Below are 144179 nucleotides of genomic sequence, written 5' to 3' on the forward strand. Positions count from 1 at the left end.
ATTAAAAGTAGGATTTTGAGGTTGTATTTCCATACCCTTGTTCTCTTCAGCATTATTATTCTTAATACCCAAGAGGCGGAAGCAATTCAAATGTCCATCAATGGATAAATGGATAAAGAGAATGTGGTCTACACATACAAGGGAACATTATACAGTCTTTGAAAAGGAGATCCTATCCAAAAGGAGAGGACATATGACTCTACTTTTATGAGAAATCTCTAAAGTAGCAAACTCATAGAAATAGGAAATAGGATGTTGGTTGCCAGAGGCTAGCAGGAAGGGAAATGGGAAGTTGTTCAATGGCTATAAAGTTTCAGTTTTAGAAGATGAAAAAATTCCAGAGCTCTGTTTCACAATAATGTGAATATTCTTAACACAATAGAACTGTACATTGAAAAAAATGATTGTGATGATAAATTTTATGTCATATATTTTTATTTTTTAAAGATTTTACTTATTTATTAGAGAGAAGGAGACAGAGTGCATTCATGCATGCATGCATGAGAGGGGGTAGGAAAAGAGGGAGAGAGAATCTTAAGCAGACTCCACACTCAATGCAAAGCCCAACTTAGGGCTCGATCTCACGACCATGAGACCATGACTGGAGCCAAAATCAAGAGTTGGATGCTTTAACGACTGAGCCATCCAGGTGCCCCTGTTATAGATTTTTAAGCACAACTTAAATAAATGATTAAAAAAAATTAAGGCCTATGATGGTTTTTCATGTTTTCTCATTGCTTGTGCTTATTTGTACATACTAACCGTTTTTCTCATTCTTCCCATTATTATGATTATTATTGTATAGATTTTTATGTACACAAGTTATTGAAGGTTAACTTTCCAATGTTTTCCTTAAGCAATGGGATATTTAGTGGGACTGTGACTACACTTGAGTCATTAACATAGCCAGTAACTGTTTTGACTGTGGGTCCCCCAATTTTGAAGTGTGAGGTCCTCTTACATAAGTGGTAGCCAGATCTTGTTGGGTGGAAACAAAGAGTTGTTTAATTGTTACAGGGAAGTTCAAATGTGTAGAAAAAAATGACATCTAAGCTCCAAGTACATCCCGTGTGATACTAGAACTGGACCATCGCTTTCTCTTATCATTTAGCTAATTCAGCTCTGAGTAAGGACTTGAGTAGTTCACAGAGGGATATAAAGAAGAGGCAGGGGGCACCTGGGTGGCTCAGTGGTTGAGCGTCTGCCTTCAGCTCAGGGCATGATTCTGGGGTCCAGCGATCAAGTCCTACATCAGGGTCCCCTCAGGGAGCCTGCTTCTCCCTCTGCCTATGTCTCTGCTTCTATGTCTCTCATGAATAAATAAAAAAAAAAATCCTTTTTTTTAAAATGCTTTAAGTAGAGAAGAGGCAGATTTTCCTTCATAGATGTGTGTGTGCCTGTGTACCTATGAGTGTGTGTTCCAGTTTCTTGACACTGGCATGTGTAGCCAAAAAGACTAACTATGTAGACTCCAGATTAATGAGGTGTTACTATACATTGATATTTAGTTTTCAAATAGTCTCAACCCAGGGATATATAAACACTATGCCTTTTCCTCCCAGGAGGCATGGCTCCTAAATGTGCTGCTTTAACTCTCCTTGTCTTCTCCATGGCAGATTTGTTAATAAATAGCACCGTGAGCAGATTCTAGAACTTCCAGGTCACCCTCAGTTATGAAAAAGCCATTCCCTTTAAAGCTACAACCCCATTCCAACCTAAGGCTTTCCTTCCCCTACCACTGACCACGTTCCTGAATCGAGGAAGGCAAGGTCTGTCCTTTGAGCCCCCTTGCACCTCACCTCTGAGTGTGTGGTCTGGTGGAGAAGAGAGGATATGTGGTCTGGCCCTCACTCTTCTTGGGAACAGATGAGTGTCTTCTACTGATCTGGCTGCTAGTGTGGCCTTTTGTTGGCTGTGGCTACTTGTTTTTTTCACTCCAGCTGGTTGTGGATACCTACTTGTTGGCAGGTCACCAACGACTCTCTTTTTGTGGCATGGTATATATTCTTGGGGAAGCCTGGAAGCCTCCCTATTTACCAGGTTCTCTACCCTGGGAAGTTTGGCCCCTGTTCAAACGCGTTTACAACTGATTGGGTAGTCTTTGGGCCAGGATGCAAATCCTCTTATATGAAATTACAGCAAAACCAATCAAATCCAGTTTCCTTCCATAGTGACCCCTGGAACTAAGGGAATTCTGCACGTCTTCGTCACAGCAGTTGGTTGTTCCTTCCTCGGCTATAAACTACCTCGCTCTGCCCTGCCAACTCCAGTTCTTTAGCTTGTTTACCTAGATGAAGTTCAGAGCTATAAGTTCACTCCCTGAAAGAAGATCTAACTAGAGCAGGAGACTCCAGTCTTCCCTTCAGGCACACTTTGTATTTTCAAGTGATTTTCTTGTCTCCCTCACTTTGCTCAGGAGTAGAAAGTGGGGGGGCAACCACGGCATTCTCATTACGCTGATAATTCACATCTACGATGATGCTCTTTCTCCTTCATCAGTCTTAGCCTGATATTAGGGCTGTGTTTAGATCAGGAGTCAACAAACTATAGCTCATGGGACAAATCAGGCCCATGGCCCATTTTTGTAAATTAAGTTTTATTGAAACACAACCACATTCACATATTGTCTATGGTGGCTTTTGCACTACAATGCAGAGTTGCATAGTCTTAACAGAAACCATACCCACATAGCCTACACTATTTACTATCTAGTCCTTCACAGAAAAAGATTGCTGACCTCTGAGTTAGAGAATCGTGGTTGATTGTAATAAGACTGGTTTTGGGGATGCCTGGGAGGCTCAGTCAGTTAAGCATCTGCCTTCAGCTCAGGTCATGATCCCAGGGTCCTGGAATCTGGCCCCCACATCAGGCCCTCTACTCAGTGCGGAATCTGCTTGTCCCTCTCCCTCTCCTTCTGTGATCTCTCTCACTCTCTCCCAAATAAATAAATAGAATTAAAAAAAAAGAAAAGATTGGTTTGCCATGTCTTAAGAATCCCTGATGAGTATTTATGACCCCAGGAAATGTGGAACTTAACCCCTCTTTGACCTCAGTTCTGGCTCTTGTCACTAATTCCATGGACAAGAAGCTAAATCCTATTTAATATTTTGTTACAGTTGCTTAGACACACACACGCACACACACACACCATTCAAAATTTAACTTTTTGCTTGATACTTGATTCTTTGGCTCATAGACTAAAGTGACCCATTTAAGTAATAATTAGATGAAACTTTTTTAAGATCTTATTTTTAAGTAATCTCTACACCCAACATGGGGCTCAAATTCACAACTCCGATATCAAGATTGCATGCTCTACCAGCTGAGCTACCAGGTGCCCCTAGTTGAATTATTTATAGCCAAGATTCAATGTGAGTTTCAGAGACAGAAAGAAACAGAATTATTTCTCACTCTACCCTTCTATTCACTCTACCTAAACTTATGTCTGAGACTTCTAAATAACAAAGAATTAGCTCTTGACTTTGTTGATTATCTTTATTGTATATTTTTTCTTATTTCATTAATTTCTGCTATCTTTATAATTTAATCTTCAGGTGCTTATCCTCTCTAACATACGCATTTATTCCTATAAATTTCCCCCTTAACTATACTCACATACATTTTATCAAATTATCAAAATTTTAAATTATCATTATCAAAATATTAAAAATATCTTCTACATTATAAAAATATCTTCTAATTTTCATTTTGGTATCTTCTTTGACCCATGGGGTATTGGAAAGTAAATTGCTTAATTTCTGAACATATGAGGACCACCTAGTTACTTTTTAAACATTTCTTACTTAATTGCTTTTTGGTCAGAATATATACTCTGTCCATTACCAATTCTTTGAAATCTGTTGATTTTTATTATATGAAAGATAAATTATTGTAAATGTTTCAAGTGTGCTTGCCACAAAAATTGTTGGTTAGTGTTCTTTTTATGGACAATAAACCAAATTTGTTAATTGTGTGTTCTTAAGTAGACTCTACCGGCAATATGGGGTTTGAACTCACAACCTCGAGATCAAGAGCTGCATGTTGCACCCACTGACTCCAGCAAGCATCCCTGTTAATTATGTTTTTAAAATCTTATGTAGCTATACTGGTTTTTTTCTTCTGCTTATTTTATCAATTAACAAGAGAATGTGTTAAAATCTCCTCTTATGATTATAAATGTGGCTATTTTCCCTCATTCTGTAATATATTTTGAGGCTATGTATTGGGAAGATATAAATAAGAGTAGTTTTATCTTCCTGGTGAATTAAGCCTTTTATGAAATGACTCTTCTTATTTTTTTTTAAAGATTTTATTTACTTATTCATGAAAGACAGAGAGAGAGAGAGAGAGAGAGAAAGAGAGAGAGAGAGGCAGAGACCCAAGCAGAGGGAGAAGCAGGCTAGGGAGCCTGACGTGGGACTCAATTCGGGGTCTCCAGGATCACGCCCTGGGCTGAAGGTGGCACTAAACCACTGAGCCACCCAGGCTGTGCCTGACTCTTCCTATTAATACTATTTTTTTCTCTCAATGACAGCTTTTTTTCTATATTTACGTGGTATGCCTACCATTATTTCAACTTTTGGTTTCCTTATATTTCTGATGTGTCTATTGTGAACAACAAATTTTTTTTTCTTTTAAAAATCTTATCAGACAACTGGGACATTTAGTTTACTTATAATTAACACGATAACTATTACATTTGAATTTAATTTGCCATTCTTTTCCATTTTATATTTTCCCAACCTTTCCTTGTTATCGTCCCTTCGTTTGACTTTTTATTTTTTTTTAAGTTTTATTTATTTAAGTAATCTCTACACCCAATGTGGTGCTTGAACTCATGACCCTGGAATCAAGAGTCACATGCTCTTCTGACTAAGCCAGCCAGGCTTCCCTCTTTGACTTTTTTGAATTAAGTATTTTTATTGTGCCCCCCCGCCCCCTGCTATTTTTGCTCTAGTAGTTCAGAATGTATATACTCCCATTAATTTTCTCATGGTTGTCCTATAAAATATGACATGCATTCTTGACATCTTAACATTTAACATTAATTGGAACTTTTACCCTCTTCCCCAACAATGCTATAGAATACTTAACATTAGAATACTATACCTACTTAATTTTGAATACTATAACTCTATTTATCTCTTCCCAATTTATATGCTATAATTTGCCATGAACTTTGGTTACCAATATACTTTTAACCTCATAACATCATCATTATTATTTTATGTAGCCAATGCTCATTTTACCATTTTCATTTCCTTTCATTCCTTCTACTATTTACAAGCTTTCCATCTCGGATTTTTTTTTTTCCTGAAGAATATTCTAGAATTTCCTTTAGCATAGCTCCACTGGTACTAATTACCTTGTGTTGTTGTTTTGAAATGTCTTTATTTTACCTTTATTCTTGCATGATTTTTGCTGGGTTCTTACTTGCCATTTATTTTCCTTCTATTTATTATAACGTCTTTTAACTGTATTATGGCTTCCATTGTGATTTTGAGAAGTCATCTGTCAGTTGAACTCTTGCTCTTTTGAGGATAAATCCAGGAACCCCACCCAGCTCTTATTTTGGGATTTTTTGTTTTGTTTTGTTTTTGTTTTGTTTTGGGTTTTCCACAACTTCGCTATGGTGTCTCTGGGTGTAGAATAATATTTGCCAAATTTCATTGATTTTAAATTTCACTTTTTTCCTTCATATTTTAATATCTCTGAAATCAGGATGTGTCTTGTAACTAGAGGTCTTTTACAATAAGCTGCTGGCCGGGGTGCAATCCTGGTGTAACTGTCATTGCTTGCACATGGACAAGGTCATGGCTGAGCTTGTGTGAGCTCAGGGCTTCCATAACCAATCGTTTTGAATTTTGACTTTGTTTTTCAGCCCAGGGTTCAGCAAACTCTGGTTCACAGGCCAGCTGCCTGTCATTGTCCATAAAGTTGTATTGAAACATAGCCACTCTCGTTTGTTTATGTATTTTCTATGACTTCTTTTTTAAAAAACATTTTCAAACATTTGATTCCCAAAACTTTGTTTCCAACAAACAATCCTGATCACTAACTACATGAACAACCTCACTGATACTCTTTTCTGTTATTATTACATACATTTTTTGGTTGTGGTAAAACAACAACAACAACAACACACACAGAACGTAAATTTACCATCCTAACCATTTCTGAGTGTACAGTTCAATCATGCTAAATATGTTCACATTGTTTTGTGAAACAGATTTCCAGAACTTTTTCATCTTACAAGCCTGAAACTCTATATTCATTAAATAACGATTTACCTTTCCTCCTCCCCGAGCTCCAACATATTCTCTATGATTTTCCTTCCTTGTTAAGGCTCAGTAATATTCTATCGTATGTATTTACTACATTTTGCTCATCCATTTATCTGCCAGTGGACATTTGAGTTGTATTCACCTCTCGGCTATTATGAGTCGTGCTGCTATTAACATGGATGTGCAGATATCTCTGCTAAAACTAAAATTTTATTCTACAATGACAAAATTGAATAATTATGACAAAGAACCAGAGACTGTATGGTCTGCAACCCTAAAATATTTAACATCTGGACTTTTAGGAAAAAAGTTTTCAGACCCCTGTCCCAAACCAGTCAGATTGTTAGTGGTGCTGTTCTGACTCTCAGCTGTTTCTTCTCCCAGAGCAGAAATCTCTGGATTTCCATTTCTATGGTATCTTGGTTTAGTCCTGCCTCACTATCTTGCCATCTCTGTGATGCCGTTAGGAGGGACACATTTGTATTTCATCCAGCTTTCTTAGTTGTTTTCAGCAGAAGGGTTGGTCTGCGTTGCCCAGTCTATTAAAAAAGTAAAAGTCAGGGGTGCCTGGGGGGCTCAGTCTGCTAAGCATCTGACTCTTGGTTTCAGCTCAGGTCATGATCTCAGGGTCCTGGGATGGAACCACATCAGGCTCAGTGATCAGAAGGGAATCTGCTTCCCCCTTTCTCTCTCCCCCAGCCCCTCCCCTCCTCATGCACACATACTCTCTCTAAAATAAATAAATACATCTTTTAAAAAATTAAGATCAGCTCTAGTACCTTTTAATAAATCCCTTTTCTGCTTAAATCAGCCAGAATCCATTTCTTATCCTGTAGGGATAACTTCAATCATACCACCAGATGAAGCAGCTTAACCAGCCGAGGTTTGGGGTATGTTTGGTTGGTTGGTTAATTGGTTGGATTTTTGGTAATTTTTCGTATTGATCTATTTTCATACTTACAGAAAGACTGAAATAGCAGTACAAGGAATTCTCTTATACCATTTCCCCAGATCCACTAAATGTTTGCATCCATCCCCTTTGCTTTACCATTCTGTGTGGATGGATGTATACATTTTTTGAGACTTTTGAGAATATGTTGGAGACATTATGCTACCTTATTCTCTAAACACTTTGGTATAAAGTACAAAGAAAAAACTTTTTATATAATCAGGAAATTTAACATTGACACAATATTATCTAACCCATAATGCATATACTATTTTTCTCGGTGGTCTCAGGAATGTCCTTCACAGCTTTTCTTTATATCTCCAGTTTAAAATTGAATCCAGGATCATACATTGCATTGATTTTCAATCTCCTTTCATCTAGAACAATTCGACAGTTTTTCTTTATATCTTTGAAGAGTCCAGGGCAGTTGTTTTGTACAATGTTGACCAGTGTTGGCTTGTTTGATGTTTTCTCATGACTCTAAATTCAGTATGTGGTTTGGGTATGAATACCACTGCAGGGATGTTATATCCAACTCTGCTTTCTTTCAGGAGGTATGTGAGTTGATTGTCCCAGTGTGAGTCATGTCACTTTGCTCACTTGATTAGGTCATATGTCCAGGGTCTTTTTTTGCACTGTAAAGTTAAAAATCTACCTTTACAATTAATAAGTAATCTGTGGGAAGATATTTTGAAACTATGTAAATATTCTATTCCTTATCAAACTTTTATCCATGAGTTGTAGCAACCATTAATGATTTCCTAACTCCATCACTCCGTCTGTGTTATTAGCTGGACTTTTACTGTAAGAACATTCCATCCTCCTCCATTTATGTATGTATGTATGCATGTATGGGTTCATGAACTCATTTTATTTTGGGAGTTACAATGTATTATTCCCTAAATATGAATTTTGATGCTCAAAGTGTCCCATGGTGGCCGGTAGGAGCTCCCTCAAGGTGACTCTGGCGCCTACAGGCCACCATGGACACTACAAGCATCACAACGAATATGTCCCTCTGAGGAGAGGCCTTGCCTGACAGCCTAATCGTCAAAAAAACAAACAAACAAACAAACAAAAAACAAAAAAAGGGTATTTTTCTTACTTGAAGTATAGTTTATATGTAATATTCTATTAGTTTCAGATGTACAACAGAGTAATTCCCACTTTTATGTGTTATGAAGTGACCACCATGATAAGTGTAGCTAGTCAGCATACAAAGTTATTACAGTATTTTGACTATATTCCCTACCTTATACTTTATATCTCTGTGACTTACTTATTTTATAACTGGAAGGTTGCACCTCTTACACCCCTTTTACCTGTTTAACCCATCTTCCCACCCCTATCTTCTCTGGTAACCACCATTTTATTCTCTGTACTTAGGAGTTTGTTTCGGTTTTGCTTGTTTATTTGTTTTACTTTTTGCGATTCCATGTGTAAGTGAAACCATATGGTATTCGTCTTTCTCAGTATGACTTATTTCACTCATCATAGTGTCTTCTAGGTCTACCTATGTTATCAAAATGGAAAGATTTCATTCTTTTTGGCTGCTGAGTAATATTCTATTGTGTATACATACACATAAACATCTTCTTTATTCATCTATCAGTGAACACTTAGGTAGCTTCCACATACTGGCTATTGTAAATAATGCTGTAATACACACTGGGGTGCATATATCCTTTTGAATTAGTGTTTTTGTTTTCTTTGGATAAATGCCCAGAAGTGGAACGGCTGGATCATATGGTATTTCTATTTTTAGTGTCTTGAGGAAACTTCATACTTTTCCCATAGATCCTGCACCAATTTAGATCCCCACCAACAGTGCACAAGGGTTTCCTTTTCTCAACCTCCTCACCAACACTTGTTATTTCTTGTCTTTTTAATACTAGTTATTCTGGCTGGTGTGAGATCATATCTCATTGTGGTTTAGCTTTGCATTTCCCTGATGATGAGTGATACTGAGCATCTTTTCACACATCTGTTTGCCATCTGTATTTCTTCTCTGGAAAAATGTTTATTCAGATCCTCTGCCCAGTTTTTAATTGCATTGTGGTGAGGTTTGGTGGGGTGTTTGTTTGTTTGGTGTTGACCTGTATGTGTTCTTTATATATTTTGGAAATTAACTCCTTATTGGATACATCATTTGTAAATATCCTCTCCCATTCAGGAGGTTGCCTGTTTCATTTTGTTGCTGGTTTCCTTAGCTGTGCAAAAGTTCTTCAGTTTGATGTAATCCCAACTCTTTATTTTTGCTTTTGTTGCCCTTGTCTGAGGAGATGATCCCCCAAAAATATAGCCAAGACCCAAGTCTAAGAATTTGCTGCCTGTTTTCTTTTAGGACTGACAGCTAATCTAAAGGAGCCCCTCTCCCTCTCTGTCTGTTGATCTCTATCAACTCACTTTGCTTTATCTACTTCACAGAACTAATCACTATTTAAAAGCATCTTGTGTGTTGATTATCCTTGTAATTTTTCTATCTCTTCAGCTTGAATATAAAAGATCTATCAGTCCTAATACATAGATATATTACTAGAAGCTGAACCTGGCACAATTTCTTTGTTAAATATATAAATAAATAAGGGAAATCTTCCTGCTTAAAAATCCTACGAAAACACAACATATTTCTGTACCCTTATTTTACATCTAGACCACTCTCTTTCACCATACACAAAGATAAACTCAAAATGGATGAAAGATCTAAATGTGAGACAAAATTCCATCAAAATCCTAGAGGAGAACACAGGCAACACCCTTTTTGAACTCGGCCACAGCAACTTCTTGCAAGATACATCTGTGATGGCAAAAGAAACAAAAGCAAAAATGAACTATTGGGACTTCATCAAGATAAGAAGCTTTTGCACAGCAAAGGATACAGTCAACAAAACTAAAAGACAACCTACAGAATGGGAGAAGATATTTGCAAATGACGTATCAGATAAAGGGCTAGTTTCCAAGATCCATTTATGAAAGTTTTTCAAGTGACATTTGCTCTGACTCCCACCATTCCTCAGAGAAGTTTCTTGATTACACATCCAAGTAGGAAACTTTTGATGTATGGTAAGGACTACCACATTAGTGTGGTTTTTTTTTTTTTTAATTTTAAAAGATTACTTACTTATTTATTTGACAGAGAAAGAGAGAGAGAGCAGAAGCAAGCAGAGAGGCAGGCAGAGGGAGAGGGAGAAGTAGGTTTCCCGCTGGGCAGGGAGCCCAACTCTGGCTGATCCCAGGACCCTGGGGTCATGAAGGCAAATGGTTAACCGGCTGAGCCACCCAGGCACCTCCCACATTGGTGTTTTAAATTTCCAACATTTTCATAGATTTGTCTACCAGTCTCTAACGTATTTAAGTCACTCCATTGTTCTTTGTAACTGTATCCCCAGAAAATCTCATGCTATTATTGTAGTTACTCTTTAAACCATTCTTCTTCCACTGGGTCATCTCTGATACACAGCCATGCAGGCGGAAAGTCTACTTTAAGTACTCCTTGCTGAGTCCTCTGTAAAAGCCACCACATGAATGCTAATTGTAGAGCTTCCATGCCTGGCCCACTCAGAGGTATGCAGAAGGGGATCACCAGAGGTGTTAAGCGTCAGAGTTTCAATGTGTAGACATGGCAGTAATCAGTGCTTTTCCTCCTAGCTCTTCATGACCCATTAAATCTATTTAGTGAAATCCTGAGAAAATGAATCTAAAATAGAGTTTTCCAACCAGTGACCTGTAAGATACAAGATACATTTTAACCACCATACACCTTTCTTCTCCACCATTTTCTCAGTGATATGACTTTGGATCTGCTCTTTTGTCTTTTTCTTTTATCTCACTTGCATAGCCTGGAATAGAGAATATATATAGAATCTTCTTTTCTGTAGTACAATTTTCATCAGGAAATATCACTTGAGACCAGTCCCTCGCTCTCATTTGGTCTAATATGATGGTACTACATGTTATTGGGACTCATGTACCATCTAGTCTGTCCTGTGCAAAGGTAAAAGTCAGTTGGCTGCAACCCTCAACACACAGCCAGTACAGAGTTAAAAACCAAACAAACTGGTTTTGATAATGAAACATTGGTTATGTAAGATGTTAGCATTAGAAGTGGCAGGTTGAAGGAATATATAAGAACTCTTTGTAATTTTTGTGACTTTTTCTCTAAGTTTAAAGTTATTTCAAAATAAAAATTTTTAAAGAATCCCTCTAAAACCCTACATTTTTGCCGTGTGTACCCGGCCTGAAGTTCACTGATAATTCATTTTAACTGAAATAAATGGCCCGAAGTTCATGAATAATTCACTTTAATCTTGCACTAACTTTCTTAACTGTTTCTCCTAATATCCTTAGCTCCTGATGACATTATGCCCAAAATTCCCTTCTACAGTTTGACACTTGACACTGTCCATCAGCTTCTGGATTTTGTATTTTCTTAAGAACCCTTTATTTTTGGATCATTCAGCCCATTTATCTGATAAAACCCTTCCCAAGGATTCTTCCCAAGATGTAGGTTAGGCTTCCTGGGCTCAGCAATAGGACTCATCAGATTAGTCTTCCAGATAGCTACAGTGGGTGCCCCACTTTCTAAGTGTGTAAGTGTTCCTCATGGAAAAGTGAGTATGGACAGCCTCACCTCTTACCCTCCTGCTCTCAGAGATAACGCTGTTAGTCCTCTTTCCAAAACCAGAACTTGGCTCTGAGAGGTTGACTTCTGGTCTGTTTTCTGTTGGTGCTTAATCCCTAAGCCATCCTGACCAGAAGAGGGAGTAGTTATGATAAGGAACCTTCCAGCTCAGTCAACATTAGTCTCAAACTTCAATTGCTTGCCTAGTCTGTTCAAATGGACCCCTGCTATAGTTTCCTATTTGGCATAGACTACTATAGACTTACTGTTTAAAAAGATTGGAATAGTAACTTTTTGCTCCTATTTCCTGAAGTAATATATGCAAAGAAAAAATTTTAAAAACCACTCACCCATAAATTGCACCAAGCAACAAAAAAGAGATAGCAACCTATATATATATGTGTGTGTGTATATATATACATATACATATGAATCATGATATATTTCAATGTATATTTATTTCCTAATATTCTCTTCAATAAATAGTATCTACCAGAAACTTATATCAAAACTCAAACATCATGCACAAAAGTTAACATGCCCTTTAATGTTGGGAATAACTCAAGGATAACTGCTATCACTGACACCATTTAAAATTGTATCACAAATTTTTGCCAATGTAAGAAGACAAGAAAAAGAAACAAGAGGACTTAATATTGGGAAGGAAAAGGCAAAACTGGTAATTATAGATAATTACCAGAAAATGTGAGGTATGATAGATTGAGGAACCTATTAGAAAACACATTGAAGGGGTGGTGTCTGGGTGGCTCAGTTGGTTGGGTATCCAACTCTTGATTTCAGCTCAGGTATCAATCTCGGGGTCGTGAGTTCAAGCTCCGCATTGGGCTCGATGCTGGGGATGAAGCCTACTTAAGAAAAAGAATGGTAAGGGATTTCTCGTCTTGCCAGAGTAGAGATCTACCGTAATGTTTGAAATATAGTTTTGGCATGTGGATAGACCAAAAAAATCAATAGAACAGAATAGATTCCAGAAAGAGACTCCCAAATTTATGAGATTTAGTGCATAATCTTCAAATCATCCGGGAGAAGATGGTATTGGCATAGCTGGTTCTCCTTAGCAGAATAAAAATTTAGGTGTCTACCTGAAATCATATGACAAAATAAATTCTAAATGGCTTAAGTCTCGAAGAGTTAAACATAGAGGGAAAACAAGCAAACAATGGAGGTTAAAGAAAAAAATATAGGTAAATTTTTGTATCATCTTTTGTGTGGGGAAACACAGTACAGGTGAGGTTCTCCAAAAATCAGGCTCTAAAATGGAGATTAGTGTGCAAGGGAGCTCTTCACATTCCGTACTTATGGAGGAATGGAAGGCATTGGGATTATAGAAAGAAGCTGTGCTGTGATACAATTATAGTAAGGCCTCGCTTCACCCCAGAGAGCTAATCAGGTGCTATGGGCGCAAGTTAAGGTGAGGGTATTGGCCTTTATAGCCCCACACCCTCCTGGCATTAGGTGTAGGCTCACCCCAGATGGGACGTGACCTGGGATGGGGTCACTTTCCTAGGCTGAGGGTAATTCCCAGAGAAGGCTGACAGCCTAAGTCCTGAGAAAACCCCATTTGTGCAGTGCACCATCCACACTTTAGCAGCTTTGATCAATTTCTTCCTATAAACTTAAGGAGCAGCTCCTCCAAATCCTTGGAGTGTCTTTTCTTGGGGGAAACTAACAAAGGGAAAATTAGTGGAATGACCTACAGCTTCCACCATTGCAGCTGGTCTTGAAGCCCTAAGATACCCAATGTCTCCTTCTTCTCTCTCTCATTCCAGAATCTCCATATCCTTCACTAGCACCTCTGCTAGTCTGTATGGCCTACTTGGTGAGGTGATCCAGACCCTCATCTGAGAGTCTGAGCCTCTGATCACCATGTACTTCTCATGCCATTGCTATTGTACTTGTCATGCATTCTCAAAACTGAATAAGAGAACAGTAAGAGTTGCTTGAGTGGAGCATTGTGCAATGCCAAAAAATAAGAGTGTTCAAGAAAACATCCACAGTCTTGAGGATATGTCAAAGAGATTCAGGAGCTGACTGAAAGAACTACCTATGGCCACAGCTGGAACAATTGGAGGAATTGTATTATAACCTGAAGTTTAAAAGAAACATCTATGAGCCCACATTGATATAAATTTTTAAATAAATTAGTAAATTTGGGGAAAGAGAAAAATCTCCTTTTTGATTTCTAAATAATTTTTGTAGGTACTCTACTCTAAAGAAGGTGGAGCATAATTCCCCATTCCTTATGTACAGTTGTGAATAATGACTTGAGTACTATATGGAAAGGGGAGAACGGTAACTCTACAGTGGAGAAATCTGACAAAGACTACTTAAGTCAGGTGATCAAGGTTAGCCTCAACTGAGAAGTCATGTTGACAGAATGTACACTTTGTATGATGTGATGAAAATGGCACTTCACCTCTGTGGTCTTCCTCCAAACCCAAAAGTGCAATCTGATCATGAGCAAAACATGAGACAAAACCAGGGGGGCAACTTTACAAAATGCCCAACTAGTACCCCTCAGGATTGTCAAGGTCATCAAAAACAAGAGAAGTCTGAGAAACAGTCATAGCCCAGTAAAGCCTGATGATTAAACGTGATGTGGCATTCTAGATGGGATCTTGGAACCAAAAAAGGATATTAAGTAAAAATTTAGGAAATCTAAATAAAATGTGCCATAGTAACATAATATGTTGATAATGGGAAACTGAGTGGGGTGTGTATGGGAACTTTCAGTACCATCTGCCATTTTTCTGTAAAACTAAAGCTATTCTAAAATTAGAAGTTTATTTATTTTCACGTATTTTTTTAAGATTTTATTTTTAAGTATTCTCTTCACCCAACATTGTGCTCAAACTCACAACCCCAAGATCAAGAGTCATGTGCTCCACAGACTGAGCCTGCCAGGCAACCCTTTATTTGTATTTTTTTAAAAAACACTAGAAGAATTAGCTTGTTAAACATGGTCTTTAGTGGATGTTAACCAGCCATCAAATAAGAAAAAAAAAAGGTGCCCACAAAAGCGGGCACCTGGGTGGCTCAGTGGTCAAGCATCTGCCTTTGGCTCAGGTCATGATGCTGGGGTCCTGGATTGAGTCCTGCATTGGGCTCCCCCACAGGGAGCCTGTTCCTCCCCCTGCCTGTGTCTCTGTGTCTCTCATGAATAAATAAGTAAAAACCTTTTAAAAAAATACACAATAGCACCAAAGGTGGAAAACAATATATTAATTTATTTCCAAGACAATAACACAGAACATCATTGCAAACAAGGACGGATTTAGTAGTTTCAGCCATCCCCATGGGCTAGCAGAAACCCACTCACCCAAACACTATAATCCTCCAATATTAAAGTATTTAAGACATAGAGATGACCAGCAAGACATGTAAACATCTTCTATTCCAAAAGGCTTCTCGTTCTAGATGAGAAAGATCCAGTGTAAAACATTTCTTCTTCTCAGGTGGGGTCATTTAAAGAAGTTAAAAAAAAAAAGAAAAAAACATGATTCTTGGACTCCACCATTAATTCCAGGCGTGTTCCCTATGCTCTAACCCTTTACCACTCCGTACAGCTCCATCTTTTTCAGTGGCAGGAAGAAAAGAAGACTTACTTCAAAGGCATTCCCATAAATATGATTAATATTCAACAGGCACAATCACAGAAAAAAAATAATAAAATTGTGTTAATTAAAGGTATCATTAGTTATAGCAACTTTTTCTTCTGTTAGAATAAATAAATATTGAGGAGCTCAATGGATTTAGGAGTACAAAAGTAGACTTCACATTTTTCTGAGGTGACGGCATGTGTTCTCATTTAACACTGAGACCATTCATAAAACCCACCCTCTCTGGTATACTAAATATGGCTTTATTTCACCTTCTCCAAATCTTCCACCTTAGGAAACTGAACTAAGGAGACCAATGAGAACATCCCAGTCCTCAGAGAACTTGTTTCCTAATGCTTATTAATAATTTCTCTAAGACTACTTACTTCATCTGCAAAATGGGGGTAATCACGTGGGCCTCCCAAGAGTGTTGTAAGGTTTTAGTGCAATGAGCCATAAGGGAGCTATCGGGATGCCTACAACACAACTGGCTTGAGCTTCTATTCCTTGCCTTCTTTCTTTGGAATCCTCTCTGATTTCAATATTGATTTCTATTTTTTGTAATATTTTTAAAATTTATTTGAGCGATAGAACAAGTTGGGGGGAGGAGTAGTGGGAGAGGGAGAAGCAGATTCCAGCTGAGCAGAGAGCCTGAGGTGAGACTCGATCCCAGAACCCTGGGATCACAGCCTGAGCTGAAGGCAATGCTTTAACCAACTGAGCCACCCAGGTGTCCCTAGACCTCAATTTCTAATTACTTATATCCTTGGCCTGATCTCCCAATCTATAGCCCTGCACATGAATGTGTTAAAATATTAGCAATCCATGAGATTCTCTAGTGTAGCCTTTCCAACGTTGATGCTATGACCAAGAATTTGAGAGTGGAAAAGCTCTGTCTTCCTTTTCTCCTGTGTCAAACATGGGTCTGGCCTACAATAGACTCTCAAGAAATATTTACTGGCTGCATGCTGAATGAATGAATTGGATAAAGGAAGGGGATGGGGGTTAAGTGACACAAATGCTGATTCACAATTGAAAGCTTTTAAAAATCTAGGCACTCTTATTAGCACTTAAGCATTGTAAAGCTACTCAGAGACTACTCTCTGAGAATAAGCTACTCAGAGAATACTCTGGAGTCCTTAAAGCCTCATGGCATAGAATTTGGACTCCATTGTGCAGGTAAGATCACTTTGGTGGGGGTGGAGGGTGGTGACCGAAGAGGAAAGTGATTCATTCTGAGGTTAGGTTAGAGACTTGGGACAAGATCCACGCCATAGCACCTGTCTTCTAGAAATCTCTTCGTTCTGTGGGAAAGTTTCACTGTTCTCCACAGAAAGCAATGGCAGAGGGACTACAGTGCATTCTGACCCACAAGAAATGCCCTGTTTCCCTGGGATTCCTTTGCTGAAGCGGCAGGCAGTGGCCACTGTCTAAAAATGCATCCCGCCTTCTGTCCGTGACTTTACCTCCCATGCAGAACTTCAGACACAGTAAACCGGAAGGGCTTGGGAACAAGACCGAACTCTCCATTCTGTAGCTTAAGTTGTAAAGGAGATCGCTGAGTTGCCCCAAGAGCTGTTTCTACGCTTATGTGTGACTGAGCAAAGAGGGGTGGTGTCCATGCACACGTGGCTATAGATCTGTCCTAAATGATTCCTTCTTCAAAGAAATGCACCTATTTTCCTAAACAGTATTATCTACGGTTCTTTTCATGAGAACATTTCCCGAGGATGAGTATCTGGTGCAAAGGTTTGATGCCAGTTAAACTGACCACTGAGCAGGACCTTAGCCCGCCGTAGAAGGGGCATCAGGAGGCTGCCAGGGGGGCCAAAGTGCCAGCATCGCCCTGCGCAGTCATTCTGATAGCAGAGTCCACAGTCTCTGGTGGATGTTTTCACGGGGGATAGCACGGCCAGGTCCTGGGGCTGCCACCTTGCTCGGGCAACTCTCAATACCAGCAGGGCAACGCTCTCTCCCAAAGAGAGGCTCTTCTTGGCTGCGGGGGCCTTGGAGCCTGTGCTCCAGGGGGTCAGAAATACCAGCTGGGCTGTATCACCGTTTCACTCTGGTTCAGAGTCCTCTCTCGAAGCCTCAGCTCCAGACATTCCACGGTGAGGGGGTAGGTCGTCAGCTCAAACTTGTTAGCGAAGAGGCTGGGCGAATCAATCAACCACTTCAAGTCTCCGTTTCCATAGATACAAATGCCACGTACGTAGCGGCCTGCAGGGGAAGCACAGGAGACAGTGAGGACACACTGGTCTTCCAAAGTGGGGGGCAGCTGCCCCGAGGTAGAGGCTCGCCTGCCTACCGAGTAGCCAAACATGTGCCAAGTGCTATGGGATTCTAATGGAATCGGATCGTACAGGCCCGGCCCACAAGGAAGTTAAGCCCTTTATGGGAAGACAAAGGGTAGGCATACATACTTAAAGAACAGCAGAGTTAAACAATACAAGGCAAGGACACAATAGGCTTCACCAGACAATACGTGTATTATCAAATGACAGTGATGGATGGAAGGTTCTAGAAGGGTACAGATGGGAGAGGTCGTTATGGGTTGCTCTGGTCAAGTCTGTTCTTTGAGCCCCAGCCTCATTTACCCAAGTATCTACTTCTATCTCTGCTTGCATGAGAATCAACCTCACTGGTGTGACCCATCAGGCCTCAACTCCTAACCCCCTCCAAGTGTTCCCCATGTAACCCACAGCAATCCTATTCCTCGGGGCCCTTTCTCCTCCTTTCTCCCACAGCCCTCACCCAATCTATCAGCAACTCTGTAAGCTCCACCTTCAAAATACAGATAGTACACGAGCCCTTCCCACCACCTCCACCTCTACTGTCCTGGCCCACAGCACCTCCACCTTCCTGTCTGAATTATCACGATGATAACTGGACTCCGTCTCCACCTTTGTCTGTTAGTCTCTACTCAGCACGACAGCCAAAGTGACTGTCTTGAATATAATAAGCACATCATGATGTCTCCTCTGCTCAAAACCCTCCGAGGGCTTCTCATCGCACTTGGAGGAAGAGCCGAAATTCCAGCAATGGCATCGAAAACTCCTCAGAGTCTGGCCTCTACCTCCAAGCACCTGCTCATTTGCTTACAACCCTTGACAAGCATTGCTCACTCACTGTGGCCACACTGGCCTCCTTTGCCAGCCCTGTGCACACCAGGAGTGCCCTACTCGAGAGTCTACTTGGCTCTGCCCCCCTCTCCCCTTCCACCAGACCTCCCAGAGGCTCCTTCCCACACCGCACCCTGGGATCTGCCTCAAGGCCGTGTTCTCAGTGTCTCTCTGACCCCTCTTTCTTCCTTCCCTGATTCATTTTTCTGGGCTCTCATCACCAGATAATTATTTATTGTCTCTCTCCCTAGGCTAGAACATTAGGTCCAGAAGAGCTGGGCCTTGAATCTATTATGTTCCTCTCTGCATCCCTGGCATCTGGGACAGTACCTGGTAACTATCAGGTGTTATGCTAATAGCTGTTGAAGGAAAGGACAGAGAAGGATGAGTGGAGAGTTAGTGGAAGGACAGACCCGTGGGGAGAGGGAGCGGCATCAGGGGCACAGACGGTGGCTTCATTGGGGACAAGGCCTCTGGAAAAAGGTGCCAAGGTGGGAATTTTCTGGTAGAATTGGGAGTTTGGTTGGGAAATGGATTAGGAAAAGAATGGTAGGACATCGAACCTCTTTTCTAGAGGCTTCTTGGCATGGAGTAGAACAATTACAGTTGACTGACTAAAACAAACTGAAGGGCTGGGCCCTTTTTACCCCATAAATAGGGAGAATTTTTGAAGGTCTCTGAATGGAAGACTCAAATGGTGAAACAGACTTTAGCAAGATGAATTTCGCAAAGCTTTGCAAGGTACATTAGGAATCAATCATGAGGCCACAGTAACAATTTAATGTAAACCAGAGAGCTGGTTCAAAGTTAATGGTGGCCATGAGTGGGAAAGGAAGGGTATTAGAACAGAGGAGGGGCTGGCAGGACTTGTGATTAATCTGATGTGGCTGGGAGGAAGTACAAGGGAGAGTGGAAACCTCAGGGCACAGAAGCCAGAGGCGTGGGAAGTCAGAGTGGAATGGGGGTGGGGGGGGGGGAGTGGTGGTGTTGAGAACTGAATACACAAGCAGCGTGCCCATGCTTAAGAAAATGAACAAGAGAGATTGTTTCTGTGCAATTGAAGTAGAAGTAGCACAGACAACTTGGTCTTCAGGCCAGAGGCAATCTTCACACACTTGGCAGAGAGAAAAGAATCACTACCCAGCAGCCCAGAAGGCAAGGCCGGAATGCATGGAGAGTGAGGGGATCACTTACAGGAGCCTACACAGAGCTGAGACCCCAGATGGTGACCCTAGCTGTGAGGATGGGTGCTTTTCTTCGGGACACAGGAAGGAACAATGAGAGGGTGAGATGGAGGGATGGGCATGACAAACTGGTATGGGGATTTTGATCAAATGTCTTGAAAAGGGACGCCTGGGTGGCTCAGTGGTTGAGCATCTGCCTTCAGCTTAGGCCATGATCTGGGAGTCCTGGGATCAAGCCCTACATCGGGCTCCCCACAGGGAGCCTGCTTCTCTCTCTGCCTATGTCTCTGCCTCTCTCTCTGTGTCTCTCATGAATAAATAAATAAAATCTTAAAAAAAAATAAATTAAAAACCCCCACAAATGTCTTGAGAGTTCTTCCTCAAGTTGAAATCATTACCTTTTGAGAGTGGGAAAGGCCATTTTAGCGTAAGATTGAATTTAAAGCAAGCAGGAAAGATGAAAAGGACACCAGGAAGATAATGAGATCCAAAAAAAGAATAATTAGGCAGCCAGGAGGGTCTAGCCTCCCTCTTGGGGCTGAGTTTGGGACAATTCTCTAACAGTCTCCAGTAATGCTTTGCTTAGGGAAACACACGTTGTAAAGCAGATGGTGGTAATTGTCAGGGATAGGAATTGACCTTGTAGGGTCAAATGCAGGGGAATCTGGAATGTTAAGTGAGAACAGCATGGGACGGCTGACCCAGTACACAGGCTGGACAAGGAGCCCTCTAATCAGAGGACTTGGTCATGAGCTGGACGTGCTCATTTCTCCTCTGAAGAAAATACGCTGAAGAGCAGACTGTATGGTGATGTGAGGGTGTTGCCCTCCACAGTGGAAGAGGACGCTCAGAAAGACAGGAGACGGGGACCGGGTGTGAAAAAGAGCTGCAGACAGGCAGCCATTAGGAGGTTTTCCTCAGAAACATCAGGTCAATGAGATGCACCTGAGAGGGAAGCCAGAGGCTGCGGATGGACAGACTGGCAGACAAATGGAGGAGGCCAAGCTTTGTAACCATGGGGAGCAAACGTCAAAGCCTCACACCTACTTATTCACTTAAACACTCACCTCCTGTTATGAGCTGAATTGTCCCCTTCCCCAAATTCGTATGTTTTAAGTCCTAGCTCGGCACCCCCCTCCCAAGTACCTCAGACTATGACCGTATTTTAGACAGAGAGCCTTCAAAGAAATATTCCAGTTAAAATGAGGCTGTATTGGATGGGCTCTGATCCAATATGAGGGATGTTGGTATAAAAAGAGATGAGGACCCAGACACACCCAGAAGGAAGACAAGTCTCTCAGGAGAAAGCAAATCTGTAGCCACCTTGATCTCCAACTTCTAGCCTGCAGGAGTGTGAGGAAATAAATTTATGTGTTTTTTTTTTAAAGATTTTATTTACTTAATCATGAGAGACAGGCAGAGAGAGAGGCAGAGACAGGAGAAGCAGGGTCCATGCAAGGAGCCTGATATGGGACTCAATCCTGGGACTCTGAGATCATGCCCTGAGCTGAAGGCAGAAGCTCAACCACTGAGCCACCCAGGCGTCCCTAAATTTCTGTTGTTGAAGCCACCCCGTCTCTGGTACTTGGTTATGTTAGCCCCAGTTAAGGAATACCATGCTCGCTATGGACCAGGCAAGAGAGTGAATGGACTGTATAAAGTCCAGGACTGATAAAAACCCTTCTTTATAAAGTTCTGTGGAAATGAAAAACTACTTAAACTTTCTCATTCTTGTGTTTTTGGAGAACTATCTCTTTTTAGTGTTGCTTGCCTGCCATCATGCAGCAAATTCCTCAGGGCGGAGAGGGGCAGAGGCTGGCGTGAGGGGTAGGGGAGGCTCCGGCTTGCTCTGTGGTGAGAACATGATCTCACTTCTCATCCTGACCACTTTCCCTCCTAACCACTACACTCCCAAAAGGAACAGAAAGATGAATAAATAAGAATAAAGCAGAAACTAGCAAGAAAGTACCATTATAAGTTGAGCCTACCTCTATACCCCCTCATTGATCATGAGCTGGAGAACATCAGTGAGATACTTAAATTTACTTTTCTTTTTTTTTTTTTTTAATTTAAGTAGGTTCCAAGCCCAATGTGGGGCTTGAACTCACAACCCTGAGGTCAAGACCTAAGTTGAAATCAAGAGTTGGCCGTTTAACCAACTGAGCCACCGAGGCACTCCCTAAATAGACCATGTCTTGAAGCCTCTGGTTACTCTAAGAACTCACAGATTATTCTAAATAAACCAGCAGTTCTCTCCATGAGAACCCCTGTATTCCACAATGACCTTCATGCCAACACCAACAAGCAGTGCAGCCTCCAAGTGTGGAACTAATGGCTCACCATGGCAGCCTCCATGTTTATCTTCCATGTCAATCCACTTTATAGCTCTGAGGTTACCAGTCCACGATGCATTTGGCATGGATCCAGGGACACCTGCGTGTTAATAAAGAAGAAAAGCAGAAATGAGAACCAAGAGAGAAGGATGTCATCTCATCAACGAAGTCTCCAAGTTTTGCTTACTTTTTTTTTTGGTAGGTCATCTTTCAGGTTAGATTTTCCATCATCAGTGCAAGACCTCAAAAGCTTATGGTATGAATATGTGGGGGTCATGAACTCTACCTTGCCACCAGCACAAAAAATACATACATATATATACATATATATGCATATATATATGTATATATTTTTTTTTTATTTTGTCATCACGTGTGCCCAAGTCTGCAAAATGAAGTTTAAGAAATACCATAGTGTGAAATCGTAATGCAGATAGCGGAGTTGGGGGATTTGGAGTTCTCTCTCAATGGCCTTTAACTGAATTGACTTTCAATCCTAATATTCTACAGCTTTGTAGGATTTTCCAGATGACTTCTATCTTAAAATGAAAGCTCAGAAAGCAGGCTGCCCTTTGTGCTAAGTGCTAATAAGTGAGAGGAGAGATGCCTGGGTGGCTCAGCGGTTTGGCGCCTGCCTTCGGCCCAGGGCCTGATCCTGGAGTCCCAGGATCGAGTCCCACGTCGGGCTCCCTATATGAAGCCTGCTTCTCCCTCTGCCTATGTCTCTGCCCTACCCCTCTGTGTGTTCTCTCATGAATAAATAAATAAAATCTTAAAAAAAAAAATAAGTGAGAGGACTTCCAGGGCTACTCTTACATGAAGTTGCAATATTAGGCATACAGAAGGAAAATAGTTTGTTCACTACTTATAAACTCAAATCCCTTAACACAGTACCCTTTATAAAATTATTTTAAATTTTTTACACCCAACTTGGGGCCCAAACTCATGACCCCAAGATCAAGAGTTGCATGCTCCACTGACTAAGCAGCCAGGCGCTCCCAACACATGATCCTTTTTTATTGGTTAAAGTGCTTTTTGAGCATTTGGTGTTGCCAAGCATTGTGCTAGGCCCTGGGGAGAGAGAGAGAGAGACAGACAGAGACAGAGACAGAGAGAGAGAAGGAAGACATGATTCTCCAACACCCAGTGCAGATGATCTGTTGACCTCAAGTAGTAGGTTTCAAGGTTTGAGTTTCTCCTAGGATGATTGCACTGACCTATACCCAACTTCTCTATTTCTTTCAGCTGTTCTTTGGCCAAAAGTTTAGTGGCTAACCCATTATGTAACTCGTTATCTAACTCATCTTTGAAATGTAAAGAGCGTTAAAAAAGGAGAGGAGGACTTTAGGTCACCATCTGGCTAAGCCAGGGCTTTTCCACCTTGGCATTATTGACACTTTAGATGGGATAATTCCTTGTGGTAGGACCTGCCCTGTGCATTGTATGATGTTTAGCAGCATTCCTGGACCCCACCCATCAGATGCCAGTAATACATACCCCTCAATTTTAACAATCAAAAACATCTTTAGGTGTTGCCAAATATCTCTGGGAGGAAGTGGGAGTGGGCAAAACTGCCCCATTTGAGAAACACTGTGCTAAACTATTTTTCTTTTCTTTTCTTTTCTTTCTTTTCTTTTCTTTTCTTTTCTTTTCTTCTTTTTTAGTATTTAATTATTTATTAGAGAGAGCATGAGCAGAAGGGGCAGAAGGAGAATCCCAAGCCGACCCCCCACTGAGCATGAAGCCCTATGCAGGGCTTGATCCCAGGACCCGAAGATCATGACCTGAGCCAAAATCAAGAGTCAGACGCTCAACTGATTCAGCCATCCAGCTGCCCCTGTGCTAAACTATTTCAAATTACCCTCTCCATCTCAGTAAATTTTGGATAAGTCACAGAGATTAAAGGGTCTATTTAATTCTAGAGAGTAATTTTACCCCCAAAGATTTCCTTTACTGGAATGTAAGTATATGGGAATCAAAGGTAAATGCAATGGAAGAATAAATACTTTGCTTCATAAGAGCTCCAACTTCACCAACTCCAATTTCACCAGTGGGCAATGCAATCTGAATGTCACTTTGATGTAATGGCACCATTTGCATGACATTTGTACCTAGACTGCAATAGTCCTTTCTCAGAAGACCCAGTAGGCGGAATAATGCCCCTCCCCATGACATACATTCAAGTCTAGATCCTAATCTCTGGAACTTGATATTATGTTATGTTACAGGGCAAAATGGAATTCAGTTTGCTAATCAGGTGACCTTAAAATAATAGGAGATTATCATGAATTATCCAGGCTGGCCCAGCCCAATGCAATCACGAGGATCTTTAACAGTGGTCTTGGTTTTTTTTTCTTTTTTCTTTTTTTTTTTCTTTTTCTTGTGTGTGTGTGTGTGTGTGTGTGTGTGTGTGTGTGTGTTTACCATTTGAAGGTAGAGAAAGGAGCTAAGGAACATGGGTGGACATTAGAAGCTGATAAAGGCCCAGATCCTACAGAAAGGAATGGAGCCCAGCTGATGCTTTGGTTTCAGTCTGGTGAGACCCGCGTCAGACTCCTGTCCTACAAAATTAGAAAATAATATATTTGTGTTTAAACTGCTAAGTCTGTGGTAGTTTGTTCCAATGGCAAATAAAAAAACTAGTATACATACTAATGAGAAAAATATTATCCAAGATGATAGATATTTTTTAATAACTGAGCAAAACCAATATTTTTCCTAAAGTTTAATTGGATTAAGCACATAAACATGTTTCCTCTTTAGAAACATTAATAAAAATGTGCATTTTCAGAAGAAGAAAGCTCTGTGCTTTTGCCCTGATGTCACATGATATTATATGAGGATCTAAATCAAGAATTGTACCAAGGTCTCCCAACTAAAATTAAATTTTGCATAACCTTTCCTGTAAATGGCATGAATCCTTACCCTAAGGGCTTGCTATAAGACAGATTCTTTTCTTCTCGCTGCCAAACTCAGAAAGTTTGCTTGGAAATATTGAGCGGTCCCCAAGAAAAATACCATTTATTTAGCAATATTTCTTTCTATTGCTTTGATTTGCATTTATTACTTTAAAAATCACTGTAGCAAAAAAAAAAAAAAAAAAATCTCTTTAGCATTTGCCTTTCCCAAAAGATGCTTCCTTTATTCTGCAGCTGAGTACTCCAGGTGGGGGTGGGGGTGGGGGTGGGGTTGGGGGGAGCTTTCCTGCCATTGGGCACCAGGCAGGGAGTCTCGTGGTGGGAACTTCAAGGTGCTCTCTGGAAGCTCCTGAGCCCAAGCCCCTGGCCAAGGGACACAGGCAGGAAGTGTCTAGTGCACCAGGCCAGGTGCCGCACAGGTGTTACAATGTACACATTGATAACGAATAAAACAAGCCTTGGTTAAGTTAGTGGGGGGGAGGGGGACCAGGAAACAAAGAGATAATGTGGTATATTTACTTGTGCCAGCAAGATTAGCTGACACGGAAGTGATGTTTATGAGTCTGTTTTGATGAAAAGCTACCGCAGAAGAGTGTGAACAACATGCTACCATAACATCAAGTCCCTACTTTCCTTTACATGATTACAGTCTTGAAAGGACAAGGTATTCTTTTCCTCATTCATTCTCACCAATATTGATCATCATAAACAGACTCTTCCTCAAAAACACATTTCATTATTCTAGAGATAAGACGGTGACATTTATAATTAATGACTGCTGTCTGTAAAATAAACACACAACTTGTGTGAACCTCCTGCTCATGGGATTACAAACCTCAACTTTCTTTCTTTCTTTCTTTCTTTCTTTCTTATTTATTTATTTAACTTATTTATTTATGATTTTATTTATTTCCTTGAGAGAGAGCACAAGCAGGGGGAGCAGCAGACAGAGGGAGAGGGAGAAGCAGACTCCCTGCTGAGCAGAGCCTGATGTGAGGATTGATCCCAGGACCCAGGCAGATGCTTAACCAACTGAGCCATCCAGGTGCCCCGAAACCTCAACTTCTATACTTTCAAATCTCAAGCATGTCTGTTTAAATATTACTCATATCCATGCATACAAAATTACCTTCTTTTTGTTATATATATATTTTAAAGATTTATTTATTTATTCATGAAAGACACACAGAAAGGCAGAGACGTAGGCAGAGGGAGAAGCAGGCTCCAGGCAGGGAGCCTGATGTGGGATTCCATCCTGAGACCGCGGGTCATGCCCTGAGCCGGGGGCAGGTGCTCAACCGCTGAGCCACCCACGTGTCCCTTGGTATATTTTTTTATTGGAGTTATGATTTGCCAACATATAGTACAGCACCCAGTGCTCATCCTGTCAAGTGCCCCCCTCAGTGCCTGTCACTCACTCTATCCCCCTGCCCACCTCCCCTTCCACTACCCCTTGTTCAAAAATTATATTTTTAAAAGTAGAAGAGGGGAGAGGGACAAAGTCAAATTGTACTGTGTCTTCTCTCGCAAAGAATCCGGAGGTCCAGAAATACTGGGCAGGAATGGGCACAGCCTCTGGCTTTGCAAGTGTGGTGGCTGCAGGCCTGGGCACTTGGGCATCCCCTGGGAGCTCGTTAGAAATGCTGAACCTCAGGGGCACCTTGGTGGCTCAGCGGTTGAGCATCTGCCTTCCCCTCAGGTCATGATCCCGGGGTCCTGGGATCGAATCCCGCATCGGGCTCCCTGCAGGGAGCCTGCTTCTCCCTCTGCCTGTGTCTCTGTCTCTCTCTGTGTCTTTCATGAATAAATAAATAAAATCTTAAAAAAAAAAAAAAGGGAGTTGAAGCTCAGACATTCCACACCAGAATGGGCATCTTCACAAAGATCCCCAGAACCTCCTGACACACGAGCAAGTCTGAGACGCTCTGGGCTGTAACCAGCATTGCAAAGAGGACACAGCTTCTGTCTCCTGTCTCCCTGAGGCCCCTCCCTCAGCCTTCACCAGGTTGCCATCTACCTTTTCTCTCTCCTTTGCCCGCATTTTGCCCTCCTGAAGACATCTGGTACTATGTACCTGCCATCCTTCAGTTAATTTAACAAACCTGTCCCCACCTCAGGGAACACAGGCCTGTGAGCAGACCTCTCAAATCATCACTTCCTTGAAGACGAGCAGCCCACCTCATGTGGGAAAGGCCACTCTGAGCAGAAAATGGGTCCTCATGGTGCCTTTGGCTTCACAGCTTTGGGCCCATGGGGGGATTCTCGGTCCCAGGTAAGGGAGTGAGCGAGTGTGGCACACAAGGGCTGCCCATCAACTCAGTCCCTGGGGATGACGGTAGGACTGCTTGGCTTGTCTGTGGGTAAGACAGGCCTGCTTGCCATCTTGGTTTCCCACCAGGTCACTGTACTTGGAGGTGTAATCATGCTCTACCTCTCGGTATCAAAAAGTATTTTTGATACCCTCTTAGCCCAGGCCAACATGTTTCAGTTTGCCCTACAGCAATTGCTTAAGTGGCCATCAATCACCCAATTCTCCACATGGGGCCTTCCAAGGAGCTTTGGGAGGTGATGAAACTCTCAATAAGACTTCTGGTGACTCCAGCTCTAATATCAACTCAATGTGTACGCTTTTTTTTTTTTTTTTAAGATAATGTGTCAACATCCAGATGCTCCTCTACCTCCTAAAAGTATCTACTAAGCATAATTTTCTTCCAGAGATTGACCTGAGGCGGACACCGCCCCTAGCCCACCTCACACATCCCGTCATGGAACACACTGGCCTTCTCACTGGGATTGGGGGACTTAGCCCTTACCCCAGCTTTGTCACTAACCAGCTGTGTACCCTGGAACATCATTTAACGCCACACAGACTCACCTTTCAAATGAAGTATAGAACAGATCAGTGGTTTTTCAGCCTTTTAGACTGCAATCCACAGAAAAACAACTCTATACCATCGTAGGCACACACGCGTACATGAAGTAAACAAGAGTTTCACAAACTACTTAGGCTTATTACGTGCAATGCACTTGTTTATGTTGTGTTATTTCCTCAGATTAAAAATTCTGGTCCATACCTACTAAAGTGATTTCTGGATCCACTTATGGGAAAGAGTGCTTCTTAAAGATACTGGACTGGATGACTGTGTTATTATTGCTGTTATGACTACGCTCATTATTACTTGCCAGGATTCTAGGAGGGTAGTTATGAGGTATATGGATAAAGTCTACCCTCAATTCACCAGTCTCCTAGGAAGGGTCTATTTTGCATTATTTCTAGGATAGGGCAAAAAGAAGGCAGCAGTATCATCAGAGAAACCACTTTAAGCTATAAACCCCAATTCTCTCATTTGCTCTTCATAGGCTTCTTTAAACAAAATATTTGAGATGAGTTTACACAATAATCAAGAATGTTTTTCTTGGAGCTTAGCCACTATTAGTCAAATAGCTGCATTTGTTGAATAAATGAATTCTTTGAAATGCAAGCTTTATTTATATTGACTTGAGTTTTTCCTTGTTCTTACACAGGGTGGTCTCATTTTGGGAAACCTACTTGTGGTAACAAATTCCAGAAACTGCTTCTTACTGATGCTCAGATATATACTTTTTAGTGTATTGAATAAACAAGGAGTTTTGTTTTAAATGTCAAAGCCAATGCTGATGTCAGTGTATTGACAAGGGTTTTCTCACAAATTACTGGTGGTGCTCTAAGTTGTTATAACTCTCAAAAATCAATTGGGAAGTGTGTAGGGAAAGCCACTATAATCCCCAATTCCCTTTGGCCTTTAAACCAACAGCTGCAAAAATAAGCGAAGGAACTAAGCTTCTAAGTGTAAGTATCTGTTATACGAAGATGTCCATTTGACATTATTTACACATAATGGTGAACAGCACAGGCTTTGAGGTTAGAGTCAACATTTCAAATCCTTATCTTTGCCATGACTGGTTGTGTGACTTTGAACAGTTAGCAATCTCTTTAAGATATCCATGTAGTAATCTTCAAAACCTTAACAGGGTTTTGTGAATATTAAATGAGAGAATGTGGGGCACCTGGGTGGCTCAGTGGTTGAGCATGTGCCTTGGGCTCAGGTCGTGATCCAGGGTCTTGGGATTGGAGTCCTCACTTCGGGCTCCCCGCTCAGTGGGGAGTCTGCTTCTCCCTCTGCCTATGTATCTGCTCTCACCCTGTGTCTCTCTTGAGTAAATAAATGAAATCATAAATAAAAAAATAAATATATAAATAAATAAATAAATAAATAAGAGAACGTATGTGTTGTGCTTAGCACAGGGCTTGGCATACTTCACTAAATAAGTGGTCGAAAGCATAATCCCTCTATTAAAATCATGGGGACAGCTGTAGCTGTGGAAGAGATTGCTTCTTTACTAGAAGCAGAAGCAAGTTTACCCACCTTGGTGCTACGGACATCTGGCTGGATTATTGCTGTGGGGGCCTGTCCTGTGCTTTGGAGGATGCATAGCAGCTGCCCTAGTCTCCCTGGTCTCTCTGCCCTAGATGCCACCAGCAGTCCCCACACCTGTTCTGTCCTCCTACCTCCCACTCCCTGCCCCCGGTGATAACCCAAAATGTCTTCAGATGTAGCCAAATGTCCCCTGGGAGGCAAAACTGCCCTGACTGAGGACATGAAATTGTACATTATTAATAAAATCATGTAAATATTTGTGCATAAAATGAACATATTCTTTTTAGTTTACAAAACCTCCTTTAATGTTCTTGCTTTTATACTTCTAATATGTTTATTTATGGACCTCCAAGGCTTACTGGCTTTGCTGACTTAGTAACTGTACTTGCAAATATCCTAAGACTAATTCAACAAAAGAAAAAGAAATGCAGAATGTTCACTGGTGATTCACTTTAACAACGACAAAAAAAAAAAAAAAAAAGGAAAACTACCTAATAGGGAAATGTAGTGTGGAGTAATGCGTAGCCTTTTCATTGTTGGTTGGGGTCATGGGTAGCAATAAAAAGGTACGTTTTGTTTTTACCTACAAAGTGTTGCTCGTTACTCAGCTAGGATTTTTAACACAAAAAACTTACTAAAAGAGATCCTGTCTTGTTTCCTATGGATATTTTCTGGAGTTCTGCTGTCTTTGAGATCACAGCATAGTATCCTTAAAACGACACCCGTCGGGGCTCCTGGGTGGCTCAGTGGTTGAGCATATGCCTTCAGTTCAGGTCCTGATCCTGGGGTCCTGAGATCGAGTCCCGCATCGGGCTCCCCGCATGGAGCCTGCTTCTCCCCCTGCCTGTGTCTCTGCCTCTCTCTGTGTGTCTCACATGCATAAATAAATTAAATCTTTAAAACAGAACAAAACAAAACAAAAAAACCCCACAACACCTCCAGTTATTGTCAACAAATTGATTCTTCTTTGGTTGTAAAAGGAAAAGATGAAATGAGTAAAGGAAGAAAACCCCAGAATTTTAGACTTGAAGGGATTTTAGACATTTTAATATGCTCTAATATTTTAACATATTCCTTCTCATTGGCATGCCGTGAAAACTAGAGCCTAGGAAACTTAAGTGAATTGCCCAGGCGTGTGGACGTACTAAATAACTTACTGATTTTTTTTTTCAAGATCAATTACCCAGTTATTCAGTTTTCTTGAATGTTTCTTGTGTTCTAGACTAGATGTTGAGGGTAAAGCTATGAATGAGATGTTCTTGGAGCCTTTGGCCCTACTGTAACCAGAAGGGCTTATATTTATTAATATTTCTACTAGCACCTCAGACACCTATATTCGTCTTTCCTGGAGAGTGAAGAACAGAGAAGGTCAGTGACACAAGTAGGAAGGTGGAAAATCTTTGACCCAGAGCAGTTCACGTTTCACTACAATCCTGACCTAAAGGCTGACCTTGACCCATTGACCCTCTGCCTACTTTTCTCTTTGGCTGCTTATCACCTTTACATCTTGTGAAATACCCTTTTAATTATGGCACATTTTTCTAAGACGGTGAAGACCTTCAGTTTCACTACTTCCAGGCTAACAGGCTGTCAACTTGCCTTTCTTTCCTCCACTAAACCATGTGACAGTTTTCAAAATCCTTCACCTTCCCAATGAACCCAAATCCACTCCACTAGTGAATCCCTTCCAGCCAAGACTTGGCCATTTGGTGCAGTAAGGGAGCCCCCAACTGATTTCCAATGGACCAGGGGTTCTTTAAACTCTACGTGGCTTATAACAGTGATGATTCCCTTTGCTGGCGCTGTCCTAATTCAGGGCCTTGAGATCTCTCACCAAGAGAATTATGATTGCCTCTACTCTGTCCACTTCATTGGCGATGCCACTACATGGCTTTTTCTATAATCAGCGTTGACCTTGTGCCCTCCTCTTTTAGTGAGGGATGCAGGAGTACTTTGAACCTCCGGCCCGTGTGTTTCTTCAAGCCACTCTGAGATGCTTACCCACCAACCACTCATCCCCCAACAAATGAAAGCACATTCAGACTTGCCATCAACCCAAACCTCTCCTCTGGGTACCCCCATTCTACGTCTTACAAGAATTCTGACTCCTTACACAATTACTCATTTTACAGGGCTGCTTCTGTCCCCCCCACCCCCCCACCCCTGGACCCAGTGTGACATTTATCTCCTTCCTCAAAAGCTTGACTCTCAACTGGTATTTTTAACTTTTTTGCTTCAGACTGTCCCTAGTCAAGCAGCCAGCCCCAGCTAGCTCCTCAGAACCGAAATCCTATCTGGGACCATTAGTTCGATGCTATCATTCGCATCTGGCCAGGAAGATATCGAAATACTGACCATGACAACAAAACGATTGTTTCGATCCTGTCCCTAGACTACACACAGCAGACTGGCAGCTCATAAGCCACATCCGATCGCAGGCCTATTTGGTTCAACCCTCGTAGAAGTGGAGGTTGAACACTGAAAAAAACCAGAAGGTTCCCCACAGAAGTTTGGACTGCCAGTGTCCCTTGACAACAATTCTCTGGGGCTTTAAGAAGCCAGGAAATCTCCTACCACCCTGGTCCCCCACCATGCTCCACTCACTCATATTGTCTATCCGGCCCTGTCAACATGTAGTTTGTAATACTCGGTTTCTAGACCTCATCTTTCACGCTGCTCACCTCACCGTGCATCACTGTCCACACACACTGGGCTGTCCTGCCACCCTTTTGGGAATTCCTGAATTGGTCTTCCATCTTCGCTGGTCAGGGGTAAGGTCCAGATACTGGTGTTTTTGAAAATGCCCATATTATTTTAATGCATAGCTAGAGTGGAGAACACTTGTTCTTCACAGAATATTTTATTGAACATCTCTTCGTAAGGATAATACTTTTTAGCTTCTCAAATACCAACCATTGTGCCTCAGTAAGGAGCGATTTCATTTTTCACCAGATAAAGCAATTTTAAGTTTTAGGGATTGTAAAAGCACAGAAAAGTTCAAAGAGACCAGTTGTTTATTTTCCAGCTCCCCCAAATTAGCCAGTGTCAAGCTTTGTGGCACATCCGCCTGGTGAATCTTTTCTTTTTCTTTTCCGAAAAATATTACTCATTAATTTGTGAAAAACTGAACCCTGGTTATTAGAATGGGTTCAAATAATGCATAAAAGTACAAAGAACAAAAATGAAAGTTAAAAAAAGAAACCAAAATGTTACAAAATCTTACACCTACAGATAACAATCATTGAGAAAACACAATTTCATAAGAAACAAGTGTTAAGGATGTGGAGAAAAAGGAACCCTCATGCACTGTTGGTAACGCAAACTGGTGCAGCCATTGTGGAGAAGTATGGAGGTTCCTCAAAAAGTTAAAAATAGAACTACCCTATGATCCAGTAATTGTGCTACTTACTGGCTATTTACCGGAAACCCACAAAAATACCCTGCTATTTCTAGCAACATAATTCACAATAGTCAAATTATGAAAGCAGCCCAACAAGTGTCCATCAATAAATGAATGGATAAAGATGTGGCATATTACTTAGCTATAAAAAAGAATGAAATCTTGGGGGATCCCTGGGTGGCTCAGCAGTTTAGCACCTGCCTTTGGTCCAGGGCGCGATCCTGGAGTCCCGGGATCGAGTCCCGCGTCAGGCTCCTGGCATGGGCCTGCTTCTCCCTCATCCTGTGTCTCTGCCTCTCTCTCTCTGTATATCATGAATAAATAAATAAATAAATATTTAAAAAAAGAATGAAATCTTACCATTTGAAACTATATGGATGGAGCTAGAGGATATTATGCTTAGTAAAATACATCAGTCAGAGAAGGACAAATACCATATGATTTCACTCATACGTGGAATTTCAGAAACAAAAAAAAATGGGCAAAAAGAGAGAGAGAAACCAAGAAACAGGGTGATGTATGGCAGTGTTGAATCACTATATTGTACACCTGAAATTAATACAGCACTCTATGTTAACTATACTGGAATTTTTTTAAAAAAAGCATTTCATAAAGCATCTTCTTAGACAAATAAATACTTCCATGTCACCTTAAGACTTCAACACAGCTATTAACTAGTTGACTAACCTATATTGGATATAGATTGCAAATAACCTTTCACAAGTGGCTTTTACCATGGGGTGCTGGGGCGGGCACCTGGGTGGCTCAGTCAGTTAAGCGTCCAATTCTTGATTTCAGCTCAGGTCATGATCTTAAGGTCATGAGTTCAAGCCCTGAGATGGGCTCTACACTGCTGAGTGTGGAGCCTGCTTAAGATTCAATCTTTCTCTTTCTCCCTCTCTCTGCCCCTCCTCTGCTCACATGCATGCTTTCTCTCACTCTCTCTCTCTTAAAAAAGAGACTGGCAGCTCATAAGCCACATCCGATAGCAGGCCTTAAAAAGAGAGAGAGAGGGAGAGGAGAGAGAGAGAGAGAGAGAGAGAGAGAGAGAAATGGGTTAGGGTTCTTTATAAATGAGTCTGGACAGTCCTTATGTACACATTTACCACTTTCATAGGTTTATCAATTCAAAAAACTGTTTCCTTAGGACTTAAGTTTTGATAGATTCTAGAAATGAGAGATTCTGTTGTGACTTGCAACATATAAACATCAAGTACTATCATTTTCTCTGTGATTTAAACAAATAGATATTTGCAGCTTCAATTAAGTTATTTGCCCTTCCACTTAGCGGGATGAGCACTGGGTGTTATGCTATATGTTGGCAAATTGAACTCCAATAAAAAAATTTTTTTAAAAAGTTATTTGCCCTTCAAGTGGCATTTCCTAAATTTTATGTGACTCTTTCAAATAAAAGCATTCACCAGATAGACCTCTTCTCACTCCATTACACGATAAAGGATTTCATGTCAGGGTTGCTCTCTATTGGAGTCACCAGAGCATAGCATGCCCTGTACTACTTCATTTGTTGTCTGGGAAAAGGTTCTTAACAAATCCATTAGACAAATTTTCATCTTGTCCAGGAAACACTACCTCCTTCACCTTCAAAACAAGGACCAGGCTACAACCAGTTGGACGTAAATCAAGAATTTATCGTAAATTGTAAAACATTCCTTCTAATTCCATGTAAAAGCAGCCAAATAAAAAATCATGCTGGCATTAAGACTTGTCTAATTTTAATCCCTATTTTCAACCCAAGACAGGTCCAAAGGAGTTAAAGGTCAGTGGTAAGTTCCATTTGTTGCTGCATGTACCGGGGTATATATAAAGGTTGCTAATTCTGGAAACTAAGTGCCTATCTATAGCAAGCCATCTTTTATACAGAACTGGAGAAGTAGTTCTTCTGTTTACAGTCTTCTTCTGCAAATATGAGAAACATCTAAATAAACTTTCAAAAGAGAAGAAACATGGGAGGAAGAGTCTTGGGATGTGCCCCGGGTATGTGGGTATCCCCCACCCTCCATCCCCTTTCCTGCAACCCCTATTCTGCAGCAGTTTTTAGAAATACAGAAAGTCACAGGACAGGCCTAGCATTTCTTCTGGAAACATCTATTGAACCTGAACATCTGGATAAGAAGCACTGGGCTACAATTCGAAGTTACATAACAACACAAAGACAGGCAAAAGTCATTTAAGGGGTGGGGATGGCTGTCACTCTTGGAAGTGCCTGGAAGGGTTTCCTGGAGTGCTAGCTGTAACATATATTCTTGTGCGGGTTACTCAGGTAAGGATCAGCTTGAAAATTCAGTGATCAATTCCAATAAGTGCAGTTTTATGTATATGTAATATTTCAGTAAAAAGTTTAGGAATGTTATTGATGTGAAGGAATGTGATATTCTTATAAATTTGTAAAATAAAAGATCAGACTTCAAAGGAACATTGGCCCCTTTGGTTCCTTGCCTGCCCCCTTTCCTCTGCCCAGGGTCACCCTTGGGATCACAGTGCCCATTTTGAGTGTCCAGCTTTCAGTTTTCGAGGCCCTGATTTTTAAGTACTTGATTTCTATGTTAATTATTTCAATATTTTAGAAACTCTGACTTACGGACATATTTAGATCAAGACCAATAACTAATACATCGTTCAATTTATAGTAAAAGATAAACTCAAGCCACCTACAAATCTAGACAAATCTTCTATATGAGTTTTTTTGTTGGTTTGTTTTTTAAGTAGGCTCCACACCCAATGGGAGGCTTGAACGAACAACCCTGAGATTAAGAGATTAAGAGTTGCATCTTCTACCTACTGGGCCAGCCAGGCACCCCACCAAATGAGTTCTGGTAAGAGATCATATTGGGATGTTGTGACTTGCTCGTTATGATGTCCTCGTATGCTGACTGAAAGGACTCACAATGGAAGTTTTGTGAGTCACTTGTTTCTGGAATAAAAGTGAAATAGCTTTTGTTATTCATATATTCTTCCAATTAAGTTTGTGATGTTACAAATTAAGTTTGTTATTATTGGATTAAGTCCCAATAAACCCACTCTAAATGGAAAATATCAAGCTGAAGGGCGTCTGGGTGGCTCAGTCAGTTAAGTATCTGCCTTTGGCTCAGGTCATGATCCTGGGGTTCTAGAATCAAGTCCCACATCGGGCTTCTCACTCAGTGGGGAGTCTGTTTCTCCCTATCCCCCCTGTTCATGCTCTCTCTCACTCTCTCTCAAATAAATAAATAAATAAAATATTTTTTAAAGTTAAGAAAAAGGAAAATATCAAGTTGAAAATACATTTAATACACCTAACCTACGGAACATCAATGCATAGTCTAGCCCACCTTGAAAATGCTCAAAATACCCATATTGCCTTTGGTAGGGCAATATCACCTAACACAAAGCCTATTTGTTTTTGAGGGTTTTTTAAAAAGATTTTATTTATTTGTTTATCAGTGAGAGAGCACACAAGCAGAGGGAGTGTTAGGCAGAGGGAAAGGGAGAAGCAAACTCCCCACTAAGCAGCAAGCCCCATGTGGGGCTGAAACTAAAAGGGGAAAATCAGAGAGGGAGATAAACCAGGAGAGACTCTTGACTCTGGGAAACAAATTGGGAGTGGCTGTGGAGGGGTGGGAGGATAAAGGGTAACTGGGTAACGGGCATTAAGGAGGACACGTGATGTGATCAGCACTGGGTGTTATACTATATTGGCAAATTAAATTTAAATGAAAAAAATAAAAACTCCATTTTGTAGTGTAACAATAAAATTTTTCACTTGAGAAAAATTAGTATTATTTTTTGATGAATTCCGAACACGTTTATAGAATCTGACCATTAACATCTATCTTTCAGTATTAGATAACATATATATCAAAATGTTACAGCCTTTTTGCTCCAAAATCTAGAGAATTTCAGAGAGAAATTGTGAGAACCACTAAATGGACAGACCATTGTATTATGACTTGGAAGTCCCATCTTCAAGACTCACTTCAGCTGCTAACGCAGGTCACCTTCCTGGGCTTGGTTTCTCTAAGCCTAAATGATGGCAATATCCCTTCCAACTCCAGAATGAAATTACACAAAGTCATCTTGTTTTTCGTGAAGTCACTGTTCCATGTTCTTTACTCTTTCTAGTATGGTCCATTTAAACCAAAACCAAAACCAAAACCACATTCAGTGAGTACCTTCTTTTGTGTGTCAGGAGGGGCATTCCAGGCTTTAGAGCTACGACTGGAGTTATAAGTTACCAGTTCTAGAGTTATGGTACAGGTAAGAGTTACTACTTTATTTATGTCTTTCAACACATGGCTCCTTTCCCATCACTACCATGAGATTAGCGGTATCATGCTCTGGTTAAGGAAATGAAGTATGAAGAGTTGAAGGGATTTGTCCAACATCACAAGATAGAAGAAGCCATGATTTGAGTCCCCTCTCTTTTGAGGGAAGGGGACCCACATACTTCATTCTACCCCGGTTCTCAATTCCATGTGGACCACTGGAGGACTCTGAAGGTCAATGAGGCCAAGCCTCTTTCATTCGGCACGTGTCCTTATTTGTTTTTTAGTGTTTTTAAGAACATTTTTTAATGAAGAAATAATCCCATTCCAAAATACAGATACACAATTAAATAGCTTAATCACTTCACAATATAAAATGTCCCCAAGAGGTTCCAACACATACATGCACACACCACAAACACACACACAACTCAATGGATGGAAGTTGACAGGGAGATGGACCAAATGTCCCTTACTGAGACACCTTGTTTCAGGGGGCACCTCATTCTAGAGGAGACAATAGTGCTTTTTTTTTTCACTTGGGGCAGAGAGAGGAGATTCAATGCATCTGTAAGTTGCAGGTATCCTCACAAGTCAAGATGTCAACATTGATGTAGGATTGTTGTTGTTCACCTGTGTTTCTTTGCCCCTAAGCACGAGTTTGCGCACCTACCCATGATGCACGTGAGACAAGCACTCTCACTAACCAGTGTCCTACCATCAGTTACTCTGTTCCTCTTATTTACCCACACGGAACAGTAGTATTGGAAGCTGAGGGGAGGGGGAAATTCAAGCTGATTCTGAGTTCTAGAAAATCGTCCAGATCCTTTGTAGTAATTTCAGAAGCCTCTGCATCATGGAAAACTTGCATTTTTCCAGTACCTGATGTCTCTTAATGAGGACAACTGGGTGGAATAAAGAAACAAAACCAAAATAAAAAACCTCACAGTTATTAATACTTACCAGGCACCAAGCACCATTTTTGGCAACTGATAAGTATTACTGCACATAATTCACTGACAATGGTAGGTACGATTATCGTCCCATTTTACAAACACAGAAACTGAGATTCAAGTGATTATATCATTTGTCTCAAATTGTATACAGTAGGAATCTGCAAAACTGCATTTGAAGCCACGCAGTCTGGCTCCAGAGGGCCTCGCGGCTCTGCCTAGCTCAGTATTTATGGGTGTGCCCAGAAAGTACTCTCCAGAAACAAGAAGAAATGTGCCCTTCTTACATGGTCCAGTGGCTGGAGTTTGAAGAACTTGTAAAAAGGAAAATGAAACATTCACACCAGGCTCATGACACTTGTCCATTTCTTTAGTATTCTGCTGTTTTTAGGTGTGTGGTGTGAAGTGTTTAAAAACTCAAAGTCCACACACTGCTATTCTAATTCTTTTTTTTTTTTTAAGATGTATTTATTTACTTCAGGGGGGTGAGAGAATGAGGGGTGGGAGGGGAAGATAGGGAGGGAGAGAGAGAATCTTAAGCAGACTCCCTGCTGAGCTGGGAGCCCTACTTGGGCCTGGATCCCACAGCCCTGAGATCATGACCTGAACCAAAAATCAAGAGTCAGAGGCTTCAGGGACTGAGCCAACCAGGTGCCCCTGCTGTTCTGATTCTTGAGTGTCCTTGGGAATCATCTAAAACTCTCACTGTTAGAGCTACCCAGAGATTCTTCTGGCTCTTTTACAAACATCTTTGAAAAGAAATAGTAGCAAGTCAGAGCCACTGCTGTGAAATGCATTATTCTACACATATATATTTTTTGGTGGGTTGGGTGGGGGAGTTTAATTGAATTCTATGAGAACAAGTGATAATGGAAAATACATTCATATGTAGCTGACAGCAAAAGATCCTTGTGTTATTTCCACGGTCAAACATACAGAGACTCCTAAAATAGGAAGACTATCTATTTGTCCTTTTCCGCCCCCTAAATAGAGGAAGTGGATATTCAGTAGTAGCAAGAGAGGAACAAAAGTATCACAAAACACTGCACATGAACAGTCTATCCCACTAAATCGGTTTACTACTTTTAGTAACATCGTCCTCCCATTTTCCCGGGCAGGAAGAGGAAGGCCAAGAGAAGAGAAATATTAACAAGCATTATTCTGACTCTTGCTTGTAAAGGCTAAAGGCTTAAAGAGTCTGTAGATTCGGCTTTGTTCATTTAAAAAAAAAAAAAAAAAGGAAGACAAAAACACAGTCTGGTTGATGTCATATATCCTATAAGATTAGGCTGGATAAAAAGATTTTCACTTTTCAGGAAATCATTATTATGGGATATGTAGAAAGCATATTTTATATTTCCTTAGGAACTTTATATTGGAATTTTATCTTTCCTTTGAAAAGAGGAAGCTACTCATTTCTGAATATTAGAATCAATTCAACAATTTTTCATAGATTTTGTTTTCCGGCTTTGAGTTTGTGCAGTATGTTGGTAGTTGTAGAAACTGACTGATGGGCACAAGGGGGTTATGGTGTTGTTGCGTGTTGGTGAATTTGGTACTGGAACTCATAAATTATCCCTGTGTAAGTAGCTAGGAGGGGCAAAGTTTGTTTTCACTTTGAGGAAGTTGAACACCCAAAATGGGAAGGATGTGGCTGCGCCAGCAAAAACCTGTATTGAATGATTGCGAAAAAGCTCACATTTCTTTTGTGTCCTGGCTGTGCTGATTTCCTTTTCTAAGAAATTATATTATGTTCTAAACAAATATCTCTGTAAGGCCCATCTGGTTCACCATATGCTGTCAGAAAACAAAACAACCTACTAATCCCGATTCCTGTTCCTTTCACCTGATGTGATCACAAAAATAAAGTCTCAAAGACACTACCGAAACCCTTTGGATTTTTAAGGAACCACTTCTCATAGATAAATATACACTTGGCAGTATTCGTGTGAGGACAAAGTGAGCTGTTTCAGTAGTTTCAAAAATTACGCCGATAACATTAAGGGAAAACAAAGTTACAAAGATTAAGTACCCATCCCAACATGTTAAACTGCTTACATTTTCTTCTACTTCCTCCTCCTTTTCTTTGGGTTTATCTATATCTACTTGTACATGGTGGTGGAGCCATTGTGTAGACATCCTTTTTTTATTATTATTTTTATTTTTTTAGACATCCTTTTATAGTAAAAAGATATTTACATTAATTTTAACACCTTGTTGGTTTAGGAACTCTAGGCCACATTAAGGTTTTCTTTATATATATTCATATTATTAAGAGGATAAACACTTATCCTGTCACTTGACACTCAGCTTTTTCATTTAATTCTCAGAACTACTTATTTTTTATTTTTATGGTTATGTTTTATTTTATTTAAGTACTCTCTGCACCCAACGTGGGGCTCAAACTCATGATCCTGAGACCAAGAGTCACACATCTACCAACTGGGCCAACCAGATGCCCCTCTCAGAACAACTTATTAAATAGTTGTTGTTATCAGGACGGTACAGGTGAGGCGTTTGAGGTTAGGGTTACCTGTGGTCACAAAGCTAATAAGGACAGAGCTAAAATCCATCAGCAGGTTTTGCCCCATTCCTGAGCCCAGAAGATATTTACTCAGTATGAACATTTCCCAATTAGCCCTTTACGCACTACTTTTACGACATCCTCTACATGCAACTGACACCATCAAGCTTTTCTTTACACAAGCTCATTTTCCTTTTTCCTGGTGGCTGCCTTTTCTCAGTCAAGGAGAGTCTCTGATGGAAATCAACAGAAACAAGAGTTGCTGCAAATCTATAAATGGGCCAATCTCTGGAAAAGATGGTTGATATCCGCAGTTCTCCAAGCATGCTTCCTAGACAGGAAGCATCAGTATCACCCGGAGCTTGTTAGAAATGCAGATTCTGGGGCTTGCTGCAGACCTGCTGAATCAGAAACTCTTTGAGGGGAGGGCCCAACAATCTGTGTTTCTACAGGCCCTACAGTGGATGCTGGGGCTCTGCCCGGGAACCATGGCACCATACACATTATGTCACTTAATACTTAGAACTTCTTTGGGAACCAAGTGCTGTTTATTATTCCCATCAGTGGGTAAACTGAGAGGTAGCATACATCAAAGCCAATACCACATAGTTAGCAAAATGGGAGCCAGGACTTAAACTTTGTCTGGCTCTGAAGCCCTTTACTTCTTTTCTTTCTTTTCCTGTTTTAACCCTCTGTCTCATTTTTTTAAATTTAAATTCAATTTGCCAACATATAGTATAATACTCAGTGCTCATCACATTCTGAAGCCTTATTCATAGTACCACGTGGACTCAAAGGGGGTATAAGAGATGTAGTGGTGGTAGTGGTTCAGAGAAATAGACATATTTCTGTTAGATAATGTTGACATTATAATACTATACATCTATGAGGGCTTTGACACACAAAATATTTTATTGGATTGCTTCAAGAGTCATTGAAATGACATTTCATGTTTTTGTTTTTAAAAAAGGCAACTGCTGCTTCTAGAAAATATCTTATACAATTAGTAGACAATGATGACAATGAAAGAATGTTGGAAATATGGTCTTGCCAGTTCTGAAGTGGTAGCTCCATTAATCCTTTCTGCCAGGATTCAAGTCATGTTAAGCTCTGTGAATGTTTACCAATCATAATGGTATTTATATTTAATTAAATCTTCATATATACTGTAATCCAATTTCTTCTGTCTTGCATAATGTTGTTCTGGAGATTAGGAATTAAAAGCTAATTAAGAGCAGTTGTTTCCGGATTATTTCCTTCACAGGGGTGGGGAGCAAAGAATGTTTGGGCACAGATTCCCCAGTAAAGATGATTCAAATATTACAGCACAGCCAATGGCTGGAGGCATCATAAATGATCTTTCAACTGTCTACAGTTTCAGCAGAGCTTAATTATGTAATAGCAGGCAACCTGCCTAAAATTTCTCTACCAGGAACTCACCATTTTATGATATAAACTCATCAGTCTAGGTACTCAAGAGCCAGGATGAATTGTAAATTATAAATCTTCCCCAAATTACTGACCTGAGAAGAGCCTAGAGCTCTTTTCTTTCTTTCTTTTTTTTTTTTCTAAAGCTCTTTTCTAATGGTGGAATAAAAGGCCCAAAGGCCCAAATCACTGATACAATATTTTTTAAATGATGCACAAATGTATTATGTGTAATTAGTATTATCTGGCTATACAAAGTGGTATCATTTATTTTTTATTCTTTTAAATATATTTTTTTTTTGAGAGAGAGAGTGTGCATGCGTGCACGGTTGGGGGCAGAGGGTGGGCACAGAGCGAGAGGGAGACAGTCTTAAAACAGGCTCCACACCCAGCCTGACACAAGGCTCCATCTCATGACTCTGAGCAGAAATCAAGAGTCAGATGCTTAACTGACTGAGCTAGCAAGGTGCCCCCAAAGTGGTATCATATTAAAACTCTGTTAAATAGATAGGAACCCGCGGAAGTTGTTGTTTTATATAATTTCTCCTTCAACTGGAATTGATCTCCATATTGACAAAAGAAGTACCAGAGTGAATTGACATCCGGCCCCATTCACAAAATCAGCTTTATGGTAGACCTGACTGTTCTAATGACATTGAGACTCGATTCCACTAGTCCATCAATTTGTTCTCATTCTCCATCATTGGTACAACCGGCATGACTGAATGCACCCTTTGTGGTTCTAGAAACTGATTTCTAAATTTAGGCTGATGTACAGAGAGCACAATGCATACTTTGAAAAAGACTGGGACTGATCCAGCCCCGCCCAGATTTAAGGGCCTGGTAACCTTTCTGTAGAGAACACATACCTTCTCAATGGCTCAGTGTTTACATTTGCTGGGAGCTACACCTGGAGAAATGTTTCAAGTTTCTTTCTATTGTTGTCTTTTCCTAACCTTTCATTTCCTTATATTCTGGGTTGGTTGTTTTGTTTTGGCTTTTTTTTTTTTTTTTTTTTCCTAATCCAGTAGCTGAGATGCAGCCTAGATCCAAATAAGACAGTAGAAGCCCACTGCATGAATGGTGAGTGGGCCAGAAATAAATACTAACAGCGGGCTTGGATGGGTGCCAGGTGGTGGGAGAAACTCAAACCAGGTGCAGGGAAGGTAGGAACTAACTGGAGGCGCCCACATAGGGTGCCAGTGCTTTCTCTTGGAATCAGATGCAAATGCATGATGGGCCCCCGGAGTGGCTACCTGATAACCAGATTTTTTTAAGGAGGAACTTTGCCCTATGAACTTTCCAGTTGGAACTCTGGGACTTGCCAGTTCTAAAGGTCTACCTGATACCTTTATCTTTCTCTTTACTGGTATCACTTGAGGGATTTAGCTATTTTGGAATTATACCTCCAAGCAGTATCTTATCTCCTGTTTCTCTAAATCCTTCCTATCAAAAATTAACCCCATCTCACCCAGATACAGGACCCTTCTATACATCCTTCCAATCTTCTCCTACCTATCCAGCCCCTCTCCAAACCTAACCCACAGCCACCCAGCAAGCTCCATTTCCTCAAATCAGGATGGGTGGTAGTATGGGGTAGTGATGGGGAAGACAAGGACGGTTGTCCTATTTCTAACCCTTAAGGAACTCAAACACTGAGGGTGTAGGGCAGAGGAGAGATTCACTTAGCATGAAATTATAATCCAATGCTGGCAGCAGAGACATTGAGCAGAAGAACCCAGAGTTGGGGTACCAACCATTTAGGAAGTGAGTGATTGGAGATGGTTTCCATAAGTGCCATCCAAGGTGGGTTATAAAGGATGAATCAGAGTCAGGCAGAGATGGCAGGAGGGATATATTCCAGAGAGGACATCACAAAAGGCCACCATCCCTCAGCCCTAAATTAAGTGAAAATTGCAAAAGTGTGTGGAGCCAAGAAGTCTCTTGGAACATAAAGTCCAAGGCATCAAGTAAAAAGAAATGAAGGTAGCAAAGGGAGGAGGAGTCAGGTCATGGAGGTCATGTCAAAATATGAATTTCAACGTGATCCTCAAGATAATGAAAAGTCACTGTAACGTTTTAAGTAAGGAAACAACACGTATTTTACTGGCCTGAGAGTTCTATGCACTCAGCATTGTTGGGGTCTGGGAAGCAAAGATCCCTGGTGCCTTTGTCCCACAAAATTGTTTGGGTCCAGATTATAAAATGCTTCAAAATAAGAAAAACTTGAGCATTTAAATTAAAATTAGCTCCTTAAATATCCGCATATGATCTATGTAAATAAAGAACACATTTGGTAGTCTTTTGTTTCTCACAATTGGGCACCTAAAATAAAGATCAATTTTCTTTTTCTGTGTATTTTTGTAGTAAACTTAAAAACAGTGTATGTAAACATTGTTTACATACAAGAGGGGCCTGGCAGGCTCAGTTGGTAGAGCAGGTGAATCTTGATCTCAGGGTTGGGAGTTCAAACCCCACATTGGGTGTACAGATTACTTAAAACAAAAAACAATCTTGGGGCACCTGGGTGGCTCAGTCAGTTAAGTGTCTGCCTTTGGCTCAGATCATGATCTCAGGATCCTGGGAGTGAGCCCTGCATGGGGCTCCCTGCTCGGAGGGGAGCCCGCTTCTCCCTCTCCTTCTGCCTGCTGCTCCCCCTGCTTGTGCTCTCTCTGTGTGTCAAATAAATAAATATAATGTTAAAAAAAAATCTTAAAAAAAAAAAAAAGAGGACCTCTCTTCATTGTAAAGACAAAGTCCTCAGGATGCCTTGGTGGCTCTGCGGTTGAGCATCTGCCTTCGGCTCAGGGTGTCATCAGTGTCCCGGGATCGAGGCCCACATCGGGCTCCCTGCGAGGAGCCTGCTTGTCTCTCTGCCTGTGTCTCTGCCTCTGTGTGTGTTTGTGTGTCTCTCGTGAAAAATAAATAAATAAAATCTTAAAAAAAAAAAAAAAAAGACATAGTCCTCAAGATGCTCCACCCAGTGATTAGGTTCAAAGTCAGCCTGGCTGCTTCTCCCCTCGCCAGCCTTTTCTAAGAACATTAACAGAAAAACACCCCCCAGTTCCACAGGCTCACAGAAGGAAGAGCCAGACCAAAGCCTGTTCCAGATGGGGACCGAGGAGGCTGGCACAGCAGCCTGTGTGGGGTTAGTGAGCAGTTGCAGGAAGGCCACCTTCCCATGACTCCAGCTAGCACTGGGCCCTGCTACGCCGCAGCATGTTCACTGTGTTCCTACACGCACACGCGCGCGCGCACACACACACACACACACTAGCACTTCATATTCCAGCGAACCTTCTTTCCAGCAAAAGTTTGCTGGAAAGTGAAGGGAGAGCTAAGTTCCCCTGTTTCCCCACAACCCCTCGCCCTGCCGCGCTCCTCACCCTGTCTCCTTTCTGGGATTCAGCAGGGAACTTGCTTTAGATATAGGAAAAAAGAAGTGACTATTCCTTCCTTTCCTGGTGCAAATTCAAGCTTCAGGTCACACAAATCCAGGACTAGATCCCAGCTTTGCTTGGGCAAGCCGTGTAAAGATGAGCATGTTAGTTCAATCTCTCTAAGCCTCCTTTTCTTCCTCTCTCTACATGAGGGTAACAATGATTACTTCTCATCCTTGAAGAAATGATGTAGAGCCTGCATCTGGAGCAAACTGGATCAACCAAGACTATATCAGATATATCAGATGCCACCTACAGCCTATTGACATGGGTTTGAAATAGTCGTTTGTAAATAATAAGAATGAACACTTACTACACTGTGATAAATGTTGGTTTACTCCTGTTCCTACAAGTCTTTGCGATCTGACAATTCAGTGGCCCATGGGAGAGCATACGTCTCTGTTCCTCGTCACCTGGCCCACGCTCTTTCTGCCCTGAATAGATTTTTGTGACCCCCACTCCAATTTGGCTCTTAGGAATGCTGAGTTATTGAGAAAAGAGGCACCGCTGTGAATCCACTTTCAGATATGAAGGTAGCTTCAAACTGCACTCAAATGTGCCCATGATAATAATACTACATGTACAAGCAGGGAGTTATTGCACATATTGGCAGGCACAGGGCCACCCTCACACAGAGCTGATACACACAGCCTTGCTGTCACAACAACAGAAACTCGTTTATTGGGACATCACCAGGAACAGGTGCTGCAGGCCACACTGGTGTTCTTAGACAACACACAGAAAACAAAATTTTGAAAAGAAGCTCAGTCCTGAATCGAAGAGGGAATCTGGTGCTGTTTCCTGCCTTCAGTTGCCTAGTATATACCTTGGACCCCCTTCCAAACGATCATGAACAATGGGAAAAACTTCACAGTATATGAAACCAAGAGACTGCCGGGTGGAATTTCCAATAATCTGTGACTTCGAAATTGGGAATTTCCTTTGGATCAACTCCGTATATTCCAACTCATTTTACCCATTCTTCTCGACAACGAGATATCAGACTGTTTTTGTTGAACCCAGTCGGTTGAGACCTGAGTACTTGATGAGGTCTTAGATTAGAGACATTTAACTGAAGAGATAATTTATCAACTTCCAAAGAGTCACAGATTTCTAAAAACAGCCCCACCAACTTTGAGCAATGACTTTGAGGATTAATGTGATACTGCGTCAATGTGCTCTGAAAGAAACACTACCTATTTCGACCCATAAATTCTAGAAGTCTTATTAAAAATCAATTTCATCATGTTGTAGCCGTGCTTATCAAGGGCTGTGAAAAGCATTTGTTCACAAGACTGAGCTGGTGTATGTCAATTATACCTCAGTTAAAAAAAAAGACAAACAGGGAGGCCTGGGGTGGCTCAGGGGTTGAGCATCTGCCTTTGGCCCGGGGGTCCTGGGATCGAGTCCATATCAGACTCCCTGCAGGGAGCCCGTTTCTCCCTCTGCCTATGTCTCTGCATCTCTCTCTCTCTCTCTCTCTCTGTCTCTCATGAATAAATACATAAAATCTTTAAAAAAAAAACTTTAAAAAGACAAAAAGAGTGAGCTACACGATACATGATCAGAGACAGCTTTGCCAGAGCTCCTGTAGCTCTGCATACTTCTTCCATCGCTATACTGAACATAGTTGCAAGACAACACAGTTGGCATTAAACTGTCACTAAATGGGATCCCTGGGTGGCTCAGCGGTTGAGCACCTGCCTTCAGCCCAGGGCATGATCCCGGAGTCCCGGGATCGAGTCCCACATCGGGCTCCCTGCGTGGAGCCTGCTTCTCCCTCTGCCTGTGTCTCTGCCTCTCTCTCTCACTCTCTGTGTCTCTGATGAATAAATAAAATCTTAAAAAAAAAAAAACTGTCACTAAGTAGCAACTTAGACTAACAGTTTTCTAAGCATTACAATTTTTCCATCAAATAACTTCAGATGAGTCTGTTCTCTCTGGAAGAGCTGAATGCCAGTGCGCCCAATCTGTGAATAAGAAAAACCGGCAACGGAAATTGGCACATACCTGGAATCCTGTTAAGTGTCACCCAGAAATGTTCATCGGGGCTGTAGGTATCTTTGGACCAGTGGAGTAGATCAATGGCCCTCTTGTCATGAAAGATAAAGTCGACAAACTCTCTGGTGAGGGCCACGTAGGCAGTGCCAAAGTAGATGGTCATCTGATGTGGAGGCGAGGTCTTCAAAACATTGGTGTTTTTCACAAAAGAGCCATCCTTGCCTATGTGCTCCCGGTGCACGAATTTCGTCCGCTTGACGGCGTGACTGGGGGGCAGCACCCCGGGGGTGATGTTTTTCCCTTTAAAACCCTTCAGATGCCGGACGATCTCCTTGTTGGTCTTCAGGGGGAAATCCTGGCCACACGTGTTGATGGCGTACTTCCAGGGCACCTGGGAGGCCGCGAGGTCCTTGAGGCAGTTCAGGTCGGCCTGGAGCCTGGAGATGCCCCCGTAGACCACGGGCTCCATCCTCGAGGCCAGGAAGGCGTTGGGGAAGCAGCTCAGCAGCTGCCGCACAGATTCCTTAAACTTGGCCGCGGCTTTCTCATCCACGTGCACGCAGTAGACATTCTGGGGCATGTAGACGGCCCTGAAGAGCCTTTCGAAGGTCTCGAAGTTCTTGTGGATGACCATGACATAAGCCAAAGGGAAAGCCACCTCCTCCTCCGACAGGGGGCTGGTGATGTAGTGGCTCTGGAGCAGGTAGTCCTTACAGGGGACGCTGCCCACGGGCGACGGCAAGGTGTTGGCCCACAGGAAAGCCGCCTTCCCTTCGAGGGCGACCTCGCAGGCGCGCAGCCTCACGTGCCTCGGGCCGGGGCCACTCGGCTTCCCCAAGCTCCGCGGCAGGTGCAACTGGCTGTGATAGACCATCAGCAGGATGAGCGCGCTGAGCAGGGCGAGAGCGAAAAGGCAGCACCTCCAAAAGTTCATGCTTTTCACTTCCTCGGGGGCGGGGGGGGGGGACCTCTGTCTCCAGGGGCTGAGGAGAGGTGGCCGGGGCCGGGGTCCGGGCCGCGACGGTGGAGGGGCGGCACCGACTCCTCCCACGGGGCCTGCGGGCCAGCGGGGCAGCGGCCTCCACGCTCCGGGGCGCGGACGGCCCGGGGGATGCTGCGGCGGCCGCGCCACTCGCCCGCCCCGGGTGCCGAACCCCCGCCGCCCGCGCCTCCGACCCGCGCCGCCCGCGAGGTGCCCTCCTCATTTGCATACGAAATGCAAGCGGCGGAGCTCGGCAAACCGCGTTCTGGAATCGTCCTGTCCACCCGGGCCGAGCTCCCCTGGCTTCACCCCGCCCCCGCCCCCTCCTCCCCCCGCCTCCTCCCATCCCATCGATTCCCATCCGACCTCCCGTCGCTCCTCAGGCTCCCTCCCCGCCCCCGCTCAGCCCTGCAGCCCGCGGGCGGCCCTTGCAAACCGCGCTCTCAGGACTCCCGTTCCACCCCACCCCGCCCTCCACCCCGATTTTAGGAACAAAAGGGTTTATTCCCTTTTCCCGTTCCGCAGCCCGTCGTTTGCGTTTCGGTGGCATTTCTACCTCTGGGCACGCGGACGCGGATGGGGGGTGCGGGGGATGCGCCCGTAGGGTGTGAGTTAGGAGATTCCGGGGCGACGTGGGTGCGCCCTGGGTCACATGAGACCGTTTCCGACGCGGTTCCAGCGCCTGGACGTGCTTGGGTAGGTTCGTGGGGAGAGGGAAAGAAGAATCCCACCCTCGGGTTGGGGGGGGGGGGGGGCGCCCGGGAGGAGGGTGGAAGGGACCCGGCACTGCCCTGGCTTGTGCCACCAAAGGAGCCGCGTGGCTGCCACGGGCGAAACAGTCACACCTCAGTCTGCACGCCGCGGGGCAAGGGGATGGTCGCCGTTCCCAGAAGGCGGGTTCCCATTTCACACGAACTCATGACTCGGTATTATCTGCATCTGCAGCACGTGGCGTCACTGGCCACTGGGTCGTCCGAAAAGGCTGACACCTTGATTGGAGGTCATTTCACAGAACTCAAAGGAGCCTCCCTCCCACCCAGACCCTCCCGGCCCCCCCTCCCCCCCCCCACTTCCTTACTCTGAAGCAAGAACAAAGGCTTCAGGGCTGCTGCAAAATTCCTGGAAGTCTCAGTCAGTGTAACTCAAGGGGAGGCAGGAAGGGAAGCAGGTCTGGTCACATTACAGAGGGGTTGTCATAGCTCACCTGTGCCAGGTGCCTGGAGCACTCAGCAAACACGAGCCCGTGGTAGACTTAGGAGGGCGGTAAGGACGTTTCTGGGGGAAGGTAAGTGGGCCAGCTCAAAAACCACTTGTGGCAGCCTGGGTGGGATGCTACCAGCGGCCTGCTCCCATCTCCGGGCAGTCACCCAGCCATCCTACCCGTCGGGGCACCATGTGGCAATGGCAGCAGGTGCCTCTGTTAGGAAGGGGTTCGGTGTACAACGCAGCAATCTCCCTGCCCCCCTTGCTGTCCCACACGCCCCTTAGCTTACTGTAATTCGCGGAGCTAATAAATGACAGCAGTGCGGTGGAGATGACCGATATTGATTTGCAAACAGACTCAGAGAGCTGGCAGGGACTTTAAAGATCATCTAACATGACCCTTTATTTTACAGATGAGGAAATGGAAGCCAATAAGAATATTTTTTTCCCAAAGTCATTCAGCTGGATAGAAGCCAGAGACCTGCACTCCGCAGCTCCCTTGTCCAGATGCTGAAACCAGTCTATTTGGCTTCAAATCCCCACTGGTCAGTGACCAGCTGTGAGACCAGGATAAAGTAATTTAACCTCTCTTGGCCCTGGGTTCTTCATCTGTGAGATGGAAAATCACCGTGGTTCCCATTTCGAGTGGTTGTGAGGAGCAGTGAATGAGAGGACTCCTGTTCGGGGTTTGTGTATATGATCTCATATGTTCAACACCCATTGCCAGTTACTGTTGTCATTTCTCTTTTGAAAAATATCCAACATTTCCGACCGACCCTGTGAATGAACTGATACTTTGACTTCTGTTCTTAGTAATAGAGAAGAGAAACATCCTGCTCAGGCTTTCCCACTGGGTTGATTTATTCCCACTGAAAAAGAGGGGAGTCTAAATCTCGCTCTTTTCCTTTCCCATCGCAGAAATATGGCCATAGGAAGAGAAGAACTGAATTGTCCATTTGGGTGCCTTCACTTCCCTTTGTTCTTATTAAGCCACACCCTTTTCTGCAAAATATATCCTTGGCCGGACCTGGGGAGAGCAGAAAGGGAAGTGCTGAGGAGGGCAAGAGAGATTATAGGTTCCATGGGTTGTTCCCCCCTTTTAGCCTTGAGCCTTGGTACAAGAGGGAGCCCGGTGGAATGCCCCTCCAAATAAAACTCAGCACATCTTTAATCATGATTTAGCCGAGGCCGATTGCAAATGGGACACGGAGTGGTGCGAGGTGATTCATGGTTCAAAATGCCAGCACCCCAGAAACCCTCCTATAGTCTGTCCTGCCTTATTTACAGTGGTTTAGACGAACAACCTGACATGAAAATGGGATGCCTGCTAAGCACTTAGCCCAGCGGGTAGGTTTGTTTTGCTTGGTATCTGTGGCAACTGAACAGGCATTTTCTTCTAGCAAACCATTGGGCGGGCTAAGCTATTAACTTCCACCCAGTACACTATTTCTGCTCTGTTCACTTGAGTTGGCTTAACATTCTGAACACTGTCGTCATGTAGACATTCTATATCACACTCCCTGCCTCTCTCTGTCCCAGGATAATTTTTTTTTTTTTATTTATGACAGTCACAGAGAGAGAGAGAGGCAGAGACACAGGCAGAGGGAGAAGCAGGCTCCATGCAGGGAGCCCGACGTGGGATTCGATCCCGGGTCTCCAGGATCGCGCCCTGGGCCAAAGGCAGGCGCCAAACCGCTGCGCCACCCAGGGATCCCCCCAGGATAATTTTTAACAGCACCAACAAGAAGACAGCACCGGGATGGCAGCGAGCAGCACATAATCAGCTCAGCTGAACAGTCAAGAAAGAGGCAAGGCTATCTGGGGCTTTCTGAGAACACGGTGGGATGTCTTTCCCTTATGTTCCCATAGTTCTCATTAACCTTCTAGGAGCTACATAGCCCTGGCTGGGTCATGAGAGGTAACTGCAAATGCTGGTTCAGTTGTCACGGGGGCCGGGGAGGAATCCGGGCCCGACTCCTTTCCAAGTGCTTAGAGTCCTCCTTTACCTCAGATTGCTTCTCTCAGCTTAATTATTGCTACTGAATCAAGGTGATGCTTTTGGTTGGGTCCCCCACATCTCCACCAAGCATACACCGTGAGGGGTCAGTCTGCCAACCCCCAACACGTTGGCTTCAGGGGAGACACAGAAAGCAGACAAGAAAAGATCTCCCAGCAGCCAGAACAACGATCACAACTCTGTGGACTGGACTCACACTGGAATGTGTATAGGAAGATAAATAAAAAGAGGAAGCGAAGCTGGTGGAGGAAGGGAGAGACGGGGCTCGTAAGTTCAGGAGTGGCAGCCAATGTTTGGCCAAGGTGTCATGGCCATAGAGGGAGGGTGGGGACCACAGTGAGGAGCCTGGGTCCCACCTAAAGCAAGCAGCTCCCTCTCAACGCTGGCTATTAATGCCATGCTGGTCATCGGGCCAGTGCTGCTAGCTCTTCAGATATTTTTAGCTGAGAAATCTGACTTTTATATATTAAACGAAAAACAACCCAAACTCTTTCAATGTTACCAAGTAACTAACACATTTTTAAGACACAAGGGCACGCATACATATGCATCCTGAAGATTGCATTTGGCCCAAAGGATCCCAGTTTATCATCTTCGCTTTAAGCATTAAAGGTCATGTCCTTTGAATCCCTCTTGAGACTTAGCCTATGAACTTTTAGTTTAGACACAATCCTAACAAACCCACTCAGAACTAAGCAGATAAAAAGCCACAAATTAGGGATACCTGGGTGGGTCAGCGGTTGACTGTCTGCTTTCGGCTCAGGGTGTGATGCCGGGGTCCCGGGATCGAGTCCTACATCGGGCTCCCTGCACAGAGCCTGCTTCTCCTCCCTCTATGTCTCTGCCTCTCTCTCTCTCTCTCTGTGTCTCTCACGGATAAGTAAATAAAATCTTAAAAAAAAAAGTCACAAATTAGAAGAGGGATGCAGCACTGGGAGATCGGGGCATGCCATTGTCAGCAATGGGTGGCAGACAAAAGATGAGGTAGGTTCCAGAAAAACTCCAGAAGCAGAGCAGTGCACAATCATTCAGTTAAAGGGTGACTGCCACTCATACAGCTTGGTGACCATTTTATTTCAGTCGATTGGTACCTCCAGTATTTGTAAATTATCAAATAAGTTAATGTATATGAAAGAGCTTGACAATCGTAAAGATCAGGGCAAACATTGGGCCAACCAGATCTTGTCTGAAAACAAGCAGAGTCCTAACATGTAGTGAATAGGAATATAAATGTATTTCTATATCTTATCCATGTGTGCTGGATATGCTATTTAAAAAGTCATTTGTGGGGGTGCCTGGGTGGCCCAATCCGTAAAGCATCTGCCTTAAGCTCAGGTCATGATCTCAGGGGTCGTGGGATGGAGCCCCGAGTTGGGCTCCCTGCTCAGTGGGGAGTCTGCTTCTCCCTCTCCCTCTGCAACTCCCTCTGCCTGAGATCTCTCTCTCAAATAAATAAATAAATAAAATCCTTAAGAAAATTGAAAAAAAAAGTCATTTGTGAACTGTTTATTCAGAATCTTTTTTTTAATTAGCCATTTTCTGCACAAAAGGGGAGGTGTTCAGTTATTTAATAACCTCACAATTATGACAAATTTTTTGCTGAAAGTATTAGGTAATTATGTTGACCACATGATTCTACATCAGGCATTGGCATTTTTTCTTTTTTCTTTCTTTCTTTCCTTTCTCTCCTTTCTCTCCTTTCTCTTCTTTCTTTTCTTCCTTTCTTCCTTTCTTCCTTTCTTTTTTTAGCATTTTTTTCTGTAAAGGGCCCCGTAGTAAATATTTTAGGCTTGTGGGACTTCTGACCTCTGATGAAACCACTCAATGCTGTTACCTTCACAGCATGAAGGTAACTATAACAATATGTGCCTGCGTCCTGCTAAATCTTTATTTGTGAACACTGATATCTCAAGTTCATGTAATTTCCACTTCACCAGTTTTTTTTTTTTTTTTGATTCTTCGCCAACCATATAAAAATGTAAAGTCACTCTTAGTTTGTGGACAGTACAGATAGGGGCCAGATTTAGCCCAAGGGCTTTATGTTGTGTGCTAATCTCTGCTCTAGATTGCAATTATGTTCCTCTAAGGTCCACATTTTGCAATATTGGAGTCTTTGCAGTCACCTGTAATTCCTGTGTAATTTCTGTCTTGTCTTTCCAGATAAAGAAATGTGAAATGAGGGCAAAGAGTAATGTTGGTAAAGACTCCTAACTCTGGGAAACGAACTAGGGGTGGTGGAAGGGGAAGAGGGCGGGGGATTGGGGTGACTGGGTGACGGGCACTGAGGGGGCACTTGACGGGATGAGCACTGGGTGTTATTCTTATGTTGGCAAATTGAACACCAATAAAAAATAAATTTATTATTTAAAAAAAGAGGAAAAAAAGTAATGTTGGTCCTTACACCTGCACGAAGCCCTTTTATATACACCATCTGGGTTAGAGTGCAGGGCACTGGACTATGTACCTCAGTGTCCTTCCTTCTTCTATAAAATTGAGATGTTAAGAAGCCTGATCACATAGAGTTCTAAAGAGATTTAAATAGTATGGGACATAAAAAGAGCTTAAAACAATGTGTCTGCTAAAGACACATAAGAATTACTCAACACATCTTAAGGCATCTCTCTGTTGGTAAACTTGGTTCAACTAGGAAACTACCTGCCCTGCCTGCCTTCTTAGGTATGTTTAGTGCAGCACAGCAGCTGTGCTTGAAGGGTCATTTGCTGCCTATGCTGGGGGCACCTTCGTGGCTCAGTTAGTTGAGTGTCCGACTCTTGATTTTGGCTCAGGTCATGATCTCAGGGTGATGAGATAGAGCCCCATGTTGGGCTCCAGTCTCAGTAGGGAGTCTGCATGAGATTCTTTCTCCCTCTGTCCCTTCTGCTCATTTTCTCTCTCTCTCTCTTTCTCAAATAAATAGATCTTTCAAAAACAACAACAACAACAACAACAACTCACAAGGCTCTGCTGCTTTCTACATGACCCTGAAAAAGTCTCTTAGGATCACTGTGCCTTAGTTTCCCAATTTTTAAAAAACGAGTAGTCTATCCAAGTGGTGGAAAGTAAATCTGGCTAAGAAGGCTTCTTCTGCATCTTCTTCTGCTATGCCACATACCACCATCCTAGCCCACCTTGTTCTTCTGGGGTCACACTCTTTGTCCTACTTCCCTGGAAGCCTGCTTCAGGTATCAAAGTTCTTTCCCTTCTGGGGTTAATCGCCCAGATTTAATTCTTTTTTTTTTTTTTAAGATTTTTGTTTATTTATTCATGAGAGACAGAGAGAGGGAAGGGCAGAGATACAGGCAGAGGGAGAAGCAGGCTCCCTGCAAGAAGCCCAACGTGGGACTCAATCCCAGATCCCGGGATCACGCCCTGAGCTGAAGGCAGATGCTCAACCACTGAGCCACCTAGGCATCCCCCAGATTTCATTCTAATTGCCCAAACAAAACAAAAGTAAAAATCAAATAAAAAATGCAAACAAAAATTATATCGTTGGTTGTAAGCTGGTAAGTTTCAAGGAATGGGATGGGTGACTGTCTCCTCTGCCCCTTTTCTAAATATCTCCTTTGAGGGAAAAAAAGATTGCAAATTCATGAAGGGAGCTTGCATGTCCAAGGTCCGTCCAATTCCAGGATAGTCTCCTGCCTCCCTTCTAATACCAACTACCTCCAAACTCCTCCACCTCCATATTTTTGAACATCGCACTGACATTGCAACGGGGATGGTATTTCTACTAAGAGACATTTTATCATTCAGCAGCTTCCAGAGATCTGTATCTGGAAGATACCCTTTATCTTTTTAACATTTTCAAATAAGTGGGAGCCAAACAGTCTTAAAATAGAGATAGGCAGTGGTTCCCTCCAACTTCTACTTTTAATAGCTCTATTAAATTCTTGACTTGTGCTCAGTTTATTCAAACCACTGTCCTACTAGCTTTTTTTCCCACAGAACCTGTTATTAACTTGGGTTTAGACTGTTTATAGGACAGAGGGCTTGGATCAATCCCAAAAAGCAGACACTTCTTTCTTAGACATTAGAGCTGGAACACATTTTTCTCCAAGATATGTCCTGTGCAGTTTATTGAAGATCTTTGCATTTGATTCTCCCACTGGCTAACATGGTTTTCGATTCAGATTTTATGTGTACCAACTTATCCTTTTGAATGACTTCCTTATACTCTTATCCCTTCTCCTCAAAAACAATGGAAAACTTGTTATAAATAGAGTACACTTGGTCCCAGGCTGCTTTGGTTAGGGCCCTCGTGACTGTTAGTACAGTTTCAATCACTACCTTCCAATGAGTCTTTGGTATAATGGAAGCTGCATACCTGAGTGGTTTGATTCTAACTTTCCCCCAGTTTATTGATCAGTGCTGTTCTATGGAACACAAGTATCTAAGGCTCTAATTCTTGATCCTGAGATGACCTTGGCATTGGGAAGTGAGGAGGAATGTGCTGGGGCAGCACTTAGGGTAACCATCTGTCCCAGTTTGCCCAAGACTGAGGGACCTCTGGGGAAGTGGGATTTTCAGTGCCACAGCTGGGAAAGTCCTGGGAACACCAGGACGAATGGGTCACGCTAGACACCAGCAGTCTTACCCACTCACAGCTGAAATATATTTGACTAAAGAGTATACAATAACTGATCAGTGTGTGGGGTGCTTGGGAGGCTCAGTCAGTTAAGCATCCGACTCTTGAATTCAGCTCAGATCATGATCTCAGTGTCCTGGGGTCAAGTCCTTCCTCCATCACCCGATGCTGGGCATTGGTTAAGATTCTCTCTCTTCCCCTCTCCCTCTCCCCCCCTCAAAAAAAGGGAAAAAAAGGTTAAAAAGAAAATACCAGGTGCACCTGGGTGGCTCACTTTTTTTTTTTTTAATTTATTCATGAGAGACACACCCAGAGAGAGGCAGAGACACAGGCAGAGGGAGAAGCAGGCTCCATGCAGGGAGCCCAAAGTGGGACTCGATCCCCGGTCTCCAGGATCACTCCCTGGGCCGAAAGCAGATGCTCAACGGCTGAGGGTAGCTCACTTGGTAAAGCATCTGACTCCTGACTTCAGCACAGGTCGTGATCCCAGGGTCATGAGAGCAAGCCCACAACGTGCTCCGTACTCAGTGGAGTCTGCTGGAGATTCTTTCCCTCTTTCCTTCCCCCTGGCACACTCGCCTCTTGCACCCCCCCACCCCGCCAATAAATACATAATTTTAAAAAATAACTGATCAGTGTGGGAGGAAAAGAAATGTTCAAACCACTGATCTGGGTTGTGGAGCATACAGGCCATCAAAAGTCTGCAAACTGTAATGCATAAAAACTGCATACCCCTTTCCCACATATCCCAACCACTGAGGACTGGGGACAAAGTGATTAGTGTTTGTGGGATAGCTTCACCACGAACAAAGAGAACACACAAGTCAGTTGTGCTACCTGCACAGATGCTCCCCCAGTGGATATAAAAATGTCTTAATAACAACCTGGGTAATGGAGGGAGAACCTGAAAGGAAAATAAGTGTTATTAAAGTGTTAATGGATTCTGAAATCCCTTCCCTCCACGTCACATGTGAATTGAGAGACATTTTTCTATTAAGAGGAGACTAATAGAAAAACGTGGGAAGGGGGGTTCTTATGAATAAAAATGCTCATTTTAACATTTGCAACAAATGGGCAATAAAGCCAGAAAATGTTCACTTATTTACAGAGCAGCAGAGTCAACCAGCCATTTGAGCTCTCCGGCTCTCAATTTCCAAATTTGTACACCCTTAAGATTGGAAGTAGACGTTCCCTCAGGCTTCTTTCAGCTCTAAATGCTGTGATTATTCTAAATGCTGCCCAGAATAAAGAGGAGGCTGTCTTTACAGAAAACTGCACTGGGGAATTTTGTTTCGATTCACTAAGTGCAGAGGAAAGTCCAAAATGTGGCAGGATAACTGACCCGAGATAAAATCAAGAAGTTTTGGAGGTGGGGTGGAGGGCAGGTAAGCTCAGATAGACCAAAGTCCTGGGAAAGGAGAACCCACATGGGGGTGTGCAGCCTCTCCAGGAGACTGCCTGACACTTAGCCAGGACTTCAGGGTCTTAGCTGGACAGTTTTCACATGGGATGTGGGAGAGTGTTTGGGGTCCTGGGCAGGAGGGCTTTCCTTCTGTAGACTCCCAAGGAGCTCTGACTTGAATTGAGGTCAGAATTATAGACTTTCATGAAAGAGGAATCCAATGAGTTTGTGGGGCTAAGGAAGGGGGTGGCTAAAGAGGAAGCGTCTAGAAGAGGTGACTGATGATGGCAGGAAGCCAATGCATTAGGGTGATCTGAGTATCTGCAGCTTGATTAGTAAAAATAGGCAGTTTTGGAGCACCTAGGTGGTTCAGTCGGTTTTGGCTCAGGTCATGATCTCAGGATGGTGGGATCAAGCCCTGCATCAGGCTCCATGCTCAGTGGGGAGTCTGCTGGAGTGTCTCTCTCTCCCCCTCCTTCTCTCCCTCCCCTGCTTGTGCTCACATGCACACGTGCTCTCTAGCTCTCTCTAAAATAAATAAGTCTATGTAAAAATGGCAGTTTTATCCTCCAATGTATTCACAATTAAGTTCTGATCTTTTAAATCTGGCTGAAAAGAAAGATTATGGGGAATGAATATCATCCATCTATTCTCTGAAAACATGGCACTGATGTGGATACGGGATAAACAGATTTGGGGGAAAAGCTTCTGCCACTAATGATGGCTTTTGTCCAAAAGCATCTCAAGAAAGAATGTCATATACTCTTCAGGTCAGAGGATGAGGGAAAGACAAGCTTATAAACAGCTCTGGCACTGAGGAACCACACGAAGAAATGGTTAGGAAAGTAATCTATTTACTGCTTTGGATGTAACTTTCTAAGATTGCAAATTGTCTACTCAGAAAAAAAAATCACCTAAAATCTTAGCAAGGTCATTTCCTTTATCAATTGATGAGTTAATTCCATTAAATAAACAGCCCTATGGGGCATCTGGGTGGTCCAGTTGGTTGAGTTTCTGACTCTTGGTTTTGGCTCAGGTTGTGATCTCAGGGTCGAAGGATGGAGCCCCGAATTGGGCTCTGTGTTCAATGTGGAGACTGCCTAAGACTCCCTGGCCCTCCCCATTGTACTCTCTCTCTCGTTTTTCTCTCTCTCTCTCTCTTTCTCAAATAATAAATAAATCTTAAAAGAAAAAAGCAGATTTATGAAAACCCAGATCTGATCTTTAAAGCAGGGCCTCTACTATTGAGGTTTTCTTTTTACTTCTTTGGTGCAGAGTAAGGCACCAATTTGGTAAGCTCAGGCATGAACTTATGCTTCAGACTGAAGCATAGTCTGGCTTGAGCCAGTACAGTTCCCAAAATAAGATTGGCATTGCGAAGCATTCCCAAGGTGAGCAAGATGCTTTGGAAAAACTGAAGGAGAAAGAATAGTCCCATTGCTGTTGACCAGGAGCAGAAAAGACTTCAGGAAATGTCTGAACATAAGTAGAAAATGCTATCTGAAACTGATCCTTGGTGGTGGAGGGGATGATGATTTGCACTGGGCAGCAGGGCTGAGGGGCATACTAAAAATTATTTCCATTTAGAAAGAACAGCATTGGAAGTATCACAATTTCAGATGTCAATATATACTGCAAAGCTGTAGTAATCAAAACAGTTTGGTTCTGGCACAAAAATAGACACATAGATCAGTGGAACAAAGTAGGGATTCCAGAAATAAACTCCAGCTTATGGTCAATTAGCCCATGGCAAAGAAGGCAATAATATACAAAGGGGGAAAAGACAGTCTTTTCAACAAGTGGTGGTGGGAAAACTGAGCAGCTACATGCAAAAGAATAAAAATTGGCTTTCTTACACCATACACAAAACTAAACCCAAAATGGACTAAAGACCTAAATGTGAGACCTGAAATGGTAAAAATTTCTAGAATACAGTAATTTCTTTGACATTGGCTGTAGAAACATTTTTTCTAGCTATGTCTCCTCAAACAAGGGAAACAAAAAATATGTAAACTATAAACTGTTGGACTATACCAAAATAATTTTGTCAGTGCAGGAAAGCAACAAAAGACAACTTATTACATGAGAGAAGATATTGGCAAGTGATATACCTGATAAGGGTTAATATCCAAAGTATGTAAAGAACACAGAAACTCAACACCATAAAAACCCAATTCGAGGGATCCCTGGGTGGCGCAGCGGTTTAGCGCCTGCCTTTGGCCCAGGGCGCGATCCTGGAGACTCGGGATCGAATCCCACGTCGGGCTCCCAGTGCATGGAGCCTGCTTCTCCCTCTGCCTGTGTCTCTGCCTCTCTCTCTCTCTCTCTCTCTCTCTCTCTCTGTGACTATCATAAAAAAAAACCAAAACCAATTCGACTACAAAATGGGCAGAGGCCCTGAACAGACATTTCTCCAAATAAATAAAAAATACAGATGAACAATAGACACATGAAAAGATGTTCCACATCACTCATCATCAGGGAAATGCAAATAAAAACCACAATGAACTATCACCTCACACCCAACAGAATGATTAAAATTAAAAAAAAAAAACAAAAAACTAGTGTTGGTGAGGATGTGGAGAAAGGGAACCCTCATGTACTATCTGTGGGAATGCAAACTGGTCCAGCCACTCTGGAGAACAGTACAGAGGCTCCTCAAAAAATTAAAAATAGACTTACCATATGATCCAGGAATTCCACTACTGGATATTTACCCAAAGTAAATGAAAATGCTAATAATTTGAAAAGACATATATAATGCACCTTTCCTTTTATTTCAGAATTATTTACAATAACCAAGACACAGACGCAACCCTAGTGTCCATCTATAGATGAATGGATAAGGAAGATGTGGTGTGTGTGTGTGTGTCTGTATACACAATGAGATATTACTCAGCCATTTAAAAAAGAAGGAAATCTTGCCATTTTTGACAAGACCATACAAAAGGAAACAAACAAGAACCCAGACTCTTAAATACAGAGAGCAAACTGGTGGTTTCCAGAAGAAAGGTGGGGGGAGGGGGTGGATAGGTGTTAACAGACAAGGAGGGGTAATAGTTTGGGGGTAACACTTATTTAGGGGTAACGCTTATTTTGATGAGCACTGGGCAATGTACAGAATTGTTAAATCAATATGTTGTACACCTGAAACTAATATAACATTACATGTTAATTATATTTGAATAAAAAATATTTCCATTTAAATCAATTCAATAACTATTCTCATCCCGCTGGATGCTCACTATGTTGGACTGCCAAAAATGTAAAAGGTCAGTCAGGGCAATATGATATTCACATAATTATAACGTACAGAAGACTGTAGAATGACATAAAGGAGTTACAGTAAAGGTTTACAAAGTGTATAATTGGAAACCAAAATCAGGAAAAGCTTCCTAAATGACAAGCCATTGAATGCAGACATATTAAAGCTGTTATTTAAATGGGAGAGGTGGAGGAGAATGGTCCATGTAGAGAAGATGACCTGAAGAAAAGTGCCAAAGGCAGGAACACAAGGCACAGTGGTTTTTCTGGAACATTCTTTCCAAGGAAAGCAGCAGTGGGAATTGACAGTGAAGTGATATTGTGATAATGAGGTGATATTTACTAGGAATATGCTGATATCCAATACGCCATGTTGAGATGTTTATACAGAGTAATTCAATAAGCTGTGGGAACTCCCTGAAGCATTGGGTTTGAGAAGTTATTCTTAGAGCCATGCCTTGATTAGAAAAATATGTCAAGAGTGTTAGAATGGTTTGAAGAGAGAGACCTGAGCTAGAGAGCCCACTTGGACGGGTCTAACAATCTATTTGAGAGGCACGATGGGCTGGAGTTTCAGTGGTAGTGATGGAAACAGGGGGGTGATACTCACTAGAAACCATCCCAGACAGAATGTACAGAATGTGCTGATTAGATATGGGGCAGAAAGGCGTTGGCTAACAGGGGAGAATGGTGGTACCAGTTAGAGAGACTCTGGAGACCTGGGTTTGTGGGAGTAGGGAGGTGGAAGGGGAAGCATCTCAGCAGGTGCCAGTGGGAGTCTCAGGAGGAGATATCCAAAAGACAAGGAGAAAAGTAGGAGAGGGTATGGGGAGCGTGATGCAGGATTATGATGCATTAGTACCCAAACAGTGTTGAGCTGTAGACATAAATTAGAATCACCAAGGGAAAGAGAACAGTAAGAGCCAAAAAAAAAAAAAAGCAAGCTGAGGAAAGACTCCACGGGGATGCTTCCTGAAAATTCAAATTTCCCCAATTCTGAATTTCTCTGAGAATAGTGACTCTAAAATCAATTATCAACCAAGTCTTAACTCAATAGTCAGTAACCAAGAGTATGAAAAGAACAAAATTATTCATTTAAATACAAGTTTCTCAAAGAGAGATTATAAAAGCAATGCCCTTTAACACATTTGGCAACATGATAGCCTTTCCATAGTGTTGAAATCATAGCTGAAAAAGTTAAAAATAGAACTACCCTATGATCCAACAATTGCATTACTAGATGTTTACCCAAAGAATACAAAAATACTAATTCACAGGGATACATGCACCCCATGTTTATCTCAAAATTATCTATAATAGCCAAATTACAGAAAAAACCCAAGCATCCATTGACTGATGAATACATAAAGAAGATGTGGTATCTATATATAATGGAATATTACTCAGCTATTAAAAAAAATAATTAAATCTTACCATTTGCAATGGCATGGATGGAGTTAGAGAGTATTATGTTCAGCGAAATCAGAGAAAGACAAATACCCTATAATTTCACTCATAGGTGGAATTTAAGAAACAAAACAAATGAGCAAAAGGAAAAAAAGAGAGAGGCAAACTTACCATAGACACATACTCTTGACTATAGAGAACAAACTGATGCTTACCAGAGGGGAGGTGGGTGGGAGATGGGTGAAAGAGGTGATGGGGATTCAGGAGGGCGCTTGTGACGAGCACCCAGTGGTGTGTGCAAGTGCGGGATCACTATGTTGTACACTTGAAATTAATGTCACACTGTATGTTAACTAACTGGAATTTAAATAAAACTTTAAAAAGATCATGTACTTCTTCCAATATGTAACAGATTATTAATAAATAAATAAATAAATAAATAAATAAATAAATAAATCTAGACAGTCCTCAAGAAAAAAAATTGCCATGACAAAGTATCATTCAAAGACTACTGGCTTGAATCTTCGGTAATTATTTCCTTGTGGCTCTTACCCTATCTGCCTTTCTAAGTAAAAATGACTTACAGAAAAGAACAATTCTACACATGAACTGTAGGGAGGAGACAAAACACTGGATTAGCCCTAAGACAAACTGAATTTGTGTTCTGACTGTGATAATGACCAGCCGTTCAATAAACTCACGATATATTGAGAGAAGGATGTGCATCCTACAGGGAGTTTAGGTTGAAAAGTCAGTGTATAAAGGGGAAACAACATTCAGTCAAAATTCCTCTGGAGAAATCCCTTGGGAATGTGCCACATTAAGATGACACAGAGTCTCCATAATCCCAACACAACTGATTTTTCCCTTAAATCTTAGTCCAGAGGGTGGTTTCTTCTAACAAGAGCCAGATGAAGAAGTTGGCTCGAGCTGAGGAGCTATCTTATGAGATGTACACGATGTCTTTAACACTAGGGAGCTGTGGGAACCAAACCCATGGTGGGTATAAGTAGAATCCACCTCATACTCACTCTGAGCCCCAGACAAACTGGGTGGAATGGAGGGCAGAATGGCAAAACCATTAAAATTTACGCACACTGTGTGTGTGCGTGTGTGTGTGCATGTGTATGTGTGAAAGCAGTTGAGTTTGTGCAAGTGAAATGAATATAAGTTGAGACTCCATTGTATTGAGCATTGCTCATGTACCAAGGGTTGTGCTGGGTATAAAGAAAACAAAAACTAGCAGGTGCAGCTTCTACCTTTGAAGCTCAGCCTAGAAGGCTACGGAGAACACAAACACAGCACTCCAAGACTAAGGATAGTACAGTGTGGTATGGGAGGAGTGAGTCCCCAGGAGTGAGAATTAGGAAAGTCTTTTTACAGAATGACTTTAAGCTGAATCTTAAAAAATAAAAAAGTCATATGTCAGTCAAATGAGTGAGAGGGAAGAAAAGCCCAGAGATCCTGTCAGGGGGACTGGCATGAGTCAAGGCAGGGAGGGTGGGAGTGGCACATCTGGGACTCACAAGTCATCTGGTAGAGCTGGAGTACAGTATGGGATGGGGTGCATAGCAAGAGAAGGTGCTGAAAGGCTGAGAGGCCAGACTGCAGTGAATGCCCTGTGCCCAGTGAAGGGGCTGAGATGTCATATTGGAGATGATGAGGCTCCACTGAAGGTTGTCCAGGAGAGAGATGATTGCATGATCAACTTTTTTTTTTTTTTTTTTTGCATTATCAGTTTTGATAAAGGTCATCCTGTCACTATGGAGGATGGGTTAAAGTAGGCTGGGAATGGAGTCAGGGGAAATACAGTCAACCCTAGAACATTGCAGGGCTCAGGGGTGCCAGCCACTGGTGCAGGAGAAAATCCACAAACATCTTTGGACTCCCCCCAAACTTAACTATGAATAGCCCACTGTTGACGGGAAGCCTTCCCAATGACACATAGACAACAGAAATTTTGTAAATGATACGTATCGTATACGATATTCCAACAATAAAGTGACCTAGACAAAGGGAGGTGCTATTTGGAAAATCATAAAGAAGAGAAAATACATTTGTAGGACCATACGGTAAAAATGTGTAAGTGGACTTACCGAGTTCAAACCCACACAGTTAGAAAGAAAGGAGAGTGTTGGGGGGAGGGGGGGCAAGGGGACACAGATGGGCAGCACCAGGGGTGCAGAGGAGGCAGGGAGCCAGATTCAGTTTATTGACTGTTTAGTCTGTATCCAGCCCGGTGCCAAGAACTTGTACTCATCGTCTTGTTTTGCCTGTTGCCAGGTCATGTCATCCCCGTGGCCGTCACATGAGGGCCGGGCCCACCTCATGCCAGGTCCAGAACTCACCATCACTCACTTGGCCACGACACACTGGCTGCTTTTCTAGCTCCTGAACCCCCAGATCTCCTGCTCCCCCAGGGACATTTGCCCCCCCCCCCCCCCCCCCCCCCCGCCTGGAAGCTCTTTCTCAAGGGCTTGGCTGGCTCGTTCTCATTTAGGAGACGCAGCTCTTGTGCTACTTACACCAAAAAGCCTTCCCCGACCCACTCCATGGGTCCCTTTCTGACCAGCCTGCGTTTCCTTCAGAGCATCTACGGTAATCTCTAATTATCTTATCTGTCTGCTTATTCTTATCCGTGTTCCGCGTCTGGAATATATGCTCCGTGAGGTGGGGGGGGCCTTATTTGTCTTGTAAAGGACTATACCCCAATGCCGAGCCTAGTATCTAGGTGCTCCACAAATATTTATTAAACGAATATGCATTTTATAGATGAAGACATCATAACAACAGTAACAGTAATAAAAATTAACGCAGGGCACTGGCCCAGTTCATTTAAGCTTCACATGCTTGATGTGATGTAAATATTGATGTAAATATTACTCTCTTCTTCATTTTATAGATGGGGAAACTGAGGCCCCCAGTTCAGGTAACCTATCCAAGGTCACACAGCTTGTAAATGGCACAACAGGCATTTAAATGCAGGCAGTTTGGGGACACCTGGGTGGCTCAGTGGTTGAGTGTCTGCCTTTGGCTCAGGTCGTGATCCCGGGGTCCTGGGATCAAGGTCTACATCAGGCTCAATCCCCACACAGAGCCTGCTTCTCCCTCTGTCTATGTCTCTGCTTCTCTCTCTGTCTCTCATGAATAAATAAATAAAATCTTTTAAAAAATTAAAAATTAAAAAATTAAAGATACATAAATAAATCCAAGCAGTTTGGCTCCAGGCTGCCCAGGCTTTCAATACCTTTGCTCTACTACTCGAAGACTGTGCTTTTTTTTTTTTTTTTTTTTTCTAAATAAATGTCAGGCCATGTGGCTGGGAAAGGAGGAGCTGAGATTCCAACCTGGGTCTCTCCAAGCCTTGGAACCCAAGCTCTAGGGAAAGTCAGGTCCACAGAGATGAGGCAATGAGAACTGCCGAGAGAGAGAGAAAGAGAGAGAGAGAGAGAGAGAGAGAGCCCAGGCCGTGAGGCAGAGCTCAGAGAGGATGGTGTGGGATTCGAGGACACACAAAAGTGAGGATGTAGGCTGAGGTCCAAGTGTGCAGGATTTGAGGTGCTCTCTCCTTCGCCGTGCCTTCTGCTTTTGGAGCGAGGCACATAACTCAACCCTTCGATTCCATCTTCACATCGGGTTCAGGTACTGACCAGACAAGATTCTTGAGATTAAACTAAGATAACACAAACCCATTGGCAGATGTTCAGTAAATAGGCTCCTCATTTCCTGTACCTCTCACTCACACGGAAAAGCCCGAGTTCCCGGAAAATGGCCTAACTATCCAGATGACATAAGGAACAAGACAGGACATTCTTGGGTGGTCCCAGCCATATAACCATTCCACAAGCTTAAAGAGACTTAACCAATTAGCAAAGTTGCATCTTCTGAACATTTGCAGTTTTTGCAACAATTAAATGAAGAATTCATAAAACGCGGTGCCATTTAATCTAAATGTATTAACACAGGTCTCACCTCTCCTTCCTTTACATGTTTCTTTTTATTTTTACTTCTTGGTAGGTATACGAAATATTTGCCTTTGTCATGTATTTTGATCTTCGAGTTTCTCGTCTGCAAAATGGGAACGATGGTCCTTTTATAGGGGTCTTACAGGGGTTAAAGGAGATCACGCGTAAGTACTTTTCGCAAAATATTCCTTGAACATAACAAAGGAACATTATTTAAAATATTTTTATGGGGGTGCCTCGCTGGCTCACTTGCTAGAGCATGTGAGGTTTCTTTTTTCAAAGATTTATTTATGTGAGAGAGAGAGAGACAGCAGGGTTGAAGGGCAGAGGGAGAAGGAGAGAGAGAATCTCAAGCAGACTCTGTGCTGAGCATAGAGCCTGACTTGAGGCTCGATCTCACGACCCTGAGATCATGACCTGAGCCAAAATCAAGAGTTGGATGCTTTACCAACTGAGCCACCCAAGGGCCCCAAGCGCCCCAAGCATGTGAAACTTGATCTCAGGGTTGTGCATTTGAGCCCCATGTTGGGTATAGAGACTACTTAAAAATAAAATCTTTAAAAAAAAATCTTTTAGGGCACCTGAGTGGCTCAGTGGTTGAGCATCTGTCTTTGGCTTAGGTCGTGATCCTGGGGTCCTGGGATCGAGTCCCACATCAGGCTCCCCTCAGGGAGCCTGCCTCTCCCTCGCCTATGTCTCTGCCTCTCTCTCTGTATCTCTCATGAATAAATAAATAAAATGTTTTAAAAAATGCTTTTATGAGGCAGAAAGGATAAGCTTATTGAGATCATGCCACCTCCAAGAAAGTAATTTAACTAGTATTCTCCAAATTACAATTGCCCAAGGGCTTAAAGTTTTGTAACTCAGCTAAATCTCGCCCCTCTAAGACCAGGTGGAGATGCTCATTAGCACTCTGCCCACAGGACCAGGATCCATGTTGCAGTGGGGAGTTGTGCTGTCACCTCACCAGTGTCACCCTAAGGAATCATCTTCCTCCATTGCCTGCCCTTTGGGAAAGTGACCCAAGAAGAACTGGTCAGCATCCTTCACTGCACCCCCTCCCCACCCAGTTTAATTAGGGATAGGAATTGAGACTGAGGAGGTCCAATCTGAGGACTCTTAAACTATTGCTGGAACTCTCAGGAAAAAGACTTTCTTGCCTTTCTTGACTTTCTTGAATGGGGCTGACACAGAAAGAGAGGGTGACCAACTTGTTCCAGTGCACCTGGGACTTTCCTAATTCTAGCACTGAGCATCACTCAGACCTCCCTTTAGCTCTGGAGAAATAGGGATGGTTTTTAACCCCCCAGAGAGACCACCTGGCAAGAGAGAGTCCTGAATACATTGTTTCCACTCTGCATCTAGCTTTATTTGGAGCCCTTGAGCATCTCAATTCTGTGACCCAGGGGGTTCTGGGATCTATTTCAGCAACTTTCAGTTGTGTTTCTGTCACTTGCCACTTAAGGAGTCAGAGCACACTCCCAAAGAATGTGCCCATATAAATAAAACTCAAAGTGAAAAAAGCAAAATAAATTGAAGTAGGAAACACGCTATTTTTAGATTTGAAAAATGCGGAAATGTGATCATGCGGTCACTTCTGAGGTTGAGATAATTTATTTGAAGAAGGGGCTCTGAAAAAAAAATGTATACAAAATGGAAAAAGGAAGAGAGGCAAATGAAAACATTCTTATGGAAGAAAAACCGCATGGCATGAGAAAGGTCAGAGTAATGCATGAGCAAAAATTCAAAAGAACAAACTTACGTGAGAGAGAGGGTGGTGGTGGGGGAAGTAGCTGGGAAAGGACCGGCCCTAAAGTGGGACCAGAAGACAATTTAGCCACGGGAATGGACTTGCAAAACAGCAGCCCAATAGCTGTTTCTGCAGATACTAATCAAGTCCACAAGATTGAAAGCAAAGACTTAAATGGCCTCTGGCTCGCCACCATGGGGCAGGTAGGCCAAAAACAATGTTATAGGAATAACCAGAAAAGTTAGAGAACTTGGTCTTTTTCCAAGGTGACACAGATCAATGATTACAAAAATCTGATCAGTTAGAAAATAAAAGCATACACCAGAATTCAAGGTGGACTATTGCTAAGCAGAGCCTGGTGTTCTGTGGTGTCAATCAGCGAAATGTTGAAAATTGTGCTCCTGGAGGGTTTTCTTTGGGAATATGGCCTGAGGGAGAGGTCTAGACTGTTTGTCCAGGAGCCACATAGAGTGGCATCATTCCAACGATGCCACTGCTGAAGCAGGATGTGAGACTGGGGCCTCTTTTCCCCAAGGGACTCTTTCTGGCCCATTTCAATACCACTTCTAATTCCATTGCAATATGGGAAAAGCCTAGGGGTTGAAAACCAAGAGAGAAATCATTTTCTCAATAGAAAGAGAACATCAGGGGAAAAAAAGCTACATGAAGCTATGTGATTCGGTGCTACCTCTGTGAAGGTACTTTTTATTGAGTCTTACTTACCAACTTTAAACCAATTTCACTTGGTTTTCTGATGTCATCTAATTATAAGGAACTAGTCATGTTCTTGGTCCTGTTACTCTTGTGGGTGATTTGGAGAACCTGATGCACCCATGCACTGTCTTTCTAGCACAACCCTTTTAATTTAGGATGTGTGATAGAAGAGAGGAAGGGACTTTTGAAGGAGGAAAGGAACAACACTATTTGTACTTTAATTTTTTGAGAAAAGATGTTGACACTGTGCTTGCGGAAGGACTTTTCTTCTCTCTTTTTTTTTAATAAATTTATTTTTTATTGGTGTTCAATTTGCCACCATATAGCATAACACCCAGTGCTCATCCTATCAAGTGCCCCCCTCAGTGCCGGTCACCCAGTCACCCCCATCCCCCACCCACCTCCCTTTCTACCACCCCTAGTTCGTCTCCCAGAGTTAGGAGTCTCTCATGTTCTGTCTCCCTTTCTGATATTTCCCACTCGTTTTTTCTTTTCTTAACCTGACATTGAAAACAGAAGAGCTACTATCGTTAAAGTTTGGTTGGTAACCAAGAACCAAATTTACACACTAAATCTCAAGTCACGAGGAATACTCAAGCATAAAACCCCGGAGTTACTTGAGTGTGTGATTGGATTTTACATTGCCTTTGAAGATGGAGACATCCAGCATGGGTTAGAGCGTTTGATGAATTGGTTTTTGTTTTTCTTTTTTTAAACTTGCAATTCAGGAAGGCCCCACCTACAAGCAGGATATCCTTTCTCCCTGAACCAGGATGCCATCCAGCGTCTCGGAAAGGAAGGAGGCAAAGCTGCAGGAGACCTCCTGTTAGACTGTAATGCATCCCTTGCAGAATCACACCTGAGGGATCACTGATCCTGTGTGGTACTTGCCTTCCTCCCTGGAGGATGTCTTTGGGGGAGCTCTTCCTTTCCTCCAAAGGAAATGGAATGCATTCACCAAGGCTAATGGTCAACCCAGAATCCAGACTCACCAGAATTTTTACCTTCCTACAAATTCCAGGGTCTTCTGCAGTGAAAGGCATAGGTAGAGACAAAGGGGGGTCTTCTTACCTGGGCCCTCATTTGGTAGTTGGAGAGATTTGAGTTTCCAAGAGGTTATATGACTTACAAGGAGTCATACAGTTGCTCTGAGAAGCTATAAAGCAGCATATGACAAACCTATGGCAAAAATGTTTTCCTCGGGATCCTTGGGTGGCTCAGCAGTTTGGCGCCTGCCTTTGGTGTGATCCTGGAGTCCCAGGATTGAGTCCCGCATTGGGCTCCCTGCATGGAGCCTGCTTCTCCCTCTGCCTGTGTCTCTGCCTCTCTCTCTCTCTCTCTCTCTGTGTCTCTCATGAATAAATAAATAAAATCTTAAAAAAAAATGTTTTCCTCTCCTGTGCTTATCTACATATCAATCTTGGTCTCTCACCTTGTCTATTGGACTAGGGCTGGAAAGGAGAAGGAGGCTAAGGAGATTTAAAAAAAAAAAAAAAAAAAGGAAGAGGGTGAAAGATTCCTTCTTCCCTTGGTTTTCTTCTATTGATTTGACAGACTGACTGTCCACCTGTCACAGTAACCAGGAACATTTAACTCCAGCCCAAATCCACATTTGTCGTTTTTTAAAAAAGAGAGATTCCAGATTTTGTTAAGTTCATGAAATGCCTTCATCTCAGACCATATGTAAGAAACCACATAGCTAGTACTGACTTTTTAGACATCAAAAGGGAATAGTGAGAACAGAAAGGGACTACATATTTAAATATGAAAATCAGCCTCTAAGGCCCTGAAGCGCCCAAATTATCTGCAGATGATGGAACAACAGACAAGAGGTGAAAGTGGGGTCATGCAGAGAGGGAGGTCAGGAGAGAGAGAGCTCACAGTACAAGAGCAAACCCTGTTCACCAGGCCAGTCACCCTGGGATTCAGAGACCAAACACGGTATTTTCCAGAGAATACTGGCATGTTTATCGCCCAGCAGGCCCTACCCTGCAGCCTGAGAGCACCTACCAGTGTTTCCAAGTTGGCAGCCCCCCAAAACCAGAACAATGATTGCTTTTCTCTTGCTATAATAATGCTGTTGAGTTCATCAGAGATCCATTTTGTATTTTTTTATTGAGTCCAAAGCATGCGATTTCCTTCAGAGGAAATCCTATCATGTTTTATGTAGCTTAAAAAATAATTGATCTCGTCCATTAGTAAAGGCAGAAATGTTTTGATGAGAGAAGGAGCTGCTCCTAGAATCTCATTTGTGATCTGAAGTAAGATGTTAAAAAAAAAAAAACCCACAAAACTCTACACGTGTGATACAGCATATGTATGAGTCCAAATATTTTCAATTCAGTGGGTCTTAGGGAGACAACCATGGTGTGAAGCCTTATGCTTGTCCATTCATTCATTCATTCTATCACTCAATCATTTATTTAATTTATCCACCATGCAGTAGATAACAAGATAGAAAATGACCCCAACATCATGGAGCTTATAATGCAGAGGAGGCCAAGAACAAACCCATGCAAATAAGTAAATATGATTATTCCGAATGAAAAAAATGGTTGTTCCAAATTCCTTTGAAAGAAGAACAGTGGGGTGGGGTGGTGAGCTCAACCTCTGTGAGCTATAGACATCTGGCTGACAAAAAGCCTATAAAGGTCTGGGGGTAGGAAAGAGATTGGCTGAGGCCAAGGCCCTGGCGTAAGAGCGAGTCTGACAAATCTGGGGGAGAGCAAGACCACCACCATGGACTGAGAACAGTAATACCTATTGTGGCAAAGATGTAGCAAGATGCACACAAGAGACCATGATCAGTTGTCAGGCAATACTGCTGAAAGGTATTACTTGGCCACGCCAGGCCCCGATTCTGCGTCTGGAAAGGATCCAGAGCGAGAACCATGGATTTCACTTTTCATCCTCTACGTCCACTACGAAGGACCAGGCTCTTGAAAAGCCTTTCCAAGTACACCACGTGCCATTATGTGAAACACGGAATCGCACATACCTGGGATCCTATTGAGTGTCACCCAGAAATGTTCATCAGGACTAAAAGTGTCTTTGGACCACTGGAGCAAGTCAACAGCCCGTGGGTCGTGGAGGACGAAGTCGGTAAACTCTCTTGATAGAGCAACATAGGCAGAGCCAAAGTAAATGGTGAGATTATGGGGAGGGGGTGGTTTCAACGCTGTGGTTCTGATCACATAGGAAAGCTCTTTGCCCAGGTGCTCCCGGTGGACGTACTTGGTGCGGCCGATGGCGTGACTGGGGGGCAGCACCCCGGGGGTGATGTTTTTCCCTCTATAACCCTTCAGATACCGAACGATCTCCTTGTTGGTCTTCAGGGGGAAATCCTGGCCACACGTGTTGATGGCGTACTTCCAGGGCACCTGGGAGGCCGCGAGGTCCTTGAGGCAGTTCAGGTCGGCCTGGAGCCTGGAGATGCCCCCGTAGACCACGGGCTCCATCCTCGAGGCCAGGAAGGCGTTGGGGAAGCAGCTCAGCAGCTGCTCTACTGCATCTTTAAATTCAGCTGTCGCCTTTTCATCCACATGCACACAGTAGACATTCTGGGGCATGTAAATGGCTCTAAAGAGCCTGGCGAAGGTCTCGAAATGGTGATGGATGACCATGGTGTACGCCAAAGCAAAGTCAGCCTCTTCTTTAGATAAAGGGGCCGTGATGTAGTGGCTCCGGGTCAGGTAATCCCTGCACGAAGTCCTCTGGTGGATCATCAGTTTGTTTCTCCACGGGAACGGCGCTTTGCCTTTGATAAAGGATGTGCAAACCTGAGTCAGCATCAGAGCCTCCGAGTGATTCAGCTTCTGGAAGCTTTGCTCTCCCCCAGGACCCAACATGTAGCACACGATAAAAACGACCACGCAGGAGACGGAAGCTATGAAGAGGTAGCGCGTGGATGAAGGCATGCCTCCCAGGGGGGCGAGGCTGCAAGACGGCCAGGATCGGCAAGTCCTTCCCCAGACTTTCTTCTGCCTCGGAGTCCTGGCTTCGGCACATGCTCCGGTGCCTCCTGGCCCGAGGGAGCGCGGGGAACTGAGTCAGTGTCACCCGGGAGGCCTCCCCGGGCTGATACCAGCAGCCTCGTTCTGCTACTGGATCGCCTTTGTCCACAGCCCGGTGGCAGGTCCCCGAAGCCCAGCCTCCCCCCCCCACCTCCTGCCTGCACCTGCTGGCCGCCGCCCCCCAGCTCCGGCAGCTCCTGTCCCCCCGCAGATTTGGCTTCTCAGATGTACTGCCTTGGAGTTGCCCGTGTGTCTGCCCCCCCCAACCCCCACACCCTCGTTTTGGCCACGCAGGGAATTAGCCCAGCGAAAGCCAAAGTTGAAATAATGTGCTCTGGCAGGCGTGCTGCTTCCTGCTAGTCATCCCCAGGCCGCTGTCCCGTGGGGCTGTCCCCTCTGGTGGCTCCTGGCAGTCACCTGGCCCTGCGACCCTTCCTGCACAATCCACGGGATGCAGCGCGGCCCCCCTTCTCAAACCCTTAATGAAAAAAAAAATGCTCTAATGACAAAAGCCACCGAGGTGACAAGATCTGAAATGAAAAGCAACAGCATCCATCGCGGCTCCTTTGTAATGCTTTGGGGCCCGCCCTACCTTTTTCTAGAACAAGAGATGACGGGATTTCCAGTCCTAGGGGACGGGCCACTGCAGGTTCCCCATCCTGGGACTTTGAGATTAGGTGCCAGCCCCTCTCCTCCCCTTGGGAGGTCCATGGCGGTGCTTTGTCACAGGGTGCTGGAGCCACACGAACAAGTCCCAGGTGACCTCCTCTCGTTTACTTAGGGCTTTAAAGCTTCCCTGGAATGAATTTGAATCCTGGCCACAAGTGATGTTCAGATTAGGGGACCTGGGGGGCACTCGAGTCTTAAACACCCAGAGAACATCAGCTGATCCTCAGAGAAGGGTTTTGTACCTGCCCACGCAGGCTTGTTGACCACCTAGGAAATGAACGCTGTTTCCCCCACCTGTAAAGGTAGTATTTTGGCTAAAGAATATCAAGCTCTTTGACTTAGAAGTTTCTCATCTTCAACCCTCCACTTTTCTAACAGTTGTTTTTTTTTTTAAATATAGATGAATATATTTTATTTATGATGACTTCTAAAATGCAGGTTCAACTCCTGAATGCCTTCCTGTTTCTCCTCACTCTGAATGTCATACCTCAGACCCTCCACCCTATGGCATTAACCCAATGAGCCCCCACCCACCCTATGAAGAAATCAAGTCCTTCAGTGTGCTTTCTCTCCCTTCTTTTGAAAAGTCTCTACCCTGCTACTAATGGAAGGAAGAGGATAGTGGGCTGACCCCTTGCTTTGGCAGGGGTAGGAAAATCAATCCCAGCCCCCATGATTCCAGACACCGAGCTCCAAATGATAGACATACCACTTCCTGAGCACACTGTATTGTTTGTTTGTTTGTTTTCATTTTTTAAAATATTTTATTTATTTATCAGAGAGAGAGAGAAGAAATGGGGGGAAGGGCAGAGGGAGAGGGAGAAGCAGGCTCCTCTCTGAGCAGGAAGCCCAACAGGGGGCTCGATCCCAGGACCCTGAGATAATGACCTGAGCCAAAGGCAGACACTTAACCGCTGAGCCACCCAGGCACCCCTGTTTGTTTGTTTTTGAAATAAACTCTATGCCCAACATGGGGCTCGAACTCACGACGCCCAAGATCAAGAGTCTCGCGTTCCATGGACCAAGCCAGCGAGGTGACCCTCTGTAGCTTTCCTTTCTGCCACTTTCCATTGTTCCTATTTTTCATTCTTCCAACTTGTACTTTATTTTCTTCTCTTCATCACTAAATCTTCCTCCTTCTTTAAGACCCACCACAAATGAACTCCATGTAGAACCCACCTTCAACTTTTTCGGCAAAGTAGGAGAAAAAGAAAATGTAGCCATTATGAGCTAAAAGGCAGGTAAATATAATTCTTAGCGTCTTCCACAGAAGAGGAATAAAGCAAAAAACATGACAGAGGTGTGCATGATCATGGAAAAGTCAATCCCAAGCTTCTCTTTTTCCCAATAACACCTTCAAATATTAGGTTATTGTATATTTTGTTTCAAAACAACAGAGAGTAATTTCAGCATCTGGCTTGGCAAAGCTTCTTGGCTTAGAATGACTATTAATATATTTGCAGCCTGACGAAGTGTTCAGGGTGCAGATGCGTAACTTAATTAGGCCAACAGAGGCTGTTTACACTGTTGTTTCCAACTGGCCTGCAGCACAGGGGTTTGCATCTACACAGGCTTGGGGACAGACATTATAGTGCCATGATATTAAGAAATATACACTGGCCAAATTAGGAGCTGCCCTAATGTTTCTGAATTCACTCCATTACTTCAAATGGCATTGTTTGTGCGTTGAAAATTTAGCTGTTTCTCCTCTCTGCCCTTTTGGCTGTCCTGGTGCCAACTTCCCCCACCCCCAGGTTCTGCTATTTAATAAAAACCAAGAGAACCCACAGGAGAACTTTTTAAGCAACCGCATGTCGAACAGAGAAAGGCTGTAATTGTTACCTTTCCCTCCTAATAGGCCCTAAGACCTGCTCACCCAGAACAGACACCGTGTATTTTTTTGATACTGAGACTGAACAGCTCAGCCTTCCTTCCCTACACGCCTTTGACTGAAGGCAAGGACCCGGCTGGCACCTGCAAGCCTAGCAACCGAGCCTCGTCACTCACCTTGGAAGCAATTACTCTCGAACTAGCCAATTAATCAGGCGAGACATGTTTACCCTCCCCTGGGGCCCCCTTAAACACTTGCTCTTTCTTCCACTCAGTTTTTATTTTTTGTGTAAATTTGTAAGGAATTCTTCTAGTCATGGAGCTATCTAGAACATAGCTCCAAAATTAAGAGAGTATCCTTTATTTGGAAGGATAGAAGATTCTGAATCTCTATGAACGAAAGAAATCACCAAGGGGACAAAAGAAGATCCACTGGCACCTCAGTACCACGAGGCTTCCCATGTGAAAAAGCAAGGTGGCAAGACCTAGAGAGCACTGAGTTGAAGCTCTGTTGTGCGTGGCTAGGCAGGCTGTCATAAAAGGTCTTGCATGAAAAACTTGGCCTTCATCTTGTTGCAAAGGGAAACCATCGAAGACATTTTTGGGTGGCGGAGGGCTCCCAGGCAACAAGTGCCAGCCAATGGAGGGGCAAGAGCAAAATAAACCATGGTGAGAAAGTGTGTGTCAGCCCATAAATGCATATTGCACCTGTTGATGATAATAATGATAAATGTAAATAAAGCCTGTTAGACTATGAGGTAAAGGTGCTAGCGACACCTTAATGAACAATGTCTCCTAGAAACCACTCTGAGGCTTTGGTGAGGCTCTAGTCGTGTAAAATAGCCACAGAACATCAGATACTGCATCTTTTGAGTTTTTTCTTAAAGAAAGAAATACAGATAGAAAAAGGATTTAAGACCCAGGGTCACTGGGACGCCTGGGTGGCTCAGTGGTTGAGTGTCTGCCTTCAGCTCAGGGTGTGATCCCGGTCAGGGGATCGAGTCCCACATCAGTTCCCTGCGAGAAGCCTACTTCTCCCTCTGCCTCTCTCTGTGTCTCTCATAAATGAATAAAATCTTTTAAATACATACATACATACATACATAAATAAAGTCCCAGGGTCACTAAGGAATTAATGGGCTGGGAATTAGTGGAAAGTCTAGCCTTACTTTTCCATTCCCTCAACCTTGTAATGTATAAATATATATGTTACCATATTTATACTATTGATTTACCTATTTGTGTGTGTTGAATGAAGGAATGAATGAGTAAAAGAATTCCACATCTCCCTTGGTTCCAGGCACCCACTGGTAAGTATACTCCCATTTTTTAAAAAAGCTTTTATTTATTAATTCATGAGAGAGACAGAGACATAGGCAGAGGGAGAAGCAGGCTTCCTGCAGGGAGCCTGATAAGGGACTCGATCCCAGGACCCCGGGATCATGACTTGAGCCAAAGGTAGATGCTCAACCACTGAACCACCCAGGTTTCCCAGAAAATCACTCTTCACTGGAATTGGGAACAGAATAACTGATACCTTTTATTTTGACAAACAAAAACCTGACCAGATAGTTTTTTTAAATGACATTTAAAAATGCACAACTTTCAATCAAATTTCTGTGGGAAATCATGCAAGCTGTGTTTTCACTTGTGTGATAAGAAGAGTTGCCCAGGGCCGCCTGGCTGGCTCAGTGGGTTGAGTGCCTGCCTTTGGCTCAGGTCATGATCCAGGGGTCCTGGGATCCAACCCCAAGTCATGCTTCCTCCTTAGTGAGGAGTCTGCTTCTCCCTCTCCCTCATCCCCCTCCTCTGCTTGTGCTCTCACTTGTGCTCTCTTTCTCTCTGCCAAATGAATAAATAAAAAAAACTTAAAAAAAATGAAAGAAGAAGGGCTGCCCATGAACCTGAGTAAGACAGAGGCAAGGTAGGGAGAGACAGGGGAACATGGAATCAGGCTCACAAAAATCCCAAAAACATGGAGATGAAAGGAAATCAGAGATAAATAAAGCAGACCATCCTGCCCAGGTGTCAGAGGTGGGGTCTTGTTATAACAGCTACTTACGACCAACGAAGAATTACCAGACACTAAAAAGGAAGCAAGCCATTGAAGGTGCTATCCCTAGTCCTTCCTCAATGGTGGTATCCATAGAGGTATTAAAAGGATTTGGGTTCCTTGGTTGGCTTTCAATACAAGACCAGCCCTATAGAGCCCCCAGTGGCAACCCTGTCCGGACCCCTCTCACTTCTGAGAGCTTTTTCTTAGCCTCACTGAACAAAATTCTATTGTTTTACTCTCTTTTGTCCTCAAGATTCATTCGTCGACTCCATGAGACCAGAACCTACTTTCCCGCTTCAAACCCTCCCAATATTACCAACTATGGTGCAAAAATCGGGACACCTGGATTCTAGTCATTTCTCTGACTTTTACTGAGTACGTGATCTCAGGTCCCTACTTGCTTCATCTTTAAAAAGGATATTCTCTATAGTCCCTTTTCACTAAAATGAGCTATAATTCAGGATGTGAATGGTGAATCCACTAAGTAAGGGTGACAGTATCCAGGAAGTGTGCGGAATGGCCCCTGTCCTGTAGGAAATTACATCTGTATGTACGTACACAATCTGCAAAAACACAGAAGACTGTGGATCGGTTCCAAACGAGAGGATATCCACGAAGTGTTCTGAGCGCTCAGAGGGGAAAAAGCTCCTTTGGAAGTAAGATGGGGAGAAAGGGCTTCTGGTGGGTGGATTTTGACACTCAGAACATGGAGAAGCCATTTGGATTGGAGAGATGACAACAGCAGAGCAGAACAGAGACAAGAAAGCCCAATGTGGAGAAATTTCCCAGGCAGAGTTGTGAATCTGGAACTTCTCTGGCGTAGCAGAAGATAAAAACCTCCCTTTCAGCCAACTGTGACCTCAGAGTACGGGTCGTGGTCAGAAGGTGAACTGCAGGAGAGCTGGGACTTCTTCTTCCCCAGCAACTCAAACAGTCTTCTGTTCTGGAGGATGGGCCATTTGGCATATGCTACGTTCAATGCTTGTTGAACAGGTCCAGAATCATCCGGGCATTTGAAAAGAACAGTTTTCAGGCTCCCTCTGCCTATGTCTCTGCTTCTCTCTGCCTCTCATGAATAAGTAAGTAAGATCTTTAGGGACAAAGATGAAAAGGGCAGTTTTCAGTGATGGAAAAAGGAGTGTTAAAAATCTATCTTTGCCCATTGTTTCAATTTGTGTTTTAGCACAGCATAGGAGAGTCCACCATGATTTGTGATTTTACTGTTCCGGTAATCCTTTTTTTTTTTTTTGCTCTCCTGTCTCTGTGTACACCTACAGAGACCTCACTATGCACGTACCACATTGGCACCTCCTCACACACCTTTTCTTTGCTTAATTGCATGTACTTATGCAAACTTCATTATAGTTTCATAATTGTTCTGGGAATTGTTTTTCCATTCTCAATTAACTGCTGTCCTTTACTTGGGAAAGAAATGGAGGGGACACAGTCTTGTGCAGGCATACTACATTTAAAATGTTAAATAACAGCAGGAAGGGCCCCACAAGGACAGAGTCTGATGAAGTTTATCAAAGTAACATTGAAAGCGTAAGTCCCGTGGCAGAAAAGGTTGGGTGAATGAGGTGAGATGTTATCATTTCTTGGGCTCGCTGATGGCTGTCCTTTGGAAGGACATTTTAGTGTGGTGTCCTTTGTTATTGAAGCAGGTCAAATGACTCAGGGACTCACTCTTAACTATAACATGTAGGGGAATATGTTTTTCCCTTGAACTAAGAGCAATTCACAAGGAAAGGAGAGAATGGTGACAATCCAATTCACTTTGGACAGCCAACTACATAATTCTGTTCTGGTGGCCAGACAGTTTGTAAATGGAGGTTTTTGGTTTTCTTTTTCATGATGAATCACAATGTTAAACAGAAGAAGAAAGAAGACATTTACAAAACACCTCTTCAACTAAAACAACAACTCCCATAACTGAAGAGTCCTCTGATGGGGTTCTCTGGGGAAAATCCACCTCTCCTGAGACCCAATCATTTTGCTTTCTGTACTGTTCATCTAATTAGCAACAGAAGAAGTTGTTGTCTAGATCACCGAACCCAAAGCATTATTTCAAACTCTCATCTCAGAGGAAGGAAGAAGTTTAATATGCAGATTTTTAAAACCTAGAGAGCAGGTCCAGGGGATGGTTATGCTAGACTGAACCACGGCAGTTTGAACTGAAGTGATCTGCATCTGATTTTGATGGAGCAAAGGTATCATGGAAACACTTCCTGGATACTTAAGAATGCTAGGCAAATACTTGCAAGAGATAGCATATACATATTCAAATAGGCAAATGTCCAAGCATGCGTAGATAGGCGGCAATGTTCTGGTAGCATAAATGTAGCAAATGGAAATATGAAGATCCTGAAATTTGGAGGTTTAGGCAATGAAAACAAAATTACCCCAAATAAGTCACAGCAAATTAATATTCCAAGATGAAGGTACACTTCATCTGAATTTACATATGGAAGTGAATTGCTTAACCCTGGAGAACGAAAACATTTGTTTCTATAAGTATGTAGCCAAACTAGGTGTGTCTGTGGCTTGGGGATAAGGTTTTTCCAGGTCAAAAGTATGCAAACTTCTGCCAAGCATCCCAACACCTGGAGGGGCTGTAAAAATACAGGTTGCAAGGGCCCTCACCCCAAGCAGTCAGTAAATTCCAGGTAAATTTAATAATCCACTTTTCTTTCTTTTTTTTTTTTAAGATTTATTTATTTATTGAGTGGGAGGGGGAAGGGCAGAAGGAAGAGAGAGAAACTCAAGTGGGCTCTGACTGAGTGTGGAGCTGGACTCGGGGCTCGATCCCATGACCCTGAGATCATGACCTGAGCTGAACCCAAGAGCTGGACACTTAACCAACTGAGCCATCCAGGGGCCCCAATAATCTATGTTTCTAACAAGTTTTTGGAACCAACTGTTTGAGAACCAATAGCTCTAAGACCAAACTCTTTGATTTTGTTTTTCCTCAATGACCCTACTTGATCTCTTTTCCTGTGACTAAGTAATTTACCATAAAAACAAACAAACAAACAAAGTTTTGGGAAAAACAATATGGTACGATTTGAAAATACTTAATAAGCATGAACTCAAATAGTGGGTAATCTGATCTCTTGAGTAAAATTTACCTTGGAAAGCTTATCAGCACCGCCAGGAAGAATGGAAGAAAATGAACATATAGAAATGTGTTAATACTGCTATTTAAGTGAGAAAAAAAGCCCAGGGGGCACCTGGGTGGCTCAGTCAGGTAAGTGGTTGACTCTTGATTTCAGCTCAGGTCATGATCTAGGGTCGATCTCTGGTCGTGAGATTAGGCCCCACCTTGGGCTCCATGCTCAGCAGGGAGTCTGCTTGAGATTCTCTGTCTCCCTCTCCTCTGCCCCTACCCCTCACCTCTAAAAAAAAAGAGGGAGAGCAAAGCTCTAGCTGCAAGGGGTCCTGCCCCAAATCCCTTCTCTAATTTACTGTATACAGCAAGCACACCTGTGCATAATTCCAGTCTCCTGCAAAAGATAGAACAGGATTACTTACTGAGAAACACTGATGTTTTGGGTATCTAATGTGCCATAAACTGAATTAGAAGAAGGGTATGAGAGAGATTTAAAAATAACAACTCAGGGGTGCCTGGGTGGCTGAGTCAGTTAAGCGTCAGACTCTTGATTCCAGATTGGGTCATGATCTCAGGGTATTTTTATAAAAATAAAAAACAACCCCCCCAAAAGAGAGAAAGAAACAGAAATACTAATTATTGGGGGCAAATGTGGGACAACCTGAACCTCACATGCTGCTGGTCAAAGTGCGAATGGAAAAAACTCTGGAAAATGCAGTAACTTCCAGAGCTGAGCACAGGCAGGTCCTATGACCCAATAATACCATTCCTGGGAATTTACTCAACAGAAATGTGTCATGTTTATGAAATGACCTACAGCTCAGTATTCACTACAGCCATGTTCACAACAGACCCAAATGCCCATCAACCCAAATGCCCATCAGGGTTTCTCAACCTTGGCACTACTGGCATTTTGGGTTGAATCTGCGTTGTGGGGGCTGTCTTGTGCACTGTAGGATGTCTAACAGCATCTCTGGATTCTACCCACTACATGACAGTAGCACCCCTTGCCTCCAACTGCAAGTTGTGACAACCAAAAATATTTTCAGATATCTCCAAATGTTCCCTTGGTGTGGGGGGGGACAAAATCATCCCTCCTCATTTCATGCCCCTCCTTCTCTCTACCAAGCAATGAGGAAAAAAAAATATATTGTGTTTGCAACACAGAAAATGAATCTCACAGACATAATATTGAGCCAAAAAAAAAAAAAAATGAAAAAAGCCAGACAGAAAAAGAGTACAGGCTGTTTATTTCCATATATAGAAAGGACAAAAACAGGTCACAGTAATCTATGGCATTAGACATCAGGGTAATGACTAGGATGCGGATCATGTTCTGGGTCTTGATGGTTGTTACTTGAATGTGTTCAGTCCGTGAAATTTTATCAAGCTGATCACTACTGATCTGTGCACTTTCCCATGTTCTAGAATTCTTCACCAAAAACGAATGAATGAATGAATGAATGAATGAAATGAGTCATGGTCCTTTTCCCAGAAAAACTCTGCTAGGTGAGTCTTCTAGGTGAACGGGGATCAGGAGTCCTAGAAAAACTAATATTTACAGGTTATAATCCCTTGTGATTAAATGCGCTGCAGTACCACGTGCAGAGCCTACTCACTTCCTCAAGGGGACGGATTGCTAAGGGTGTCTCTGCTCTGGTTCCTGGCACCAGTCACTCTGGGCCACGACCCAACCGGCCACCTCTCCTTTCTGCCAGTCAGCAATGCCCAGAAGAAAAGGAGTCAAGAGAAAACAGAACAGGAAGTCAAAAATTCAAAAATTCAAAAACTCTTCGAGCTCACCAATGAGGAGCTGAGTGCCAGCCACTTGTAACGTGGAGCAGATGAGGAGAGAGGGAACACCCAGAGACAAGCAGGATGTGTGTTATCAACGGACATGATGACTGCTGGCATCTGGGGCCATCACCCTTATCTCCCCAGCGAGGAATTATGACTCAGGGATCTCCTGTCTAGGGTCACTCAGTGGGGAGGTGTGACCTGGGACTGGAAAGTGAGCCACTTTGCCATCCAGTGCCCCATCAGGCAGGCCCAGGAAGGCATCAGCACCCAGATGGCTCCATGGAACCATTGTGAGAAGGAAGTGGGCCTGGGTTCACTTCCAGGGAGACGCAGGCATTCCTTTTCTCCAGCGCTTCTTTTTTCTGTTTCAAGTTCAATCGGTCAACAGTGTTGAGAAAGCACCTACGTCAGAAACACTATGGAAATTCTTTCCTTTCCACTGCTTTCTTTCTATAGCTCAGAAAAACCATCTGGACAAATCTTTTCCTTGCAGCTCGTATTATGATTGATTTCCAATCTCCATCCCTCCCTCCCCTGTGCAGGTGACCACACTGCTGCATGTTCTGACTGGTCACAAGCAGAAGACATGATCCAGGTAACTCTTGGCCCCAGGTGAACTGGGTGCCTGAGGCCTGGCCCTTGAACTAATTACCAGGTGCTTGGTAAGAATCTGGAGCCCAGAGGCCCCGTGAACCATCCTCTCTCTCCTCTTTCTGCAGAGAACAATTCCCCACGCCCAAGGTTCTCCTTCCTCTGTTCTGACTTGGGGACACCAGGTGTTCAGATCTTGCCTCATGCTTCCTGGATTCCCAGCCCTTTGCAATCCTTAGACACCTGCTGTCCCAGTGACTTTTGCTAAGTTTCTTTTCTTTTCTTTTTTTTTCAAGCTTTCCTTTTTCCGGGAGACTAGGTCTGAGGCCATCCACATGACTGTTTTATTTGACTGGGGTTTGATACACTATTGCGAGAATTCCATCACAGCATAACCCTGCTCCCAAACTTGAAAAACAGTGTTGAATAGCTCCCATTCAGTCCTTTTATTTATTTAAAAACTTTTGTTGTTGTTGGAGCACCTGAGTGGCTCAGCTGATTGGGTGTCTGACTCTTGATCTCAGCTCAGGGCTTGATCCCGGGGTTGTGAGTTCAGGCCCCATGATGGGCTCCACACTGGGCATGGAGCCTGCTTAAAAAATAATAATAGTAATTTAAAAATAAATAAATAAAGATTTTTATTTTTAAGTGATCTCTACACCCAACATGGGGCTCGAACTCACACCCTGAGATCAAGAGTCACATGCTCTACCAACTGAGCCAGCCAGGCACCCCTCCATTTGGTCCTTTCAGATCCCTCCCTCTGTTCTCCATCCTGCAGGAGGGCTGATTTATGGGGAGCTTATTAAGCAGCTCTGGCTCTGGTTGGGTTTGCCAATGAGGGCACAAGAGAGACCTCAAGGTGTTTGCTCCCCAGCTCCTCTCTTGCCAGTCACAGCAGGATAGCTGCTTCCTTAGACCGAAGCTCTCCTCAAAGGGGCCCAGTTCACAGCACTTTTTCCAACCACTCCTTCTTCCAGGCCTAGAAATGATAATAGTCCCATTATCACTGGCTCTGGGTATTACCATGCACTTTATGGTTTCCCTCCACTCTGCCCTCCTTGTCAAAAACAGTCCCTTCAGTAACATTGCATGCCTGCAAGGCCTCATTTCTCTGGTATCTTTGCCCAAAAGGCATACCTTGACTCTAATCATGAGGAAACATCAAAATTGCAGTCTTCAAAATGATAAGATCTGGGGGGACAGAAATTTTCTGAGAAGTTGTTCCAAATTAAAGGGGATTAAAGAAGTATGACAGCTAAGTGCAGCTTGAGATCGTTAATCAGATCCTAGTTTAGGAAGGATGTTCTCAGTACCACCAGTAAGACTGGAATAGGGTCTGTGGTTTGAAGAATCATGACGTTCCACTGGATGGTTGTGCTACAGTCATGTAAGAGATGACTGCGCTTAGGAAACACTGCTTGAAATAGTAAGGAATAATTGGCAAATGGTGTAGGAAAAATAAATAAAAGAGAGAGGGAATAAAATAAGGCCAACATGGTAAGATGTTATGGGTTGGAGGATGTGGGAATGAAGGGTACCAGAGAGCTCTAAATTATTCTTGTAAGTATAATAATTTTGGGGGATCCCTGGGTGGCTCAGCGGCTCAGCGCCTGCCTTCAGCCCAGGGCGCAATCCTGGAGTCCTAAGATCGAGTCCCATGTCGGGCTCCCGGCATGGAGCCTGCTTCTCCCTCCTCCTGTGTCTCTGCCTGTCTCTCTCTTTATGTCTATCATAAATAAATAAATCTTAAAAAAGTAATGATAATAATAATAATTTTGAAATGAGTTTAAAAGAAAAGGTTAAAAACTCATTAAGATCTTTAAACATTTTCTAAATAATCAGTCATGTTTTCTTTTTTTTTTAAAAATGTTAATTCTAGTATAGTTCACATGCAATGTTGTATTAGTTTCGGGTGTACAATACAGCAACTCCATGGTTCCATATGTTATTCAGTGTTCATCATGACAAACGTACTCTTAATCCCCATCACGTATTTCACCCGTCAGCCCACTCAGCTTCCATCTGGTGACCACCAGTTTGCTCTCTATAATTAAGGGTCTGGTTTTTTGGTTTGTCTCTTTTTTCAAACTCATGTTTCCATTAAATGCACAGCTTCAGCTGTGGGAATTTCTGCAGGGCGGCCTAGTGGATTAAACTGATCATGAAGTAGGGGGTCAAACAAACCTAGGTGAGGTCATTTTACCTTCTCAAGTATCAGATTCTGCACCTGCAAATCGGAGGTAATAATATCTACCTCTCTTAGAATATTCCTTTAAAAAAATTGATTGATTTATTTGAGAGAAAGAGAGCATGAGCAGGGGAAGGAACAGAGAGAGAGAAGCCCAAGTAGGCTCCCTGCTGAGCACCAAGCCTGACTCAGGACTTGATCCCAGGATCCTGAGATCATGACCAGAGCCAAAACCAAGAGTCAGCCACTAAACTGACTGAGCCACCCAGGCACCCCTCCCTCATAGGACTTCTGTGAGGCTTAAATGACTCAATCCATGAAGCATCAGTCTTAAATCTTCTGCTTTCTCCTCGAGAAAGCATTTGTTCTATAGAATTTCTTCTTTGAGAAAAACGTACATTATTGACATCAACAGAACTGCCAGCATTGGGGCCATCTAGAAAGTGGAGATATCCCCATTTTATAGAATTAACATTGGACAACGATGCTACTTAAAGATCCATGCTTCGTTATTGGATTCAGCTCTTCCCTACATTTTATGACCAAATGGAAAGCTTGCCTCTCTGAGATTCTGAAATCTAGGGTCTAACGTGGGATGGCATAGTAAGGGAATACTTTTGCACAGTTTTTACCCTGTGACATATACTGAAAACAATCATGTGTCTGGCACTTGTAAAAAATATGGTCCAAAAAAAAATATATATATATATGTATACAAAGCTCTCTCAGCCAGAAGTGTCTGGCCAAGGGACACCAACTGTCTGAGGCCTTGCGTGCCATGCGTGCTGCCGGGATCAATATGCAGCTGATCGGCAACTACTGCCAGCACATCAGCACACAGACAGCTGGGAAGTTCAGCAATGAGCACGAAGCCTAACAAGGGAAGAGGCTGTTGTTACAGGAGACGGTTTGGGAAGAAGCTGAAAGCACTCCACACATTCTGGGAAAAGACTGAGCTGCTTAGTGGGGCCTGGGTGGCTCAGTCATTAAGCATCTGCCTTTGGCTCAGGTCATGATGCTGGAGTTCTGGGTTCAAGCCCTGTGTTGGGGTCCCTGCTCAGCAGAGGGTCTGCTACTCTGTCTGCCCCTCACCCTGCTTGTGTTCTGTCTCTCTTGCTTTTCTCTGTTTCTCAAATAAATAGATAAAATCTTTAAAAAAGGAAAAAAAAAAAAGATAGAGCTGTTTCCAGCTGTACTATGCATTCAGCTGTGCTGGGTGAACCTATGACCTTCAGAACAAGGCAAGGTCTCTACTCTCAGGACCCACATTTTGCCAATAGTGACCTATCATTGTAAGTAATTTCCTTCCCAATCCTGCCTTGTCCGTGATTTCATTTCCACTGCTACCTAATCTTCCCTTTTATGGCTTCAGACCAGGAAACAAGGAGAGCCATAAACCCCAACCCTCGCCTCGCCTTTGCCTGATTCATGACACTGCAGACACTGGAGTTTCACACACCAGGAAGGAGCCCCAAGAAGTCGCAAAAGCAGCTAAAAACAGCTGCACAGGTTCAGCATTTGCCTGGAAAATTCTACCAGGGTGACTTTACCTTCCATAAAAACTGTTATGATCTTTCATTGAGGCTTGAAGGAGGTTAGTCAGGATTGCACAGATTATAGGAATTTGAAGCTTGCTTCTTTCCTAATAAGGAGAAAACTGTAGAGATGCATTTAGGAATCCTCTGAAGTAAAAACAACTGGTTGTGAAACCCTGTCCAGTGCAGCCCTGAATTTGCCAAGCTCAGTAACATAGAATTAGCATTTGGAGCAGCAAACTGAGGTGGATTTAAACCACCCATCTTCCTCAGTGTCCAGGTGTCGGAATGCAGCTAGCACAGAGCAATGAGCACCCTCAAAATGGAGACCACAGCCATGGGGAGGGACCCTTGAGAAATGGAAGGAACAAAAAATAAAAGCTGCAGAAACGTCAACTAGGACTTCAGCACAAACCCTTCCTTATAAAGATTGGGGAGGAGAAGGATGCAGGCTAAAATAGTAAAATAGCCCATAGGGTTTCCTTAGAAAAGAAGGATTGGTGCCATTTGCTTCTTAAAAAAAAAAAAAAAAAAAAAAAAGGAGGAACCACAGTCTGCATAAATCCAGAGAAAAAGTAACTGCATATTATGAGCTCCCTTATTTATTTTTAAAAGATCTTCTTTAAGGCTTATTTATTTAAGCAATCTCTACACCCCATGTGGGGCTTCAACTCAAGACCTGGAGATCAAGAGTCGTGTGTTCCACCTACTGAGTCAGTCAGGCACCCTGCTTTATTTATTTATTTTTAAAATAAGTCTTAGCCATTGCTTAATCAGGAGATTCAGGAGGCAGAGACTTGAACATTTGGGGCCACAAGGTATGTTCTTAATCTGTGTTGCACAATTTCATCTCTTAACCCACTCCATCTTCAAAACAAATTTAATCATCTTGACTCTCGTACTTACAAGCTGGGTGTCTTCGGGCAAGTACCCCCAAATTTTCCATTCCTCCATTTTCTCATCTATAAGATTGGATTGCAAGTACCGAAATTCAAGGAAATAATGACCAAAAGGCAGTTCATCCTCTCAGAAGAAGATATACCAAAGGCCAACAAGTACATGAGAAGACATTTGACGCTGTTGTTCATTGGAGATATGCAAATCTAAATCACAGATGTGATTTTACAGCCACTAGAATGGTGTAAATAAAAAGACAAGCAGTAACAAGTGTTGGTGAGCATGTGGAGCACTTGGAACCCTAAGGACTACTGTTGGGAACGTAAAATGGTGCACCTGCTTTGGAAACCAGCTGGGCAGGTCCTCAAAATGTTAAACATGGAGTTGCCACATGGACCAGCAATTTCACTCTTGGGATCTACCCAGGAAGAAAGAAAGAAAACATATGTCTGTACAAAGACTTTCTCAGGCATGTTCTCAGTAGCACTATTGGTAATGGCCCAAACATGGAGACAACCCAAATGGGTACCAATGGACGAATAAACAAAATGTGGTACGTCCACATGATGGAATAGTAGGTCACCCATATAATGAAGTAAGTACTGATTCGTGCTACGACATGAATAAACCTCAAGAATATCACACAAAGCAGAAAGAGCCAGATATGAAAAAAATACATATAATTTGATTTATATATAGTCCAGAAAAGGCCTATCCATAACAGACAGGAGAGTAGGGTTTGGGTGTGGAAATAGAAAGTAGCTATAAAAGACATGAGGTTCCTTTTGGAGATGATACAAATATTCTAAATTAGATGAGGGTCATGGTTGCACGATTCTGTAAATACAGTAAAAATTGTTCGATTGTTCACTCAAAATGGGTGAATTTATTATTCTACGATATGTGAACTAGACTCCTGAATCACATACCTCACTTTTGTGGTATGTAAATTATACCTCAAGGAAGCTGTTAATCTGAGGGTGGGGGAGGTAATTTATCCAGTGCCTGATACTGCAAGGGCTCAGACCTTCTGGAAAGGCTTTACAGCACAGAAACCTGAGGCTGAGAAAGCAGCTGGTAATCCTGTCAGCCTATTGTATGCTGTCAGTGACTTGGACAATAGGAAACTTCCGGATTTGCTTGAAAGCACTACCCTATTTATTTTATACAAACAACATAAGGTGAATCGAATTCAACCTGACACCAAGCTCTGCGCGGGTTGAGGCTTGCAGAAACGTAAAGCTCTCATGACCCTCTAGGACTGCATTCCATCAGGCCCTGTAGATGCTAAAAGACAAAAACCTAATGAGAAGATAAGGGCCATCCATCAGGTAAAAACCGAGTAGCCAGGGTACAGAAGACACAGGCCCTCTCTGCCTGGGGCTGTGGATTGTCAAAAGTTTCACCGACAGTACCAGTCAGCTGGGCCCCGGAAGATAATCAGGATTTCTACAAAGAAGGGCCCAGAGGGGAAACTGGCGTAAAGGCCAAGAAATCTGTTTGGCGCCTAGCAATAACGATTAAAAAGAGTTCAAATGGTAGTCAATTAAACCTCTTTGCCTGTATTTTCTGGATTTTATTTATTCATCTGTTTGTTTGTAGGCAAAATATTATCTCTGCACCTTCAAAACCAGGCGTTCCTGGGTTCTTGGGGTCACACATGGCTTTAGAACAGTAACACTAAAACCTCAAAAATCAGTGTCCAAGGAGTTAGTCTGTTCCCTTGGACACAGAGTTCCTACAATAGACCAGAGCCTTCCAAAAGGCCTACAAGGAGATATTTCATCTTCAACATAAGGTGAAGAATCAGTCTCAGAGAAATTAGGCACCTTGCCCGAAGTTACAGAGTGTAGGTGGCAGAGCCAAGGCTGTCTGCTTTTAAATCCCACCAGCAAATGGAAGCCACCCTCTGAGTCCACAGAGTAAACAGATCTTTAGAGCATTTCTTCAACCTACTTCACAGACCACTTACGTTTAAAATGCGTTCTAGTTGACCACTGACTCTAGTTGAGTTAGGCCTAACCCTTACTTTTCTTTCTCTTCAGTCTACTTTTATCTTCCTCAGTATAAAAGTAAGATGGGTTACCACAGGAAGAAATGTTATCTCTGAATATTAAATATTAATAATATTTTCATTAACTTAATTGAATCTAAATATTAATATATTAATTTAATTAATCTAGGATCATGTCTCCGGCTATTCCTCAGAAATCCCAGAAGACGCTCCAATTAACAAAGTGAAGTTGTTCATATACATCATCATTATGATGTAAACCATTTTTGATAGTAATATATGTGGCTATGTAAAATGCATATAAATCAACTAATCAACTAAATGCGTATAAATCAACTAAACTTAGGGCAATTTCTGATTTGTGGAAATTAACATTTTGGGTTTTTTTTTTAAGATTTTATTTATTTGAGAGAGAGTGAGCAGATGCTTAACCAACTGAGCCACCCAGTTGGCTCAGAAATTATCATCTTTTTGAAAACTCAGAAAGTACCCAAGAAATTATCATCTTTTTAAAAACACAAAAAATTGTCATTATCTCCAGTGGTTCTTGATTCTCAGTCATCATAAGCAGATAAGCCTGTTATTCTATAACTTAAACCATAGAAGACACTGAACTTCTAGGTGCCCTCAGTCCTATCAAGGTGTCATTGTCAAGATGACAAAGGTCATCCTCTTGAGAGGAAAGAACCAGGAAATAGTCTAACTTAGTAGGAAGGATAAAGAGGAAAGTTAAGGATAGAGTATGAGCCACAGAATGCTCAAAGAGCAAATCCTATGACCAGGGAAGGAGGGCAGACACAAGTATAGCACAGATAAGATCATTCAAAGGTTACAAACCACTTCCCCCTGCCTTGCTCCCATTTCATCTAGAGGAATAAAACTAATACCACTATTTCCTTGATAATCTATCTACATAAAGGTGAAATGTGTCATGCCGTTTATCACCTTTTCAAGGGACTGTATTTCCTTGAAAAGAACTCACGGGGGCCCCACTCACTGATTTCCTTTTCTGTAAGTTGACAAAATTGGTATTTTCTAGCAGACATAAAAAAGATATTGTTCAAGCTAATAGTTAAGACTTAACTCCCCGCCCCCCCGCGAGTCTACCCATATGCCCGGTGAATCTGGGAAGCTCTGTGAACGTAATGTGTTTGAGCAATATAAATTCCCTCTGGCAGCCAAATCACCAGGGCCACAAGCACAAGATCCCAGGACCACTGTGATTCAGATCTGCTCTCCCCTGACTCTTGAGAGAAGCAAGAGCTGGGCACCTCAGCCCTGCATTTCTACAAAGATGGAAACTAAAGAGATTAGCCAATCTCCACTAAGGGTAGAGTCAATCTAGTGTGGCCTCTACAGGAGGCCCTCTATCAAGGGCACAGGGGTATGACACACAAACCATGGGGCTGGTCTGTAGGCTGGCTCCAGGAGGAAAAGAAATAAGAAGCAGGGAGTCTGCCTTCCAGGTCCACTATCTTGAACATTCTTCCTTTTTCTGTTTCTTCCCCTCAGGCACCTTGGCATGCCTTTCTCCTCCCATCTCCAACAAAACTTATAGTCAGGTTCTGTTTTTTCACTCATTCAGATTTTAATATGAATTTTGAGTAAACTCCCATGGAATCATATTCCAAGTACTCCTTAGTAGCAAGTGAGGCAGTCATCATCGATCAGTTTTTAAATCTTGAAATCCAAGGAACCCTCGCCGAATGTCACAGCCACTGGAAGTCCTTAACCCAGGTAGAACCACGCAAGCCAGAAGAGTTCAAGAGGAGAAACTTAGAAGGAAAGTGGGAGGCCAAGAACTTGCACCTCGACCTACAAATGAATCTTTTCTCCAACTGGACACCATGCCCAGCTGAGTCAGAAGATTAAGGGGCTGCATTTTGTGGCAGATAGATTAAGGAAAAGAAGTGGGGGAGAACAGAACTTGGAGAAAAATAGGGGAAAGACGAGGCAGAAGGAGGAAGCAAGGAGGGCAGGAAGGCCTAAGTTCATAGCAGCTGGTGAAGTTTATTGGGCAACCTCTTAATTTGTTTTAATTTTTATTTATTGGGAGAAGGGCAATCTCTTAAGACCATAGCTGAGGGAGTCCGGGTGGCTCAGTTGGTTAAGCGTCTGCCTTCGGCTCAAGTCAGGATCCCAGGGTCCTGGGATAGAGGCCCATGTTGGGTTCCTTGCTCAGTGGGGAGTTTACTTTTTCCTCCCCTTCTATCCCCCACTTCCCCTCCTGCCTGTGCACACACTCTCTCAAATAAATAAATAAAATCTAAAAAAAAAAAAAGACCATAGGTGAACTCCTTTTCTATGACCCTTCTGTCCTCATGGACACCCTCGCCTGTGTAGGCTATGCGCAAATCCTTACCTTCTGAGGCTTCCAGAGGACCTGCTAACTTCTTAGGGAACTGATGATGTACAGGGGGCCATGTTTTGTTTTGTGCTTTGAGCCACAGCTGCCCAGAACTACCCGAGGCCTAAACAAGTGGCAGCCAGGCACACGGTAGGCAGCAGCACCCTGTGAGGTGACGTGAATACTCGCCATGTAGTTCCTACATGACCCAAGGAAAGCAAGACCCTCCGGGCATATCTGAAGAGGACACAGTGAGAAACTGCCATCAACGGAACAGTCCAGAATCTGGCAGCCAAGTGGGAAGGTGCCAAGAGTACAAGCCATGGGACCATGGGCATCACAAATGAGTGGAAGCTCTGAAGCAGGGGTAAGGATTTCAGACAAGGAAAAGGAAGCAGGCAAAGCTCAAGAAGCAGAGGTGGAGACGCTGAGAGACAAGCATGGTTGACTTCTCGATGCTGCTGGGAGGGCACCACGGTTGTCTGACCATTTTACCTGGAAAGAGGAGGACCCCCGGTTCACGTACACCCGGTACAGGAGCCACCAGCCACAGGTACAAATAAATGATAATTGGGGTATACTGGGTTAAGTACAATATTTATTTAAATCAATTCCCCCATGTGTGTTTGTTTGTTTGTTTGTGTAGACTTTATTTATTTATTTATTTATTTATTTATTTATTTATTCATGAAAGACGCAGAAAGGCAGAGACACAGGCAGAGGGAGAAGCAGGGTCCCTGTGGGGCTCGATCCCAGGATCCCGGGATCACAATCTGAGCCGAAGGCAGATGCTCAACCACCCAGGTTGAGCCACCCAGGTGCCGTGTTTGTTTCTTTTAATGTGGCTACTAGAAAATCTAAAATCACATACATGGCTCACATTATATTTCTATTGGATGGTGCTGTTCTAGCTCCCTGAGGCCATTTTGGTTGTGAGATATTTTTTGTCCTGGCCTATTACTTCTTTGAGAATCCTAACAAGCCCCCGATCACTGCGATGAACTAGAACAATCTTAAAATGTCCCAAACAACCAACCAGCCAATTCATACATCAACAAGAAGCCCCTTCCAAACAAAATCCGATTTCCACAGAACAGGAGTAATAGTTAAACAAGACAGCCACTTCGGTTTCAGTTCCCTTCCCTCTTCATGAGCAAGCCCTATACTCAGGCTCACCCAGGTCCTGCATGTGCCAGCTGCATCAGTGAGAGGGCACTGGCTTCCAGAAAAAAATCCTTCATACATATAAAACAGAAACTACTTCAAGGGCTCAGTCTTCTAAGTTTTTGAAAAGCACGGAGCAGTACATGGACTTTCTATAGCTTCACTGCTAACCAGAAGTGTAAGAATCCATTTCCAGTAGATAAACCAGGGTGAGAAAACAGGCTTTTATCTTTAGGTTTCTGTTCAACGAACTGATTAGAATCATCCTTTAGAATCTAACTCTCAGAGTGGAAGAGACTCACAGGCCATCTTGTCTAACGCTTGATAAATGAGCTGCCTTTGCAGCATTTCCCCTCTGTTTCTCCATATCACTTGGGCTTGTTCACCACTGAGGAAGCTACTCATTCCAATCCCAGATTGACAGGTTTTTAAATCTCCCAACACTGACCCTAGATTCTTCTTCCAAATGAACAAATCTTTTAGTTATATGAAGACAACGATCCTTCTTCAAATCTGTTTCAGATTGAATAAACTTTTTGTCTTGGTTCTTTCTAGAAAAAAAAAAAAAAAAGAGGGGGTACTGGCCTCTTATCCTTCTTGGGTACCATCTTTGGAACTGCTTTGTCAACATCTCTCCTTAAAATATGGTGCTCATACCTGAACAGTCTACATCATGCTTGATCCTCACAACACTTAAGACAGAAGTGGGGTTTTTCCTCCCTTATTCTGGACACTATAATTCTGTTGAAACAACTATATGCTTGTGACTCCTCCACCTCACTTTCTTGAGTCCTGATATCTTTTATCACTGCAACATTACCCCTTCCATTTTTTGGAAAACCACAGATTTAAAAAGCATTCTATGAGATAACACCTCACACTTGTTAGAGTGACTATTATTAAAAAGACAAGAAATATCAAGTCTTGGAGGATGTGGAAAAAAGAGACCCCTCTTGTACTGTTGGTGGGAATGTAAATTGGTGCAGCCACTCTGGAAAACAATTTGGAGGTTCCTCAAAAAATTAAAAATAGAACTACCCTATGATCCTATTGCTGGGTATTTATTTGGAAAAAAAATACTAGGTAAAAAAGATATGGCACCCATGCTCATTGCATTATTTATGATAGCCAAGATGTGGAAATAACCTAAGTGTCAATAAGTGGATGAATAAATAAAGGAGATATGAAATCTCTCTCTCTCTCTCTCATCTATCTATATAATGGAATGTTACTGAACCATAAAAAAGAATGAAATCTTGCTATTTTTAAAAAATTTGTCTCATGTCAATTGAATTCTTAGACCAGTCAGAAGAACTTTGAAGAAGAGGGGTACATTTTTCCTCTCTGACAGTATATTTGAAAATTGCTAAAAAAGCAATTCTTAAAAGTTCTCATCACACATACCAAAAATTCTTGTCACAAGAAAAATAAAATTGCAATTATATGTGGTGATGGGTGTTAACCAGATTTCTAGTGGTGATCATTCTGCAATATCTACAAAGAGCAGTACACCTGGAACTAATATAATGTAATATGTCAGTTATATCTCACTTAAAAAATAAATCTTTAAAATAAATAAGTAAAGAGGCTGTTTTCAAGTGTTTGAAAAAAAAAGGGTCCTAAGTCTATAAAGGTTTGTAAACAACAGTTAAGACAAGTGTCTGCAATGATTCACAGCCCTGGCTGTCCCGGAGAATTACCTGGAGACAGAACAAACACCTAAGGTGAGGTCTACCCTAGAAGTCAGGCCCTATGGGAAGTGGGGCCTGGCCTTATGTATTTTTAAAAGCTCTGAGTGAATATAGAATGCATCCAGGGTTGAGCCACTAATCTCAAGAAACCATGAATCTGGTCCTCATATTGATTCAAGTTACTTCTCCCTTGAACTATGAATCCGAATTTTTATTTTGAATTGAACTAGTAGGACTGAATCAGTTCACTATAAACAACTAAAGGTCATTCAAATCGGTTAGAACTTGGACCAAAGGAAAGGTGCAGTTAATTTAGTAACAACTGAGATCTAATGGAAATAAAAAGAACATCAGGCTTAGGAGACCTGGTTTATATCATTTGCATGATCATTCACTAGCTGGGTAGCTTTTGAGCATATCACGCAATCACACTGCAGTTTCTCTGTCTATACAATGAAGGCACTGGTCTAGAAATCTTTAAGGTGGAGATCCCTGGGTGGCTCAGTGGTTTAGCACCTGCCTTCGGCCCAGGATGTGATCCTGGAGACCCGGGATCGAGTCCCACATCAGGCTCCATGCAGGAAGCCTGCTTCTCCCTCTGCCTGTGTCTCTGCCTCTCTCTCTCTCTCTCTCTCTCTCTCTCTGTATTTCATGAATAAATAAGTAAAATCTTAAAAAAAAAAATCTTTAAGGCCTTCTAAATTTCTGATTCAATTCCAGGAAAGAAATTGCAAAGAAGTTTTAAAGTCATACCCTGCTCCCAGTTTGAAAGCCTGTGAATTTAGCTATTGGAACTTCAACAGGAGCGAAAGTATTATTAAAACGTTCACATTATATCATTCAAATTTACTGTATAATATTTATCTCTGATTGTAAATGATATCACACTTAGGGGAGAATTGGGTTTAGTCTTTCATATGCACAGCAGGCTTTCCCTCAATCCTTTGCCCTGTCCAAGGCTGCAGCACACATCTGACATGGGTCTGTGGATCCAGAAAGGCAGCTTGGCATATGAGCAAAATCCAGTAAGACAGCTGAGCTCCACCTCTGCCCTGCTAATCCCTATGCCTTAGTTTCCTCATCTGTAAAATGGAGATGAATTATATCATCAGTGATATCTGTGAGAACTGCTATAAAGATTTTTTTTAAGATTTTATTTATTTCATTCATGAGAGACACAGAGAGAGGCAGAGACACAGGAAGAGGGAGAAGCAGGCTCCCTTCAGGGACCCCAATGCAGAACTTGATCCCAGGACCCCAGGATCATGTTACAGTTGCCTGTAACACCCAGTGAAGGCAGATGCTCAACCACTGAGCCTCTCAGGTGTCCCTATAAAGATTTTTTTTAATTAACATTTGAAAATATAAAGATCTTTGAAATAACCTTTTGGTTTTTTACTATTTTTTCAAAAGCAGCTCATTCAGTATTGACTGTGCAATGTTCACTCAGAAGAACAAAAGTTAAGAGACTCACATACCTGGGATCCTATTGAGCGTCACCCAGAAGTGTTCATCAGGACTGTAAGTGTCTTTGGACCAGGAGAGCAAGTCAAGTGCATGCTGGTCTTGGAGGACAAAGTTGGCGAATTCCCTGGTGAGGGCCACATAGGCAGTGCCGAAGTAGATGGTCATGTTGTGAGGAGGTGGGGTCTTTAATTGTGTTGTTTTAAGCATGTAGGAATTCTTTTTGCTTAAGAGCTCCCGGTGGACGTACTTGGTCCGTCCGATGGCATGAGCGGGGGGCAGCACCCCGGGGGTGATGTTTTTCCCTTTAAATCCTTTCAGATACCGAACGATCTCCTTGTTGGTCTTCAGGGGGAAATCTTGGCCACACGTGTTGATGGCGTACTTCCAGGGCACCTCAGATGCCCCAAGGTCTTTAAGGCAGTTCAGGTCCGCCTGGAGCCTGGAAATCCCACCATAGACCACGGGCTCCATCTTCGAAGCAAGAAAAGCATTTGGGAAGCAGCTGAGCAATTGCTTCACTGCATTTTTAAATGTGTCTGTTGCCTTTTCATCCACATGCACACAGTAGACATTTTGGGGCATGTAAATCGCCCTGAAGAGTCTCTCAAAAGTGTCAAAGTCTTTGTGGATGGTCACTGTGTAAGCCAGAGGGAACCCTGCCTCCTCTTCTGATAGTGTTTGTGTTATATAGTGACTTTGAGCCATGTACTCGTAACAGGTAGAGTCACTGAGAGTAGTTTTCAGTGCGTTCCCCGTTGGGTAAAAAACCCTCCCCTTAAAAATCTGTTGACAGACTTCTGTTAACACCGAAGCATTGGACAGAGATGCCCTCAGAAAATGCTTCTCCTCCCATAACTTGTGATTGTAAACAAATACAAAAACCAGGGCAGTGATAAGAGACACAGTGAAAAGGTAATGCTTCCAAGAGACCATCATTCAAGACCAGAAAGCGAGGAAAATGTCTCCTGAGATCCGATCAGAGTGTAGATATATTCAACTTACATGTTCTCCAGAATCCATAGATCATCCTCTTGGTTGACGTGATTCTGAGCAGCTATTCCCCGTGCCCTTCCAGGTAACCGTTTGGACCTTTTTCCTGTCTTGCCTTCTCATTCGCCACTATGTTTCATTTCCACCTTTCTTTGACACATTTCTGAAGTAGCTCCTTTGGATTTGCTTTGCTCCGGCTCCCGTTCACCATGCAACCTGTTACCACACGAAAACAAGCCGTCTCGGGGAGGTTCTGATTCTGAGGTGTCCACCTCTCGCTGCTGGAAAGTCACCGAAGAGTGAGGTCACCATTCTGCAAGTCAGCGCCCCTTAGACTTTCTCTCCTAGCCTTTTCTCCCAGCCAGAGGTTGCGACTGTGTCAGTTCCCCAACTTCCTGTTAATCATTGCGTTCAACTGACTGGCTTTGTTTGCTTAAACAGCACTGCCAAGTTAAAAGCTTCAGTTCTAAGCATGTGAACACCGCCTGGAGAGACATTCTGTCAATAAATATTTAGTGCTTAAAAATTAATCGCTTAACCTGTCTTTTTCCACACACACACACTCCGACCTCCCTATATCGACTGGGTATGCTATAAAGCAAGACGTATGATTGGCTGTTGAGCCAAATTCTTTCCAGGGCTTAATTGTCTCTGCTGCTAGTAAGGTCCTTAGAAAGGCACATTTGCAAAATTACCTCACCACCTAACTTATTACACAAAGTGACTGGGGTGCTTGAAGAATTAAGGTTAATTAAAAAAAAAACATATATATATATATATATATATATATATATCCCCCCAAAAACACCCCACCTCAAACATCTGTCCCTACCCCAAAATTATATAAAGGCTAAAATTGCAGTTTGTGAAATGCCAAGTTGATCTCACCCGAGCCCAAGTTGTGGGTATGTAGAAAGCTAAGAGAGAGACAGTGTCTCACTCTGGGAAGTTCCAGAACTCACAGAGAGAGGTTTTTATGAATTTACAAACCCCCTCAAAGGGTTTTTCCCTATGCAAAAAATGAAAATAATTTTACCACCTCCCTAGGTTAGTCATGAGAATAAAGTGAAGTAACATGAAGAGTTCAGGGCCTTGCCCAGCAACCAGCTGAGGTGAGAGAGAAGAATGAACAAAAGTCCCTCCCCCATCATGTGTCAAGAAAACGACACAATCACCACCACTCTGTTGAAACCTTTTTACACTTCCCTTATTCTTCCTTCTGTGAGCCCGAGCCTGTTAGATGAAATGTCAAAGTTAACCCTGATCAGTTTTAGTTTATTTGGTGGTTAGCTGCATGGGGGTGTGAGCGTACGCTGTGCATACTTGCAGAAGTGGTGGGTTAGCACTGAGCTCACATAACCTTCATCTGTTTCTAGCTCCCACCACTGTCTGCACATGCTAGACAATCAAATATGTATTGATCGAGTGCTCTAGTTTTCATTTCTCTGTTTCCCTGATCACATTAGCATGAGGTTCCAAATATTAAGGACTTCTAATCTTTATTTGTATCTATGGATGTGGGTACATTCAACATACTTATTTTCCCAATACATCTTAGTTATAAAGACAACGTACTATTACAGAGAGTGGGTAAACACAATGTTTTCATGTCTGGTAGTCTATTTACCTCTTGCCCACAGACACACACATTTTGATTTTTGTGCTCAGGGTAGATGCAAGTGCACATCCTGCATTTTGTGTTTAATATCATAGCCTAATATTTCCATGGTGCTACTCAGTCTTCATGGGGTATTGTCTTCACAATCATTACCTTAGAACACAAGACTGGGATAATTATTTGTTGTTTTTTTCCCACCTCAGTTGAAAGCTTTATGCATTGGTGAAGGGATCTTCGGGAGCACAGGAAATGATGATAAGAAGAGATGCTGGGAAATTCTCCAGAACTAGGTACATCAGTCTCACTGGTTTCTGGAATCTGATTCTATAGCATGATTCAGACTCACCATCTTGTCTATATGATCCCAAATAGAATTCAATCAACCCAAATACCTATTTACTTAACTATCTCTCATGTGCGTACCTACAATTCTTTTGTACTAATCATCTCTTCAGTAAAGTAGTCATTTAAGAATAATCTTTTCTGAAATGATGACTAAAATTTCTCTTGTTTAAAAAAAAAAATGTTACTATCCCTCTAGGTCTCTGTCCACATCAAATGAAAGGGACCAGTGATGATTAAATGAAGCCATCAATACCTAACATGGCTTATCTAAACTAGCCAAATTTTTACAGCTTCTCCTCTTAATATATCCAGATAACTTCCTGGGTTTATTCGGGCTATCACCTTATTCTTGGCACAATCCCATCCCTCCAGACATTTCATATAGAAATGCATCTCTCACAGCTTGCTGGCTCTCCTCTGAATCTACAATCCCTGAATTTATAGTTACAGGGTGAAAAACAATTACAGTTTAGTACTTTGCTTAGTAGTTAACTGTACCTCACCTGACCTGCTACAAGGGTCCTCTGATTTTAAGCTCTAGAAACATTCACAATTATTTAAAATAGAATCTTCAACAATACTAAACATTTATTTATTTTATTTATTTACGTTAAAGATTTTATTTATTTACTTGATGGGATGAGAGAGAGAGCAAGCATGAGCAGGTGGGGAGGGTTAGAGGGGGAAGGAGAAGCAGGCTCCCCATCGACCAGGGAAGCCCATGTAAGGGCTCAATCCCAGAACCCTGAGATCATGACTTGAGCCAAAGGCAGATGCTTAGCCAACTGAACCACCCAGGTGCCTGGTAACAATGCTAAACATATTTTAAAGAATTAGTACCTAGCCTCTTTTTTTTTGTTGTTGTTTCCATCAACCCAATCTATCTGCTGCTTAACTTCCTGGTAAGCATGTAGGAAATGTGGGAAATGCTTATTCTGATCCTCCTGGCTTTCCTGAGGCCCTATGCAATGTACCTCTAATCATCCTTCTAAATCCTGAGTTTTGGGCTCTTGCACTTATGTGAAATCATAGAAGAGGATGGTAATGGGTGACCATAAAAAACAGTGTGATTCTTCATCCCAGCTTGAGCATTAGATCAAAATGAATAGCCTCAATTCTAAATTGGAGGCAGTAATCAGGTAAGATGGAGTTCTGAAGAAACGGAATTTGTTCTGACTGGTGGCTTGGTTACTCAATAAATAGTAGGTGTATATTTACGTCTCCAGAGTTCAGCCTGTGCTTACTTATTAGCGTTTTTTTTTTTTTAAGTTTATTTTTTAGCAATCTCTACACACTACATGGGGCTCGAACTCCCTACCCCAAGATCAAGAGTCACATACTCTTTCGACTGAGCTAGCCAGGCACCCCATTATTAATGTATACTATAAATCTTTATCCTGGGCATAAATTAATTTTTGGTCCTCTAAGAAAACTGTGCTTAGAGTTTAATCTCAACAACTGATTTTAGAAAGGGAGCAGAAGGGCTCCATTTCTACAGATGTGGATAAGCTACCCACGATCCTCATTTTACTTATTCTTGGGGCCACAGGATGCCTAAAGCACTTTTTACATACTTCACCATGACATCGCCTCTATGCTCAAGTTAGAAAAACTAGGGAAGCCACATGGATATTTGCTCAGAGTCTACAAAAGTCTCGTTGAGATCGCAGGGAATGAGCGTCTTGGATTAAATTGGTTTTACATGCTCTTGACATTTTGCCTTTTTTCATTATTCCAGCTCTTGCTCTGCCCTGGCTCTCCTCTCCTCCTCTTCTTTCTTCCTCTACCTATTGATGTATTTACTATTGTTAAATTCAGTACCCTGTCTTATCCTCACCAATACTTTTTTATAACCACAGGAAACAGCCTGAAACAAGAATATAGACTAGAAGAGTCCTGGATTCTGTGTCAGAAAGTCTCCAGTTGGACCAGTACCACCATGGATAGCTCAGAGCCCCTGCACAAGGTATTGGATCTCACACCTCACAACTGGAGTTCAGACCTCACAGGAATGTCATGGGGAACTAATGAAGTAAAAGTACATTTTAACCACCAGACAATGGAAAATGGAAACATTTTCCCCTTGCCGGAAGAAAACTGAGGAACATACTGTAAATCATTAAATTAGAAATGAACATTGTCCTTTAATAAAAACTTAAAAGTTGTAATTAAATATATGTGGATATTAATGAGTCAACAGGACAAATGGAAAAAATCCCAGTCCCCAGTAAGTACATGGCATAATGGGACACACTACTCTGAGCTAGTCTTTGAAAAGCCTTTAGAAATGGAAATCCTGTGTACCACTATCCAATGATTCATTCACTCATTCGACAATTATCTTTTGTGGGCTAACTTTATGCCAGGCAATGTGCAAGGTTCTAGAAATATAAAACATAAAGGCAGCCCACATGAATATAATCCTACTGGATCGTATACTGTTTGGGATTAAACAGAGATAATGGTGGGTGCCTCTCCAATCTCTTCTCCCCAATAATTTTTCCTAAATTAATCTCTCTCTCTCTGTCTCTCTCATTCCCAGGTGGATGAAGTTGCCCAGATGCATTCCAGAGCAAATACCTCCTTCTCTTTAAGGTAAAGGCAGGTTAACCAAATTAACCTTAATATTTAGAAGTGGAGTAACAAAATGTGGAAGCACAGTGCTCTGTTTGCCTTTAGTCCCACCCCAGAGGACCGGCCTGGGAACCTAAGAAGGATCTGTGCCTGGACTCTTGATGTGTCAAGTCACTGTTATCTAGTTACTACTGGTTTATCCCTTCCCTTCAGAATCCAGAAGGGCTTTGAATCTAATGCTTCCAGTCCCGAAGAGGTTAAAAGCAGTTGCATAGGGAAACAGCCATCCTTGCCATAACTGGATCTCCCACTAGGATGCTTTCATGTAGGATGCATGAGATTTATTCTCTGGGGTTCTTCTGAGACTGCCCATCCATTTTCTCCACTCAAAGTTTGCTTTTGCCAGAGAAGGGATTTTTGGATTTTCTTCAAAGATCGTTGCTGCTTATGGTTCACCCTTAAACTAAGTTCCAGATGGGAAATCTGATGGTCCCAGATCCAGAGTGAGTTAGCCTGGATTTAGATCTGTGTTCCTCCCACAGATCTGCCCACTAAGGACGGGAAATCACAAGATGGCAACAGGATTTAGTAGCAAATATCCTGGGTTGGGTGTTAGGAGGCTGGATTCCAGCACCCCTAATGCAAGTTGTCTACCTTGAGCAAGTTACTTTTTTCACAATGAGCCTCAGGCCAGGCAAACTAGGGTATGTGCGCTTTACATACCCTTCCAGAAATGAATCATGGTTCGAGTTCCAGCAGAACAAGCAAGGTGACATTATACTTTTAGCCAGGTTCCCCTTCCTATAAATGACTAGAAGCAACTTATAAAATCCAATGGGTTTTTAAAAACAACATTTGCAATGGAGTCAAGAAAAGCCAAAGGAATAGCATGTCAGCAATTCTCAAAATAACTTTTTCCCAAAGAGACTAAAAGAAGCCCAACTGTTTTAATAGAGTTTTCTTTTAAGTGTTGGGATTCTGAGAAAGTACTGCTTTTATGTACTTGTTCCTGTTTTTCATACTTACGGTCACGGATTATTTTTCTAATCAGAAAAGAAAAATTGTAACGGCTTCAGCTGGTTATCTTTTCCTTCATCCCCAGCCCCACTGTGTGTGTTGGACATAGATCGACAATTCAACTTCCTCATTAGCATTCAACTTCCTCAATATCTTCAAGGCCTAACATTCTGTACCACTTGCAAAAGTATGAAAAAAACAGACCCTACTCCATAGGAATCTTGCTAGAGAAGTAAATACAATGCTTGTTTAAAGAAAAATTTATTTATTCATGAGAGACACAAAGAGAGAGGCAGAGACATTGGCAGAGGAAGAAGCAGGCTCCCTGTGGGGATCCTGATGTGGAACTCGAGCCCAGGACCCGGAGATCATGACCTGAGCCAAAGGCAGACACTCCCACTGGGCCACCCAGGTGCCCATAAATAACAATGCTTTGTGGGATTTTACATCTTTTACCAACAAAGGACAAAAATCATCAGATATCTATTTTTGTATACATTGGTGCTTTTTGGACTCAGCTTTTGAAGGTGGAGGGGGTGGGGGTGGGGAAGAAGCAGCTCTTCTGAAGGTTAAGGATTGGGTCCTCTGGTTTTGAAAGAGCCAGTCGAGCCAAATGATCTCAGCCAAAGCTGATTTTCCATTCCTTGGCAATGACTTTATTACTTCACCCTACCGGTTAACAGATCGTGCCCATTCAAATTACTTCAGGACTTCCCTGATCTTTAGGGGCTCCATTCTCTTTTCTAAATACCCTCATCCTTCCTTCCTCTTGATCCACCTAACTGACTCTTCTCCATAATTAACAAGAGAACATTTAAATTCCACGCCCTCCATGGAGAAAACTGGCCACCCATAAAGACAAAGAAAAATGGCTAGTAGACATTACGAAAGGATCAGCTGTCAATGAATTGCAAATAAAAACAACAAAGCATCTCTTTTCTCTTTAATACAAATAGCTTTTAAAAAGAAACACCTAAAATGGGATGCCTAGGTGGCTCAGTGATTGAGTGTCTGCCTTAGGCTCGGGCGTGATCCCAGGGTCCTGGGAGGAGTCCAGCATCCGGCTCCCTACTGGGAGCCTGTTTTTCCCTCTGCCTATGTCTCTGCTCTTCTCTGTGTGTGTCTCTCATAAATAAATAAATAAAATCTTAAAAAAAAAAAACCAAACCCACAAACACCTAAGAGTACCCCCTAGGAACAGAGGTGTGATGAAATAAGCCCTCTTGTACACTGGTGGTCTGATCGATAGTTAAAACATATTTTGAAATGCAGTGAAAGGGTTCAGAGTATGCTGCTCAAAGTCTGCCATTTTGACCTAAGGATGATTGTGAGCTCAAGTGATTCAGAAGAAGGAAACAGAGGAAAGTCTGCCCTTCCCCTCTCTAGCAGGAAAAGCAGGATGATCCTTCACACTTGATCTTAGCCAAATGGCCTTGAAGTGATAGGATGGTCTTAATCCCTGACACAACTCTAGACCCTATGGAATAGCACCAGAGGAATCTAGATCACAAACTCTACTAACTAGCTCTTATTTTCCATAGTGTCCCCCACATATTCCTTTTACTACAACTTGCTGCCTCCCCGGGAGCCTAAGCTCCTTTTCCTTTGTCTTAGCACTTTTCTACAAATGTATGGTTCTTTGTTAAGATGCTGTATACACTCCAAGTTTCAGCCATTCCTCTGAGTTACTCACCCCTGAATCTCTCCTGCGTGAATGTGCGCTGCATATGGTAATAAACTTTTTCTCTTGACTATCTGTATTGTCAATGTAGTTTCTAGAACCCTTAGGTGAAGAACCCAAGCAGGTAAACCCAAGGTTTTCTTTTCCCTCCCTTGGACAATTTTACAATATATATCAAGAACTTAAAGTGTTCCTGTCTCTCAATTTCTTTTGTTAATTGTTGTTATGATATTTTAACTGAGGTATAGTTGACACACAGTGTTACATTAGGTTCAGGCTTATGACATAGTGATTCCACTATCTTCTGATTCTTGAACTTTTTATTACAAAGGCAGTAACACGTGTGACAAAAAGCTTTATGTGAAAAGGTGTTACTTTACTTTTGATGTTCTTCAGCATCGATTATAACATTTTCCACAGTAGGAAAATGGAAATAAATGCTCAGCAACTGGCAAATTATGCTTCAACCATACTGTGAAAAAGAAAGTGATTACATCATATTTCCAAGAAGACAGGGCAATCATTCTCATATATTATTAAGAGAAAGTAGCAGGAAACAAAATTATATAAATCGATATGACCTATCTACAGGGGTGCCTGGGTGGCTCAGTCACTTCAGCATTTGACCCTTGATCTCAGTTCAGGTCTTGATCTCGAGGTCATGAATTCAAGCTCCTTGCCAGGCTCCACATTTGGCATGGAGCCTACTAAGGAAAGAAAAGAAAGAAAGAAAGAAAGAAAGAAAGAAAGAAAGAAAGAAAGAAAGAAAGATATATATATATGACCTAAATACATAAAGCAATACATGGAGAAGGAGAAAAATAATACAAACATTTTCACAGCAATTACTTCTCAATTTGTTAATGTGTAATTTTTGTTTCCTTACAATTTCCCCTTAGCAATTTTACTTTACTCTTTTCTTCATTTCTCAGATTTTTTACAATAGGGCTGTATTTTAGAATAAGAAAAAAGTGTTTTTAATTTTTTTCTGCTCATCAGTAACTAGTGGAGTTTTCAAATTTCACATGAAGGGTAAGTTCCTGAAGGCTCATCCACACCTGGAGTACAGAGCTAACATTGGATGGCAGGATTTCTATTCACCAAGCAAAGTGAGGCTGCTGCATGACCGAGCGTAAACACATTTGGCCTACAGTGCTAAATTCTTGAAATTCTGGACAGCTTTAAAAAAAATTAATTTCGACAGATTTGCATTATTTCAAATTGTTTTTATAGGGATCTTATTGACATTTTTCAGATATCAAACTTCCCAAACTCACATAATTCAAATTTGCACAAAACAAGACCGTAACAGATAATCCATATTAAAGATAATTGAATTCCTAAACCACACAATGTGATTGCTTTAAAAAGTTTCGTGTGTCCTATCAAAGATTAGTGACATACAATGCAGTAAAAATTTAATAAGTATGTTCTATAAGCAAACAGCATATTTATTACTGATATGTAAGAAGTATAATTTATTTTATATGAATTCCATTGAAAAAGACACACAAAACAGTCTATTAGGATGTCCATAGGGATGCCTGGGTGGCTGGCTCAGCGGTTGAGTGTCTGCCTTCGGCCCAGGACATGATATTGGAGACCCGGAATCAAGTCCCACACCGGGCTCCCTGCATGGAGCCTGCTTCTCCCTCTGCCTGTGTCTCTGCCTCTCTCTCTCTCCTTTTTGTCTCTCATGAATAAATACATAAAATCTTTTTTTTTTTTAAAAGGATGTCCATAAAGACTGGAATATATATAATGCCATCGAGCTCATTTTCAAAGTGTAAAACATGCACACACACTGCTTCCAGACTTTGTGTAGAATGGAAATCAAGTTTCATGTACCTCTAATCCTCATGAGTGTCACCCAGAAATTTTCATCAGGAGAGTAGGAGTCCTTCAGCCACCCAAGTAAATTGATAACCTTCTGGTCTTGAAGAACAAAATTAGCAAATTCTCTTTTAAGGACCGCAGAGGCAGAGCAGAAGTAAATGCCAGGTTATGAGGAGGTGTTTTTCTCATCCAAGCAGCATAAAGTAGAGCAAACAGCATCTCTGCTCTGAGTGCATGTATCTGGTCCTTCTGATAATATAAGGAGGCAGCAATCTTGGAGTTATATTTTTTTCCCTTAAAATCCTTTCAGATACTAAACTAGTTCCTTATTGGTTTTCATCTTACCCACAGGTATTGATGATAGACTTCCATGGAACTTCAGAAGCTACAAGTATTGCCAGGTTGTTATGATGACTGAAGCCTGGAGATTTCTGCATAAACCACAGACCCTGTCTTGGATCTGAAAGGTATTTGCAAAGCAGCTCAATAGCCTTCCCATCCCATCTTTGAAAGCAGGGATGACTTTCTCATCCACATGAACACGGTAGAAATGTTGAGGTGTGCAAATAGTCTTGAAGAGACCTTCAAATATATCCAAATCTTTGTGGATGGCTATGACAGATACCAAGGAGAACTCAGCTTCATATTTATTTTTTTATTTATTTTTTAAAAAGGTTTTATTTATTTATTTGAGACAGAGAGAGGGAGCACACGTGGGGTGAGGGGCAGGGGAAGAGAGAGAAACAGACTCCCCAGGGTCTGGGGCTCAATCCCAGGACCCTGAGATCATGATCTGAGTCAAAGGGAGATGCTTAACACACTGACCACCCAGGCACCCCTCAGCCTTCTCTTTAGACACGGGTTTCATTAGGTATTGATTTTAGATTCAGTATTGTTGGCAAGTTACATTTCTCAGTGGTGTTGATGAGATTCAGGGCAGCCTGCCCCAAATATGCTTCTTTGGCATATTGATTATTTTGAATTAAAATTACTTAAGAAAAAGCTGCTGCAAGAAGGATGCACTGACTCTCCTTTGTTCTCCTGGAAACAGGAAATAAATATCTCAGGTGGAAGGTGCCCTCCCTGTATTTACTAAGAGAGAGAGGACATCCTTACCACTAGAGATAGGGAATTTAGGGCCAAGAAGGCCACATAAGCAAACCTTGTTGCTTTTTCAGTAATTTACTACCCCTGACCAAACTTTTTCATCTTTTTCAATTCTTCACAAATTTATCATTTCTTTGTCTAAACAGTATAAAAGCTGCCTGCTTGGATCACCTCTTTGAGTCTCATATTGCTATGAGCTCCCATATATATGAAATTAAATTTGGTTTTCTCTTGTTCATCTGTCTTATGTCAATTTAATGACTAGACCAGCCAAAGAACCTAGAAGGGAAGAAGGGAAATGTTTTCCTCCCCTACAGAGTCACTGGCATATTTTCATCCCAGGAGATTTTTCTATCCTTTCATGTCACAGGACTTCTGCAAACACTGGAGTTTGAGATTTTCCTCACTTGCAGCTATTTTTGTGACACTGAGTTAGTAGAGAGGAATAAAAGAGTTATAGAAATGGCTGCAAGACCATTAACAAAACCAAACACCTTCAGCTTTATTTTTCCTACCATCTCTTCTTCGTTTGTCACTTGCTGGACTTCGTACCATTGCCGAAGTCAGTCTGCAGGTCTATCCCTAGGTTACTAGGGAATCTACTCCCACTTGTTATTTTGAGCAAAAAGAGAAATGTTGCAACTCACTTAAGGGGATCAACTGGAAGTCTGAAGTTCTTCTCTTACATTGAATGGGTTAAGCAGATCTGAGAACATGAGCAGCTGGGGCCAATGGAGCAAGAGCTGGACAGTGTTGAGTACCTTTGTCTAAGGCCAATCTCAAGGTAAGACCCTGACAAATTGGACACAGCCTCCAACTCAGAGGGGGGTATTCTCATGTGGGGTGAAGGTGGAACGTTTGTCCATCTTGCAGTCCCTTTACTCCACAGAGGGGCCACCTTCAGAATCTCTTGATGCCATCTATGAATACAAAGGACAGTATATTTCTTCAACTTCGGGCACTTTCAGTTTTGGTGAGGCAAGTCACCATTGACATTGACAACATCCAGAATTGCTCAGTGGCAGTGTGTCTCTTTATTTAAAAGTTAAAAATCATGAATTCATAGAACTTCAGGGCTGGAAGGAATGTCGCACATTATTCAGACTAACTCATTTGATTCACAAATGGAGAACATTGACTATGAACTATAATTGATATTCTATTACACTCTAGTCTCTGTCTTCTTACTGACAACTGATGAGGTAAGCATTGACATTATATCCATTTGGGACACAAGGAGACACAATGGAAGCCCAAGGGTACACTGACTTGCCTGATGGCCAATAATGAGTTAATGGTAACCATCAGGTCTCAAACCTAATCCTTCTGACTATACAGGTTTTCTACCTGAAATATTCTCTCCCTCTACATTTTCTTGATGAGTTCCACCCATCCATTAGGTCCCCATGTGGTACCACTTCCCTGGTGTCCCTTCTCTATCCTCCCAAGTCTGGGTTAGGAGCCCTTCCACCTTCCTAATAGGACTTTGTACCTTTCTAATTGCTTGTTTGCTCTGGCACTAGTCCACGGAAGACTCTTTGGTCTACTGATGACTGTATTTTCAGCACTTATCAGACAATAGGCAGTGATTCCTCTTCCCTCTACACAAACCATGACAGGGGATGCGGAGGGGGCCCCAATCTAGGCCTCCACGTATTTTTGTACAGCCTGTGTACTAAGAATGGTTTAATATTTTTAAATAATTGAAAAAAATCTGAAGAAAAAACTACTTCATGACAGGTAAAAATTATACGGAATTCAAATTTTAGTCTCCATAAATACAGTTTTATTGGGACACAGACACGTTCATTTGTTTACAGATTGGCTATGGCTGCTTTCATGTTGTAACAGCAGTTGGCTAGCTGGAACACAATCCATCTAGCCACCAAAACCTAAAATAGTTACTATGTGGCTTTTGACATAAAAGGTTTGCTGATCTTTCCCCTGAAATTACCAATGTCTCTGCAAATCCTTGTGTTTACACCTCATCGAGGTGATTGTTGTGGACTTGGTACAGCTGTACAACGTTTTGCTTTATTTTCTAGATTTCCTCGCGAATGTTGTAATAATATTTAATAGCAGAGCATGGGTTTTAAAGAGGGACTTACGTGGTTCTGCTGGTTCCTAGCTGACTGACCTTGGACAAGTTGCTTTACCTTTCTCTTTCAGTTTCGTCATCTGTAAAATAGAGACAATACCAGTAGGATTTCTTGTGAATTAATGAGTTAATAAGTGGGATGCGCTTTGGACAGACTCTGACACATAAAAAATATTCTCAAATGCTGGTTATTATTCTCTATACATGGTCACTTTTGAAGTCTACCCGCACCCCTAGTAAATAAAAATTCATAGCACAGTGCTTTGCCTGACTCCGTTGGGCCCAAACTTAGGCAAGATGTGGTGCTGCCACACAGTGGCTCCATACTGTGTAGCTGGACATGTCTCTTCTTTCCTCTCAGTGGTCAAAAATCTTGTGAATGGGAGGAGAGAAGAATTTCTTACCATTATAGCATTTTGTTCCCCACTAGACTGGGCATAACTTGAAGGAAAGTACATGTCTTCAAAGACATGGGAGGAGCACTCAATGTGGCGTTGGATGGGTACTGGAAAACACGTCCCTCTCAAGGTCTCCTTCCCAGCAGCCAACCAAGGGATCCAGAATGCTATTTAAGAGGTCTCATTAGAAGGCACATTGTTTAAATGAGTTATGCAAGAGGGATGACACAGTAGATATTTCTCGGTATCTCATTAAGCCATTAGCAACCAATGATACTCAGTAGACCCTCTGAAAAAAATGGAGTGAGGACAGGTTAGATTAGATGGAAGAAATGCAAGCGAGGCCTGGGGTATGGAGTGCTACTGGGGACCCTTTGGAGCATGCTGGCAGGGAGGGCAGACAGGACAGACTATGAGGGCAGGAAGCTGCAACCGGGGGTCATGCACCATCACTCATATTATCATTTTCAGAATTAGAGATGTCTTACAAATAAAAATTCCCCCAATGTCCTAGGTACACTCACCTCAAAATTCAAGTTTCATTTCAATTCTTTTCATACCGTTCGGCTGAATATTAAATTTTCAACTCTATTTCTTTCTAGAACAGTTAAATGATTACAGAAGAGAACAGTCCAAGGAGACAACTGAAAGAAGGCTAGAGGGCCTCTTATCCCATGCTGTCACTCTACAGAAGGAAGCAAGATGCCAACCAGAGGAAGAAAGTGACTTGCCTAAAGTCACACAGTGATCGAGCACCAACCCCAGGAGTGACAGCTGGCCCATGCCATCAGCTACTTCCAAAAATGTTTCCTTTCTTGGTCCGATAGAGAAGACTTTAGAAAACACAATTTCACAAGCACTTGCCTCTCCTAATTCTGAAAGGCAAGTTAAACAAGGGATGAGATTATGTTAGCTTCATGGGCTTTGTTCTTATGTTCAGTTTCTACCCTCAGAAACCCAGGCTAAAGGTAATATTTGTGCTCTTTGAAGAGGCGGGTAAGATATTTGCACTTTGAAGCACAGTGAGATAACGCTTCATCTGGTTAGTCCTATCAGGACTGGGAAAATATATCCACAGCAAAACAATGATTTTGGAAATTTTGTGGCCAAAGCCAACAGGTATGTTCAAAACTCTTGTGAAGAGCCCCTAGTTGTCCTGACATCTATGTTTATGAATGTCCTCTCACTCCCCAGTTATCTTCTGAAAATAGGTTATTTCTGATAAAAACAAGCATTAACCCAACGCATTGGTGTATTTCCAAGCTCGTATTCAGTATCTCCTCCATGAGGTTCCGCTGTAGATCTTTTCACCCATCTTCCCTCCTGTGGCCTCCACCCTGTCCTCCCAAGGTTGACCTATGCTTGCATTTCTGTCTGATTGGCTAGAACAGGTGCACCTACAGGAAAATCTGACACAGAATCTTTTCTAGCCCCTAATACTGAGTCTGAAACCTCTAAAATTCAAATCCAATCCGTAGTCATTGATGTGGAAGACTTGCTAAATCAATTCCTTTTGTGATATAAAAACACATAAAACTTGCTTTCTTAACCACCTTTAAGTGCACAGCGCAGATGTGAACTATACGTATATTGTGCAACAGACGTCTAGAACTCTCATCTTACCTAACTGAAACTCTATACCCACTGAACGATTTCCAAATTTCTCTCCCCTCACAGCCCCTGGTAACCACAATCTGCATTTTGTTTCTGTGAATTTGACTACTTTGGATACTGCATTATAAATGGAATCGTGCAGTATTTGACTTTTGGTGACTGACTTATTTCATTCAGTAATATTCCCTGAAGCATTTTTCTTAAAGATTTTATTCATTTATTTCTGAGAGAAAGAGAGAGAGAGAGAAAGCGAGAGAGCACAAGTGGTGGGGAGGGACGGAGGGAGAAGCAGGCTCCCCGCTGCGCAGGGAGCCTGACTCGGGGCTCAATCCCAGGACCCTGCGATCATGACCTGAACCAAAGGCAAACGCTTCACTGACTGAGCCACCCAGGCGCCCCAGCCCCCACCCCCCAAAGCATTTAACATGCACTAATCTACCCAACAATCATGAGGTGAGGGCCTAGTACTGGCTACTGTCCCAGGAATTACTGTTGTACTAGAAAAATCTACTTGTAAAACAACAGAAATAGCAGCTTGGATTTGTCAAGTGTTTATGTTCATATATTATGCCATTTTCATTAAAAGCAGGGCGTCTGGGTCTCAGCACGACTGACATGGGGGGTTGGATAATTCTTTGCAGAGGGGGAGCTGTCCTCTGCATTGCATGATGTTTAGCATAAAATTTCTGGCCTATGCACTAGACACCAGTAGACACCCCCAGCTGTGATAACCAAAACTGCCAAATGAATGTCCTTTGTGGGACAACCTTGGGCCAGTAAGTTAATTTCTAAAAGCAGTAAAATGAAGGCAACACTACCTACTTCATGAGATTTGTATAATGACTAGTAAATAACACACAAGCTACCTGGAAAACAGCAGGCACAAAATAAATGAGTCATCACTTAATAACAATATTACACCAAGGAGATGAAATTGATTAGCGGCCTATTGATTATGATTCATTAATGTAACATTGGACACAGATTCGCCGGATGGGACTGCAATATTTTTATTCTACATCTGGTTCTACCTCTGATTTGCGAGTGATGTTGGCAAAATCCCTGAGACCGTGTCTCTGGGTCTCAGTCTCACCCACTGTGAAGGAGATTAAATAAACTTGCCCTGCGTACTTCATGAGGTCATAATGAGGTTAAGATGATATAATAAAAGGAAGGTACTTTGAAAGTCGAAATGTATTACAACTGCAAGTCATTGCTATTACCATATAAGGTTTTTGTAGAGTCTTTAAGGAGATCTAATTCATGTACTCCCTAAATCACCCATTTGAAACTTACCTTTTGGTGACTTTCCTTATATTTACAAGGTTATACCACCATCACCACTATCTAGTTCCTTAATATTTTTATTATCTCTCAAGGAAGTCACCTACTTATTAGCGGTCACAGCCCTGACCGTCCCCCAAATCAGACCCTGGGGAACTAATCTGACTTTCCATAGATTTCATAAATTTGCCTATTCCGTAAGTGTCATGCAAACTGAAAATGATACGAATTTAGTGTGTATAGTTTTATAGTCTTTTATACAAGAATATTTAGTTGTGTTTATTGGACGTCTCCTCTATAGTGGGGATAAAGCTCAGCATGTGCTCAGTGCTTGGGAGATGGGTGAGAGGCAGACTTTCTTGCCCGCCCCCCCTCCCCCACTGGAATGTTAACAGTGGTTATTCCTGGGTTATAGGAATACAGATTATTTTTGTTACCCTCACTCCATTCCAGAGTGTACATTGCTTTTATTCATGGGGAAAATATGTTGTTTAGTCTCATTTTTAAGAGCTAAGTACTGGAATTCAGGAAGAGCACAGTGGAAGCGACCTCGACTCTAGGAGTACGGCGGTGTGCTAAGTGTGGACATCCTGAAGAAGGAACAGTGTTTCCAAATTATTGTGGATCTGAAATTCCTAAGAGAAATATCCAGAGACTTCTGGTGGCATACATTCATGAGAAGAAAAAGAAATCGTATCTGATATTTTTATTAAGTTCTTTTCTGTGTCCTGGATAATTTGATTCAGCTTAATGAAATTAAGAGATTAGTCAGGAAGAAATAAAACACTGTCTTTCTTTCGACATGTTCTTTCCAGAGCCAAGAAAAATCGAGGGGGGGCAGGGGAGGAGCAGTCATGTCCTCCAGTTCCTCCATCTGCCCTGTCCTTGACTCTGACCTTCTGGCTACTGAGTGAGGCACACAGACCACCTGTTCATATCCTTCTTGAGCCACACGCTTCTAGAGTGGGAGCTTGGACTCATTAAAACAGTGCTCACTATCAGGGCTTGTTTCATTTTGTCCTGCTGCCTTATATTTCAAGTTTAAATGCCTACTATTTATCAACTTTTATTATGGATTTTACTCTGCAACAACAAAAAAAGTAATTTAAGAAATACTAATCTCCCTCCTCCAGGAGTGACAATTCTAACTAAGCCGTCAAAGGTTCTGAGATGCCCGGTGGTAAAGAAACCTGCTGCACTTTGTTTAATCCAGTATTGTCCCAACTCCTATTTTAGCACTTGATTGTTTATTTTACTGTGGTAAAATATGCAAAAGATGAAAATGTACAATTCAGGGATGGTAAGCGCACTCTTAATGTGGTACAACTATCTGCACTATTTCCAGAACTTCGTAATATCCCAAACACAGATTCCGTACCCATTAAGCAGTGTCTCTGCATCCCCACCTGGGCCCCTGCTAACCTCTACTCCGTTCTCTCTCTGTGAATTTGCCATTCTACATACATCATATGACTTGCAATCCTATATTTATCTTTCGGGGTTTGGCTTACGTCACTCAGCATAACATTTTCAAATCCACACTGTCACGTATGTTAGAAATTTCATTCTGTTTATGGCTGAGTAATCTGTTGTTTGGTATGCTACACATTTTGTCTATTCGTTCATCTGTTGCTGGACACTTAAGTTGTTTTAAACTTTTGGCTATTGTGAATTGTGCTGTTATGAACATTGGTGTACAAGTATCTGTTTGAGACCCTGTTTCCACTTCTTTTGGATTAATCCTTAGGACCAGACTTGCCAGCCCATATAGTATGCTCTGTTTAATTTTTTGAGGAATGGCCAAACTGTTTTCCATGTGACTTATAACACTACATTCCCACCAGCAATGCGCCGATTTCTGCACATTCTCACCAATACTTGTTATTTTGTTGTTCGGCTAATAGCCACTCTAATGGGTGAGTGCCCATACTTATTTTGACACAGAATGCTTTTGTTCTAGGAGTCCCATCAGTAACCCAAGGAGCTAGTTAAGGTCACGTAGAAGGCACTTGAGCAATGCTGGGTGGTCCATTCGACATGTGTGATATACTACATTCCAACTATACTCACATACATGTCAGACACACTTTTCTTTTTTTTTAAGATTTTTAATTTATTCATTTGAGACAGAGAGCACGTGAGAGCACAAGCAGCAGGGAGGGGCAGAAGGAGAGGGAGAAGCAGACTCCTTGCTGAGCAGGGAGCCCAATGGACGCTGGGCTGGATCCCAAGACCCAGGGATCATGACCTGAGCAGAAGGCAGACACTTAACCAACTGAGCCACTCAGGTGCCCCTGGGACACACTTGTCTTTTAAAGAATTCTCAATAAGGGCTTTTACCTCCTTTATACCAAGGCAGTAGACACCACCAACATATTCAATACCTTGATTCCTATTTTTTATATTACTGTTGCTTTTTAAAATATATTCTAGGTTAGTTTCTCCTCACACCATAGTCCTGTCTAGCATAAAGGGCAGAGATTACACAGGTGTAAATGCCTGTATCTCCTTCTCACCTTTACCCATTTTGTCCATCCCCCCACCTTCCTCCTCTTTGGCAAGTTTTATGTGTTTTTATATCACAAAAGGAATTGATTTAGCAATCAATAACCATCAGCTTATTCTTTGTATTTATAGGTCTAATTCTCTTTGTTTACTCATTTGTTTTTTTTTTTTTAGATTCTACCTATAAGTGAAATCATATGGTATTTGTGTTTCTCAGTCTGACTTATTTCACTTAGCATAATATCCTTTAGATCCACCCATGTTGTTACAAATGATAAGATATAATACTTTTTTATGGTTTTGCAATATTATATATTATATATATATGCCACATCTTCCTTATCTATTCTTCCTTGATGGACACCTGGGTTGCTTCCATATTTTGGCTATTGTTAATAATGCTGCAAAAAACATAGGTGCATATATATCTTTTGAAATTAGTTTTTGTTTTCTTTGGGTAAATACTCAGTAGTGGAAATACTGAATCATAAAGTAATTTATTTTCTTTTTTTTTCTTCTTTTTTTTTTTTTTTTAGTAATTTATTTTCTTGAGGAAGCGCCATACTGTGCTCCATGGTGGTTACACCAGTTTGCATTCCCATCAACAGTGCACAAGGGTTCCTTTTTCTACACATCCTCCTAAACAGTTGTTATTTCTTGTGTTTTTTTTTTAATTTTAGTTATTGTGACAGGCATAAGGTGATACCTTATTGTAGTTTTAATTTGCATTTGCCTGATGATGAGTAATGTTGAGCATCTTTTCATGCATCTGTTGATCATCTATATGTCTTCCTTAGAAAGATGCCTCTTTGCATCCTCTGTCCATTTTTTAACCAGATTGTTTGGGGTTTTTTGGTTTTGAGTTGCACGTCTCCTTTATATATTTTGGATATTAACCCCTTATCAGAAATATCATTTTCAGGGGGGCCTGGGTGACTCAGTGGGTTAAGGGTCTGCCTTTGGATCAGGTCGTGATCCTGGGGTCCTAGGATTGAGCCCTGCATCAGGCTCCCTGCTCAGTGCTGAATCTGCTTCTCCCTCTCTCTCTGCCCCCACTCCATTCATTCTCTCTCTCTCTCTCAAATAAATAAATTAATTAAAAAAAAAAGAAATTGGGCAGCCCTGGTGGTGCAGCGGTTTAGCGCCGCCTGCAGCCCAGGGTGTGATCCTGGAGACCCCGGATCGAGTCCCACATGGGGCTTCCTGCATGGAGCCTGCTTCTCCCTCTGCCTGTGTCTCTGCCTTTCTCTCGCTCTCTCTGAATGAATAAATAAATAAATCTTTAAAAAAAAAAAAAAAGAAAGAAATTTGGGGATGCCTGGGTGGCTCAGCGGTTGAGCATCTGCCTTCAACCCAGGGTGTGATCTTGGAGTCCTGAGATCGAGTCCCACATCTGGCTCCCTGCATGGAGCCTGCTTCTCTTTCTGCATATGTCTCTGCCTCTCCCTCTCTGCATCTCTCATGAATAAATAAATAAAATCTTTAAAAAAAGAATATCATTTGCAAATAGAAGATAAAGTCTTTAAAAGGGTAATTAAAATTCAGTGAGGTCATTGGGATGGGCCCTAATCCAATAGGACAGATGTCCTTATAAGAAAAAGAAATAAGTACATAGACACACACAGAGGGGAGACCATGTAAGGACAGTAAGAAGGTAACCATCTGCAAGCCAAGGAGAAAGACCTCAGAAGAAACCAACTCTATTGACACACACCTGATCTTCAACTTCTAGCCCTCAGAACTGTGAGGAAATAATTTCTGTTGTTTAAACCACCCCGTTTGTGATTCTTTATTATGGCTGCCCTCAGAGAAGGTCACCAAGGGCAAGACCACTTTAAGGACCAGAGGTCTGTGATAACAAGAATGAAGCATTTCCAGGGTCAGAGTCAGGTGCCAGCCCAGCTGGTGAGAATCTTAGGATTCATGATTGCAAAAGATAGAAATTTGTTGGCAAATGACTTCTGAGCTCTCTCTCAGAAGAGCAGATCACCCTCTCTGCTCACTCGGCCACTTGCACATGGTCTCCTTTGGCTGCCCCCAAATCACAAGCTCCTTAAACAAATCTACAGAACCTTTGAAATCAGCATCTCCACAGCTAACCAACTAAAGCACTAATAAGATACTGACTTTAATAGAAATTCCTAGGGAAAAATGCGCTAGATTAATGTAGGTTGGGTCAGTTTTCCATCCTAATAGTTGTGATTGGGAATGCTAGAAGAGTAGAGAAGGGCAATGGGTATAGTTCTACGTCACATACTCTCATGGAAAGAATAGGTTCTTTTTAATTTTATTTATTTATTTTTAATGATTTTATTATTTATTCATGAGAAACACAGAGAGAAAGGAAGAGACATGGGAAGAGGGAGAAGCAGGCTCCCTGCAGGGAACCCAATGCGGGACTCCATCCCAGGACCCCAGGATTATGACCTGAGCCAAAAGCAGATGCACAATCACTGAGCCACCCAGGCATCCTAACAGGTTCTTTTTCAAAGGAACTATGAGTGGAGAGAAAATTCTATCCCTGACTTGGAAAGAAAAGTCTCCATTTCATCAGATCTAACTAAAATCCAGAATAATGGATTTGGGACTCAAACTTGTAAGAACTTCACTCTTCTAGGGGTATAGGACTAATAGTTGGGCCAGGCCTACCAGGCCTAGAAAGTGAAGTGTATAAATCAGGAGAGCCTGAATTCAAACAATTCAGGGAGGTAGAGAGGCCTGTGGACTCTAAGAAAATGGAAACCTGTTGTCCTTGGGAAGAACTATGAAGTCACTTACAGCATCTCCTGGAGGAGCTGTAGTGTTTCACCTACTCTGATAATAGCCCACTTTCTTTTCAGAGAAGTCTCCCCCAACATCACGTAGTTCTCTTGAGGTTACAATCCACAGTAGCCTTCTTTTCTCATGCTACTAGGATATGTAGGTTCAGAATCAAGAAATACTCTAGTGTATACATTATTTAAAATAATTCAAATAAGTTATTAATACAAAATGAAAGCTCAGTTAGATAGCTTTCAGTAATCAGGAGACACACTTGATCTTATTATTGCTAACAGTTTTCAAACATAGGATATCAGGTGGACAGGACAGTGACCCCTGAGGAGGGGCTGTCACATGCAGTGAGCCCTATGATTGCTCCAGCTTACTGAGAAGGGCGAGTTTCCCAACCACAGAGTGGGAAGGAGGAAGCCTTCCTGCTTCCATATTCCTGAGCCTGCCATATTCCTGAGTTGTGCAAACAGATTTGAGAGTTCTAGGAGGTCAAGAAGCATCACAGGAGACAGTGTTGAAAAAGAGAGAGTACGAGGGCGAACCCCAGACTCATACAGACGGTCCCCTCAAGTCTCAAGCTAAGTACTGATCAGGAAATAGGTATAAGAAAACTATCCCAAGCCAGGGAAAGAATAAAAAGTATTAAAGAGAAGAATCACCAAAACTTACATGGGGTTGGCAAGAGTGTGTGTTCCTACCAGCTAGAGTTGAAAAACCTGGGGGTGCTTGGGCAGCTTAGTCAGTTAAGCGTATGACTCTTGACTTCAGCTTAGGTTATGATCTCAGAGTCGTTAGATTGAGCCCCACCACGGACTCCTTGCTGGGCAGGGAGTCTGCTTGAGATTCTCTCCCTCTTCCTCTGCCCCTCTCCCCAACTATGAACTCACATGGGCTCAAACTCTTTCTCTCTCTCTCAAATAAATAAATAAATCTTAAGAAAGAGAAAAAAGAATGAACTCTTGGTACATGCAGCAACGTGAATAAACCACAAAATATTTGTGCTGAAAGCAGCCATACAAAAAAAACTAGTACTTACTCTACAATTCCATTAATATACAAATCTATAGTGGCAGAAAGCAGATGAATGGTTTCCTAGAAATGGTAAGCAAAGACAGGAGAAGTTACAAAGAGAAAAAGTAAACTTTGGGGTCTGGTGGATATGTTGGGTATTTTGAACATGGTGATTGTTTTATGAATATATTAATATGTCAAAGCTTGCCACTTGTATCCAGTGTATGGTAGGTCAATTATACACCGATATTGTGGGGGAGGTCTAACAGAAGAAAGTGGATAAAGCAATCTATAGGATAGTTTGATAGTAAAATAATGCATATTGCATTTTTATCTCAATGCCCAAAATATAAATGTATGGAAAGATATGGAATATTTGCCAATGTGCTGGGCACTCTTTATGCCCTTTACCTACAATAAATCATTTGAAACTCATAGCAACTCCAAGAGAGGAATGTTATTTTTATCCTCAAGAAAAAAAAACTGAAGCACTGAGAGGTTAATGACCGGCCCAAGATCACACAGCTCAAAGCATAAGAACCAGTCTCAAAGGCAGGCAGTTTGGAGCAAGGATCCACGCTCTTGGCAGCTACACTGTATCACCTCCTTGGAGGAAGGCAACTAGCGTTTACTGAGCATCTACCATGTACCATACATTGTACTTAGTACCTTAGTGTTTGTTGTACAGCTTAATGTTCATAATTGCTCAGAAAGATATATTATTCCATTTTTTATTCCATTTTTTAAGAAGAAACAGCCTAAATTCAGATAATGAGCTACAGCGATTTGTGTGTGTGTGTGTGTGTGTGTGTGTGTGTGTGTGTAAACATAAACCTTGTTTGGTCTGCCTCACCTTTCATGACTTGTTCACCAGTCTGTTTCCTATTCACCTTCATGTCCTATGTTCCCAATTTAATCCCTAAAGCAGCTATGAAATATTAGACACATTCCCTATCCCATGACATAAATAAATGGAAAATTATAAATGGATGGATGGAGCAGAGTGATCCCCAGCTCTTGAGAAAAAAAACAAAAACACAACTAATTATTCCCATCTCAGGAGGTTGAGTTCAAGCCCCCAGTCCTTGCCCATAGGCTGGATTCAGCAACTCGCTTCTAAACTTTAGAGTATGGAAAAAGAAAAATCATGACTTTACTAGGGAGAAATCTGGCAAACATTACCTTGACCACATGATCAAAATGAACACCTCAGTTTCATTATATGGGTGTCAGGGACTCCCTGAAATGATAGGATGAGCAGGGCATGCCACTTCATTCTTCCCCCCAAAACTCCAAATTGCAGGATAATTTTAAGAAAATACATCAGACAAACCCATATTGAAGGCCATTCTAGAAAATATGTGGCCAGTACTCCTCAAATCTATCAAAGTCGTGAAAAACATGGCAGGACAGAAATGGTTAGAGACCAGAGGAGCCCAAGGAGTCACGATGACTAAATGCAATGAGGTAGCATGTGTTGAATTCTGGGCCAAAAAAGTGTGTGTATTGTGGGGGACGGGTCTACAGTGAAAAACCAGTAGAAGCAAATAAAGTCTGCAGTTCAAAAAAAAATAAAAATAAAAAAAATAAAATCTGCAGTTCAGCAGTAGGGTAGCAGTGTTAGTTTCTTAATTTTGGGAAGGGAACCCCAAATGTAATGTGAAATGGTAACATTCGTGAAAATGAAAACCAGGTGAGAGGTATCTAGGAATTCTCTGTACTATTTCTGCAACTTTTCTGTAAGTTTAAAATTGTTCCAAAATAGGATTTAGTTTTAAAGAATCTGATTTAGTAGCTCTTGTTCAGGCAAAAGCAGCGAGATATTTAGGGACACTGTGGATGCAGCCTGGCTTTCAGACCATCCAGTGTTGCTGACGGGTCCTTTGGTCCTGCACTCAGGTCTCCAAGCACAAGCCCGAAGTCTAGCGAGTGCCAGTCGGCTGATGTTAGCATTCTGTTAGGGTGGCTTAAACATTGACAGCTTTAGTTTACTTCTAAGTAGAAAATTGACCTCAGGTCTTGTGTCCATAAAGAGGATAAGGGTGGGTGTTCTTTCATTAATTTTGGCATCCACTGATAATCTGACTTGATAACATTCCAGAAGAGTTTGGAATGAAGTAAAAAAAACAAACAAAAACAGAAAAACTCTGGGTGTACTGTGTTGTTGCTCTGGTAAGAAGGGCAGAGTTTTGGTTCCTACACTCACTGTGTGAACTTGAGCAAGATTCTCAACTGAGAGCAACTTGGAAGATAAATAGATGATAGATAGTAGATAGATACGTAGACAGACAGACACAGACCTTACAGGTTTATCTCTGGGCAAACTCCCTTCTTTTTCTCATTCCCTCCTGGGTGGCCATCCCACCAGGCATAAGTGGTGCTATGTCAAAATTTCCAGAACTCCACATCTCTTCGTAAAATCCCACCAATCTCATATCCTAACTCTACAGAGCTGACTTTTGTTTTGTTTTTATTTTATTTATTTTTTTTGTTACAGAAATCATGCATTTTTATTTGGTAATACAACAGAAATTAAGTTTCCTCAAGTTAATCTATATGTTATTATAAATCCAATATGCTAGTATTTTATTTTATTTTTAATTTTTTTATTTTATTTTTTTTTTTTTTTAAGATTTTATTTATTTATTTGTGAGAGACACACAGAGAGAGAGAGGGGCAGAGAGAGAAGCAGGCTCCATGCAGGGAGCCCGACGTGGGACTTGATCCCAGGTCCCCAGGATTACGCCCTGGGCCTAAGGCGGCGCTAAACCGCTGAGCCACTCGGGCTGCTCCTTTTTATTTATTTATTTTTAAATATATAAGCAGCATTAATCAATGCTAATAAGTACTAATAGCTGCCCTGCTCAGGACAGCAGACAGGTTGTAGAGTTCCAAATAAAAGTAAGTTTAAGGGCACCCAGGTGGCTAGGCTGTTAAGCATTGAACTCCTGATTTCAGCTCAGGTCCTGACCTCAGGGTGGTGAGATTGACTCTGTACTGGGCATGGAGTCTGCTTAAGATTCTCTCTCTCCCTGTCCCTCGGCCCCTCTCCCTCCCTCTTCCTCTCTCTCTCTGTCTCTCTCTCTCTCTCCCTCTTTGAAAACCAAAAGTAAGTAAGTTTGGCTGAGTAGGGCAATGAGGGTGTGCTTGGGGATGGGTTGCCTATCAGATGCTGTGTAGATATAATACATTTCAAAAGTAGGCAATAAATCATATGATTTAAAAAATACTCACTTGAGACGATGCTTTAGAGTAGATCACACACACACGTGTGTGTGCACAGAGAGACAGAGAAATGTGTATGTATGTACGTATGTTGTATGCTCCAGAGAAAACATGACCTTTTCATAGTCTGGATTCCAGATATTTCTTGCCTTCACTTCCAGAAAGTACAAATGATTGCTGCTGGCGGACACTGGCTACAAGAATTCATTAGCACTAGCATACCACATTTGGTACCAAGCCAATGGAGATGACTAGCCTTGATATCAGAACTCTAGCCCTGTGTTGCTTTTATAAAGGCCACTCTAAAGCAGTCACATGATGAGCAGAAGTGAGGACTTGCCTGGCTTTGGGCTGCCAGGACATGATTTCACAGAGAGGTGCCTGCTGCCTTAACAGGCTCTTTCTAAGGCTGGCCAGAGCCCTTAAGGATAATGAAGATGCTCCCAGGAGAATCTACTCTAAATTGAGTTACCACTTACTTTCATTCAATTAAATTTCCTATCCCATGACTATGCTTTCATGCAAAGAGCCAAATACCTGAAGTCTTTTTTAAAAAATCTCAAAGCAAGACCTAGGTGAGAAAAAATGCTGAAAATTCATACAAAGGGTTCAGAGCAGGCTTTCTAGTTACACACCATGATTCATGGAGCCATGATGCTTTCCTGTCTTTGCAGCCAGGCACGTACTGGGGAGTGAGGAAGGCTGTGATTCTTGATGCCACCTTCTTGCTCTCCTTGCAGGACTGAGGATGGCCTTCTGACCCCCATGGTTTTCCCACAAGAAAGTCAGTGCAGCAGCTCCAAAGCTTTCCAGCCCCTGGGAGGCTTCTCTGAGCCCGTGGGGCAGCAGAAGCCCCAAGTGGGTCCATTTAGGCTTTTTCCTTTATCGATGCACCTGTCAGCAGGGTTCCTTTCTGACTTGACATGGATAGTAAGTAAGATAAATGCTTCCAGAACTAAAGGCAATGGAGAATAGGACTAGTGAATCTTTGAGAGCCTTCCCCGTGTCACTGGGAGAGAGGGGAAGGCAGGGTTCCATGGTGACTGCCCAAACCTAAGAGACAGGAGATAATCACTCCTCAGTTTAAAGAGAGAATGAAAATGATCTGTTTTTTTAAGGCAAGGTTCAAGTTGGGGCAAAATCAAACTTGCCAGAGCACTTAGCCCTTCAACTTCTTTTGTATCACAAGAAGACAATCGTTGATGGTTCTAGAGAACAGGCCCTGGGAGCTGGGTGTGGTGTGTGGGCACACTTCTCGAATGTACCTTCTCTTTCCTGAGCCTCCAGATGCCAGCAGGGGCCCCATCCATCAACACAAAGAGAGGGAACCAAATCCTAGTGCTCTTGGTCAGTGTGAACATGTTAGCCTAACCAGAGTGCCTCAAAATCCATTTAATTGGCTAATTAACAGGAACTACTCACCAGGATTTGCCATCGCATCCTACACTAAGCCTGAGATTGGGATGGTGGCTTTGGGGTCACCCCTGGCCAGCTCACCTCTGCTCTGGTGAATCGTGATTTTATTACCTCAGTAGCCAGTCCCTGTGTTGAAAACATCACTAAAAAATTGGCTACTTAATCCTTAGAGACTTTTTTTTTTTGCCTTTCTCTCCCCTTTAATCCTGATTTTTTTAAAGATTTTTATTTATTTTTTTTTAATTTTTATTTATTTATGATAGTCACAGAGAGAGAGAGAGAGAGAGAGGCAGAGACACAGGCAGAGGGAGAAGCAGGCTCCATGCACCGGGAGCCTGATGTGGGATTCGATCCCGGGTCTCCAGGATCGCGCCCTGGGCCAAAGGCAGGCAACCAAACCGCTGCGCCACCCAGGGATCCCCAGATTTTTATTTTTAAGTAATCTCTTCCCCAAAGTGGGGCTAGAACTAACAACCCCAAGCTCAAAAGTCAGGTGCTCCACAGACCAAACCAGCCAGGGGCTCCTAATCTTGCTTTCATCATGCACAGATTTTTATTATGCATTTCAAAAATATGTTAAACAATTAAATGGGCATGTGGGGACACTAGCCCAGAGGACATGGTGTAGTGCTGGCAAACAATCCTGTAATAACCTTCTTACGGGAAGGAAGAAGTTCCTTATAAGAGGAAACTGAGTGTCTGTGGGGGTCAAACAACTTGCTGTAAATCACATAGTGACAATTCTGTTCTGAACCTGAGTCTGTCCTGGCTTCAGAGTCCATGAGCTGTTGGTCACCTTGACCTTCCAAAAGAATCTCAGCCAAAGGGCAACAGTGCCTGGCAAAAATCCCACCACTAGAGGCTCTTAATTCCATGTCAGGGTGGCAGCTAGGAGTTACTCTGGAGTCAGACTCCCTGAGTTTGTTCCAAATGGTGAAGCTTCTGGAAAGCTCACTTAAGTTCTGGAAGCCTCATACATTCAAGGAGAAGGAGGGTGATGCTGTACTTCACTTATAGAACAGTGTTGAATATCAAGTAAACACTGTACCTAAAGCGTGCCTATTAAAAAAAATAATAAAGCATGCCTATTGCTAACAAAAGACAGAAATGTTAGCTGCAATGGGGACCAGAACACATGTGTCTTTGTGAAAGGCATACTTAAGTGGGCAGGGATCTATTTCTCGTCCCTCTTTGTCTGGAGCTACGCCACCTACTAGGAATATACTCATCCAGTGACATATGTGATGTTAAGTTTTCTTGTAGCCACATTGAAAAAGTAAAAGGGGGACGCCTGGGTGGCTCAGCGGTTGAGCGCCTGCCTTCCGCCCAGGGTGTGATCCTGGAGACCCGGGATCGAGTCCCACGTCGGGCTCCCTGCATGGAGCCTGCTTCTCCCTCTGCTTGTGTCTCTGCCTCTCTCTGTGTCTCTCATGAATAAATAATAAAATATTAAAATAAAAAAAAAAACACAAAGAAAAAGTAAAAGGGATGGGTGCCTGGCTGACTCAGTCGATGGAGCGTGTGACTGGATCTCCAGCATGTGAGTCCCAGCCCCATGTTGAATACAGAGATTACTAAAAGAAAAAATAAAAAAGAGTAAAAGGGGGAAAAAAAAAGTGAAAGAAAACAGGTGGAATTAATTTTAATATTTGGCAATATATTAGTACTATATTTATACATTAATATAGCAATATATTTACAATTCATCTGCTATGTAATATACAATATAATGTACAATTAGTATATTTAATTATCTAAAACATTTATAACATAAATAATATATTTCATAATCTAAAGTTATAATATATAATGGCTTAATATAATATACTTATATTAATGAAACATTATATAATAAAATTATATTATTATGATCACATACATTTATAATGTAATAATTTAGCAATATGATAAATATAATAAAACATTGACAGATATAACAAATATATTTAAAATATATTTGACTTAATATAGCAAAAATATTATTTCAACATGTAATCAATATAAGCCATTGCCAGCAAGACATTTTATACTCTTTTTCTCGTACCAAGTCTTCGAGATCCTGTGTATTTTACATTTTATGAGGCACTTTAATCCACCAATCACATCTTAAATGCTCAAGAATCACCCATGCCCAGCAGCTACCACACTGGACAGAGCAAGTGTACTTGGGTTAAATGAACCTTGAGAGCAATCCTGAAAGAAAACAATGGACAAATCATTCCCCGAAGGATGAACCTATAGGGAGAATTAGAAGCAAGCCCCTCCACTTTGCTCTGGTGATGATGGGGAGATTGCATGCCGAGACTGTGACTATGTTAGAAGTCTGTTTTCATTTATTACCTATTGGACTTAGTGCCCAGAAGCTCACTCCTGCCCAACACCAGTGCACAGCTGCTGTGATGCTTGAAAGCACAGGGTCAGGGACCATGGCTTTGGCTTCTCATTATCCTCTGCAGGACTTGCTCAGAGCTGGGCCACATGGGACAATCCTGGGCTTAAACTTCATCTCCAGCCCTCATACACTGTGTTCTGTGGAACAAATCCTTAATATCTTTGAGTCTGTATTTACTCTGTTTATTAGTCAAGGGTTCTCTAGAGAAATGAGACCAATAGGATCTTGATCTCTACTAGATAGATATTGAGAAAGATTGATTTATTTTTTAAATTTTTTTTTATTTATTTATGATAGTCACAGAGAGAGGGAGAGGCAGAGACACAGGCAGAGGGAGAAGCAGGCTCCATGCACCAGGAGCCCGACGTGGGATTCGATCCCGGGTCTCCAGGTTCGCGCCCTGGGCCAAAGGCAGGCGCCAAACCGCTGTGCCACCCAGAGATTGATTTATTTTAAGGAAATGGCTCACACAACGGTGGAGACTCACAGGTTGAGGATTCAGGTGAGGGTTGACGTGAAATTCAGGCTGACGTGACAATCTGCAGTCTGGATTCCTCAGACCAGCAGGTGGGAGACTCAGCACAGCTTCCACGCTGCAGTCTTGAGGCAAAACTCCTGGAAACTTCAGTCTCTACTCTTAAGGCCTCCAACTGATTGGATGCAGCCCACCCACTTATAATCGTCCTTACTCAAGGTCTACTGATTTGATCCCGCCAGTAGTTGACTGCATCTGTGAATACCTTCACACAACATTAGACTGGGTGGGTTTGACCATGCAGCGGGGCACTGTACCCTAGCCAAGGTGACACCTAAAATTAACCACTCTGTAAAGTATGAATAACAATCTTGACCCCTTCAGAGGGTCCTTGCAAGAACTGAATACTTTATATAAAGCCCCCACGGTGCCCTGCACAAACAAGACATTGGAAGAGAGACAAATACAATTATTACCACCATCTCTAATTTAAATGATTTCAAGAACCAGTTAGCCTAATAATTGGAGGACCTTTCAGACAATTCTGGGGAGAATTCTGACTCCGCCTTCTAATGATGTGGACTTGGGTGAGACATTCCTGCCCTTCTTTGGGAAAGCAGGGATTAAATGCCCATCTTTCAGAGCTGCTGAAAGCTGGAGAGAATGCACATGAAGTACACGGCACACCAGGTCCACGCACAGCTGTCACTGTGGTTGTCATTATTATAATGAAGCTCTTGAGCACCCACCACTTGGTGGGGCAAAGCCCATGTCAGAAACATTTCAGGACAGCCCAATGGGGAGCATGGTTAACAAGCAGCTCTGTCCAAAGGGCTCAGAGTAAAAATAAACAGTGACAGTCATAGCTTGCACACAGGCCTTGTGGTGTGCAGGGCCCTGTCCTTAGTGCTTTACAGGTGTGAACTCTCTTACTCTTCCCAACAAGGCTGTGAATCAGATGCTTTCCTGTGACTTACTTCGCAGAAGAAGAGACTGCCTCACAGAGATGATGGGCGACTTGCTGGGGACCCACTGCAGTCACAGTCGCAGAGGCTGGGATCCACACCTGGGCAGATGGCTACGGCGTCCACTCTCCTCACTGCTGCTCTGTACCCAGTGTCGTGCCGGGGGCCTTAGCTCAGGAAACCAGAGTTTGTATCATTTGGTATTTTTAAATTATTTTATGGAGTCCTTCAAAAGCTTTAGGGAAACCTGCTTGTCCGATTGTTAAAAATCATTCATTCAGTCACTCATTTGTTCAGGTCACAAGAGTACTTTGCAAGCCCAGAGCAAATCCTTAAGAAATGCCTCCAATAGGGGCACCTGGGGGGCTCAGTCCATTGAGCGTCCAACTCTGGGTTTTAGCTCAAGTCGTGATCTCAGGGTGGTGGGATCAAGCCCCCACATCAGGCTCTGCACTCAGCAGGGAGTCTGCTTCTCTCCCTCTCTCTCTACCACCTCTTGCCCTCACTCAGTCACTCAAATGAATAAATAAAATCTTTTTTAAAAATTAAAAAGAAATGCCTCCAATATAACCCCTGTGAACAAACAAGGCATAGGCATTGGGTGATTAGCTCCCAAAGGGTAGGCACGGACAGAAGGGCCTTTAAAAGAACTCAGAGTGACGGGGAACCCTAGTGGTTGCGGAAGTCTCCACAAAAACAGTGGGCCACATCATTGTCACTGTGGGTCTAGGAGGATGTGCACAGAAACAGTAACGTATGCAAATGTCCCACTCTGCTGATAAATGGAGAGACCTGCTGATGAAGCCTGGAGGATGAGACGGACACAGGGAGGTTTGGTTTCTATGCCCGCCACGGCCAGGCTTGCCCCGTGAGGGCTCTAACAGCTTCTCTTCCTGACACCTGTCCATAGGTGAATGGTCATTATGCTTAGGATCAGCTTCAGGAAGCTGGTCAGAACATAGAGAGCGTGCATCTTCCCCTGCACAAAACGACACAGGCTCGGAGATAGCTCCTCTGCCTTCCCAGGGGCAGACAGTGTGTGCTGGCCTCGTGCAGTTGGAGGGCCCCTCTGTTCTGACACCTGCGGCGCGGTGGTGTGGTGGCTAAGAGTGTGAGTTTTGAGGACAAACACATGTGGTTTCAGATCCCTGTTCTTCCCATCTCCACTGTGACCTTGGGCAAGGAATGGTTTTAACCATCTTAGTTTTATCACCCCTAGGAGAGGGCCTGTTAGGGATTAACTTGTGCCCCCCAACATTCACATGTTGAAGCCCTAACTCCCAATGTGACCGTATTTGGAGATAGAGATAATTCAGATCAAAGAGTTCATAAGTTGAAATACTACTCAGCCACCAAAAAAAAAAAAAAAAAGAAAAAGAAAAGAAAAGAAAAGAAAGAAAGAAAGAAAGAAAGAAAGAAAGAAAGAAAGAAAGAAAGAAATCTTGCCATTTGCTGTGACGTGGATGGAACTGGAGGGTATTATGCTAAGCAAAATAAGTCAATCAGAGAAAGACAGTTATCAGAGGATCTCACTCATATGTGGAATTTAAGAAACAAAATAGAGGATCATAGGAGAAGAGAAGAAAAAATAAAACAAGATGAAATCAGAGAGGGAGACAAACCATAAGTGACTTTTAATCATAGGAAACACAGAGGGTCGCTGGAGGGGTGGGGGCTGGGGGCCTGGGTAACTGGGTGACCGGCATTAAGGAAGGCTCATGATGTGATGAGCACTTGGGAATGGGTGCTCCCCATTCAGTCATATCCTATCTTAACCTATTCCAACATTTTCATCAACAGTCATCAGCCATCAAACTTTCCCAACACCACACTCCTTATCAGGGTGAAGCCCTGTGATTGTTGCTAACTGACTCAGGGCAGCATGCTGTCATCCACTGACCCTTCCCTACTCTGGCCAGGGGCCGGGGGTGTCCTCTTCATAAACGTGTCTGGCTTAGCAGGGAGTGAAACTCGCAGTCTACTAGATGCACCCAACAGAAAAGGCTTCACACATTGGCAGAGTCCTTCCAGGATGCAGAAGCTGTGTGAGACCACAGGCTGGAAATGGGCTCAGGACGCTGTCACACAGCAAGAACAGAGGTGGGACACCCGCTTGAGGCATGAGCAGGGTACGTGAGGACCTCGGGGGTCTTCTCTGAGATCAAGCATCGGAGATCATGAGCAAAGTGGTCACCAAGTCTGAGGATGAGGACAGGTGAAAGAAAAGTCCAGAATCCTAGAGCCATTTGAAACTGGGTTGAGAAAGGAAGAGGTATGGAGATGAGGAGGGTGTCCCAACAGCATTAGCAAAGCACTGGTTTTCAGGGACTGTTGGAGAGCCCAGGGCCCATGTCCCCTGAGTGTACCTTTTCTGTCCTGAAAGATGTGATATATAGGGGCGCCTGGGTGGCTCAGTCAGGTAAGCATCTGCCTTCACTCAGGTCATGATCCCAGGGTCCCGAGATGGAGCCCCACAGCCCGCTCCCTGCTCAGTGGGGAGTCCACTTCTCCTTCTCCTGCTGCCCTGGCTCATGCTCTCTCCCTCTCTCTCTAATAAATAAATGAATAAAATCTTAAAAAAAAAAAGATGTGATGCTTGGAGGTTATCATTCATTCAACAAATACTGACTGAGTGCCTACCCCATATGGGCAGTTTGCTAGGTCCTACAGGATAAGTCAGAATAAGGAAAAAGCTAGAACGTAACAACGTACCATGGACTAGAACAGGTGAGAAAGTGTGTATGGGTTGCGTGTGTTGGGGCACAGGAGAGAATGGAGCTTCCCTTCCCTTAAAAATGATTTATCAACACAAATTTAAAAAAAAAATGTTAAAGGGGAACTTCCACATTAGTGAACAATGCTGACTACCTCAGGGAGGTGTTGCAGGAATTAAATTTGAGAAAGTGACTGAAGCCCAGCCCCTGCGCACCTGAGAACTCAATACACATCACAGACCCTCCCATCCCTTCCTTCTGGGAAGACAACAGAAAGGAAAGACACAGAAGGATTTTCTCTTTTGTAAGAAATCCACCCCATGAAATACAAGTATCAGAAACAATGAAAAGGGATAAACCCAGAAAGACACATTTACACGTAATAGGGAGTCTAAAATGAAAAAAAAAAAAAAAAAAAAAAACCCTGCCCATATAGAACGAACTAAGAAAACATTGAGACACCAAAGGGAAAGTTGGCGCCAGCGCATAAACACATCTGCAGTGCAGGAGATTCAGCAGCAAACGAGCAAATTACCAACAACGAATTCTGAAAAATTATGAGCATTAAGGGAACATGGAGGAAAAGCACCTGCTCCAGTCAGCCCCGCCCGCGCTTATGGGAGAGAAGAGAGGGCTTCTGCAGTAGAAAAGCTGACAGCCCCTGGGCTAAGACCTTGTCCGGGAAGAAAGGGTATTCAAGGCAATTTCCCTCTTTTTAAGACACAGCCCCCTTTCCGAATTGGATGAAAGCTGGGCGCCCTCTCTTTAAAACCATACAAGTTTAGGGGTTCACCTACTTCTCAAAGTCATTTGAGTCATTCTCCTGGAGGGCCAGGAGAAGCACTCCTATTCTCGCCATAAAAAAGAAATAATTCTGTAAGCAATCATATTGAGATATATGAATGTAACAAATCAACGTATTGTACAACTTAAACTGACACAACGTTACATGGCAAATATATTTCAATTAAAACACACACACACGCACACACACACCAACCCTGCTTGAGAGTGTGTCTGGGGACAGCTGGTGGAGAAAGTCCCTTGGGTCTGTATTTCTCAACGTTGGCTGCACACTGGAATCATCTGGAGACTAATGTGTGGGATTGGAGGACCAATGGACCCTGAAAAGTCTGAGCCAATTGGTTGAGGTGCAACCTGGGCATTCGAAGCTCTCAGAGCTCCCCAGGTGGGTGTTAACAGTGCCCCTGGGCTGGGATCTAAGGATGAGCACTGGGTGTTATTCTACATGCTGGCAAATTGAACACCAATAAAAAATAAATTTATTAAAAAAAATAAGGCATTAGGAGAAAAGATTGCACTTGATGGGATGAGCACTGGGTGATATGCCATATTTTGGCAAATTGAACTCCAATAAAAAAAAAAAAGACCACGGGATGAGCACTGAGTGTTATTCTGTATGTTGGCAAATTGAACACCAATAAAAAATAGATTTATTATTTAAAAAAAAGACCAAAGTTCCTAAAAAAAAAAAAAAAAAGATTGCAAGGATCAGGGGAGGGACAGGAGCTAAGTCTGTGGGAGAGGAGGAGCAGGACCGTGTCAGACACAACAGGAAACCAAACCCAAACTTGAAAAATGTTACTCCCCTTGAAAATCAACATACGTGAAATAATGAGCACTGAGCATAAGGGGATAAGTGGTGATGACAAAGATTGTTCTGAACACCATTGAGGGAGGCACAGACATTCCCAGAACTCTGAAAAACAACCCTGATACAGAAGACTGAAGGCTGAGCAATGCTGAACGTGCCCCTCCCCCAGCAGATCCAATTCATAGCCAAAGTACATTAATAATGAAAGTCTCAGTAGAGGCACTAATGGAACCCAGGAAGTGAAAAGAAAAACCACGGAAAGGAACAAAGCCATTGAATAATAGGGCGGGTATTAGTGAGGCTTCTCCCAAGAACTTGGAAATAAAATATTTCCCTGAGAGAGAGAGAGAGAGAGAGAGAGACTGTGAAATCAGAACAGACTGAACTTGACAGTAGCTGTTGATACCAACATTCTCAAGGAGAGAAGAGAGGGTGGAGAAGTCTGGGAAGAGGCACCCCAGGATTGTTCTGGGGAGCCAGTGCTCTGGCCAAGGACTGGGGGGTCAGTGTGAGAAGTCGGGTGGTGCATCAATCAGGCTGGAACCTTGGATGTTCAGATCCAGTGATGCCTCTTGTTTTGACGCACTCATCAGACCACCTTCTGATTGCATTTCATTCTCCATGTGGCACGCCTTCGGTCTACATGCCCTGGCCGGGAGGCACTTACAGTTCTCAGGGACGTGGTACGTACCTGGAGTCCTGATCTCATATTAGTCTCCAGGGTTTGGTGATGCCCATTTCCCCAGAGGTAGGTTTGCTCTCAGTCTTTCTAACCAATTGGATTCTGAGCCTGCACGGTTGAGGAACAGTTTCTGGATCATAGACGACCCTTCTGTTAAATGTCTTGGGAAATAGCTTCTTGGCATGGCATGGGCTATGCTTCCCATCCCCGTTAGAGATTCCTACAAGGATATTACAAGTCACAGAGACAGCAGGAAGCCCCACGTGGCATTACCATCTATGGACACATTCCTTTCTGGCATGTTCTTGCCAGAAGAGAAACATCATGTGGGATCTGGAGACAGATGGTTGATGATGTTTATAGACTGTGAACGTACATAATGCCACTGTGTACTTAAAAATCATTAAAATGATAAATTTTGTGTTGTCCATACTTCACCACAAGAAAAAAGAAAGTCACAAGGGAGTGGGTGGAGCTTCTGCCTGGAAGGAATGTCTTAGATCATATACTGGGGCCACCTGGCTAAATCCTGTACCATGTAGCTGTTAGCCCTTGTAGCTGAAATGGGAGGAATGACGCAGAGATCAAGGACATGGATTTGGGGCTCAGAGAGTAGCACAGGAGAAAGAACAAGCCTTGTTGGAGAGGAGGGTGGTCAGATGCCCAAGAATCTTGTCCCGAACACTGGAGACATGCTCCCAAATTAATAGACCACTGATTCATAGATCACTATTGAATGGGGAAGAATCACCTGGGGGGGGGGTGGAGGTGGCGCAGGTCTTGGGCAGAGCCAGAGGCTGCATTTCTAAGTGCCCAGGTGACGCCCATGCCGCTGATTGGTGGAGCCTGCCGTCAGAAGCACCACTGTAGAGGTTCTATGGTTCTCCATGAAAGGCTGGTGCTTCTTCAGAAATAAACGCCCCTGTGACTTGGAACACTTGCAGGCAAACCGTGTTGGAGCTAATTAGACTCCTCGTCCTATGATGGCCTAAGGTCTGTAGATCTACAGATAAAAGTAATGTCTACACACCATTACTCATCCAGTGCCAACACAGATGGGATTCAATGTTCTAAAGTACGGATTTTATTATCATTCAGGTATGGTGAGGCCCACAGCTCAGGAGACAATGGTCAATGGAACAATAATTTATTACTCAGGGTTTACAAGAGACGGGAGCATGCTATGGGGTGGTGGGCACACAGGGAAGCACCATGGTTTGTCAGGAGGCAGAGGGAGTGGAACAAGTGGGCAGGATGTGGGCAAGAGCCTTTACTGTGGTTTCAGTGGGATTTGGTGGAAACATCAGGGGCTAGATTAAGAGCCAACCAGAAGGATGCAAGGGACTTTCGTAGTGAGCTGGTTTTCCCATCCACCGTTGGTGCCCACCTCACTCCCCACTGTCTCCCACTTAGGTCTTCCCTCTGCCTAGGCTCACTCCCTTGGACATTAGAACCTGGTTATGTTCCCACCCTCAGAATTCTCTTTTGGGTGCGTTGAAAATAGGGGAGCAGTTGAGGAAGGCTGTTGTATTTAGAATTTTGGAATTTGTCAGACGTTTAGCAAACTCCCTCTGACTATGGAAACTCTCTGTGGCATTGGCAGGACTCAGTGCCCTGCCACCTGCTATAGAAACCAAAGTGGAGAGATTGGGCTCCCATCCTGTCAGCCAGAGTCCAAGCAAGGGATCCAAGATCAGCCACTTAGATATTCCAGCCAAGTGCTTGAATTCTGAGCAAGTGACACAAGGATGCAAAGACAATTCGGAGATGAATCACAGCAGCATGATGTCCTGGGCCAACGCGCTTACCTCATCATCTCTGTCGTGTGGCCTTGGCTGTGACCGCCGTTGCCTGACCTCCCTTGGGCCCTGTCTAGTTTTAATCCTGGATCTTCAGATTTCCCATCAGTTCTGTGAAGTTTCCTATAGTCTGTCAACGAATTTCTTCTCTGCGTATGTTCCTGAGCTTTGCTTTCCTTTGCTGGCCACCAAGACCTCAGCTCATACAATCAGAGACAGCATGTCTGTGTGTGTGCTATGCTGGCCACCAAGTTTCTTCACCAGACATAAAACAACACCAATTTATTATCCGACAGTTGGAGAGGTCAGATGTCTGAAATGGGCCCGACAGGCTAAAATCAAAGTGTCAGTTCCTTCTGAGGGCTCTAGGGGAGAATCTATTTCCTTGCCTTTTCTAGCTGCTGGGGGCCACCTGTGTTCCTTGGGTCCTGGACCCTTTCTCCATATTCAAAGAGCATTGCTCCAACCTCACATCTCTTTTCTGACCCTGACCCTCCTGTTTCCCTCTCGTAAGGACCTTTGTGATTACATTGGCCAGTAGGGTAGTCCCGGATAATCTCCCCATCTGAAGTTCCTTCACTTAACCATATATGCAGAGTCCCTTTTGCTGTGTAAGGTAGCATGTTCCAAGGCTTCAGGAATTAGGACATGGACATTTTCCTGATTCTTTACTCAGGCTAACGAGCAACGGAAAGTCGACATAGAAGTGACTATAGCAACCCTGATGTAGGTCTTGTCAACTAGGACGCCAAGTAGGACTACAGACTTAGCACAGCAGCTGGAATCTCTGATTCCTCTTTCCAGGCTTCAGGGAAGCCAGATGCAAGCATCCCCCCAAGATTTGCCTGCGAGAATGAAGGAACCCCAGGACCCCAATATATGGACATGGAAACTAGTTCGCTGTTAATATGAGCTTGGGACACAGGCTAAGATATCGTGACTTGGAGAATGAGGAAATTAGCCAGTTTATAAAAATATACTTTCTTCTTAAAGGGGGAAAATACGTCAGAGAGAGGTAAGAGTTCAGGGAGGCATAAATGCTTCTCTTTTAGCTCTGCTTGTGGAAAACAGAAGCATTTCATGCAGACTACCTCCGTGAAGAGAATCATGGCAGGTAACCAAAGTTGAAGTAGATCATGAGGTTGTGGGTGTTTGAAAATTTAGAGAAGGATCTAGAGGAGGCACTCAATAAAGTTTATGACAGACATGTATGTTTGGATGAATGCATACAGGGGTATAAAATTGTGAACCGGGTTATATACCAGACACGGCTGCCTTTGTCTGTTGAGTGCCAGAGTCTCTGAGGAGGGACCCTGCCTCACTCACGTGGCTGACAGGAGCCATGGCTGGCTTCCCAACAACCATGCTGTCGTGCGGCTTGACTTGAAAGATGAACTGGATCAGTCAAAGTCTTTTGAAAATTTGGAGCAGGGGTATCGAGACAGCAGATCAATAACTCATAGATGCTAGAGTTGGAAGGGCTTATGAATCTGGAATCAAATCATTATAGTTCAATCAAATCATTAGTTCAAGCTAAAGCTAAGAGGAGGTGGCCGGGAGACAGGGCACAACAAAACAACCAGACACCCTCATTTCTGCATGTGGAGTGTCTTTTCCTCTGTGAATTCTCACTTTGTGCTTGTTTATGGTTTCTGGTTTCACATCATTTGAGCTTGCCTACAGGTTTCCTTGCTGTAGTCCCGACCAAGCTCTCCGCCATTGCCATTCAAATACTACTGTTATTTGCCAAAACTTCTGTATTTCTTGGTTCAGTTTCTTGTCTGCTCTCCCTTTGTTGCTCAGCGGCATCTGGACCAGGCTGTGTGTCAGGCATCTGCCTCTGACACAATTAACTATGGAGAAGGGGTCGCACATTCTGTAGAGCTGCTCCTTACAGGGGTTCTGTGGTCAGGGGAAGTTAAGTAAAAAGAGAGAGTTTGGCCTCACAGACAAATTAACTGGAACTTTCATCATAACCCAATTAACAGGCTTACTCAGGGTTTTCACTCTCTTTCAAACAGGAGGACTAAACTGTTGCAATTCTTTTTTTTTTTTTTTTTAGCTTTAATTGAAGCAATCCTTATACCCAGTGTGGGCTCATACTCACAACCCAGAGATCAAGACCCACATGCTCTACCAACAGCCCCAGCCAAGTGCCCCTAAACTGTTGCAATTCCTTTTTATTTCTTTATTTCTTTATTTCTTTATTGCAATTCCTTTTTTAAAAAAATATTTATTTATTCATTTGAGAGTGAATGAGAGAGGGTGCATGCGTGCAGGGGAGCAGGGGAGCAAGGGAGGGGGAGTGGGAGGGTAGGGCACAGGGCAAGAGAGAGAAGCAGATTCCCTGCCCAATGTGGAGCCTTCCTGGGGCTTGATCCCGAGACCACAAGATCATGTCCTGGGCCGAAACAAAGAGTCAGACGCTTAACCCACTGAGCCACCCAGGCACCTCTGAACTATTGCAATTCTTGAAGACACTACTCGCTGGTCCATCCAAGTTTACTGGATTTGGAATTCCTTGGGATTCTGTCCAAGACTGCTGCCTCCTCTGTGCTTCCACCGAAACCTTCTCTCACATTGAACTATGTATCATTCCACAGTTGCTGTGTTTCAGATTTGAGGTTTGATTTCTCTTTTCCCTTTTAGATGAAAATCATTCCACTATAAAGAAATCAGAATATGACAGCATTGCCACCAAATTCTGGGTGGTGTTTGGAAATGACAGTTTAGCTCAGAAGCTATAGTAGATTGCAAGCTGCCTGCAAATTCTTCCCTGTGGGGACATGACATGGCCCTTTGGAGTGTGGCTTTGAAGCTCCTCCCTCCTATCAAGAGATAGAGTCTGTTTCTCTATCCTTGGCATCTAGACTTGGCCTTGTGACTTGCTTTGGCCCATGAGACACTAGCACATGTTATCCAAGCAGAAGTTTGAAAAGTCCTTGGGCATTGACAGTCACCTTCTCTTGCTGCTGAGAGTCCTTCTGGTATGACATGAACCATGGGCTTGCTTCTTTGAGGATGAGAAGCCATGTGGAGAAAGGCTCCTATCACCTTAGCTGTTGGAGCCGAGGCCCCAGACATATGAGGGAGACCACCCTGGTCCATGCAAGCCCCACAAAACCCATACAGTTAACCCCCAGAATAGTACAAAATAATAAAGCTGCTAAGTTTGGGTGTGTTTTGTTATGTGGTTGAAGCTCCTTGACACGGATGACTTCTGGGGTGGGGGTGGGGGGGAACTCTAGCCTCCTACTTCTCTTCCAATCCTTTGGCTCCCCTTGGAGTCAAAGTCCCAGTCCTTAGAAGTCCAAAGTCAAGGTCCCAGTCCTTAGAAGGTCTACTACCTAGTGATCCAGTGGCCATCTTTAGACTTCACTGCTTCCAACTGCCCTCCAGAACCCATCAACCCAGTCTACTGGTGATTTTCCCATTGAGAAAGCCATGACTCTTTCTTGTGTGCTAATGGCCTTGGCACATTATGATATTCTGTGATTCCCCTTTCATCCAGTTAGTGGCAGGAAGAAGGACAGGTATTGTTGGTAGAGAAAGAAGAGAGACTCGCTCTGAGTGTATGACACACAGTGAGATCAGGAGTGGGAATGAGGACATGGTGGAAGCTGTACAGGGTGGGTGAAAGGAGAGGGAGCAGAGGCCATATGCACCCACCCAAACCATGCCATGTTAGATGTAGTAGGGCACACTGGGCAGGCTCACTGGCTCGGCCATCAGACTGCTGGCTTTGAGTCCTCACTCGGCCATTACCTGCTGTGTCATCTTTGGCAAAAGTTGCTGTTGGCCAGGATGTCAAGGAGCCCCGAAACTTCCAAGGTCAGTTAGCTATTGCTGCATAACAAAGCTCGCCAAAATGTAGCAGCTTGAAACAACAACATTTATTATTTTACATAATTTGTGTCATCTTCGGCAAACCTGACCTCTCTGTATCTCAATTTCTTAATTTGTGAAATAGGAAAATGCCAGCAAGTACTTTGTGATGTCAACCCCTTGGAACGCTATGTAGCGCACCATCAAGGCTCTTATTATTACCCCCAGTTTCTAGTAGGTTTGTGCTTGAGTCACAGACCCACCTGACTGCCGAGGGGGTGAGGCTTGGTATCTAGCTAAGTCTAGCCTTACATCTGCAATGAATCATTTTGAGGCCTCGGCTCCTGAGAGTCACGCTGTGAATCAGTTTTCTATTCTTGACAGCTGAGAAGATGCTATCTAATGGGATCACGAGACCCTTGGGAAGCATATGGCAAGCTTACAGAAACTGATGTGGGCATTAGAGAACTAGTCAGTTGAGGAATCCTGTTGTCTCAGGTCTCTGAGACCTTGGTGGAAGCTTCAAGGTAAATGTTATTGGCCTGGTCTCTACGGTCAGCGTGGGTGGGGCTGAGAGTTTCTCGCCAAGCCCACAGGGAGCCTCCTGGCTCTCCTCTTCAGGGTTCACTCCTGTCATCTAGACTCAGCCCCCGAGTCGTTAAAAAAAATAAAATTGAAAATTCAGTCTCTTGGTCACACTAGCCGCATTTCGATGCTCGACAGCTACATGTGGCTTGTGGCTACTCTGTTGAAAAGTGCAAGTAAAAAATATCTCCATTGTCACAGAAAGTTCTATCCGACAGTGTTCTTAGATCTAAGGCTTCATCTCTGATTCACACCCTGAGTTTAGCTGGCACGTGACAAGAAAAGGATCTCTCTGGCATGCTGTGATGTAAGAGGCCTCTCCACCAAAAATATTTTCCTGACTTACAAGAGAAATTATCTGAGAGTTCATCATCCATTTCTTCAGATGAAAGTGCCTCTTTGTAAGCTTTAAATGAGATGCAAATATTTCAGCAGTACAGCATCACCGTCAACACCTTAGTTTATCTGCTTCTTTACTAGTCATTCAGCAAATATTTGTTGTGTACTCATTATATGTCAAAATGTCAGAGATATGTCCTATTTTTGTTCTGGAGATGCTTCAGAAACTAGCACAGAGTTCCTGCACTCACAGAGCTGAATATACACATAAACAAATACATGGATAACACTTCAGTTGCTATGGAGAAAATAAAAGCAGGGTAGAGGGATAGACTGTGAGGCACCACTGGGGAGTATGTACTATTTAAATTGAGCAGTCAGAGGGGCTTCTCAATTAAGGTAGAACACGGGTGGACAAGGAAGCCCTGAGCATCTCTGGAGAAAAAGCAATCCAGCAAAGACAATAACACATGCAAAGGTCCTGAGGTGGGACTATGCTCGGCACTATCAAATAACAGCACATGGCAAGGTGGAGCCACATGAGTGAAGGAGAGAAAGGGAGGCGATGAGGAGAAAAGAGTGACAAGGAGAGGTAGCCAGGGCCAGATCTGCAGGAACTCATAAGTCATTGTAAGCATTTTGCTTTTACTTTGAAACAAGCCAAGGGAGGGCTTGGGCAGACATGACCTGACTTTGATCTAAAAATTTTTAAAGAGATTTTTATGTATTTATTCACTACAGACACAGAGAAAGAGAGAGGAATAGACACAGGCAGAGGGAGAAGCAGGCTCCATGCAGGGAGCCCGACCTGGGCCTCGATCCTGGGTCTCCAGGATTACACCCTGGGCTGAAGGTGGCGCCAAACCGTTGGGCCACCAGGGCTGCCCATGACTTCGATTTTTTTTTAAATTTTTAATTTTATTTTATTTATGATAGGCACACAGTGAGAGAGAGAGAGAGAGGCAGAGACACAGACAGAGGGAGAAGCAGGCTCCATGCACCGGGAGCCCGATGTGGGATTCGATCCCGGGTCTCCAGGATCGCGCTCTGGGCCAAAGGCAGGTGCTAAACCGCTGCGCCACCCAGGGATCCCCATGACTTCGATTTTTAAACGTATCAATCAGTAATGATAATAGACAACAGGGAAGGCATTAGCCACACGTGGCTACTGAGCATTTGAAATGCTGCTAGGATGACTGAAGACATGAGTCCAGGGGCATGAGCAGAAGTGAAGTGGGGGGACCAGCAAGGGGACTATTGTATGAATCCAGGTGTGAGATGATGGACCAAACTGGCAGTGATGGAGACGGGGGCAGGGGCTTGTCCGTTTCTGGATATATTTTGAAAATAGACACAAGGGGATTTTCTGGTGGATGGATTGTGGGGTGTGAGAGCAGGGATTGGCAATTTTGATTATAAGAGGAAGAGGATGGGCAGCCCGGGGGGCTCAGGGGTTTAGCGACGCCTGCAGCCCAGGGCGTGATCCTGGAGACCCCGGATCGAGTACCACATCCGGCTCTCTGCATGGAGCCTGCTCCTCCCTCCGCTTGTGTCTCTGCCTCTCTCTCTGAGTAAATAAAAAATAAAATTAAAAAAAAAGAGGAAGAGGATCCTTTTAAAACAGAGGCCAACCTCTGTGATATACTCCGTCGGGGGCAGGCCAGCCAGAGAGTAACACAAGAGCATTGGTGCCCAGGCTCAGGAGATGGAAGGTGGAGTGTGGAGGCTGCTAGAAGGTGGGAGAGCAAATAAAACACGCTTGGCCGCTGGTAGCAGGACGATCAAGTTTCAACACTGGCCTTCTAAGATTGATTGATTGATTGATTGATTGATTGATTTTTAGAGAGAGTGAGAGAACGTGCAAGCAAGCAGCAGGGAGGAGGGAGAGGGAGAGAGAAGCATAAGCAGATTCCCCACTGATCCCCAGACCCTGAGATCATTGACCTGAGCAGAAACCAAGACTGGGATGCTTAACCGACTGCACCCCTCAGGTGCCCCTCCATGCAGCCTTCCAGTGGGACGGTTATGCACATGAGGCGTTGGGTTAGGGTTCCAACTCTAACACTTCCTGGCTGTGTGTCCCCAGGTAAGTTCCTTCGCCTTTCTGAGCTTCTGTCTTTTTATCTGCAAAATGGGGATGAGGAACTACCTCACAGAGGTTTTGTGAGGGGGTATCTCTCCATGGGTGACTCATTTCCATTTCCCACCTACTTGATTCACTCATCTTTACCACAAGTACTATGGATACCATGTTTTCAGAGCATCTAAGGAGGGGCAGAGTTTGTCTGCTTTTGGAATTATCAATTAATAAATAATAATTATCAGCTTAATAGTCTAGTGTGATGTCTGGGAGAGCAGCCCTTCCACGTCTCACTCACAGAGAGACACCAGCATAAGGCAGTACCATTTTCTGGTGTTCGGGCACTGAATGAGGCATTGGACATCTGAGTTTCAGTTGCTTCAACTTCTAAGGATAAGACCATTACCTCATGCTATTGCGTGGAGGATAAAATGAGATGACGTTTGTAAGGTGATCCTTTATGGGTGCTTCACAGAAGGCAGCTGTCATTGTCAGAGTGCAAGAAGCCATGGGGTGTCAGACTGATACCACCCCGCTGGGGCTTCCCCGAACGGTGATGACTCAAGCCTTCCGTCCTGTGTTATACAACTCCAGTGACTGACTCACTCTCACCTTTCCCAGGCCTGCCAAGGCTTGAGCTGAGAAACCAGGTTTAGCAACTACCAGGATTGAGAGAGAGGGCCAGGATCCTGGGGTCCCACCTAGGAACACAACAGTGCCCTTCTGAGGGGCTGGAAGGCCTGTGGGATGAGGAGAGAGGCTGGGCCTGGGGTTGAGGGCTCTTCCCGGCTACTGCTCAGGATGCTAGTGAATCTCTTAAGTGGGTTGAAGTTCCCTTCTCCACTGGACATCCTAGAAAACATGAGAAAACTATTAGAAGTTTAGGGGAAAGAGCTAGGTCCTAAAAATGGTCTCCCAGCCCTCTTTCCCAAATGTACTTAAAACACCAGCTGCAGACACACAGAAATGTCTTACTGCTCCCCGAACTCACTAAACACAAGCTCTTGTTCCATGCTCATCACCCTCTTTCCCCGTCATCTTTCTTCCTGCACATCCACGGAGGCCCAGTTCACGTTTTCTCCAGTGTGAAGCCTTTTCTGACTCCCTTGTGGCCAATCGCTCCCTACTCTGTTTCAAAAGCACTTTATACTTCCATTCTTCCACACACCACAGGTTACACTATTTGTGCTAACAATCAGGATCATCCTGTGACCTCCTTGGGGCTGTATCTCTAGCACAATGCTGAGCACATAAAAAACTTCTTTATTGGGGGCACCTGGGTGGCCCAGTGGTTAAGCATCTGCTTTTGGCTCAGGTCGTGATCCCCAGGGTCCTGGGATCGAGTCCCACATCACACTCCCTGCAGGGAACCTGCTTCTCCCTCTGCCTGTGTCTCTGACTCTCTCTCTCTTATGAATAAATAAATAAAATATTTTTTTAAAAATGTCACAGAAATTAAAGAATTGGCATTTTAAGGTGGACACTGTTGGAAAAACATTACATTAATTTCAATGTTTTGACAGAATGTAAAATAAAGAGGTAAGAAGTACTTGTCTAGAACTTTTCACATTATGCAGCGCTCCGTGAACCAAGCATTACTGTACCTTTCCCCCTAAGTACACAACGTGTGGTTTGCTACACAGCAACTAGTCCGGCGGCTTACATTTTTACTTGTAGATACATTTTCACTTTGATAAAGATTTTTGGAAAGAAAAACTACTTAGAAAGCACTTGAAATTGTTTGAAATGCTTAAACATTTATGAAATCTTCCTGAAACATGCTCAAACTACCAAATGACTGGCTTCCAGAACAGTCATTTAGAAATAGGGACGATTTTACATAAAGATGTATGGAAACATCGCCAAAACGTGCAGAACAGGCATGACAATTAAACATGGGTTAGAAATTTTTTAAAAAATACGAATGACAAAAATGGTCAAAGATGCCATTCAAAAAGGTGCACAAATTTACCCTAGACTTCGTTCACCAAGAGTTTGAGTAAAAGACAAAAGTGAAAACTCAACATTTCTGAAGGAAAGGAAATCCTTAAACCCCTCCATGGTGGCTTCAGCCTCCATTTGTATTAAAATGGTCAAGAGGAAATAAAATAAATAAAATAAAATAAAATAAAATAAAATAAAATAAAATAAAATAAAATAATAAAATAAAATAAAATAAAAAAGGTCAAGAGGCCCTATTAGGTCCAAGTGTTGGCCCTTTCCGGACACTGAGTTTGAGCATCATCCAGCATTGCTTGCTGAGTCAGCCTGACCCACTTCACTAAAGCCCTGTCACCTTTGTGAGCTGACTTCCATCCTCTGCCTTCCTCCGGGGAGAGAACTCCTTATAATCTGCCTATTTTAGGGGCACCTGGGTGGCTCAGGGCTTGAGCGTCTGCCTTTGGCTCAAGTCGTGATCCCGGAGTCCAGGATCGAGTCCCCCACTGGGATCCCCAAAGAGAGCCTGCTTCTCCCTCTGCCTGTGTCTCTGCCTCTCTCTGTGTGTCTCTCATGAATAAATAAATAAAATCTTTTTTTAAAAACCTGCCTATTCTAGTTAATAAATCTTTTTCCTCTGGATGCTTCACCTCATTTAAAAACAAATCCCACTTCCCCAGAGTATCTTGTTTGGACCTAGCTCCCCTAAGGCTCCTTTCTCTTTTGTGGGCCAGTGTTGTTTAATCCACCTTGCATGGTGTTGCCATTGTCTTCTAAGCCTGGGTGCATTTAGGGTATGTGCTTTGCACCCAAAACATAGGGTCTCCGTAATAGGGGTAGACGAGCGCTGGTCACGCCTGGATGTGATTTAGTTCCGGTATGCCATAAGACCTCCCACACCCTTCCTGGTTTCAGAGTGGGGATGTTCCCAAGGAACTCAGAGGGACAGTGTGAAGTCCTCTGCTTTAATCCCTTCAGAGACCCATTGTTTATCCTGATTCATGCTCTTGGTTCTCCACCCACGAGAACAAGGACGGTATGCATTTGGGCAGGGCACACTGGGGCAAGCTGGACATGCTGCCACTATATTTGTTCATTATCATCAAAGACCTTTCTAAAGTCTTTGACCATCAAAGTTTATAGTTACATAGTGATCAGT

General features: G+C 42.8%; 1 protein-coding gene and 1 non-coding gene across 6 annotated transcripts; both read right to left on the reverse strand.

Moving 5' to 3' along the window:
• Positions 1-15082: 15082 nt before the first annotated feature.
• GCNT2 (glucosaminyl (N-acetyl) transferase 2 (I blood group)) lies at positions 15083-97689 on the reverse strand. 5 transcript variants are annotated; one of them, XM_072813898.1, is made up of 3 exons: positions 96132-97689; positions 22121-22213; positions 15083-17694 (listed from the first exon to the last, which is right to left on the reverse strand). In XM_072813898.1, exons 1-3 carry the CDS (start codon positions 97054-97056, stop codon positions 17504-17506), a joined length of 1209 nt encoding a protein of 402 aa, XP_072669999.1. In that variant the 5' UTR covers positions 97057-97689; the 3' UTR covers positions 15083-17503. The 5 variants fall into 5 exon arrangements, with proteins under 5 accessions (XP_072669999.1, XP_072669997.1, XP_072669996.1 ...); XM_072813896.1 differs by lacking the exon at positions 96132-97689 and adding an exon at positions 71745-72850; XM_072813895.1 differs by lacking the exon at positions 96132-97689 and adding an exon at positions 47467-48558.
• Positions 83473-83544, reverse strand: TRNAK-CUU (transfer RNA lysine (anticodon CUU)). Its single transcript has one exon. It is a non-coding gene; the product is annotated as a tRNA-Lys (tRNA).
• Positions 97690-144179: the final 46490 nt, after the last annotated feature.

The sequence above is a fragment of the Canis lupus genome, chromosome 37, assembly GCF_048164855.1.
Source record: "Canis lupus baileyi chromosome 37, mCanLup2.hap1, whole genome shotgun sequence".
NCBI lineage: Eukaryota > Metazoa > Chordata > Mammalia > Carnivora > Canidae > Canis > Canis lupus.

Excerpts from the sequence above, each read along its gene's own strand:
- GCNT2 (XM_072813898.1), bottom strand. The coding sequence starts at position 97,056 with ATGATGGTCTCTTGGAAGCATTACCTTTTCACTGTGTCTCTTATCACT. Across the intron at positions 22,214-96,131 it reads GACGCTCAATAGGATCCCAG|GTGTCCCTGGATCCATGCCA; the intron begins GTATGTGAGTCT and ends ATTAACACGCAG. Across the intron at positions 17,695-22,120 it reads TAAACATGGAGGCTGCCATG|GCCGCTACGTACGTGGCATT; the intron begins GTGAGCCATTAG and ends CTTCCCCTGCAG.